The sequence below is a fragment of the Nomascus leucogenys genome, chromosome 9 (assembly GCF_006542625.1).
Source record: "Nomascus leucogenys isolate Asia chromosome 9, Asia_NLE_v1, whole genome shotgun sequence".
In the NCBI taxonomy this organism is placed as follows: domain Eukaryota; kingdom Metazoa; phylum Chordata; class Mammalia; order Primates; family Hylobatidae; genus Nomascus; species Nomascus leucogenys.
The window spans coordinates 35,668,462-35,812,640 of record NC_044389.1 but is presented as its reverse complement, the minus strand read 5'-3'; the positions used below and the strand labels follow the sequence as shown (position 1 = coordinate 35,812,640).

Below are 144,179 nucleotides of genomic sequence, written 5' to 3'. Positions count from 1 at the left end.
TCCTTTATAATAAACCAGTACATGTGAGAAAAAAAAATAAGTACCTACAGTTTCCTTCCTTCCTTCCCTCCTTCCTTCCTTCCTTCCTTCCTTCCTTCCTTCCTTCCTTCCTCCTTCCTTCCTTCCTTCCTTCCTTCCTTCCTTCCTTCCTTCCTTCCTTCCTTCCTCTCTCTCTCTTTCTTTCTTTCTGACAAAGTCTCACACAGTCACCAGGCTGGAGTGCAGTGGCATGATCTTGGCTCACTGCAACTTCCACCTCTTGGGTTCAAGTGATTCTCCTGCCTCAGCCTCCCACGTAGCTGTGACTATAGGCACGTACCACCATGCCCAGCTAATTTTTTTGTATTAATAATTATCAATATTAATAACTGATCGTATAATTTTTAAAATCAATACCGATAATAATGATAATTTTCAAGAGTCATACTGACGATAACAATAAATTATTAATATTAACTATTAATAACGCCTGATATTAATAACTGGGACTGATCATATTCAGTAGAACACAGTAATATTAGCTCCTAATAATTAATATTAATAACCCAAAAACTTTTTATTAGCAATTATTTCTTAACATTAATATTGGTAATTCATATTAATGTGAATCATAAATGAGTAACAAGTAATACTAATATGACTCCTAATACTGCAGTGGGTGTACCCCCACCTGCGATAGTGTTCCCAAGTCCAGGGAGGGAGAGAGAGCATGGTATTACTTTCAATATCGCAATAGGTGTACACCCACCTGCCGATATTGATCCGAATATAACCTCCAGGGGGTGGAGTACGACGTTACTCCCAATAGAGCAGTGGGTGTACATCCACCCGGTGATATTGCTCTTGATATTCACGGAAGAAGAGAACGCTAATACTCCCAGTATCTCAGGAAGTGGACACCCCTTCGGTGATATTGTTCCCAATATCCGGGGGGTGGGGGGAAAGGGTGATATCACTGCCAATATCGCAAGCAGTGTACACCCACGCTGTGACATTGTTCCCAATGGCCAGGAAGGGAGAGGACGCTATGACTCCCGATACAGCAGGAGGTGTACGACCACCCTGGGATATGATTCTGAAGATCCACGGAGAGGAGAGGCTGCAATTACTCCCAATATCGCAAGGGGTGTACATCCATTCTGTGATATTGTTCTTAATATTCCAAGGCAGAGAGGGTGATATTACTCCCAATATCAGAGAAAGTGTACAAACCCGGGTGATATTGTTCCTACTATCCAGAAGAAGACAAGATGATATTACCCCCCATATCGCAGGAGGTGTACACCCACTCTGTGATATTTTTCGTAATATGCAGGGCGGGAGAGGCAGGGGGGCGAGGCGCCCCCCGCGAGGCGGGGACTGAGAGCCAGCCCCTCCGCCCCCCTGGCTCTTAGGACCCGCGGTGGACTCACAGCCTGTTTACCATATTGTGACTAATATCATCTCCCCCTCTGGAAATTATCAACTATTGCACAGACGGGTGTTCACCGGCTTTGTACAGAGGACGTACGCCCGTCTGTATTCGAGTAATATCATCCTCTTCCTCCCTGAAGATTAAGAATAGTATCACAACGGTGTTTCTACTCCCTGCGATATTGGGTGTCACGTCCTCCTCTCCCACGTTGCAATTAGAAGCAATTTCAGTGGGGGCGTGTCCACCTTCTGTGATATTTAAAGTAATATCAGCCCCTTCCGTCCAGGATCATGGGAACCATATCCCTGGGGGGTGTACACTTTCTGCGATATATGTAGTCATATCACCCCCTCCGCCTTGGAATATCATTAAGGACCATCTCACACGGGCTTGTACACTTCCTGCGATATTGGGGGTAATATCAACCTCTCGGCCTCTGAATATTAGGAGGAATATCACAGGGTGGATGTACACCTCCTGCCCTATTAATGGGAATAATATCTATCTATTGGGGGGGGAACATCATCCTCTCCCTTTCAGGATATTAATAACAATATCACAGAGTGGGTGAACACAGCCTGCGATGCTGGAATTATTATCATCCTCTCCCCCTCGGGATACTAGGAACAATATCACAGAAGGGGTGGACACTCCCTGCGATATTGGGAGTAACGTCATACGCTTCTTCCGTGAATGTTAGGAGCAATATCACCGGGTGGCTGTACATTCATTGCTATGTTGCAGTCATGTCATACTCTACCCGCTGGATATTAGGATCAGTGTCACAGGGTGAGTGTACACCTACTGCGATATTAAAACTAATATCATGCTCTCCATCCCTGGATATTAGGAACAATATCACAGGCAGGTGTACACCTCCTGCGGTATTAGGAGTCATAATATTGTGAATTATTAAACATCAGTCTCATTAATAACTATCAATGGTAATATTAATTCATAGTATAACGTTATTAATCATTAATGATTATTTCAAAGAGAGGATTATGCATGATTAGAATTATTACTATTAATGCCATTTTTAATATTAGTTATTAATCTTAATATTTATCATTGTTTTATTACCAACATCACTTATGATTGATTTCAGTAACATTCATTACTGATATCATTATTTTATAATTAATAGTGATATTGCTATTAATAGTAATCATAAATATTTTTAATCCGTATTAAGCTTTACTCTCTCTACTGTAATTATTAATATCTATGATTACTATTAATTGTTATTATATTTATTAATATTAGTAATTAATAAAACTGTTCCCGATATCCTTGGGGGAGAGGATATGACTCCCAGTATCGCAGAAAGTGTACACCCCTCTATGATGTGACTCCTAGTAGCCAGGGGGTAGAGGATGACGTTATTGAAAATATCGCAGTGGGATATCCATCCCTACGGTCATCTTGTTCCTAATATCCTGGTTGGGAGCGGATGATAGGACTCCCAATATCGCAGGGGGCAGAGACCTCCCCTGTGATACTGTCCCTAACATCCAAAGGTGGAGAGGACGATATTTCATCCAATTTCGCCGGGGGTGCACACCACCCCTGTGATATTGATCCTAATATCCAGGGGGCGAGAGGATGATATTAGTCTGAATATTGCAGGAGGTGTACATTCCCTAGGGATATTGTTCCTAATATCCAGGGACCGAGAGGATGCTATCACTCCCAGTATAGCAGGGGGTGTACACCCCTTCTGTGACATTGTTCCTAACAGGCAGCGGAGGAGAGGAAGATAATACCCCGAATATCGCAGGGGGTGTACACCCCCTTGTGACATTGTTCCTTCTATCCTGGGAGGGAGAGGAAGATAGTGGCGGCAATGTCGCAGGGGCTGTCCACACCCACTCTGATATTGTTCCCAATATCCCTAGGGGGAGAAAATGATGTGACTTCCAATATCGCAGGGGGTGTACATCCTCCTGTGATATTGTTTCTTCTATTCAGGGGGAGAGGATGATATTACTCCCAAGATCGAAGGGGCTGTAGACACCTCCTGCGATACGGCGAGTAAGAGCCAGCCCCTCTCCCCTCCTGGCTCTTAGTACCGGGGGGCGCCCTCGCCCCCCTGCGATGTGGCTCGTAATATCCAGGGGGGGAGAGGGGGGTGATATTACTCCCCCCATCGCGGGCGGCGCCCTGTTAATCCTTTACTCCTGGGATGTTTTCTCTACTGCCACACTTGGTTGACACCCTGGGACATGATTTTCCGTATTCTGGGAAGATGCCACTACTAAAGTCACAGGGGGTATACACCCTGCTATATCCGTAATGTAGGGGAATGTTCATCTTCATGTCACAGGACTCTGCACACTGCGATATTATTCACAATATCCTAGCGGGACAATAATAAGAATATCATAATATGTGTACACCGCGGGGTGTTATTCTCAGTCTCCTAAGGGGAAGTTACTTTGATTGCCACACGGGCTATGTTCCCTTTAATATTATTCATCGTATGCCAGGGGGATGTCACTCCTTATGTCACAGGGTTTCTACACCTTGTGAAATTCCTCGTATTATCCTTAGAAGATGTCACTCCTCATATCACAGAGGGTGTACACTCTGTGACATTATCGTCATATTCTAGGGAAATATTACTTTTAATGTCACAGAGGGTGTACACCTTGTGAAATATTTCGTTCTAGTTTTGTGGGAGGTTACTCCTAATGTCACACGGGGTGTACGCACAGTGATAGTACGTGTAATATTTTCTGGAAATGTTAGTCGTAAGACACGGCTCCTGTACACCCTTTAATATTCTTCGTAATATTCTGGGAAAACGTCACTACTAATGTCACAGGGCGTGTAGACCCTGTCATAAAATTCGTAATATCCTTGCAGGAGTTCACTACTAATTTCACAATGTGTGTACACCGCCTGTGTCATTCTTCGTAATATCCTAGGGGGATGTTTCTTTCAATGTCACAAAGGGTGTACAAAATGTCACAGAAGGTGTTCACCTTGTGACGTTATCTGTAATACCCTAGAAGGATGTTACTCCTAATGTGTCACAGGAGTGTACACCCTTTGATATTATTTGTAATGTCATAGAGAGATATGACTTCAAATATCACAGTGGATGGACACAGAGTGTATGCCCTGTGATACGATTCATAATATCCTAGGGAGATACAACTCCTGATATCACAGTGCGTGTACCCCGTGTGTGTTAGTCGTAATATCCAGGGTAAAAGATTACTCCTAAGATCACACAGTGTGCACACCCTGTGATATTTTTCTTCATATTATAGGGAGATATTGCTTCTAATATCACAGTGGGTGTACCCCTTTTGTGTATACTCTGTGACAGTGTTCTTTATATCCTAAGGAGGTATTACTCCTAATGTCACAGTGGGTGTTCACCCTGTGTTATCATTCTTATTTGACCTGACTGCCTTTTTTAACCCACACTACAAAAGGAATGGAACAGATAAAAAGATATGGAGATTGGACCGTGCTGCCGTGTGGCCGCTGCAGGGACACCTTTAATATCCCTGTTTCTCAGGCTGTCGACGAAGGGGTTCAGCATGGGGGTGACCACCGTGTACATCACTGAGGCCACTGCAACCTTTCTTGGGGAAGAGGACACATCTGAACTGAGGTACCCTCCAACGCCTCTTCCATAAACTCAGCAAACAACTGACAGGTGAGACCCACAGGTGGCGAAGGCTTTATAATTCCCACCTGACGATGAAAGCCTCAGAATGGAGGAAACCATTTTATAGTAAGAGGAAAGGGTCCCCGAGATGGGAAGGAACCCAAATACGGCAGCAGGAAAATACATGATTATGTTATTGGTGAAGGTGTCACAACATGCAAGATGAGGGAGTCGAGAAGGGTCACAGTAGAAATTAGGAATTTCCGCACCCTTGAAGCAGGTCGTTAGCAAGGCAATCAAGTTGTGCAGCTGGGAGTCTAGAAGACTGAGAAGAAAAAAAAAAAAAAAAAAAGACAACCAAACTAGGAAGCCACAGAAACACGGGTTCATGATGGCCGAATGATATAGAGGGTGACAGATGGCTACAAACTGGTCCTAGGCCATCACACTCAGGAGCGTGTCTCTCTTCCATGCCTCGAAAAATGGCAAACAGAGACATCTGAGTCAGGCAGCCTGCCTAGGAGATGACTCTGCTGTGAGATTGGATGTCCACAATCATCTCGGGGACCGTGGTGGAGGTGAAACCCATGTCAGGCGAGGACAGGTTGGAGAGGAAGAAGTACATGAGGGTGTGGAGGTGGGAGTCAGGGCTGATGGCCAGGATGATGAGCAGGTTCCCCAGGACCGTGACCGGGCACACGGACAGGAACAGCCCGGCGAGGATCGGCTGCAGTTCTGGATCCCCTGAGAGTTCTAGGAGGAGGCATCTAGAGACATCGGTTAGATTCTGTGGGTCTGCATGGTTTGGACACCTTTTGCCTAGAAAAGGGGGTTGAAAAATGGGAAACAAGTAAACCAACACCCGGCATTGTGTCTGCATTTTGGATAGAAGCAATTCACAAGTAATGTTTTCAGATTTCAGAGCAATCCACGCTCAGCAATATTTTGCAGTTCTGACAAACTCCATTGTCTTCTAATGCTTTCATCATTGATTTCTGTGTTCTTCACTTCTTGCTGTACACGCCTGCCTTAGAGACACTAGATTCAAGAATGTTCCAAGAACCAGATCATCATAGATAACAAATGCGTAACTGCTAGAAAATACAGCTTATCTCGTCTGAAGAAAACTACGTAACAAAACCGTTCTCTTCACTTGAAGAAAAAGGTTATCCTAATGAAAGGAAATTAAGAACTCAAATATTTTATTTTATTCTACTAGATTGATACAAATTCCCTTGATTTAGAACATTTATAAACACTGTATAACAGCTGAGACCGGGCGGGGCGCGGTGGCTCACGCCTGTAATCCCAGCACTTTGGGAGGCTGAGGCGGGCGGATCACCTGAGGTCAGGAGTTCGAGACCAGCCTCAACATGGGGAAACCCCGTCTCTACTAAAAATACAAAATTAGCCGGGCGTAGTGGTGCATGCCTGTAATCTCAGCTACTCGGGAGGCTGAGGCAGGAGAATTGCTTGAACCTGGGAGGCGGAGGTTGCGGTGAGCCGAGATCGAGCCATTGCACTACAGCCTGGGCAACAAGAGCTGAGACCATGTCAGCTGGAAATGAAACGAAAGTTGATAGTTCATAAGCAGAAAATAGTTCCACATGCCGGTTAGGTCCTAGTGATTTCATCGTTCCGTTTTCTGACTTTTCTCCTTCAAGAGAGTAATTGCTTCCTCAAATCGGTGGGTCTTCTTTGAAAACTCACGTCAGCTACAACTCCTGTCCTTAGCTTAGGTGGACTTAGAGTTTTCATCAGAAAGCTCGGCCAGACGCGGTGGCTCACGCCTGTAATCCCAGCACTTTGGAAGGCCGAGGAGGGCGGATCACGGGGTCAGGAGATCAAGACCATCCTGGCCAACATGGTGAAACCCCGCCTCGACTAAAAATACAAAAACTTCTCCCGGTATGGCGGCGGGCGCCTGTAACCCCAACTACTCGGGAGGCTGAGGCAGGAGAATGGCTTGAACCTGGGAGGCAGAGGCTACGGTGAGCCGAGATCACACCACTGCACTCCAGCCTGGGCAACGGGAGCAAAACTCCGTCTCAAAACACAAAAAACAAAAAGAATCAAGTAAGTCAAAGTCACACCGATGACAGCCAATTGTTGTGAACCAAGGAAGTGTCAATTCAAGAATTAACATAGATTTTGACTTTTGCGATCTCTTCTGTGCCAAGCAAGATACAGGCTCTGGGGAATCAGAAACAAAAGAGACTCACTTGTTCCTCTCACAATACTCAGTACTTACTGAGATAAGGACAAAAGAAAATGTCCTGTCTGGAATGCAGGGAAACCGGAACTTCAGGTCAGGGGATATTTCCGTTGAACTGTATGGAGTTGAAGCTTAAAATAGTAACGAATGTATGGGAGATTCACTTTGCCTTGACTTTCCGCATCCATCACAGAGAGATCACGCAGCGGGCACCCACGATCGGTTTCATCATCGCTCGCTTCCATTAGATCACCTAGAAATCAGCTCAGATGAGAGTGCTGAGTCTCAGAGGATGGACATCTCACCGCCTGCCATACAGAGAAGTAGAAAGGGTGGTATTCCAAATTCATGGCCAGACTCTAAGTCCCGGGTACTCTACTTCATGGTCTTCCGACTCTCAAAAAGTTGTGGTTTGGGTTTTGTTTTTGTCTTTGCTTTTTTGAGACGGAGTCTCGTTCTGTGGCCCAGGCTGGAGTGCAGTGGAGTGATCTCGGCTCACTGCAGCCTCCGCATCCCAGGTTCAAGCTATTCTCCTGCCTCAGCCTGCCGAGCAGCTGAGAGGACAGGCGCCCGCCACTACACCCGGCTCCTTTTTTTCTATTTTTAGTAGAGACGGGGTTTCCCCGTGTTGTCCAGGCTGGTCTCGAACACCTGGCCTTGTGATTCGCCTGCCTCAGCCTCCCAAAGTGCTGGGATTACAGGCGTGAGCCACCGCGCCCAGCTTCCAAAACTTGTAAGCAGAGCTCAGAGGTCTTAACCACGGGCACGTCTGAGGAGCATTTTTTGAAACGCTTTCCAGCTTCCTCAGTAGGAATGGAAGCCAAACTCCGAATCGATGACTCCTTTGAGGCAGTCGAGAGCTGTAAGGAAAGCCAGGAACAGGGGCAAGGGAGAGATGCGTCCCGAATGATCCTGTGCCCATTCTTTCTGGAACCTTTGATGTGATCTCAGCTGCCCTTTCTCTACTTGACACAGTGATTGTGGCACCCACTGGTCTAGCTGTGGTCTACAAGGAACCCCCAAAGGGAAGGGCACAGTGAGCAGGGGCATCGGCCTGAGTGACAAGGATTTGAGAGGGCAGGTTGGATGCAGGGAGAGGATTGGCCAAATGCCATGTGTCCGGACTTAGACTGCCTGGTTCAAATTGGACTTCACCCTTTTTGACTTCATGGTCTGGTACAAGTCCTATGAAAATGCGTTGCTCCTTCTCTAGTCCGTAAAATCATCATGAAATGTGCACTCGTAACTGGGAAACTACGCAGATGAAATGAAACAAGCTGCATAGAGCACAGAGCTCAGAGCCTGGCCTTTAGGAAGCCCTCAGTGAGGGTTCATGATGCCCTGGTGTCTGTCTTCATCCTCTTTATCCTCATCATCACCTTCATCATCTTTGTTGTTCTTAGGGAATAGTTTAGAGGGACTCATTCCCTGCTATCTTGGGTGAGGTGTCTATGAAAAGGACAACCAGTGGGGGAGGAAGGCAAAAGTTTGAATAAGATTTCTGAGACTCCCCCACCACAAGCAAGAACAGAAACTCCACAGTCTGCTGAGCTGACAGGTTGCACCTTGGTCTCCTCCCATCTGCCCACCGCACTGTCCTGTTTGTCCTGAGGATGAGGAAACAAAGCGAGGCTCCCGAACGTCCCTCAGCTGAACTGCCCTTCCCCTCTGCCGGGCCATGACCTCGGAGAACAGGTCCACGGTCCTCCCTGCGTGGTGCACGGTGGAGGCTCAGACTCCGTCCTCAAGGCTGGCAAGAAGACAGGGTGAGACATGAGCCTCCTGATACAGGTGACGGGTGTGGAGCCCCCAGGACTGGAACCTCAGACTGCAGGGCTGGAGGCACAGACTGAGTATTGACCATTCTATGGCCTGGGGGCTCAAGGCACAGAGCTCCTCATTAGCCAAAGTCGCCCAAGCTCCCCAATCTCTAAAGATTTCCTCAAAAGACTGCAGGAAGAAGAAGAGAAAAGGGAGTGTCCATAGAAGCTTTGGGGCTCTTCCTGTAATCAGGAGGAAGCTTGTGTGTATTCTTCGCTTCTTTCTTTTCTTTCTAAAGATCCAACTGCTTTCATTTTCATCTTTTATTATGGGAAAATATACCACGTATCAATACTAAGAATTGTAAATATATATGATTTCATCTAGAATGGCCGGTATAAACATTGACAATTTCCACTATTTTTCAGTTGACAGTTGAATGACATTCAGTACATTCACATTGTTTAGCAACCATCACCGCCGTCATCTCCAGAACAGTTTTATCTTTCAAAATGGAAATGGCACCCATTCACCAAACTCTCCATTCCTCTCTCTCGCCCACCCCGGGGGCCACCATTCTGATTTGCAACTCTATGAGTTTAACTACTCTAGGCACTTGATAGAAGTGGAATCATACCGTGTTGAATTTGTTGTTCTGTTCTTTTTTTTTTTTTTTTTTTGAGACAGAGTCTTTCTCTGTCGCCCAGGCTGGAGTGCAGTGGCGTGATCTCGGCTCACTGCAACCTCCACATCGTGGGTTCGAGCGATTCTTGTGTCCCCGTCTCCCGAGTAGCTGGGATTACAAGCGTGCGCACCCACGCCCAGCTAATTTTTGTATTTTTAATAGAGACGAGCTTTCAGCATATTGGCCAGGCTGCTCTCGAACTCCTGACCTTAAGGGATCCGCCTGCCTCAGCCTCCCAAAGCGCTGGGGTTACAGGTGTGAGCCACTGAGCCTGGTCGTGTTTATCCTTTCGGGATTTCTTTATTTCACTGACGATAATGTCTTCAAGGTTCATCCATGTTGCAGCCTGTGTCAGAAGTGCCTGTCTGGTTTTGTTTTTGTTTTAGTTTTTTGGTTTTGTTTCATTTTGTTTTGTTTTGTGTTTACATGGAGTCTCACTGTCGCACAGGCTGGAGTGCAGTGGCACAATCTGGGCTCACTGCAACCTCCGCTTCCTGGGTTCAAGCGATTCTTGTGCCTCAGCCTCCCGAGTAGCTGGGACTATAGGCACAGGCCACCACGCTGGGCTAATTTTTTGCATTGTCTTTTTTTTTTTTTGAGACGGAGTCTTGCTCTGTCGCCCAGGCTGGAGTGCAGTGGCGCGATCTCGGCTCACTGCAAGCTCCGCCTCCCAGGTTCACGCCATTCTCCTGCCTCAGCCTCCCAAGTAGCTGGGACTACAGGCGCCCACCACCACGCCCGGCTAATTTTTTGTATTTTTAGGAGAGACGGGGTTTCACCATGTTAGCCAGGATGGTCTCGATCTCCTGACCTCGTGATCTGCCAGCCTCGGCCTCCCAAAGTGCTGGGATGACAGGCTTGAGCCACCGGGCCCGGCTAATTTTTTGCATTTTCAGTAGAGACAGGGTTTCACCAAGATGGCCAGGCTGGTCCTGAACTCCTGACCTCAGGTGATCCGCCCACCTCGGTCTTCCAAGATGCTGGGATTACAGGCGTGAGCCACTGCACCGGCCAGAAGTGCCTGCCTTTTGAAGGCTCAATAGTCTTCCATTGTATGAATGAACTGCAGTGTGCTTTTTCATTCATCTGTCCACGAACCCTTGGGGTGCTTCCACATTTTGGCTGTTGTGAATAATGCTGCTATGAATATGGGTGCACAAATCTCTCTTCCATTCCTGGCTTCTAATTCTTTTTGGTAGGTACCCACAAATGCAACTGCGGGAACATCTGATCATTCTGTTTCTGATTTTTCCAGTACACGCCATACTATTTTCCCTGTTCCTTCACGGTTTTACATTCCCTCCAATCATATTCGAGCATTCCTACTTCCCTCTAGTCTCACCAATGCTTGATTGTTTACCATATCCATCCTAATGTGTGGTGTCACATTCTTGGTTTGATTTGCGCTTCCCTACGAGTAGTGATTTTGAACGTCATTTTAGATGCTTATTGGCCATTGCTGTATCTCCTTTAGGGACACGTCTACTCGAGTCTTCTGACCATTGTTAATGGGATGCTTTGGGTTTCTCGTTGTTTAGTTCTAGCTGTTCTTGATATACGACGGATATCAGCCTCTTTTCAGAGATATGATTTGCAAATATTTTTCCTAATCCGTGGGTTATCTTTTTGCTCAGTTCACAGTGTTTTTTGCTGCACAAAAGTGTCTGTCATTTAGATGGAATCCAAGGAATGTAATTTTCTTTTGTTGCCTATGCTTTTGGTGTCATATCCCAGAAAGCATTGCCCAATCTGACGTCATGAAAGTGTGGCCAATGTTTTCTTTTAGGCATATGATACTTTTAGCACTTGGGGTTAGGTCTTTGGTCCAGTTTGTGTTAAGTTTTGCACCTGGTGTGACATAGGGTCCACCTTCATTCTTCTGCATGTGGAAATCAAGTTCCTCCAACACCATTTCTTGAAAAGGCTGCTTTTCCACCAATGAGCTTTCTTAGCACTCATGTGAAAAATCATTTGAACATAGAGGTGAGAAGTTATTTCTGGGCTCAAAAACAAACAAACAACAAGCGACAACAGATAAGGATACAGCATGGGCCGGGCGCAGTCGCTCAGGCCTGTAATCCCAGCACTTTGGGAGGCCGAGGCGGGCGGGTCACCTGAGGTCAGGAGTTCAAGACCAGCCTGACCGACCGGGAGAAACCCCCGTCTCTACAACAAATACAACATTAGCTGGGCGTGCTGGCTCATGCCTGTAATCCCACCTACTCAGGAGGTGGAGGCAGGAGAATCGCTTGAACCCAGGAGGCAGAGGTTGCGGTGAGCCGAGGTTGCGGTGAGCCAAGATTGCACCATTACGCTCCAGCCTGGGCAACAAGAGCGAAACTCCATCTCAAAACAAAAAACAAAAAACCAGCATGATTTCAAGAGCAGAAGGAGAAGAGCTTCAAAACCAGCATAATGAGAAAGTTAGGAAGCTTCTTACCAAAGCATCTGGAAATAGACAAGAAATTCTTGTGAACTCAAATTTTCATACTGTACTGTCAAACACTAGAACTCACCGATTCCATCTTTCTGTATTTTGGGACGCTTGATTCTAGGAGGTTGAGGGTGCAGTGACCTGAGATTGTGCCACTGCACTTCAGCCTTGGCTGTAGAGTGAGACCTTGTCTCACAAAACAAAACAAAACAAAACAAAACAGCAAAGACACTTCCTCTATTTCCAAGGGAGCAAGTCAAGAACATTTTATACTGCCTGCTCCTAAAAAGTGATTATTCTCAAGCCCCTATCTTTTCCCTAAATGAGATATTTTATTAAGGTAATTCTGTCTGTGGTGCACCTTTATTTGCCCCTCTGAATCCTCCACGCTCCACCTTCCTCTACCTGCAATGCCATCTTGGGAGGCTGACCTGCATGAACAACCTTAAAGGATTCTTACCTCCTCTGGCTTCCAGCTGGGTCCAGCCAATGCGGAGGCACAGCAGTAGATGAGAAGGAGGTGGTTGCTGGGCACGCTGGCTCAAGCCTGTGATCCCAGCACTTTGGGAGGCCGAGGCGGGCAGATCATGAGGTGAGGAGATCGAGACCATCCTGGCTAACACGGTGAAACCCCTTCTCTGCTAAAAAATACAAAAAATGTTAGCCTGGCGTGGTGGGCGCCTGTAGTCCCAGCTACTCGGGAGGCTGAGGCAGGAGAATGGCGTGAACCCGGGAGGCGGAGCTTGCAGTGAGCCGAGATGGCGCCACTGCACTCCAGCCTGGGAGACAGAGGGAGACTCCGTCGCAAAAAAAAAAAAAAAAAAAAAAAAGGAGGTGGGAGCCTAGGATAAGGGTACTTATCTTAAGCCTCCCTTCCTGTGTCCCTCAGCTGAAGGTCACTGTTCATTTCAGGCCAGATGGATTCATGGGACTCTCCCTCTTTTAGTAACTACTGGCCGAGGGGCAATAGCTCAGCTACTACAAAACCCCGGGTTCTTGAATTGTAAATCAGAATTACCCTATGTCCACACTTAATTTCCTTCTTGAAATCTACTCTCTACATAGACAAGTGAATTTTCTCCTCCCTGACCAAATCAGGCCTCCAAGTATAAGCTTTTGTAGCTTCCTTAAATCCTTGATTAATTTTTACTATTAATTAAATAAGTAGTTTGAATTCTCCCTTCCTCTCACAGAATGTAAGTTTCACGAGAGCAGAAAGTTCATCAGTGTTCTCAGCTGTTTGCTCAAGGTTTAAGTAAAAACTTAAACATAGAAAGAAAAATTTTTCTCTTTAGTTGTGCTTTCTGTTTTTTCTTGGGACCCTGATGGATAGAGCAGTGAAATTCACCATCTAACTGAAGATTGCAGTATTTTGGAACTTGGCATTAAAAACCTGACTGAATTACACTGAAGGAGATTGTACACCTCACAGAAAGCTTGGACTTGAGCACTGACCTCCAGACACTACCTGAGAAGGTCTAGTAGACATGATTTTATGTAATTTTCCAGTGGAGAGGAGGTGGGTGTTTTTGATGGTATGTAGATTATGACTGGCAGGGGCATTTTTGGAATGTAAGCATGTCTTTGAGTATGTACGAGGTAAAATTGAAGAGTAGATTATAGTGAACATCCACTGTGGTTCTGTTTTATGCCAACAATTTTTCTTTTTTCTATTCATAAAATAATCTGCATTAGGACTTTTACCATTGGCTTGCCCGTGCATGGAATCCAAAATAATATGAGTATTCACAATTTTGACAAAGCATTCACCTTAAGAAGAGGCAAACAAGCAGGGAACTAATACAAATACAGTTAGTTTTGGTAGAACACTGATACTTGAGATATTTATGACATAATCATGGTTCTTTTTGTCATAATATGGTATTTTATATAGTTATTTACTTAAGAGACTAAACGCATATAAACTACTAACATTTTTCACATTTTCTCTGCCCATATTTGGGCTCCTCAATAACAGATAGAAATGTTATAGTTAAAAAGAAAATTATTGGCCAGATGCGGTGTCTCACTCCTGTAATCACAGCACTTTGGGAGGCCAAGGCGGGCGTATCACAAGGTCAGGAGATTGAGACCATCCTGGCTAACACTGTGAAGCCCCGTCTTCCTAAAAATCCAAAAAATTAGCCAGATGTGGCAGGACATGCCTGTAATCTCAGCTACTTGGGAGGCTGAGGCAGGAGAATCGCTTGAACCTGGGAGGCGGAGGTTGCAGTAAGCCAAGATGGCACCACTGCACTCGAGCCTGGATGACAGAGTGAGACTCCGTCTCAAAAAAAAAAAAAAAAAAAAAAAATTATTGTATGGCTGGGTTCAGTGGCTCAACCTGTAATCCCAGCACTTTGGGGGGCCGAAGGGGTGGATCACCTGAGGTCAGGAGTTTGAGACAAGCCTGACCAACATGGTGAAACTCCGTCTCTACTAAAAATACAAAAAAATTACTGGGAGTGGTGGCAGGCGCCTGTAATCCCACCTACTCGGGCGGCTGAGGCAGGATAATCGCTTGAACCTGGGAGGCAGGGGTTACCGTAAACTGAGATTGCACCATTACACTCCAGCCTGGGTGACAAGAGCGAATCTCCATCTCAACAACAAAAAAAAAAAAAAAAAAAGAAAATTATTACCTATTCTCCTTAGATAACCCTAATCTTAATCTAGTAATACTGTATCCTTTTTGAGAAGATTTCAGCTAAAGGTTAATTGGTTAACGTGACATATTACGCTTAAAAATCCCCAAATGAGTTGTTTTAAAAACCTGTCCTTCCTTCTAATAGCCAGAGTTTCTTTGTGCGTCATTACTTTCTGATTCATCTGAGTGATACTTGAGAATGCCAGGAAAACAATGAAAACATTTCTTGCCACTGAGCCCTACCTTTGCCTGGAACTCAGTGAGCATCCTCCACGAGGTGGCAAAATTGTTCTGGTATTAGTTTGTAGTAAACTTTTCCCGAATTAGGAGTGGAAAGGAAGACAATATTATGTAAAACTTTCTATGGGTTCACAAAAATGAAGTGTTACCTTGTGTTCAGATCCCAGACTTAGATAAAATGATCGTGTTTTCTTTTTCTTTTTTTTTCTGAGATGGAGTTTTGTTCTTCTTGTCCAGGCTGGAGTGCAATGGCTCAATCTCGGCTCACTGCAACTTCCGCCTCCCAGGTTTAAGCGATTCTCCTGCCTCAGCCCCTTGAGTAACTGGGATTACAGGTGTGAGCCACCATGCCCGGTTAATTTTGTATTTTTAGTAGAGATGGGGTTTCTCTATGTTGGTCAGGCTGGTCTCGAACTCCCAGCCTCGGGTGATCCGCCTGTCTCGGCCTCCCAAAGTGCTGGGATTACAGGCATGAGGCACCGTGCCTGCCAATGAAATGATTTTGAACATATAGTTCTATATTATTTATAGTGATCATTTAATGGAGGGGAAGTTCTGTCTTCAGGAAGACTATGAATATTGGGACTGTGTCCTTAGTAGACTTGGCACTAAAAAAATTCACTCATTTGACAGCACAAGATTGCACAATAAATGTTGGAGATGTTGGAAAGGTACAGGTCAACAACGGAATACTACACATTCAAAATGAAGCTGTAGAATTGAATTTATTGACAAAGAAAGATGTTTATAATGTATCATCATTAAGTGCACAAAAAGGGTAAACTATATGCTGAAGGATAGTTTGAGCAGCAAGCAAAAGAATATCTAATTCAAAATGAATTAAATATATTTATTTTTATAAATATCATAATTACATTTATTAATCTAATTGTTCTAGTGCAGAGGTAAAATAGGCTTCAGGGTAGACTGATTCAGTGACCCAACAATATTATTAAAAAACAATATTCTGTCTCTCTGCTCTGTAATCCAAAATACCTGCTTTATCTCACAGCTGGTTCCCCAAATAATTGTAAGATAGATTCCAGGTGCAATTGGATATTACTACTTGCTTTCTCATTCATATGCTGAAGAAAGAGAGAATGGCTTGCTATTGCTTTCTGCAAAGACCAAAGAGGAAATTTTTAGAAGTCTGTAGCCACCATCTCTTCATTTATCATTGGCTAGAACTGCTGATTTCTAAACTGATAGCCGGCAGAAAGAATGTGATTATCTTTAGACCAGTCAGGCTCACACATTGAGTTAAAGGCAATTTCTAAAATCAGAGTACTGCCATTTCATGGATAATGGAGTGGAATGCATTTGGGGATTTGGACACAGTTAAAAAAAATATCTAATCTCTCTCCATGGATATGCTAGACAATATTGCCATATGATAGTATCTGGACAATGACTTACATTTCTTTTTAATTTTCTTCCTTTCACTCACATGTATATAATATTCTTCTGTAAATAAGCATACATTGTTTTTTGTCTCTTTAACCTTTTAGTATGGAAAATTTCAAATAAAGCCAAAAATAAAGACAGTAATAAAATGAAACCTCAAGTGTCCATCATCCAGCTTCAACAATTATCAACTTCTGGAAAACCCTGTTTTATGCACTGTTTGTAATAAGAAAAAAAAAGTTGATTTTAGTTAAAAAAGAAGTTAAGGGCCGGGCGCGGTGGCTCACGCTTGTAATCCCAGCACTTTGGGAGGCCGAGGCGGGCAGATCACGAGGTCAGGAGATCGAGACCATGGTGAAACCCCGTCTCTACTAAAAATACAAAAAATTAGCCAGGCGTGGTGGCGGGCACCTGTAGTCCCAGCTACTCCGAGAGGCTGAGGCAGGAGAATGGCGTGAACCCGGGAGGCGGAGCTTGCAGTGAGCCGAGATTGCGCCACTGCACTCCAGCCTGGGCGACAGACAGAGCCAGACTCCGTCTCAAAAAAAAAAAAAAAAAAAAAAAAGAGGTTAAGATCTGCTTAACATTTTCTCTTGTCCATAGAATATACCTTAAAGCAAATCAGTAAAGTTTAGCTAAGGATAGCCCAATATTTTTCCTGTCAATTGCCCAAGATCTCTCTTAAATTATACCCCAAGTAATTTTTGAAAATTTGGTTTTTCTCAGTTTCTTATCCTACATATTCATCTCAAAAATTTGGACCGCAGTACCCCAAGATCAGGAGAAAAGCACAAAACTCTAGGAGCTTGTGTGTATGAAACAAAGTGGCTCACTAAAAGCATAGTTATTTTGAAATCTCATTTTTATTTTTAAAGTCTGTATTTTTTTTGTTTTACTCTATCTACCAATGTTTAATAGAAATAAAATATTTCAAATTACTCACCATTGAATAAACTTGACACTGTTGGAAGATGGTCCATGTTGGTCTTTTGGCTTCTTATCCTCTGAGGCACCCTGACAAATACCCCTGTGAACACAAGGTCCCCAATTTAAGAGTCATAGATGATAGTTTTCTTCCCTTTTAAGACTCCCCTTTTGACCTTTGACCATATTTCCTTGACTTTTAAACTTCATTCTCTTTGAGGACTTTGCTTTCAATTCAGTCCTCTTGTTTTTTCCATTTTAGACCTCCTCAGCCTGTATACCCTATCTTAGGACTAATACTCACTTTCCAGTCCTGTAGACTCATGTCCTGGCCAGGCCTGGCCCAGTACCCTGCAAGAGGATCTTAGACCCGTAAGTCACAAATATCAAGGTACTCACTCATTTACTAAATCTTTATTGAGTACCAACCATGTTTCTGGCACTTAGCTAGTCCTTGGGGATACTGTGGTTAAAAAGGATAAAATCTCAGTGTTTAAGAAGACTAAAGACATCAGGAACACAAAAAATATTTAGGCAATTATAAAATGGGCAAATAAGTGCAACATTGGATGAAGTACTGCATCCTATAAAGCACAAAGCAGTCTCCTAAGTAGATGAGGGAAGTCTTCCAGGAAAGAGATGCAGTATAACAATAGGAAAGAAAAGTAAGTGGTGGTAATTTTCTATATTTGCATGAAAACTTACTCTTGCTCAACAACGAAGGATGTTTCCTTAGAAATAAAGCGATTGTCAAAAACAGCATTCAGTATGGGAGCTTACAGTGATGTATCTAGAGGGGACAAGCATGAAGAGTTTGATTACTCGAGAAGCAGTTCAGAAAATAACTGTTTCCTTCACAGAAAGGAAGTGTTCTGCCAGCGGAGTCATTGCTTCCTTTTCTCTCTTCCCTTAGTCCTTTGTTTTCTTTTCTATTTTTTTCTTTTTCTTTTTTCTTTTTTGAGATGGAGTCTCACTCTGTAACCCAGGCTGGAGTGCAATGGCGCGATCTCTGCTCACTGCAACCTCTGCCTCCCGGGCTCAAGCTATTCTCCTGCCTCAGCCTCCTAAGTAGCTGAGATTACAGGCACATGCCACCGCACCAAGCTAATTTTTGTATTATTAATAGAGACGGGGGTTTTACCATGTTGGCCAGGCTGGTCTCAAACTCCTGACCTCAGGTGATTCGCCTGCCTGGGCCAACCAAAGTGCTGGGATTACAGGTGTGAGCCACCACGCCTGGCCCAGCCCTTTGTTTTCATATCACAAGTGGAATATCCCTACCTGCTTCTCCTATGCCTTCCTACCTGAAGAAATAAATTAATCATTTTCCCTTCTAATCTATGAACTGTGTATTATACTGAAACACAATGATACTTTAAAAAATTTAAGAATTAAATTGATTCAAATTTTATTTTATTTTTAGATTCAACTGATTATTTTGATTACTTAATCATTAAAAATGATACTGTTCAGTATTCAGAAAGTTTGGGCTCATTTTTTTGTTTCTCAATAAAAGAAATGGGTAGTGGTGGTAGTGATGTCGGCATTTGTTCTGAAAGATAAATGTGACATGATACTCATTTCCTGCCTGGCGCGGTGGCTCACACCTGTAATTGCAGCACTTTGGGAGGCTGAGGCAGGTGGATCGCTTGAGCCCAGGAATTCGAGATCAGCCTGGGCAACATAGCAAGACTGCATCTCTAAAAAAAAAAGTACAAAAAAAATTAGCCAGTCTTGTAACCTGGCCTCAAAATAAATAAATAAATAAATACATAAATAAATAAAGAGACTCATTTCCCATTGAGTAATTCAGAAAGAGACACACCCTGAATGGTATTGCCTAGGATTTCTTCTAGGGTTTTTATGGTTTTAGGTCTAACGTTTAAGTCTGTAATCCATCTTGAACTAATTTTTGTATAAGGTGTAAGGAAGGGATCCAGTTTCAGCTTTCTACATATGGCTAGCCAGTTTTCCCAGCACCATTTATTAAATAGAGAATCCTTTCCTAATTTCTTGTTTTTGTCAGGTTTGTCAAAGATCAGATGGTTGTAGATGTGTAGTATTATTTCTTTTTTTTTTAATTTTTTAATTTTTAAAAAAATTTTTTTTTTTTTTTTTTTTTGAGATAGAGTCTGGCTCTGTCCCCCAGGCTGGAGTGCAGTGGCACCATCTCGGCTCACTGCAAGCTCTGCCTCCTGGGTTCATGCCATTCTCCTGCCTCAGCCTCCCGAGTAGCTGGGACTACAGGCGCCCGCCACCACGCCCTGCTAATTTTTTTGTATTTTTAGTAGAGACAGGGTTTCACTATGTTGGCCAGGATGGTCTTGAACTCCTGACCTCGTGATCCGCCCACCTCGGCCTCCCAAAGTGCTAGGATTACAGGCTTGAGCCACCGCGCCCAGCCGTGGTATTATTTCTGAGGGCTCTGTTCTGTTCCATTGGTCATTGGAATGGGCAAGGACTTCATGACTAAAACACCAAATGCAATGGCAACAAAAGCCAAAATTGACAAATGGGATCTAATTAAACTAAAGAGCTTCTGCACAGCAAAAGAAACTATCATCAGAGTGAACAGGCAACCTACAGAATGGGAGAAAATTTTTGCAATCTACCCATCTGACAAAGGGCTAATATCCAGAATCTACAAAGAACTTAAACAAATTTACAAGAAAAAATCAAACAAGCCCATCAAAAAGTGGGCAAAGGATATGAATAGACACTTCTCAAAAGAAGACATTTATGCAGCCAACAGACACATGAAAAAATGCTCATCATCACTGGCCATCAGAGAAACGCCAGTCAAAACCACAATGAGATACCATCTCACACCAGTTAGAATGGCCATCATTAAAAAGTCAGGAAACAACAGGTGCTGGAGAGGATGTGGAGAAATAGGAACACTTTTACACTGTTGGTGGGACTGTAAACTAGTTCAACCATAGTGGAAGACAGTGTGGATATTCCTCAAGGATCTAGAACCAGAAATACCATTCGACCCAGCCATCCCATTACTGGGTATATACCCAAAGGAGTATAAATCATGCTGCTATAAAGACACATGCACACGTGTATTTATTGTGGCACTATTCACAATAGCAAAGACTTGGAACCAACCCAAATGTTCATCAATGATAGACTGGATTAAGAAAATGTGGCACATATACACCATGGAATGCTATGCAGCCATAAAAAAGGATGAGTTCATGTCCTTTGTAGGGACATGGATGAAGCTGGAAACCATCATTCTCAGCAAACTATCGCAAGGACAGAAAACCAAACACCGCATGTTCTCACTCATAAATGGGAATTGAACAATGAGAGCACATGGTCACAGGGTGGGGAACATCACACACCGGGGCCTGTTGTGGGGTGGGGGGAAGGGGGAGGGACAGCATTAGGAGATATACCTAATGTAAACGACGAGTTAATGGGTGCAGCACACCAACATGGCACATGTATACATACGTAACAAACCTGCACGTTGCATGCATGTACCCTAGTACTGAAAGTATAATAAAAAAATTAAAAGAATAAAAAAAAAGAAAGAGACACACCCAACCATTACTGAAGTCCTCTAAGGTGGGGATAGAGGACACACCGTTCATCAGGGCTGAGGAATGGAGAAGAATGGGAAAACAGATGAAGAAAGGCCTGTGCTGACTTTTCCATGCCCTCCCCTGGATGTGTTTTTTCTGAACGTCAAGTTATTTAAGCAAAGGATTGTTTTTGTCTGGATTTTTTTCTTTTCCAACTTCTGCCATTTCTTTTGTTCTTTTTAGGCATGAAACATTAAATAAAGTGATTCTTAATATGGGATATTCTCCCTTAAGTCTTTTTAGATGATAAGGAAACAGCGTGCCCGTTCCAACAGCCTGTTCAAGAGTTCTACTTTTAATAATTTGCATCTCATACTTCCAGATATTCCACACATAGGGCAGGTCTTATTATTTCTTGTGTATTTCATTATAACCTTATTTGGCCCAAATAAAATGAGTCATGAATAGGCAGGAAAACATACGACTGTAGTAAGCTAGGTGTTGAACGGGAAATTGTGGCTTCCAGAGATTAAAATAGTTTTGTTTGTGATCTTAGAGGAAACCCAAAAGGTGTTCATTTAGGTCCGGTTTTAAACAGGCAGAGCAACATATTTTAAAGTAATATTTCTGGTAATTCTGCAGCTCCTTTGTAGTGCCTCTGCTGTTCTAGGCATTGTGCTAGATGGTATGAAGAATTAAAGATGAATAAGAACAAAGTTTCCTTGTTAGGAGGGAATACAATCTAAGTTAGCTTATTTATTTATTTATTTATTTATTTTATGTATTTATTTATTTTTGAGACGGAGTCTCGCTCTGTCGCCCAGGCTGGAGTGCAGTGGCGTGATCTCGGCTCACTGCAAGCTCTACCTCCCGGGTTCACACCATTCTCCTGCCTCAGCCTCCTGAGTAGCTGGGACTACATGTGCCCACCACCGCCCCCGGCTAATTTTTTGTATTTTTAGTAGAGACGGGGTTTCACCGTGTTAGCCAGGATGGTCTCGATCTCCTGACCTCGTGATCCGCCCGCCTCGGCCTCCCAAAGTGCTGGGATTACAGGCGTGAGCCACCACGCCTGGCCTGCTTTTCTCTATATTGTAACCAAAATCATTTGATGACTTCCAAACAGGACAACATATGTGTCAAATACGGTCATATTTAAATAACCATGCCAAGGTTCTGCAGTTCAAGTTCAGTTAACTTCATTTAATTTGGACACTTCTAGTATTAGAAAAATATCTTTTTTTGCTATCATCCATTAAATCATTAATATTTTTAAAGATTCACTTCCATCTCTCTTTTTAATAATGAAGTGTTACATAAAACTATAGATAAATAAATTTGAAAAAGAAAGCAAGTAAGGCTGAGTGCAGTGGCTTATGCCTGTAATCTTAGCTCTTTGGGAGGTCGAGGCAGGTGGATCACTTGAGGTCAGGAGTTCGAGACCAGCCTGGCCAACATGGTGAAAATCCAACTCTACTAAAAATACAAAAAATTGGGTGTGTTGGCGTGCACCAGTAATCCCCATTACTTGGGAGGCTGAGGCAGGAGAATTGCTTGAACTCAGGAGGTGGAGGTTGCAGTAAGCTGAGATCGTGCCACTGTACTGCACCACTGCACTCCAGCCTGGGTGACAGAGCAAGACTCTGCACCCCCACCCCCCCAAAAAAAAGCAAGCAAGTGCAAATAAGACTTTGTATCTCTGATTAGATGTTGAACAGTGAATGTCTCTTCCCAGACAATTTAGATAATTTACATATATTCTTTTTCTGGTTAGCCTTACAGATTAAAAAATGGTGGCCTTTTAAGTTTTAAGTTGAGTGACTTATCAAAAATACTTTAAGACTTGAAGACCACCAGTCTAGAAGTTAGAGATGAAATATTAGAATATGGCAGTAAACAGTCCAGCCTATGAACTAGAACTAGATTGACTGGGTTCAAAGCTTAGCCACCTACTAGTATGAGACTTAGGTTAAGTTAAATAAGTCCTTGTATCTCAGTTCTCTTATTTTAAAAATGCTGATAACAATAATGTTTGTAAGATGTTGTGGGCATTAAATCAATAAATATATGTGAAGTGCTTGAAAAAAGGTATGGCATAGGCAAACATTCCATAGAGTGTCACCTATTATCATTTTTGTGTGAGTGTGGGACCTGCTATCCAATGACATCAGTAGTCTCCCACTGTTGACACAAAAGGATTGCATACAAAGAAATGCCTAATAAATAATTCATTCATTCAAACAAGTATTTTTGAGAGCCTAAATTCTAGATTCTGGGGATAGAGCCAAGGAAGACAAGCCAAAGTTCTCAGTTTTAAGGGACTTTCATCTGAGTGAGGTAAACTGACGATAAACAAGAGGAACAAACATATATAAACATATTAAGCATTAATACCTACTTTGAAGAAAAAGAAAGCAGGCTAAAGGGATAGAGACTAATAAGGAATAATAATGGACAAGCTGTTATAGATGGGGGGATTTACACTCTTTTGAGGAGATGATATTTGAGTAGAGATATGAATGAAATGAGAGTGAATGCTGGGAAAATCAACAGGAAAAGAATTCTAGAAAGTGGGAACAGCAGAATAAAGGCCAGGAGGCAGAAGTGGATTCAGGGGTTCAAGAGTAAACAGAAGGCCCATCGTGGCATGAAGTAAGATCTAGTATTCGAAGATGAGGTAGAAGTAGTCAAATAATTTTGGATTAATAATAGATACATTTAATGACTCAATCAAAATGATGAGACATCATGCTGAAAGGAAGCTTAAGATACATTTGTAAACATGATTATAAGATGTTGAGTGGGACTTTTTTTGTTGCCCATAATTGAAAATAAGAAGAGCTAAGTAACCCCCTTTCTATGAGAAGCTCCTAACAGATGCCAAATATTGAGGCCAGACACTGTCCCCACCTACTAAAGGGTATGCTACGAGGCGAAAAAAATTCTCTCTTACCAGCAACTAGCACCCAGCTCTGGTTACGCATAAACAGAAAACTAGAGAGAGAGAATCAGTGCAAGTCAGCAGACAGTGCTCACAGGGAAGGGTTACTCCTCTTCCCAAGGGGAACAGAAGGATTATTATTTTTTTCTTGCTGAAACCAATTAATGGGAGTCCATCAGAGAATGTTTAGAGATTGTGTGCGAGTTTGTGGGAAGGAAGATTGGCAATTCATTTCTCAGGTGGCTGGATGGTAATTTACTAAACACACCTGTCCATCTGGAGCGACTATGGCGGAGCAGGGGCGAATGTCTCCGCGGAGTTGTGTATTTGCTACCTGAAGTTTAGGATCACCCGTGAATCCAAAACAGCTGCTAGTCTTAACATTTCTGAAGGAGAGGAAATTGCTGGAGTAGCTTATGGTAACAGAGTTAGAAGGAACTGTGGTTTACAGTTTGTTCTTGAGAGGGGTTAAATTCCCTCCTTTATCCCCATCCTGCTCTTTTTTGGCCCTTGGAGCATTTAGAAGATGGTCTCAGAGGTTATTGTGGCTCAATGCAAAGCAGCACGGTGGTAAGGAAGGGAGCAGAATAGCTGGTAGTGAGGAGACACTCCAGCTGGGAAAGCATTTAGGGGCATGGTCTGGTGTCAGGGTCCAGGCTTTTCTCTGAGGGATTCCTCAATGAGTGAGGGGGCAAAGCAAAGACGAACAGTGTCTATAGAAAACCAAGCACACCACCAGCACAGATTTCTCAACACCACCATCTGTTAGCAACAGACACAACTAGATTAAACCAGAGAAAAACCCAGGACACTTTCTCACGCAGACATATAACTGATTATGTAAGATCTCTACCACCCTTGTCTTCTCTCTCTGACCCCAAAACTAGAGGAGCTCAGCAGCGGGGAGGGTGGTTGTCTCAGAGTCAGGCCTCCTTCCAACTTCTCTACTCCAAGCAGTCAGCCTCACAGTTTGTGTTGAAGGGAAAGAAAGGTAATCATATTTATGTTAGTTTCACAATCCAAGTTTTAAATTGGACAAAAATAAACTTCAAATAACTGAAACTGGTAGAAAGTTAGAAGATTTGCACTTTGGGAGGCCGAGGCGGGCGGATCACGAGGTCAGGAGATCGAGACCATCCTGGCTAAGACGGTGAAACCCTGTCTCTACTAAAAATACAAACATTAGCCAGGCGTGTTGGCGGGCGCCTGTAGTCCCAGCTACTTGAGAGGCTGAGGCAGGAGAATGGCGTGAACCCGGGAGGCGGAGATTGCAGTGAGCAGAGATCGAGCCACTGCACTCCAGCCTGGGGGACAGAGGGAGACTCCATCTCAAAAAAAAAAAAAAGAAAGTTAGAAGATTTGCTAGGATTTCATTAAAGGACATGAGAACAAGATTTGGCAATCATGATTGGAAGCCTTGATTAGAATAAAAAATATAACTAGTTTGTATTTATGCTGTTGTTGAGACACATTACATGAGTAACCGAACGATGAAACATAACACTATAAGCCACAGCACATCTATGGAGAGATCAAAATGCACTAATTGAAAATTATAATTTCATGGGACAGTTTATTTAAATGTAAAATTTCACCTGGCTTCTCAGTTTTGATAAAGTAAAGATTCTGCCAATTGCTTCTTTCTTATAATAAAGTGAGTCAATCTTCCTTCCATCAGCAACATATAATACAAATTCTTCAGGCCATTGTCAGGAATATAAACTCATATTTTCTCCTATTCCGTTTCTAAAAAGTTCTTCTGAGAGAAGTAATATTTAAGAAAGTTCATCTAAGGAACATTGTACCCTTTGTCTAAGTACTTTGAATTCTGCATTTGAATCAAGCTAGACCACTGGAAGTATATGCACCTGGCCACAAAAATATATCTCCTTTAAAAATCTGTCACCAACTTTAACTTCAAAATTTTATTCTTAGGCGTCTTTGAATTATCATAAGAAAGTTTATAAAATTCTCTTCTTTTTGTTGGTAAAAATATTGCTGATATTATTCAACGTGTTGCTCAGTGTCATCTCCATATGAGAAATTTCTCCATCAACTTAGTGGCAGGAAAAATTCTCTCTTGATTTGTTTCTTTCTTTTAAATAATGAGAATTGTGAAACAAGTTTCCCTTGTAATTCTTGCTATCAGCAAGTTCAAAGCCAAATTTGCAGCTCTGTCAGAGCAAGTCTCTTAAACAATATGTACAATGTATTGCATTTCTGTTTTTTCTTGAATTTGATCCTTATTTTATCAGTATATTTTATATTTTAGGGGCGGTGTCTATCTGTAAAGAAATGGAGTATAGGTAAATAAATTTGGTTCGTGTGCTAGGAAAAGTTGGTTCAGATGACTGAAAGTTAATCTCCTAACATGAAATTGATTAATCTTTGAGGTGTTTTTCAAAGACTATTGCAAAAAAAAAAAAAAAAAAAAAAGAGAGAGACTTAAAATGGCTCCCAAATGTTGTCTTCATTCATTAGTTTAATAACATTAACCAGGCTATACTGTATATTCTAATAAATTGAACAATAATAGGATTATTTTAACATTATTACTGTCAGTTAATTCCAAAAACCTTATCTCTGGTTTTTATTATATGTACCATTATACATTGAAAAGCTTAGCAGATCCTCACATCAATGCCCAGAAAAATTATCTCCAGCATTATGAAGACACTTATATCAGTTGTAGAACATCTTATAGAAGAATAAGGAAGAGAGGTAATTTTTTTTTTTTTTTTTTGAGATGGTGCCTGGCTCTGTCACCCAGGCTGGAGTGCAGTGGCGCAATCTCGGCTCACCGCAAGCTCCGCCTCCCGGGTTCAGGCCATTCTCCTGCCTCAGCCTCCCGAGTAGCTGGGACTACAGGCGCCCGCCACCATGCCCGGCTCATTTTTTGTATTTTTAGTAGAGACGGGGTTTCACCGTGTTAGCCAGGATGGTGTTGATCTCCTGACCTCATGATCTGCCTGCCTCGGCCTCCCAAAGTGCTAGGATTACAGGCGTGAGCCACCGCGCCCGGCCAGTAATATTTTGGGTAAGAATGTAGCACAAGGAAAAGGAGAGTCAGTGACAGAGTAGTGACAGCTTATCTCTAAATGCTAATTACTTATATTGATCCTCTTTGTTTTCTCAACTTAAACAAAATAAAGTGCATGTGAACCTTCAAAACAACACATGATAGAAGGGAATGGATTCACAAATGACAATAGCTGTGTTTACCTGGACACCTAGTTAATTCACTAGTTTAACAATATTGGCCAGTCTGTAATGTACATCCCAATAAACTGGCCAACAAAAGGATTGCCTTAGCATTATGCAAATATAACTAAAGTATAAGTTTAAGGGCTTCCATAAATGAATCAGATAGGCATTTATGTATTATCAGGTATAAAAGAACTTTGTTCAAGCTAGGAGATATTCAAACAATGATAAAAATCATCTATGACCAGCCACCTGGGAACTATACTTCTGTAGTTTAAGGCCATAAGATGCCTCATTGCTTTGACCTTGCTAAGTATAAACAGGACTGTGGAATAATTTGCTGGCGATAAAAATGTCTGTGGTCACATTGCTGTTTTATTTATTATGCAGTGTAAGATATCTACTGTGGATTTCTAAGAGACTCAGGTCCACAAATACATTTCTCCTGACTGTTCCTGACATTGCACAGAATGGCACAGGTAACACAGACCAACACAAAAAAAAGAAGAGTAAGACTCTGAAAACATTTTCTTCACATGTAGTTTAGGACAAAAGTATTGCAGAATAAAATTTACGGTTTTAGAAAAAACAGCAACAAAAATTTGAATGAAAGACAAACTTTTGCTTTCTTGAACTTTTGGAAGACAAAATTATGACTCTAGTGTTTCATTCCTTCTTTCCTTGCCGTTCAGATTTCTACTAAAGTGTAAGATATATCATAAGATTTGATAATATACACTGCAATGCCCATTGAGCAGATGGCCATCCCAGAAATAAGACAAAGGCCATTAATATAGCAAGGAAGACGTATTCTTAATATCTTTAGTCTGACATTCACTTATCCTTCATTTACATATGCTTAATCTCTTAATTTTCTACAAGTTGTAGCTTATACTCACAGAGTTTTAAAACAATTCATGAGAGCCCTCTTATTTTCTGTATCTACAATTCTAGGTTATATATAAACCTAAGTATACGGTCCATAGGGCTATATAAAGAATTTACTTGAATTTGAAATCTTGATTTTGTGAAAGAAACAAACGTCTTGAGATTTCGTTAAAATAAGTCTGGCAAGTCTTGGTGCAAAGTTACACTGAGAGGGAAACTGTTTCCTTTGAAAACAAAAGTATAGTCAATATTTTCATAAAATGTGAGTATAAAATAGAATATAGTGTTATTAAACCATATTAACATTTCATTGGCAGAGATTTCACTTCGTTAAAGGCTGTATAAGAACAGCTTAATCTCACAACCCAGAAGTTTTTACTGCTATTGTTGCTTCTTTATTTTTGGCTAAATTGTAATTTTTAAATGAGTATAGAGAAACACAATGCTATATATTGAATGACTTTAAGTAAATAAATATCCATGCTATTCATCAGGGTAAGTGACCAGAATAAAAAGGACATATGTTTCTAGCCCCTAGCACAGTATGCCTCAGCACAGAGGTTTCTTGGGTTACTGCTAGAGAGTGATTCCAATTCTTGGCAGTCTGATCCCACACATTATATACATTCCAACTCCTGCATCTGTTTAGGTGAGCTGTTGGCTAAATGGATGTGTAATGAAATTAAACAATATTTTTTAAGGTGATTTTTAGGATGGGTTATACCCCCTCTTTTTCTCCTCATTTCCTTGCAATCCGCCCTCTACTCATTCTTTTTATGCATATTTTAGAGAGCCTGAATATGCTAGGAACAGGGTTTCAGTCTGTTAAGAATTCACAACCTTGTGGAGTTGAGATACAATTAATAAAAAATTCTAGTACAATGAGGTCAGTATTATGATACCATCAAAGCACAGAGGAGAAACACCTACTCTGTTTTGTGAGGATTAGGGAAAGCAATTTAGAGATTATACCTAACACAAACACACAGATAATTGCATAGTATGTGAGCACACATTAAAAAAAATGTTATTTACATCCCAGAAATAAGACAGTAGGGACTCAGTGTGAGCTGATATGCCTGTCTCCACTATAATGAAAGAAATATAATGTCTCAAGGGTGAGTTGACATTTGCAAACTACCTGATTTTTCTAGAAGAATGATGCCACATAATTTAAAAATATTAAGGCTTTTCTAATCTCCGATGTATTTTCAATAGCTAACATAGTTAAAACCAAAGGGAAACTTTTATTATGTACATAATCGAATGCAAAATGTGTCAGGCTAGTTTAAAAAATATGAATGTCAGTCCTAGCTTGGCAGTTTAATAACTATTTGGTTTTTGACCAAGTCATTTAGCTTAATTAAACCACAGTTTCTTCTCTGGAAACAAGAGAAGGTCAAGCAAGATAGTTTTAACATTTCTTTCCAAATTTATATATCTGACTTTTCTAAAAATCTGATTTACACTAACAGTTAAAATAAATTATCTTAAGACATAGTTTTTAAGTTCCCACTCCTAGGAAGTGCTTATAAATCAGTTTTTGCTCTTGCTTCCTGTAAAATTTGTCCTTGTCCTGCTCATCACATATAGTCCCCACTACACCAGCGAAGACTCGTCAGACTGGTTCTGTTGAGATCATCAGTGACTTATTTCCTCACTTCAATTCGGCCCACAAAGTCACTGATAGAGCTGGATGCACACACTTGGATGTAGACCTCAATCTTCGCAGGACTCTTCATTGCTGGTCAGCAATGATGTATCGGTGAGTTTCTTTTTCTTTCTAGAAGTCTTAAGGTAACTTTTAGTTTAAAACAGCATGAGCCACACCAAGGAATGTGTAGATCTATAGTTTATTATTTTTTTAAATATGGAAACATATTTTTGAGATTTTACATAAAATTATGTCAAGAAAAAGACTTCTATTCTTTCTGCATTAGTGTTTCCTGTCCTCTCGTGTTGTATCCCAGTGTTTTCCTGTTACTTTTAGAAGGTTTCTACACAATGTAAAGGTACATGGTGTTTGACAGCTGTCTTTTAGTTCGTTTGCCCATATGTTTCAAGAAAGATATAACATATTTTTAGCTTGGGCTTTGTTTGTCTTATTGAGAAATACTTTTATTTTAGAAGGTGTACATGAAAAAAAGTCTGAAATAATAAAATGTTTATTTCTGTAAGTAGTTAAAAATTCAAAAATTCTAGATGTTTTGAAAGAATCAGAAACAACTGAAGAAAATAATATGACTAAATTATTATAGCCTGATTTAAAAATAAATCCACTGATGCGCCTGGTCACAGTCAACTTCTCCAAAGATAAGTCATGATCCTTTTGAGGTTTTCTTTCAAAGTTAGGAACTAATCAGTAACAAGGTTTTGGGGTACTAGTTTTGTCTTTGAAAATAATTTTATCTTCTGATGGAAGTTTCTTTTCTCTGATTCACATATTGACCTATCATTTTTTATTAGTTTTTACTTTGAGAACAGTTTGAAAATGTTAAACTTTGAATGAAATCTGTGGACTTCATTTAACATGGAAAAACAGGTTCTGTCATCAGTTGAAAGTTCTACATACTTGTTATTAGAAGTTTAATACTCTTCTGTACATATCCATGAAGCAACTGAAAGCTACGGATACTAAAAATTTTGTCAGGCTTATCAAGGCTCCCTGGCTTTCGCAAATATTTCTTTACGACCAATGATGGTTTTGTATCCTATTCTCTTTTTCTCATTAACTTTACTATAGAAAACAGTGCTTCAAGAAAGCTTCCAATAAACTTAACATACTAAATAGATTCCAAGCCTTATCTATGGTATATGTCAGATATTTGGAATTTGGTTATAAATGTGTAGAAGAGGTATAATGTGGGAATACTGTAGTCAATTTTTCTGAGTGTAGTGTCTAATTTGAAGCAAAAGATGTGACTATTTTTAAAAATCCTGCTGCAGAATAGATGCAAATAATCTTTCAAGGAAAAAAACAAAAACCAAAACTAAACATCCAACAAACAAATACATCTTCCTGATCTGAAGATTGTGTAACAGATGAAGCACATCTATGTTTGAGTGGGTCTAGATGAGATAAAATGTTAAGAGCATGTACCAGAGCGAAAAGGGATTAAGTTTATTATTCACATTTGCTGTCGTAAATGTGCCAACAGGAGTGTTATCGAGGAAGAGGGATAATTGAAATCCTAGGATATAAGCAGAGAATTTCTTTTTAAGGTCATTGGTTGTAACTCAGAAAGAATATAAGAAACAGGTGGGGAATTTTATTAAATAGTCAGATTTTGGATCGCCTTCTCCCTGACTCTACCTGAATAAGAATCAATTTTTTTTTTTTTTTTTTTTTTTTAAGAATTTAAGGGTAGGAAAAAATTTAAACTAGGTAAACATTATTCTTCTTGTACTGCCATTTTCTCCAAACTCTTATTTTGGACTATTCTTTGAGCATGAAGAGATCAACACATGAATTTTATAAACACACAACAGAAAGTTAAAGAAAACTTTATCAGGCATAAGCTTATAGAAAACAGATTTGGGAAGAGAAGAATGTATCCATTAAATATACTTATTGGTGATAGGGGTGTATATTAACTATATTTATCAGCAACCACTGAGAAGTAAAAATAAGCAGACTGAATTTATAGGCATTGACATCCACACATATTGAGATGGCTGAAGGTGAAATGAGTAATATTCAAATGAGACAAAACGGACAACTTTAATTTTTACTTAATAGGGTAAGCACTGTCTCTAAAAGTGTGGTCCATAGACCCGTGCATTACAGAGCTTATTAAAAATAGGAAAGTCCAGCTCTCATCCCAGAAATTCTAATGAATCTCTGATTGAGACATGGAAATCATATTTAAAACATTTACACAATGTAATTCTTATTTACCCTAAAGTTTGACAAGCACTAATAGTGTAAAGACATAGAAAAAGCAAAAGAAACGTGTAAGCCTGAAAAAAATTAAACCATAAATGAAATAGGCCAGTTGTTAAAAGTAGTTCTTTGTTTTATTTAAATTGGTGTAATTACATCTTAATGGGAGGTGCTCTTTCCCAGTCACCTTTCCCTTCAAGGGAGAAGAGTACTCATTTATGCAACCTGGTGATGATTAAGAAAGAGAGGATAATTTCAGGAAGGATGGGAAACTGAGAGGGGAGAACATAGACATTTTTTGGTTAATTTGTGTCTGATAAGGAGGATGACTTTATTTGGATCATAAAAATCTATTTGTTTACAGGAAAAACCATGGTATAAAATTAATCTAGCAGTGTTACCCTGTGACATTAGTCAGTAGGGATACTGAAGGGAAACTCCTTTGAGGCTTAGGCCCAGAGGTGCTATGTGATTGTTCTGTAAGTATTTAACATGTGCTCATACTTCTCCTTCAGCTAGAATCAGCCCTGATCCATATAACAACTTGTAGTGTGTTCTCATTGCATACTGAGTCCTGTGTGGAAGAGACTATCTGTTGAGCATCTACTATATATTGTGTATTTTATAAAATGCAATTTCATTAAATTTTGTTAATGCTTTGATAAGTGGTTATTGCTTTCATTCCTTTTAAAAGATGAAATACCTGTGGCTCAGATTGTCTAGGCGGTTGGTAAGTGTTGAATCTAGAATCTAACCCTGATCTTTCTGATTTTAAAATCTATACTTTTTTCCCCATAACATATTGTCTACCATGTGTAGGAAGCTAAAAGTAGAATCTTTGGAAAGTTTACAGAGAAAATAGATGGCAACAGAGAAATAGAAAATAAACCCACACATATCCACATATGGAGAAAATGTCAGTGCATAGATTTAAAAAACCAGAAGATGTAAAGACTAATATGAAATCATGCACATTTATGCTGAGGAAAGAAGTGTGGAGGTATAATTTTACTTTCATTTATAAGTTTTAAAAACATTTTTAAAAATGCACTGCCTGCCCTAATGCAACCGACTTTGTATTTAAACTAATTAAGCAGTGATTTATCTTTTCTGCACTGTTTCAAAGGTGATCAGGCTATAGCACTTTAACTACATCATCTCTGTTTTCTAAAAAGGATTATATTTGCTATATTGTGAAAATCGTGTGTATCTTAGAGTAACATTTCATGGAACTAATTCACTGGTCTGCAGTAGCTGTCTGCTTAACGAATCTTTGTTGTTCTGTCAATGTCTGCTTTCCTCCAAAAATATGTCATTGCTTCAACTTAAAGAGAAAATAAATAGAAACAATCCAGAAAAATATGAAAAATAGCAGTATCGTGTGTTTCCGTATTAGCACTGAGATTTACAAGCATGCCTGATGGTTTTAGTGCTTGTGAATAAGGTAGATTGAACAGTCGTGAAGCAGGTCTTCTGGAAGGGTAAGAGGTGAAATGGGTTCTCTGGCTTGTTTTATGACTCTATCAGGGTTAGAGTTTAGAGAAACTGCACAGAGAAGTTCTTCAAGTGCACTCCTTTGGATCTGCTCTCATTGAAGACAATAGATAAGAACTGTGAAGAATACTTTCACATTTTCAGGTTTTAATAGGTTTAAAATGACTGGATTAGAGAGAAGGAAGGTTTTAAGAGGTTGAGAAAGAAAAATGGGCTGCAGAAACACTGAGTCATGCCAGAACCTGTGAGCCCAACCTTCTTCTCCCATGTACACACATGGCCTGTGTGGTAGGGCAATTTCTGAGATTTTTAGAATTGTAATTCTAAGATGATAGAACTAATCTTAGGGGGATCCAAAGTACCATACAGGCATATTTAAATTCTATTTTGCAACCTTTTATTTGAAGATGTCAGATGATATCTCTGTTTTGAAGCTGCAAAAGCAGACACAGAGGGATTTAGCACTTTGTTTAAAGTTGAAATGTGAGTCAGTGCAGGACAAAATAATAATTGCTGTCTTTAGTTTCACATGTACTATCTGCCAACTACTGTCTTAAAACATCGTATGCATTTAAACTTTATATCAACCTATGGTTATATTATCATACTCATTTCACAGATGAGAAACATGAGGCTCAGACAGGTAATTTTTTTTTTGCCCAGGGGTAATAATAAAAGGCAGGACTGATGGTTAACCAGGGTCAATCTGACTTCAAAGCCTATGCTCTTAATCACAATGCTATACCACCCTCACAATGTCTCCTTTGTCTGCCTAAGTGGTTCTTTTACTACTTTGATTGAACTGACTTACTGTCTTAAAAGATGAAAAATTTACATTTTCAAGAAACATTGTTATGGATGATCTTTGAAGTAGACCGCTAAGGCCAGCGGATAGGAAGCATTGCTCTATGCGTTCTCTAAAGGAAGGGAACAAAATGCTCAAAGATGAGATAATTTGCTTGTGGCCACAGGAATGGGTGAGTCAGTCAAGACAGAGATAGAGTCTGTCCTCCCACTTCACCTGTATACTGATATCAATACAGTCAAATAGAAGAGTTAAATTAACACTGGTGACTACATGACCCAAGACGTATTATTGTTATTTTTATTACTATTACCATGTAAGCTTGTATGAAAATATATGGCCCATTTAAAATTAGTTACTTCACATTAAATCTTGTCAGGTCACAGTTAGTAAAATTTAGGGAGGGTACATAATGTAAAAATAAAAATATTATTTGACATAAATGTGCTACATATATAATTTCAACATATGTTTGCTCATTTAGTACTTTACAACCCTGAGAATCAGATAATTTTAATATTACCATGACTTTACCGCTAGGGAAACCAAAAATCAGGAAGACTGGTACTTCCAAGTGTCTGCTAAATGACTGGTAGAGCTGGAATCCGAGCACACCTGTTCTCACATCAGCCCTGTGCTTTCTAGTTCTGTCTTCTGCCAGGTCATGATTCTGGGATCAGAAGTGCTTCTTTGGTGAAGCACAGATAACTTACCTTGGCTTTCAAAAAATTACTTTATCTTAGTGTTTCAACTTTCCTAATTCAGAAAATACCAAAGATAATAAATGAACACTTTAAAAATATTTCAAACCAATCTTTTAATTATATAGTACATTCAAGTAATTATTAGGCATTTGGGGATACATTATTTGATTCAACAATAAGGCTATATTTGGCCTTTTAAAAACAGGGCACTGAATTCTTGTACTAAACTGTAGGACAATTGGCGGCTGCCTGACTCAAGTCTCTGAATTGTATGGGTCTGAAGAGGAATGCTTTTTAAAGTTTTCTTTACTAGTTGAATCCCTTTTTGCACTGGAAGCTTAATGCAGACCCTTGATGTTTGGAGCAGAATTGCTGTGGGTGGAGTGGGATAGAGGCTAGAAGCTTCCTCTACCTTCCTTTTATTCCCTTAGGCATATGTGAGGCATCTGGGTGGATTTTTCAACCCACCTTAAAACTAATTTTTCATTACGAAAGAGGAAGTAATGACAATGGCCAACTTTTGTGGTGTATTTACTGTGTGCCTGGCATGGTGCCATCTGCCTTGTGTTACTTTATTTAATCTTCAGAAGAATCTTCTGAGTTAGATCCTATCATTATCTCCATTTGTGGGTGGGGAAATGTAGATTTAGAGAGGGTGAGTAACTTTCCTAGTGCCACCTAGCTAGTAACAGGCAGTTAGGACTAATCCCAAGCTGTTGGATGCCTAAGCCCAAGTCTTTATCCACTAAACAAGAAAATGGAAGTCATTTGCTTGAAGTCATAGACAAGGAGGCTCTTGACTAGAACCTTGGTCTTCTGATATATTAATATCATAATTAATCGTATCTCAAAATTATGCTGCTAGAGAAAATTAAGTTAAAATAATTTACCATCTTTCATATATACAGAATTCGCAAGAGAATTAGTAAATATGTGTCTTCGTGTCCTCTTTTCCCAAAGATCATTATGTGAAAATGGCAATTTCCCTTGATTGCAACAATCTGATTTGCATATTATAATAGTATCGGATTTAGCTATGAGTGACAGGAAACCCAGAGTAACAGGGGATTACATGAAATGGAATTTTGTTCTGTTTAATGCGAAACAATTCTGGAGATAGGCAGGGAGGAGCTAGTAGGGAGGTTCACAAAATAATCAGGAGTCTAGGCTGCTACTGTTGTGCTGTTCTACCAGCTTGATTATGTGTCTTCCAAATCCTGGTCTACTGTGGCAACCTGTGCTTCCACCAGCACATATGTATTCTAACTGTGAAATGCACATTAGAATTCTAGCTGACAAAATAGAGACTCCATTGGAAAGAAAGTATTCACATGCTGACTCTTACGGACAAGGGGCACTATTTGATTTTTCTGGTGGCTGTGTGCCTAACCAAAGATCAAGGTTTCTGTTATTAGGAAAAAAATAATAAATATTTGGGATAGGCGTCTAGGAGTTTCTAGTACAGCTGTATTAAGTTTGAACGGTAAGAGGTATAGCCCATTGTGATGAACATAGGCTGGTCGATATATAGTTCTGAAGTGTAGGCAAGTGAGCTGAGCTGCAGTTGTGGATTTGGTAGTCATCAGTATATAGATATGAATTAAACACATGGACATTGGTAACTAAAAGTATTTGTTCTTTTGGGTAAAATAATGCATTTCTTACAATTTTTATGGTATTAATTTGCACAGAAATCCTACTTTATTCTAATATGAACCTGAGCTTATTTTACTATGTTATTATTAAATGCCAATATATTAGAACATAATTGTCAAGGTGAGTATATAATAAAAAATTTCATAAATTTTGTGTACCATCCAAAAATTAAAACTGAATTCTTACATATATTTCAGGTCGTTAACTCAGGCAGAAAATTCTTTAATCAAGAAAACTCACTTTTCATTTTGGAAGAATTATTTAAACATTGACAGGGTCTATACATTTTTCAATTTCTCTTCATTGCTGAATTAATTCAGATAGAATTTTGTTACATGTAGAAATTTCTAGATTGTCTAAAGAATTCTTAGTGTATGGTTTAGAGTGCTTTCTAAGGAAACAGCAAGCCAGAGGACACAACAGGGTGTTAGCATGTGGCCCAACTGTCACATTCAGGCACAATTTAATCAGGGTCTAGAGATTTTAAAAAATTGGTGTATAGTAGTTATACATATTTTGGGGGTATCTGTGATATTTTGATGCTTGTATGCAATGTGTAATGATCAAATCAAGGTAACTGGGATGTCTATCACCATCTTGTGTTGGAAATATTACAGTTCTCTTCTAGCTGTTTTGAAATGCACAACAAGATATTGTTAACTAAAAGTTCCCTACTGTACTGAATAGTAGAACTTATTCCTTCTATCCATACTTTTGTACCCCTTAACCAACTTCTCAATGCAAGTAGTAAAGTATGATTTTCAAAGTCTGGCTTTCTCAGGTATGGTACTTAGATCGTTTCAAATAACTTGTAGTCTCTTAGTTTGACTGCAGATTATTTCAAATTATCTGACATTGTAGTCAACAGAAAAATGAGGCATTTGAAAAATTACCTGAAGTCTGATTGTTTAATAAATGCTGAATTTTTTTTTTTTTTTTTTTAAGACGGAGTCTCGCTCTGTCGCCCAGGCTGGAGTGCAGTGGCGCAATCTTGGCTCACTGCCAGCTCTGCCTCCCGGGTTCCCGCCATTCTCCTGCCTCAGCCTCTCTGAGTAGCTGGGACTACAGGTGCCCACCACCACGCCTGGCTAATTTTTTGTATTTTTAGTAGAGGCGGGGTTTCACCGTGGTCTCGATCTCCTGACCTCGTGATCCGCCCGCTTCGGCCTCCCAAAGTGCTGGGATTACAGGCATGAGCCACCGCACCCGGCAATAAATGCTGAATTTTAATTAGGATATTTAATATTTTTGTGTTATGTGAGGCATGGAATATTAGCTTGGATGGAAATTGAAGAACATTTAGATCAATTTAAATTTCCACTGATTTTTTAACATGTGAAGAAAAGGAGAGCTCTCAACATCATACAAGTTGGGGCTCAGGGGATGCTAGAACTCGTGTGATGTGGAATATGCTCTCAGATTTCTCATCTGTTTGAACTAACACTAAGACATAGGTTACTGGTTTTCCAGTTTAGATCTACTTCCATTGTATCATGCAAACTTTCTTGGAGTCATCTAGACAATGTCAAGAGGAAGATTTGGTAGTTTCTGAAAGTCTCAAGCTATCTATCAGCAGCCACAAGAGTGTCTCTAGCTCAGGTTTCCCAATCATTTTCTTCTGATACACTTGCCATGATATCAGCACACTGCTTATTAATTCTTATTTTTCTTTCACACTTTGAAGTGTGTAGAATTCCCTATGATTTTCTGCAATGGCATCCCTCATTAACTTTGCTGTGGGATATTGTTGCGTATAAAGTTGCTGACTCAGATAATGCCAATTTATTATCTTGAACTAAAAAGAGTTTGAGGAGAAGAAAGCAATTATATCAGTAGAATTCAAACTTCAGTAGCTTAATTTAAGTCTATAAACCCATAACTAATTACGTAATAATATCTTTAATTTTTTTGCAACTCACCTATCTGTACGTAGCTGCAAATTTCTAGAGATTAGGCCAAGTGTCAACTTAAATATCAGTTTGTAGTCACCTGTGCTGTACCATATCTAGCTGGGAACTTAATAAAGACCTTGATGATAATCACAGGGGAGGTCAGAGACATTCCTTACTGTTGAGTTGCCACTAATATTTATGTAGTACACCTATCTAACAAAGTCTGTTGATATCATATGCAATCTTCACAACCTCCTTTTAAAGGTAGGGGAAAGATACTGTCACTTAAGTTTTATGGTTGGTTAAATAGAAGTAGTTAAACTCTGGGTTTTGTAACTTCTCTATGAGAACTAGCCGTAATTACTATGGTAGGGAATGCAAACATTGTAATTCAGCCCAAGGGCCTGGCTGATGCTATTAGATACTTATAGATGTGTTTTATCTTCTAGTGGATAAGGCAGAAATATGTTATTTGTAATTTTATATGGAGTAATTTGCTTGTATTTCTTCTTTAAAAAAACAGCAATGAAAATATATAATCCATGTACATATATATAATATTCTTTTTTAATTCTACTGTGGATATTTTTATAGTCTTGTTCTAGAAAGTGTGAGAAGGATGAATGATGTTACCAATGCTTGCTGGTTTGGGCTTTTCACAAAGTAAAACACATCTCAAATACTTTTGTTGATAGGAAAAGCAGGCACAATCCTATGAGCTAAGCTACTGTCAAATACGTAACATATGCCAAAACAGATATATAGACCAATGGAACAGAACAGAGACCTCAGAAATAATGCCACACATCTGCAACCATCTGATCTTTGACAAACCTGACAAAAACAAGCAATGAGGAAAGGATTCCCTATTTAATAAATGGTGTTGAGAAAACTGGCTAGTCATATGCAGAAAACTGAAAGTGGACCTCTTCCTTACACCTTATACAAAAATTAACTCAAGATGGATTAAACTAAAATGTAAGACCTAAAACCATAAAAACCCTAGAAGAAAACCCGGGCAATACCATTCAGGACATAGGCATGGGCAAAGACCTCATGACTAAAACGCCAAAAGCAATGGCAACAAAAGCCAAAATTGACAAATGGGATCTAATTAAACTAAAGAGCCTCTGCACAGCAAAAGAAACTATCATCAGAGTGAAGAGGCAACCGGAAGAATGGGAGAAAATTTTTGCAATCTGTTTATCTGAGAAAGGGCTAATATGCAGAATCGACAAAGAACTTAAATTTACAAGAAAAAAACAAGCCCATAAAAAAGTAGGCAAAGGATATGAATAGACACTTCTCAAAAGAAGACATTTATGCAGCCAACAAACATGAAAAAAAGCTCATCATCACTGGTCATTAGAGAAATGCAAATCAAAACCACAATGAGATACCATCTCATGCCAGTTAGAATGGCGATCATTAAAAAGTCAGGAAACAACAGATGCTGGAGAGGATGTGGAGAAATAGGAACATTTTTACACTGTTGGTGGGAGTGTAAATTAGTTCAACCATTGTGGAAGACAGTGTGGCGATTCCTCAGGGATCTAGAACCAGAAATACTGTTTGACCCAGAGATCCCATTACTGGGTATATACCCAAAGGAATATAAATCATGCTGCTATAAAGACACACGCACACGTATGTTTATTGCGGCACTATTCACAATAGCTAAGACTTGGAACCAACCTAAATGCCCATCAGTGATGTCTGTTATACGCATCTCCTTTCTTCTTCAATGATAGACTGGATAAAGAAAATGTGGCATATATACACCAGGGAATACTATGCAGCCATAAAAAAGGATGAGTTCATGTTCTTTGCAGGGACACGAATGAAGCTGGAAACCATCATTCTCAGCAAACTAACACAAGAACAGAAAACCAAACACTGCATGTTCTCACCCATAAGTGGGAGTTAAACAATGAGAACACATGGACACAAGGAATGGAACATCATACACTGGGGCCTATCAGTGGGTGGGGGGCCAGGGGAGGGATAGCATTAGGAGAAATACCTAATGTAGATGACGGGTTGATGGGTGCAGCAAACCACCATGGCATGTGTATACCTATGTAACAAACCTGCACATTCTGCACATGTACCCCAGAGCTTAAAGTATAATTTTTCTTTTTTTAAAAGACCCACTGTTGATTGGTGGTATTGCTGTGAAGAGGCTTCTTCTGGTAAATTTTTATTTGAAACACTGAGCCTTGACTTGTCATTATTACCTTTAGTACCTTTTTCCCCTTGTCTTTTTGCTGTTGCTGCTGCTTTTCTTTTTTAGCACTATTGCAAAAATGACACATTAATAAGTGATAATAATAATGCAGCTCTAAACATATTGCTTGTTTTCTAGTAATTTGGGGCTAAAAAAACATAAGCATACTTTAACTGTTATATTCACTTGACTTGTCACTAATTATACATGTCTCCAGATTGAAAAGAAAATCATATAAAGAAAGCAATTTGATATTACTAAAGCTATTAGAATTCAGTCAGTCTATCTGAAGGTGATTTTACATGAATAGGTGCACATAAGTTTTGATAGATGAAAATGACTGGACAAACGTTTATGTATGTTCAGGAGGAGGTTAATTATACAAATGTCTGTTGATATGTAAAATAAATTTATTCCTTCACTTTACTACTTTCTTTGAGCATACTTTTTTCACATCTAATTTGAAGGAATTCAGTATTGAATCACTTACTGAGAAAATAAAAAAGTAATTAAGAAATAGGGTCAATTATATCTCAAAAAAGCTAAAAACATAGTGTGAATCAGTTTGAAAAACAATGCTGTACAGACTGGGAAAAGAACAAATAATGTTTCAAATGACAAACATCTTAGTAATGTGGTCACTACCACTATTACGAATAATTAAAATAATGATGATGATAATTATCATCCTTGTTATTTGTACAATGACTTTTCCACTTGGGAGCTCAAAGTACAAACGGCCTTATCATTTTTATCTCTACCTAGCTCATTAGGTTAAGAGGGGTCTGGACTTATTATCCTTGTTTTTCATATGGAGAAATTAAGACAGATGATTGAATCTGTGCGTACAAGACTATATAATAAATGAGTTGGTGGCAGGGCTCAGAAATATAATCTCTTAATTGTTTATTCAAAGTACTTTCGACTGGATTCTCTTTTTTCTTTGTCCCATGTTATCCCTTTTGTCTTCTTCTATCCAACCAGGACAGCATGTCACTAAAATAGTTGTGAGTAATGTGGGAAGGTGGGGGTCAGAAAAGGAATCACAGTGGTACCTTGGACACTGCAGTGATGTAAATTCCATGAAAATACATATATAATCTTCCTTAGTTTTTTCTTCATATTTTAAGAACGTCCTACGTCTCTCTCTATCTTTTTTAATTCAAAAGCCATAATGTTGTTCTTAAAAAATCCACCATAAAACAAACAAAACCGTAAATTAAAATTAAAATTTCTTGCTTATTTGTTATTCTGCTTCTTACTAATAAATATTTGTTGTGTCTTCTATATATTTTGTTATGCACACATGTATATAGTTTTATTTATAAAAACTGAAACATGGAATGCATATTATTCTATAACTTTTTAAAATTAAAACTTATCATTAACCTTTTTAATGTTAATACATGAAACCTACCTCATCAATAGAATGGGTGCATTGTCTACATTTTTGTCTTGATTAAAACTTACTGTAGCCAGGCGCGGTGGCTCACGCTTGTAATCCCAGCACTTTGGGAGGCCGAGGCGGGTGGATCACGAGGTCAGGAGATCGAGACCACGGTGAAACCCCGTCTCTACTAAAAACACAAAAAATTAGCCGGGCGTGGTGGCGGGCGCCTGTAGTCCCAGCTACTCGGAGAGGCTGAGGCAGGAGAATGGCGTGAACCTGGGAGGCGGAGGTTGCAGTGAGCCGAGATCGCGCCACTGCCTTCCAGCCTGGGCGACAGAGCGAGACTCCGTCTCAAAAAAAAAAAAGAAAAAAAAAAAACTTACTGCAGAACAAATAGAACACGTCTAATATTTCACAATTCTACATAACAATCATATACTTTTGATGATTTCATGTTTTCTACAAGCACACATTCATATTCTTCATCTGACATGTTTTGATATTAGTCGAGAAACCCTCCTCTCCCTGTATTCCCCCTCAAAGTTTTGCTTACGTCTGTTACAGGCATCTCCTTTCTTCTGCAACAGATTAATAGCAAGCATTCAGGGATGAAGGAACAGGAGGCAGTTTTGCGGGTTTCTTAGGCACAGTTGCACGTAAAACGTAACCTTATTGTGGAGAAGCCTTTTTATATTGCAGTAATTGCCATTCTAGGAACAGGTGTTTGGAATTCTACTCAAGGCAAAACTGGAGATGGGAAAGGTTGGGAAGAGTAAGATAAAGCTTCCCTGGTTACGGCCCTGTGGAAAAATCACAGGAACAAGGCAGGAGAACAAGCAGAGTCCCTGGAGCCTTCCAGTACATCTCAGTGCCTTTCCCAGGGACAGGATTGTATAGTGATGGTAACACCATTGACTTCTGTGCCAATGCTGTTTATTTTGTGTCCAGCCAGAGCCAGGATGTCATGATGGTGTGACAGGGGCCAACGTGATAATATCATCACTTCCTGATCCTATGTCATCAGGAAACAGAGTGTTCTTGATTTTTGTAAACAAAAAGTATTTTTTGTGAAATGCTTTGCTGTTTACACATTCATGATCTAATTTTAGGTCCCAAAGTGCTTTAGATGGAACGGTTATCCCACTCTTTACTGATACATGGAGAAATTGAGCTCGAAGTTTAAATGATTTGTCCAAGTCGCAGATCTGTTATGGAAAGGGCTGCACTTAGAATTCTCCTTTTTCTGATTCAACACCCAGTACTCCTCCAGGAGAATATCATGTTTTCCTCAAGTCCTCATGTAGAAGACAACACTCTAGGAAAAAAAAGCACAGCACACACTGGCATAGTAAATGCCTCAAGAAATCTAAAATAAGAGTATCATATTCAAACTCCTTAGTCATCTCTGACTTATTATTTCACATTTCTGGCTTTAGAGTTTGCTTACCAAATATTATAACCCAATGGGACAGCAACTTTACCAATCAAACAAAAATCATGTGGACCAATGTTTTTCAGTAACTTGTATTTTTGAAGGCAGAGCAAATAGAAGAAGTTGAGGGAATCTCATGCAAAAAGAATTTCCGGTGGCATCTTTTTTTTTGAGACGGAGTCTAGCTCTGTTGCCCAGGCTGGAGTGCAGTGGCGCGATCTCAGCTCACTGCAAGCTCTGCCTCCTGGGTTCATGCCATTCTCCTGCCTCAGCCTCCCGAGTAGCTGGGACCACAGGCACCCACCACCACGCCCGGATAATTTTTTTTGTATTTTTAGTAGACATGGGGTTTCACGGTGTTAGCCAGGATGGTCTTGATCTCCTGACCTCGTGATCTGCCCGCCTCGACCTCCCGAAGTGCTGGGATTACATGCATGAGCCACCACGCCCAGCCTCCTGTAGCATCATTAAAGCTTAGAGGTAAATATTAGCTCAAAACCTCAGGTTCTTTAGGAAGCGGCCTCTGGTTGTCTGTTCTATGTATCCTCAAAGATTGGTTTGGTAATAGATCAGAAAATTAGAAGAATAGAATTAGCGACTCTATGTGAAACCTGGTATGCTTCAAGCTATAACACATTTCAAAGGCTATTTAAGATTCTAGAGTGCTAGAGAAAAGACTTAAAATATTTCTGTAGCTCCCGAGTGTCTAACTCTATATCAAGTACATGGCTGGCTCAACAAATGATGGCTAACATTTAATATTGCACTTTCTACACGTCAGGCATTGTTAGCCCTAACCCTAACCCTAACCCTAATCTCATGAAATAGGTACTATCATTATCATCTTCCTTTTGTGGATGAGGAAACTGAAGCACAGAAAAGTCAAACTACTTGCCCAGAAACAGGAGTCAGAATCAGGATTGGCCTCGGCAGCCTAGAACCAGGGTGTGCTCTAAACCCAGACAGTACACGACCCTCCAACTGAATGTCCTTTATTCCCCAAAAATATCTGTTTTGTCTAAGGAGTGGATGTGTTGCATGCTCTGAAATAATCTATCTATTTACTTTCTTCCTTAGGCCAGATGTGGTGAGGGCTAGGAGAAGAGTTTGTTGGGAGCCCTGGGTCATCGGCCTCGTCATCTTCATATCCCTCATCGTCCTGGCAGTGTGCATTGGACTCACTGTTCATTATGTGAGATATAGTAAGTGTAAGCTGCCTTGGCATCATGTGATTTACCCCAAATATTTGCTCATACCTTGCTGTTTTGATTTGCCTCAGGCTTATTCATTCATTACTATGATTCATTTGCATCGCCTGTACAAAGGAATCTTTACCTGCTTTGTCTCTTATTTAGTCCTCATAAGTCAAGGAGGATTCTTTTTTCTATCTTTGATGTAGTGATGCTTTCTGCTGGGAATAGCATGCTTATTTGCATCTTCCTTAATAAGCAATAAGTGAATATTAATCAAGGGAAAACTACAGGATAGCTAGAACCAATGTCTTGAGTTGTTTGAGGTCACAGGGCAAGCATCTTGATTTAAAATAATTCTGGGCCGGGCGCAGTGGCTCACGCTTGTAATCCCAGCACTTTGGGAGGCCGAGGAGGGTGGATCACGAGGTCAGGAGATCGAGACCACGGTGAAACCCCGTCTCTACTAAAAATACAAAAAATTAGCCGGGCGTGGTGGCGGGCGCCTGTAGTCCCAGCTACTCGGAGAGGCTGAGGCAGGAGAATGGCGTGAACCCGGGAGGCGGAGCTTGCAGTGAGCTGAGATTGCGCCACTGCACTCCAGCCTGGGCGACAGAGCGAGACTCCGTCTCAAAAAAAAAAAAAAAAAAATAATAATTCTGACCGGGCACAGTGGCTCACGCCTCTAATCTCAGCACTTTGGGAGGCTGAGGCAGGTGGATCACTTGAGGTCAGGAGTTTGAGACCAGGCTGGCCAACATGGTGAAACCCCGTCTCTACTAAAAAAGAAAAAAAAAAAAAATAGCCAGGTGTGATGGTGTACACCTGCAGTCCCAGTTCCTGGGGAGGCTGAGGCAGGAGAATCACTTGAACCCAGGAGGCGGGGGTTTCAGCGAGCGGAGATCACGCCACTGCACTCCAGCCTGGGCAACAGAGAGAGACTCGGTCTCAAAAAGAAAAAAGAAAAAAAATCCAACTCGTTGAAATCCTGACATCCCAATAAATCAATGACACAATCTGGAGTCATAAAGAAGTAGGCTCTATTCTGTACCAGTAAGTTACAAAAATAGTCATAGTGATGTATTGTTGAGTAAGTGCCTATTTCTGTTATTAAAATCTCATCTTAGGATATATTGTAGGTGATTAAAGAGGATAGGGTATGCCAAGAAAGCTAATTATAAAGACGTTCACCCTGCGGTTATCAGGTACCTCATTGCTAGATGAACTGTTAGTTGCTACGTTATTAGAAAGGTCTCCAGGGTACTTCAGAACTGTTCTTCTGGGATGTAACAACCCTTCTGAAGTTCCCTCCTACTCTGCCTAGGGTTTTAATTACTTGACTCAACCATGACCTGTTAGTTTAATATCTTCCTCTGTTACTAGATTATACTTGGATGTTCAAGGCACCGTAACCATAGAAGCTAATAACTTGATTCTAATTTAATTGGGACCTTGTTGAAGTTGCTTTCCAGTAACGAGAAAGAGTACTCTGTAACCTGGTTATCTTTCTCTACTATCCATGCAAGTGTAATCTCAATTTCCAAAGCAAGGTGGATCATTTCTGGATAGTTTAAAAAAATATTTAAAACAAAGATGTTTTTTTGGTAGAATTTGCATAGAGGCAGGTCTTTAAATTTGGAGTATCTGCATATTAATAACAGATTTTTCTGTAGCATACTTTATTTTTTTTTTTACTTTTTGAGACGGAGTCTTGGTCTGTTCCCAGGCTGGAGTGCAGTGGCTTGATCTTGGCTCACTGCAACCCCTGCCCCCTGGGTTCAAGTGATTTTTTGTGCCTCAGCCTCCTGAGTATCTGAGATTACAGGCGTGCACCACCACACCTGGCTAATTTTTTCTATTTTTAGCAGAGACAGGGTTTCACCATGTTCGTCAGGCTGGTCTTGAACTTCTGACCTCAAATGATCTGCCTGCCTTGGCATCCCAAAGTGCTGGGATTACAGGCGTGAGCCACTGTGCTGGGCCTGGAGCATACTTTAAATAAAAATGAATTGCTGGAATAACTTTATAGCTCTACAGTTCTGCGGAGTATATTGAGTCCTACTTTGTTGTAAGCATCATTATTCATCCCCATGGATGCCTAGGACTGTTCTACACACTTTTGTGTGTCTAGAATTTATCAAAATCTTGGCACATGTTAGGTGCTTTATAAGTATTTATTAAATACTGAATGATAATATCAAATGAATCATACCTACAATATTTTCTTGGGCCATACTTCGGCTCGTCTGACTTCACAAGGAATTCCTAGTAACACTAGGGGCTAATCACCTCAGTGAGAGAAAATGTCCCTTTCTACTTCTCATTTGCCTCTTTCCAAGCCAAGTTTTATAAGATTCATAAATCTTACTCATATGTATACAGTGAAAACTTGGCAAGAACTTTTTCAGTAACCTGTTCCTGAATCCTGTTGTTTGGATGATCAACTGAGTAATACTGAACACACAGCTTCTACTGCCCACGCAGTACACCTGAATAAACAGTGATTGTTGTGATGTGTGTTACTGCCTTCTATTTGTGACCTGCTTTCTGTTTTGGGATGTATACTAACAGAGTGGTTTTGGCAGATGAATATTTAGAAGCTGACATGCCAAAACAACCAAACCAAACCAAACCAAAAAAATCTGTTACAGAAATAGACAGATACAGATAAAGGTAATTAGATTTGCAAAAACATCATTTTGGTTCTCATTTCATAAAACCCAGGACAATGTCGAATTCTGTGTATAGTTCGTGTCTGGGGCCTTTGGGTGTGCATTTCTGCCCCTGTGTGATTTGGATGTCAGAAGATGAATCTGTTATAAGCAACATCATTGAAGATTATAGAATCACAAACCTGCTAGAAAATTACCAACGAACTCATGTTTATCCTTATTTTTAACTTTTCTTTTAATATTCCCAACATATTTTAGTAACTACTCATACCATATATTTATGGCAGCTGGTAATATGTTTTAATAGTGGCATGCTTAAGTCTACAGGGTAAAGTAAAATATTGAGCACAGATAATAAATTGTTAACTTGGTTAAACCATATGAAATTGCCAATATTTGACTATTTTTGACCTGTACTAATGGCAATTTTAAATCATTCAATCTAATAAGTCAAAAAACTACTTTTAAGGGTATAGAAGGGTCTGTTACCATTCTGTCTAGAATCTTGCTATTTAACATATGATTAGCTACCAGAAGCATCAACATCACTTGCTAGCTTGTTAGAAATGCAAAATCTTGAGTCTAACTTTAGACCTCATGTACCAGAATCTGCATTTTAACAGGCGCCCTAGGCAGTTCACTTTTACATTAAAATTTGAAGCAGGATTCTAGAAGTATGGATACAACTCCACAGAGAGTTATAGTTAACCATGAGGCAGATGTTAAAAAATACAAATGTAATAGGACAGCAGTTAACAGAAATAGTTATGAGTTAATTCCCAGTATTTCAATACATTTAAAATCTTACTTGAAGTTATGTATATTTCCAGGTACCTGCCTGAATTTCATGTCACCCTGGCCATTCAGAGAAAGGGAGGGGAGGAAGGATGGAAGAAGAGTAAAACCTCCCAAGTCCTTCACTTAGGTCTCTTGTACTCTGGCGACTCAACTTTCAGTGTCTCCTGCCTGCCATTCATCTCTTTTATTCATCACCAACCACACCCCAGCCCTTGTCAGAGTCTGATGGCTGCTTCCCTCTCTGTCCCATCAAATCCTCTGGATGGCCAGGGTGTTTTTTTTGAAATATACCAGTAGTTTTTTGCATAACTTTTATACAACAAAAGACTTGTCCTCTAGCTTCAAAAAGTGGCTTTTTTCCCTACTCTAAGAAGCAGCATGTGAAATAAGTGGGTACTTTGGAAGTTAGTCTTGGCTATGTCCTGCTGGCCTTGGGCAAGTTATTTACGTTTCCAAGACTGTAATCTATTAAATGTGGATGACATTGCCTTTTCACGGAGTTATTGTAAATTAAATGAGATATGTGAATGTGCTGGGGACACTGGTGTTCAGTGTTCGTTTCCTTTTCTTCTGTGGTTTAAGTGAAGAGGGAAAGAATAGGGAGGAAGAGAAAGGAGGAGAGAGACTGTGACTGGATGAGCCACACTCTGCTTTCCTATAGTAACTATATACAACTGTCTTGATCACCAGTGTATTTCTAATGCTTGACACAGCGTCTCTTGCTGAAAAGTGGTTGGCATTAATATTTGTTGAATGAATACATTAATTTTCTGAGGGCTGTGTGCTTGCTTTATGCACTGGAGGGTGGAGGAAAAGTTATATGACATTAACTTTTCAGCAGGTCAAAAATGTGGGTTGCTTAAATTGAATGCAAAATGTAGAGACAGTGGCTAAAGCAGACAAGTCAACCCCTGTAGTTGGTGGGAAAAACATACATGCAGTGACAAGGGACCAGGTGAAACTAAATAGTGTCCCTGGAAGGTTATGCCAGGTGGCAACTTTAGCTCCCTAAACTTCTATTTACTGAATCCCTTGCATTTTAATTCCTAACCTCATCTTCCTTTTCAGCCAAAATAAATTTTCTCAAACTAGAGTTCTTGTGTCCAGAATTGATGTATAGTTGATGGAAGGGAAAAGAAAACCTATGTTTGGAATATAAAAATGCAGTGACCCTTGGGAGGCTTCTGAATCCATCCCTGTTTGTATGCTCAGATGGCATGACTTGCTGTCTCTTGTGGCTTACTTAGGAATGAGTAACACATGAATAATCAGCCCACTCTTCCAATGAGCTACTTGGACAGTACTCCGGGAACACCAGGCATTTCTTACAGCTTTTATACTCTAAATCACATGATGATAAATGTTTTTTTTTTTTTTATCCTGAGATAACTATGAGGCCTGGGGCAGGATGATGATGGTGACCTGTGCTAAGAGCACTCCTTCCTGTTTCAGTCTTCCAGCAACCACCAAGCGGGGAAATAATGATGCTTTACACACATCTGATAAAAATTATGCTAGTGTTTTGCTTCTTTCCTTGTAGATCAAAAGAAGACCTACAATTACTATAGCACATTGTCATTTACAACTGACAAGCTATATGCTGAGTTTGGCAGAGAGGCTTCTAACAATTTTACAGAAATGAGCCAGAGACTTGAATCAATGGTAAGCAACTTGTCCTCCACTTCTAGTGCATTTGCTGCCACTTTTTACCATATTTTTAGCATCCTAGCTTCTAAAAGATCCATTCAACTAATGGATCCCTGTGTATTTGCAAAATGAAAAGAGGCCCTAACCCAAGGAATATAAAACAAAACGGACAATAAGTCACTTAGCACAATATGACTGGCAGGGCTGAACCAAAGAAACTTTAGCCATTCAGTCAGGTCCTTCTTACTCACCTTTCCTTAGCTAGTGCTATACTCTTGAGTGTGGCTTAAAATACATTTGTTGTATCCTAGACTTCCTAAAAAAGAAACCCTGAGCAGAAGATTGCCAAGATTGAAACTATTTAGGCACATACCTAAATAGTCTGTTAGTTTTTAAAAATATCTAACCTTCAACCAGCTTTTGGTATATAAATCTGTAGTAAATCCACAGATATGCAACTGTACCCAGTTGTTTTTTTTTTTTTTTTTTTTTTTGAGACGGAGTCTCGCTCTGTCGCCCTGGCTGGAGTGCAGTGGCGCAATCTCGGCTCACTGCAACCTCTACCTCCCGGGTTCACGCCATTCTCCTGGCTCAGCCTCCCGAGTAGCTGGGACTACAGGTGCCCGCCACCACGCCCGGCTAGTTTTTTGTATTTTTTTAGTAGAGACGGGGTCTCGATCTCCTGACCTCGTGATCTGCCTGCCTCGGCCTCCCAAAGTGCTGGGATTACAAGCGTGAGCCACCTTGCCCGGCCTACTCTACCCAGTTTTTAAAAACATTTAACCTTCAACTAGCTTTTGGTATGTAAATCCACAGATAAGCAACTCTACCCTTAACGCATCAACATTCATCTTGAGGGATCAATTAAATACTTAAGAAACTGGAAAAATTAGCAGCAGGGCCAAAAGAACAAGGGCCTAAGTGGCAACTTCTTATCATTATCAGATTAATTAAAGAATAATTTAACTTTTCCTGGCAACCTGTGAGGTAACTCGTGGTATAATGTGATGGAAAGAACACTGAGCTAGGAGCTGGGAGGCACATGTAGCTCCAGTGGTATCTACTAGCTAATGATACATCACTTGGAATATTAGTTTATCATTCTGGACAAAGTTCCGTATATAAAAATTAAGGCATTAGATTAGATAATTTCCAAATAATTTCCAAATTGTCTTCCAGTTCCGATAACCTGAATAAGAATGGAAGTGAGACCCTGGAAACCGCCCAGTAGACAGAAGCCTGGGGATTTGGCCACCTTGTTGAGACAGTGGTTGAATCCTTGTTACATTTGTACTTGGAAACAGCAAATCAGGGAAGTATTTGACCAGGCTCTCCTCTAAGGCTAAATACATATGCAAAATGAAGGAAATGAAATTGAATTAAAAAGGTCAAAAAGAGATGCCACTTTGTGCCATTCATTCAAATAAATTTTATTTAAGTAAATAAAATCCAGACAGATTTAAATCTAAAGGAATATACATAAGGCTCTTTAATGCCTTCAAAATTAATAATAGTTTTGAGGTTACTTGACAAAAATTAACCCTTAAATAGAAACTTTCTTGTGAATACTGCCATCCTATTCAGAGGACTTGTGCTATTCAGCTTTGTCTCATGATTGCAAGAACTGTCCTTAGGTAAAAAAATTCAGAATTAATAAGACGTAAGAAAGAATTAAAAGGCTCATTGCTCCTGTTAGTCACCAGCAAGTCGTAAGTGTTTACTAAATATCCACATACTGGAAACAAGAAATCTTTGAAGTGTTTCCTTACATAAACTCCTAACTAAAAAATTAAGTTGCCTAGAATTCTTATTTAGAATAATAACTAACGTCTCTACAAAAATAGATTCTATCTTTAGTAGAGTAAAACTCATAGGTGTGTTAGGCTAAGTATCCCAGTTCACCTGGGCCTTTCTAAGAGCACTTGGAGTGCTGAACTTGGTGTACATTATGCCAGGATACCTGACAACTTTGTCACTAGGTTTGGGAAGCATTTGACATGGTCATGCACTCATTTCTAGAATCCAAGTATTATGTGGCAGAATTATTTCATTTCCTTTGTCTATGGGCAGTAAAAGTCCTGATTTCAGTGTAAATTTTCTCACTCTTAATTTTCAAGAAACAGCATGTTCATTTTCTTTGGTCTCTCTCTGAGCATTAGTATAGCAGATGTCACTTCTGGCCCCACCGCGGTTCCCTACTCCTATCATCCCTAAGACAGAGTTCAGCTGAAATCACTGAGAAAACCACAATAGATTCCTCAAGCGTCCTCAAGTTCCACTCACTGCGAAACGTCAATGTTTTTTGCTCTGTTTTGCTTTTTAATTTTCTAAAAAGCTTTGAATTAATTTGTGGAATTTCAGAAAGTTGTTCTTGCTGATATATTTTGAATATTTTTCAAACAGGTGAAAAATGCATTTTATAAATCTCCATTAAGGGAAGAATTTGTCAAGTCTCAGGTTGTCAAGTTCAGGTATGTAAATCTGAATTGCTGACTTCTGAATTTAAAGTTGAAGCTGTTAATCTGCTCAGCAATAAATATGTTTTGAAGTGTTAAAGATATAATTCAATCCAACAAACATTTGACACTTGTTCTGTGTAAGTCATGGGTTACAAAGTCCCTTATTCGTTCCTTAAATCCCAAAGAAAGCATTTGCAAGATGATTGCTGGGGACAGAGATATAATTGGTGCCTATGTTATAAAATTGTTTTCTGGGAAACTTACCAAGTACAGATAGTACTAAATACAGATAGACCTAACACACATCCTTGGTTTAATGGCAAGTAGTGCCCCACGTAAGACAATATAGTAGATCAGGTTTGTCTTTAGCTCTTCTTCCTCCTATTAATCAATCTTCTTTACCTTCTTCTATTCCATCCCTCTATTCTCAAAATATGCAGCTGAGAAGATCTCATCTGTCAACTAACCATTGATAAATTAGTTTAGAACATAGTGTTAAGGAAAATATTATAAGAATTTTCAATTAGATATTGACATAATACAAATTATTTTTATTAAAAAACAGAACAAGAACTATTTCCAGTATTATTCCAATGACAAAACTTTAAAAGTTTCCTGCCATTCTATTACTTAGCTGATATCGCTAAGGCATTACTTTGATCACTGTCTTCTAAAAATTCTGTACTCTCTGGTGTTTGAGACAGTGCCCTTTCTTGGATCTGCAACTAATTCTGTCATCTTTAAGTTTCACTTTCTCAAAGGGACCTCATTCACCCACATGGCCTCATATGCTTTTGAAATACAAGTTTCTATCTCCAGTCTGAACTATTTTTCTGATTTCTACAACTATATACACATCCCCATGTGGAAGCACCACAGAAAATTCCCTAACTCCGGAAGAATCCAATCACATAAATGAGAAACCTGGAAGTCATCAAACACTCCTTCCTTTCCTGGTCCCCTCATACTTTATGAATAACTAAGTTCTACTAATTCAATTTTCCCAATAACTTTCTAATTTGCTCACCTCTTTATTCCAGTAATCTTGCTACTGCTACTCATTATTCTGTCTTCTGTTACTGCAATAGTGAGAAGAGCAAGTTTACTGGAAAGATGAAGTCAATTTTGGAGATGCTGAATTTACATACTAAAGGACCATATGAACCTGAAAAATGAGTGTGACTTGGTAGAGGGAAATGGAACTGAGCAGAAGATAGAAATTTGCTCATGACCAACTCAAAAATTTGGGAGCATGGGCGTAAATTTCTCAGAAAAAGAATAATAAAAGGGAACAAAAAGGATGATGAAGAAAGCTTGAAGAACAATATTTAAGGTGATGGAAGGAATATAGGAACCTTAGATATAGGGAAGGGCAGGAAAATAGAAAAATCATGACAGAAGCACCACTGATGCAAAAGATAAGAAGTTTCAAAGAGAGTGTGGTCGGCACTGACAAATATTCCTGACTGAGTAATATAAATACTGAAAAGAATCCACTGGCTTTGTCAACTAGGATACTTGGGTTGTTACTTATTTTCCTGTCTTGAAAATAGTGTTACAGTTAACATGTTTATAGGTATGTCCTTGCACAAATGTATGAGTGTATCTCATCAAAAGATGAGAGTAGTGGTTGGTGCAATATATAGTGAAGGGTTAGATTCTTTCAGAAGTGACTATGAAAAGGAGTGGGTAAAGTAGCCAGCAGGATGATTCCAAGGTAGTAATTCACACAAATAGTATTAAGACTAATTAATGCTCTGTGTTGAAAATACAGTCACATGAAGTCAGTACAATTTGGTAAAGTGGTCTTATATCTTTAGGATTAGGAGTTGCTTAGGATAGCCTGAAGATTGTTTAGGGGAGGTTAGTAGACTTGAGTCACAAGAATAAAACCTGAAATTCAAAACCACAGTTGATTTCATATTTAAGACACATTGTATTTGATAATTTTGAATGGTTTTTGACAAGGTGTCTTTTTATATTAACAGCCATATACTTAACTAGACCTTTTGATGGTAAGGGAGATCATGAACAAACTAACTCACTATATGAGAGGCTGAATTTGTGGTTCTTCACATAGTAAACAGTAGCAATACAGAAGGAAACATTTATGGATGTATTTTATGTGTGCATTTCATGTAAGTGATAAAGAAAAAAGCAGATTGTGATATTACTCTTCTTTCTTTTCTTTTTCTTTTCTTTTCTTTCTCTCTCTCCCTCTCTCTCCTTCCTCCCCTCCATTCCCTTATCTTCCCTTCCTTTCCCTTCTCCTTCCTTCCTTCCTTTCTTCCTTCCTTCCTTCCTTCTTTTTCTCTTTTCTTTCTTTCCTCTTTTCTTTCTTTCCTCCCTCCCTCCTTTCTTCACTTCCTCCCTCCCTCCCTCCCTTCCTGCTTTTCTTTCTTCTTTTCTTTTCTTTCTTTCTTTCATTTTCTTCTTTTTTGGCCCACAGTCAACAGAAGCATGGAGTGTTGGCTCATATGCTGTTGATTTGTAGATTTCACTCTACTGAGGATCCTGAAACTGTAAATAAAATTGTTCAACTTGTTTTACATGAAAAGCTGCAAGATGCTGTAGGACCCCCTAAAGTAGATCCTCAGTCAGTTAAAATTAAAGGTAAGTTAATTTCTCTTATTTTTCTTTCATAGAACAGCTTCATGTTAGGTTTGATCTTGGAATTTTTTTGATGTCCTTTAATTCTGGGGTCTTGCCACCAATAGTATATTTCTTTGGAACTAAATTGGTCCTAATGAAGTATTTTAATTTTTAAAACTACCCTAAACTTAGGCCTCCCATGCAAGCTTTTTATTAACTCCTTAGCAGTTTTCTTTATATTACACTTTATACTTTGGCTATAGAATCCAATTATAAGTGAAGAAAATGGCTTTGTATTTTCTTCTTTTTCTTGTTACTTTCATTGTATGTTCTGAGGGTATGGTGTATGGAAAGGTTCATGCCATTTACACATTTGTTTGCAAATGTCATTAATATACCTTGCTATACTTTCTTCCCTTAAACTTTTCACCAGTGAAACATTTATAATAAACTTATTTTTGGTATATTTACAACTATAAATGAAAAATTTAGGTAGATTTTTGTTGTTCTTGTTGTTATTGTTTGTAGGGCCACATGGGACAAAACAAGTCATGATAGGTCCTCACATTTAGAAAATAAGAAATATGAGATCCTCAGTGGAAATTAAGGTCTGGCTAAGGGCTGGGTCATATGTTACAGAACAATGAAGGTCTATAGAAATACCATGTGGGCACAAGTATAATGTTACATTTTCCAGAAGTTACATTAAAAATAAAAATAAACAAGTAAAATTAATTTTCAATAATTTGTATATTCAACCCAATATGTCCAAAGTATTATCATTTAAACAAATAGTCAATGTAAAAATTATTCATCGAATATTTGACTTTTTTTGTAGTAAGGCTCTGAAATCTAGTGTACGTTTTATGCTGATAGTACATTTCCATTTAGACTAGCCACACCGCAAGCGCTCACTGGCCACATGTGGCTATAGTGGATACAGTAGTGGATGTGGCAGCACTGGAAACTACAGAATAGGGGACAAGTAGAGAGAATGAATACAAACTGCTAATATAAAATCTGATAGATCTAAGTAGATGCCTAAATTGAAGGCCAGCCAACCCACTTGCTTAGGAAGGAGGCTTCAGTAGTCAGGGACAGTTACATAATTTGTTCACCTTAGCACAAAATGAAAATGCTAGACCTGTTTTCAAAAAGCAAGAAAAAAGTGCTGTTAAAAGTACAAAGATAAGACTTTTCTTTCTTCCCTGGTCTCGCTCTCGACTTTCCATGGTGTTTTTATTTGTTGATTATTGTCATTCTAAGAGAAAAAAATTAAATTTGTAGATTACTAATATGGGTTTAATTGTTTATATCATGCAATGTCCATATAAATGCATATATAAGAACATTTAACTTGTATTTCAAATCATGGAAATTATGCAACTATATTTTGTAGCTTATACATACATGTTTTTCATTTTTGCCTCAATGGAAATAGTACAAAAGGCTAATGACTCTTTTTATTTTCCTGGTTAATATGAGAAAATTCTACCAACACTCTCTACCTTCAGCTTATTGAGGAGTGAGGAAGAACTAGAAGGAAAAGGAGATCTGGGTTTCCCTATCTTTCTCTTTCTACGTTGTAGTTTTCAGCAAAAGCTGTTGGCTGATACACAGAAGTAACAGAAGCAAGAAAGGATATGACAGGATCTGTTGTTCATTTGTGTTAATTAGAATGCTATTGTCTTTTCTATGGGTTCTAAGCAAGTTTTGGTTCAAACAGAAAACATGGCCTCCAAGGCATGTCGTCAGTCCACCTCTGCTTACTTAATGGAAGGGATAGCACACTTACCTTGTACTTGCTTTGAGTCTTGCTGAACCCCTGTGGATTGTGGGTCCACTAGAATTCTGATTCCATAGGGAATTGTGAATGATATATGCAAATGGGGTGGGAAGAAACTATGGACACACTTATTGCACATATGTTGTCTGCCAACACTATGATCTATTATCCTATTGAACTTCATTTTCAAAACACAAGTTACAGGATAAAATTATTAAGAATGTCAAGTGAGCAATAGCAGAGCATTGTACCAGGCACAAGCCCATTGTGAGTGTGAGACCCAGTGCAGATGTATAAGTCACACATGAAGCCAGACTTGTCAGTGCTATCAATACACAAAGCTTGACATTTTCCTAGGAAAAGCTTGAGATGGAGAACAGGTTATTTGAAACAAAGAGATCAGAGGTGGTCCTTTTAATATTAACTGAGACTAAATTGTAAATTCTTCCTTATTTTTGCCATTTTCCCACAAGTAGCCAGAATAAATAAAGTCAGAAAGAAGGCTTTCTAGCATATCGATTTCCACTTCATTCATACTATTAAATACTAAAGAAAAAAATTAACACTAATATTTTTGCATTTAGAGCATCCATCCTTCCATGTACAAAGAATAGTTTTGGTCATTAGAACTCTGCTGAGTCAGGAAGTTTGAGCTTAGAGTTTTACGTATCTATTGGCTGGGTTAGTGTTTGCATAGGGTTTGAGACTGACTAGTGAGAAGTCAGCAAGCTAAGAAGTCATTGGCTGGAGCTAAATGATTATTTGAGGGCAGATTGTCTTTTCAAATTTGACTTCAAAAAGGGTAACATTGTTTTTAACTGTGAGTGAGTACAAATTTATGGAGATGCTACTCAGGTGTGTTATACAAATGGGACTATGCTTATGAGCTCAATGATACCATCTGAAATAATGGTTAATAAAGGTATTGTTATATTTGGGGAATCAATACTATGGTTTAGAGTAGTATTTCCGATGGAGGGGCTGTGAACTCTCTGCGTCTTATTTACTGGTATAAAATCCAGATTCTTGGGCTTCATTACAAGCTTCTGAATTAGAGTTACTGGGAAGGGGAACAGGAGTTTACATTATAAATATGCTCCCTATGTGACTCTTACCCACATTAAAGTATAACACACCGTTCACATTCTCTGCAATGCGATGATCATCCTATGTCTACGACAAGCCACGTTGCCTTCTTTATAATCTAGAGATACTGTTTTATAACAAAATTAAGCAGTCTTTTAGTGTTTGAAATACTCGGAGGCATAGTGTAATTCTGATGTGCTGACCCTATTTACCATTTTTGTGTGTTTCAGAAATCAACAAGACAGAAACAGACAGCTATCTGAACCATTGTAAGTTTAACATATTTATTAAAATAGCATTACCTGAGGGTAAAAAGCTAACACTATAGGTCATTTAGGTTTACTTTGTGTTGATATCATAGGGACAGCACAGATAAAGTTGGATTAATTTGTGTACAGTTCATGGTGCTTTATCATATCTCGGAGATACATTTTATTAGTAAAGGGTAGCAAAATTGAGATAACTTTGGAGTGGATGTATGGGTGCCTGTGGCAGATGTGTAGTGGAATTGAGTTGTACAGCTGTTAAAGAAGAGGCAAGAAATGTTTACTTATCCATGTTCTGTTTGTAGATATCTGTAAGATAAAACAAATCTATACATTGTGTTTTTCAGCTAGAGGCAGAAACTTATTGTCACTATATCCTAGATAAAATCTTCCTGATGTTATTAATCCTATGGATTATACGAAAGTGCAGGAAATTATCGGGTCGTGGAAAAGTCACAGAAAGTGCAGGAAATTATGGGGTATATTTTAATAAAATTACTGAAGACACATAGATAATATCTTCACCTATATTTTAAAAGTGCTGAGTCTAGGCCTAGCACTTTTCTTCTCCTATAGCCAAGTACGCCACCGTGATTTACGGTATACATTCAATAGTTATGGGGTTGTTGCACATTACATTTCTCTTAAAAGGTGGAAAAATATGTGCTACTCACCAGCTCATATAGTTGGTTAATTTCTAAAATCAACTAAACACAAAACCAAAAGACAGTCTCATTATCTAAATAGCATATATTCTCGCCACCAATATTTATTGGGAACCTACCAAGTGTTAGCACTGTGTTAGACAACAGGCATTCAAAATGGATAAGATAAAATCTTTACCTAAAGCACCTCATACTCTAATGGGACTAGATGCATGAGACAAATTCATGAACACATCATTCTTAAACAACACTTCTCAACCAAGGGAAATATTGTTTACCAACATATCATGCCCCACTGTGGCATTTTTGTCATGAATATAGGGGGAGGGCTACTGGCATCTAGTATATATAGGCCAAGATCTTATGATGCACAGGGAAGCCCCCTACAACAAAGAATTAAATGGTTCAACATGTTAGTGGTGCCAAGGTTGAGGAACCCTGTCATAAACAATGTCAGTATGTATACATACACATAAGCACACATACAGAGTGTTTGTTATACACATAAGCACACACACAGAGTGTATTTGTTACTATTATTATTTTGGAAGCACCAAGAAAGTAGTAACTAATCCAGATTGGAGACAGGGGAGTTAGAAAAAGCATCCTAGAGAGGTAACAACTGATTTAAATTTTACGAAATGAACAGGAGTTAGCTAAATAAAACATTACAGTTTACAGAAAGGTAAGAGCATGAGAAAACATTTGATCCTTTTGGAGCACAAAGTAGAAGAAATATGGAACATAGTAACACAATTTGATGCTTAAAACAACTGCTAATTAATGCACCCACCAATGCACCCACTCTCTCTCTTTTGCAGGCTGCGGAACACGAAGAAGGAAAACTCTAGATCAGAGTCTGAGGATCGTTGGTGGGACAGAAGCAGAAGAGGGTGAATGGCCCTGGCAGGCTAGCCTGCAGTGGGATGGGAGCCATCGCTGTGGAGCAACCTTAATTAATGCCACGTGGCTTGTGAGTGCTGCTCACTGTTTTACCACGTAAGTCTTGAAGCTGGAGAATGACTGGGAATGAACAAAGTGCACTGGGTTTTGGTGGGAAAATACCTCATGAATTTTGGGAGATATGAGTTTAGCATAAATTAAAAATAATGTGTGTATTACAAAAGACTGGAACATTTGTAAACATTAGTAAGAGGTTTTAAAGTCTGGAAATGGAAATGGAGTCGAAGTATATGCAAACAAATAATCTTTTGATAAATACACAATAGTTTCTCAAAGAAAGCAGGGATTTTAAAGTCATTTTTGGATTTGAATTTGCTGTCAAACAGGAGTGCTCTATCTCTCTGCTGAGTATCTTAATCAGACATGGAGTCTGGATAGGTTGTAGGTTTGATCCTAAGGGGGAAATTTCACATGGTAAGAAAAACAATTAAATACGAAGAACTATATAATGAAGATATGAAGAATTTGGAAGTAGCAAGTTGTACAAACGAATAGATTGACTAATTACATTGCAAGAAATGGAGGACCCTTCGATCGATTGTCAAAATGTCTGTAGTATATAAAATAGTAATACTTTAATTATTGTGTGGACTTTTTGGTTTTCAGAGAAATGTGTATATTTCTGGGTGGGGTACATGAGGCACATAGAATATATTAATTTCTCTTATTCTGTACAGGGTACTTTCCATAGGTCCCTTGGAGTCATTAATATACAGAAAAATCAAAAAGCCCTAGCATTTGGAGCGGATGACCTGGCCTATGGAGTGGCATGTATCTTATAGGAAATGGTGGCTTTTTCACCTGGTCGGAACCCTGAGCCTCATTCTCAAATTGGAAAGAGTTCTATACATCAAAACTATAAAAAGAAAAAAAATCTACACCTGTAGACTAAATTATGTAATATAAATTATTCGACTGGTAGCATGGTAAAAAGAAATTTATTCTTCATTTTTTTCTCCCCAGATACAAGGACCCTGCCAGATGGACTGCTTCCTTTGGAGTAACAATAAAACCTTCGAAAATGAAACGCGGTCTCCGGAGAATAATTGTCCATGAAGAATACAAACACCCATCACATGACTATGACATTTCTCTTGCAGAGCTTTCTAGCCCTGTTCCCTACACAAATGCAGTACATAGAGTTTGTCTCCCTGATGCATCCTATGAGTTTCAACCAGGTGATGTGATGTTTGTGACAGGATTTGGAGCACTGAAAAATGATGGTGAGCATCGGAAGAGAAACTCAAGTAAAAGTTAAATTGGTATTTTATGGCATTTAAACAATGAAATGCCATTATGCCAAAAGATGTCAGCTGTGTGGTCATATGACCTGGACCAAGTCAGGCCCTAAAAGTGAAGTAAATAACTTGGAAGACACAAAAATTCCTTCCTCCCTAAGTTAATATCAAGCAAATTGCTACTACTGTATACTACAGTCATAGTACTGCTAAGATGTCTGAAAAAGCAAGTATGTCTCCTAGCCATGAACTTTTCTTTAGAGAATTAACCAGTTTAGAGATTAGCAATCAATAATATACCCAATTCTGAAGACTGGAGAATCATAAAGCCACCATTCTCCCCTACTGAAACTTCCTTCTAATCTTAACAATGGAATGACATTATTTAGATAACTTGTGGTTCTAGGCACCCAACCTTTTGCTCAAAGTAGTTAGGAACAAATTATCTTCCCAAATATTATTGTTCTAAACATATGTATTCTAAGATTCTGCATCACTATCTTTCTTTCTTTTTTTTTTTTTTTTTGAGACAGAGTCTCCAGGCTGAAGTGCAATGGTGCGATCTTGGCTCACTGCAACCTCTCGCTCACAGGTTCAAGCGATTCTCCTGCCTCAGCCTCCCCAGTGGTCGGGACTACAGGCACCCACCTAATTTTTCTATTTTTAGTAGAGACAAGGTTTCACCATGTTGGCCAGGCTGGTCTCAAACTCTTGACCTCAGGTGATCTGCCCTACTCGGCCTCCGAAACTGCTGGGATTACAGGCGTAAGCCACCGCACCCGGTGCCCCCTGCTTTTTTTTTTTAAGACGGGGCTTCTCTCTGTCCCCCAGGCTGGAGTTCAGTGGCTAGATCTTGGCTCACCACAACCTCTGCCTCCTGGGTTCAAGAGATTTACCTGCCTCAGCCTCCTGAGTAGCTGGGATTACAGGTGCACGCCACCACCCCTGGCTAATTTTTGTATTTTTAGTAGAGACAGGATTTCACCATGTTGGCCAAGCTGGTCTTGAACTCCTGGCCTCAAGTGATCCTCCAACCTCGGCCTCTCAAAGTGCTGGGATTACTGGTGTTAGTCACCGTGGCTGGCCTGTATCACCATCTTATTCCTAATCATGAAACATTTTCTTCAAGTTTATAAAATACATGTATGTCTACAAATACAAAGCTTTTTTTTTCTTTTAGGTAACAGTCAAAATCATCTTCGACAAGCACAGGTGACTCTCATAGACACTGCAACTTGCAATGAACCTCAAGCTTACAATGACGCCATAACTCCTAGAATGTTATGTGCTGGCTCCTTAAAAGGAAAAACAGATGCATGCCAGGTAAACGGTTTTGCCCGTTAGTATGTTGTGTAATTTTTTGTTTACTTTTCTTTGAAATAATTATATACCTACAGGAAGTTGCAAAGCTAGTACAGAGGAGTCACAACGTCTCACCCAGTTTTCTCCAATGATTACATCTCACATAACTATAGTTCAATATAAGATCTGGGAAATTGACAGTGGTACAAAGTATGTGTCTAATTCTATGGCATTTTATCACATCTGTAGATTTGTGTAACCACCACCACAGTTAAGATGAAGAACTATTCTATCACCACAAAGATCTACCTCTTTCCCTCCTCCTACTATCCCTAACATCTGGCAATCACTAATTTATTCTCCATCTCTATAATTTTTCGATTTTCAGAATGTTATATAAATAGAGTAACAGTAGCTTTTTAAACAGAATTTAATTTTGGATCATCTATTGATATTTTTGGCTTTTTTTGTAGAAAAATTTTAGTGGTTCCTCTAAGTTATATATATGTGTATATAAATATATATTTATATATACATACATAACTTATCACTGTCTACGTGTATTGAAATTTTACTAGTTTTGGTGGAGTATAGAATAAAAAACTTACTTCTCCTTAAATCCCTTTGCTTTTCCCTCTTTAATATTAAACATTCATAAACATAAACATTAAATATTAATAAATATAAGTATTAAATATTTACTTTATATTTTGAGAACCACAGAAGACAATGTTTTGCTTCGACTGTCAAATGTAATTTAGAAAACATAAGAGGAAAAGGAAAGACTATTTACCTATAGATTTCTTCTTTCCTCTTTCCTGATTCCTTTTTTAGAAACAGTCATTTCTGTTTTAGGAACTTCTTTTAGCCACTCTTTTAGTACAGGTATGCTGGTGAAAAATTCTCTTAGGTTTTCTTTGTCTCTAGAAGTCTTTATTTCTTCCTCATTACTGGAGCATAATTTAGCACTGACAGTTCTTTTCTTTCAGCATTTAAATCATCGCCTCTGTGATTTCTGCAAGGAATTTGCTGCTATTAGAATTATTTTTTTCCAATACATGAGGTGTTATTTCTTGCTGTGTTCAAGAGTTTGTCTTTAGTTTTCAGAAGGTTGATTATGTGTCTTGGCATGGATTTCTTTGGGCTTATCCTGTTTGAGGTTTGCTCAGCTTTTTGAATATGTAGACTTATATCCTTTGTCAAGTTTGAGAAATTTTCAGTCATTATTTCTTAAAATACTCTTTCAGTCCCACCTTCTTTCTTCTTTCCTTCTGGAACTCTAACCACAGCAATGTTTACTCTTTTATTACAGTCCCAGAGTTTCCTAAGCTTCTGTTTATCTTTTTTTCCACCCTAGTTTCTCTCTGTTGTTGAGATTGAGTAATTTCAATGTATCTTCAAGTTTACTGATTCTTTTCTCTGTCTTCTCTATTCTATGTTAAGCCCATCCAGTGAGTTTTGAATTTTGCTTATCATATTTTTTAGTTCCAGGGTTTTTCTTTGTTTCTTCTTTTTATATTTACTATTTCTTTGTTGACACTTCCTATTTCTTTTCCTTTGTTTTAAACATGATGATAATTGCTCATTGAGATGTATTTATGATGGCTGCTTTAAAATCTTTGTCAAATAATTTCAACATTTGTGTTATCTCAGTGTTGGTATCTGTTGATTGCCTTTTCTCATTCGAGTTAAAAATTTTTATATTTCATTGTATGATGACTGATATTCAGATATATCTTGAGCATCTAATTATTATTTATTCTGTTTTGTTATTGTTGTTGTTATATCATGCTTTTAAATTTATATTATTTTATTTAATTAATTACTTTGTTTCTTCCAACTTTTATTTTAGGTTCAGTGGTTACATCTGCAGGATTGTTACATGGGTAAATTGCGTGTTGTTGGGGTTTGGTGTACAGATTATTTCATCATGCAGGTAGTAAGCATAATAACCAACAGGTAGTTTTTGGTTCTCATCCTCCTCCCACCCTCAACCCTCAAGTAAGCCCCAGTATGTGTTGTTCCTCTCTTTGTGTCCATATGTACTCAGTGTTTAGCTTCCGCTTATAAGTGAGAACATGAGGTATTTGCTTTTCTGTTCCTGCATTCATTTGCTCAGTATGATGGCCTGTGGTTGCATCCATATTGCTGCAAAAACCATGGTTTCATTTTGCTTTCTGGCTCCATAGCATTCCATGGTGTATATTTACCATATTTTCTATATCCAGTCCACTGTTGATGGACATCTAGGTTGATTCCATGACTATTGTGAAAATTGCTGCAATGAACATATGCATGCACATGTCTTTATGGCAGAATGATTTGTATTCCTTTGGGTATAATATACCCAGTAATGGGATTGCTGGGTCAAATTGTAGTTCTTTTTTAATTTCTTTGAGAAATCTCCAAACTGCTTCCCACAGTGGCTGACCTAATTTACATTCCCACAAGCAGTGTATAAGCATCCCCTTTTCTCCACAACCTCAACAACATCTGTTGTTTTTTTGACTTTTTAGTAATAGCCATTCTGACTGGTTTGAGATGGTATCTTATTGGGGTTTTTAATTTCCCATTTCCCTGATTAGTCATGTTGAGCATTTGTCCATATGTTTGTTGGCTGCTTGTGTGTCTTCTTTTGAGAAGTGTCTGTTCCTGTCTGTATTAGGATGTTCTTACACTGCTATAAAAAAATACCTGGGTCGGGCATGGTGGCACATGCAGGTAATCTCAGCACTAGAGCTCAGAAGTTCAAGACCAGCTTGGGCAACATGGGGAAATCCTGTCTCTGCTAGAAATACAAACATTAGCCAGTGTGGTAGTGTATGCCTGTAGTCCCAGCTACTTGGAAATTATGAGGCAGGAGGATTGCTTGAATCCAGGAGGTCGAGGCTGCAGTGCACCCACTGCACTCCAGCTTGGGTAACAGAGCGAAACCCTGTCTCCAAAAACAAACTAACAAACTAACAAAACCAAGTAAACAAGAAGCCAATATTAGGTAATGTATAAAGAAAAAAGGTTTAATTGGCTCATGATTCTGCAGGCTTTATGGGCAGCATGGTGCTGGCATCTGCTCGGTTTCTAGGGAGGAAGCTTACAATCATGGCAGAAGGTGAAGTGTGAAATGGGAGGGAGCAGGTACATCACATGGTGAAAGCAGGAGCAAGAGGGATAGAGTGGTAGGAGAGGTGCCATACACTTTTAAACAATCAGATCTCACAAGAACTCACTCACTATTGCAAAGACAGCTCCAAGCCATGAGTGACTGGCTCCCATGACCTGAACACCTCCCACCAGGTCCTACCTTCAGCATTGGGGGTGACAATGCAACGTGAGATTTGGGCGGGGATAAATATCCAAATTATATCATTCTGCTCCTGGCCTCTCCCAAATCTCATGTCTTCTCACATTGCAAAATACAATTATGCCTTTCTAACAGTCCCCCAAAGTCTTAAGTCATTCCAGCTGTAACTCAAAAGTTCAAAGTTGGCCAGATGCAGTGGCTCACACCTATAATCCCAGCATTTTGGAAGGCCAAGGTGGGTGGATTTCTTGAGCCCAGGAGTTTGAGACCAGCCTGGGTAACATGACAAAACTACATCTTTACAAAAAAAAAAAAAAAAAAAAATTAGCTGGGCTTTGTGGCATATGCCTGTAGTTCCAGCTATTTGGGAGGCTGAGGAGGGAAGATTGATTGATCGTGGGAGGTTGAGGCTGCAGTGAGCTGTGATCACACCACTGCAGTCCAGCTTGGGTGACATAGAAAGACTTCATCTCGGGAAAAAAAAAAGTCTGAAGTCCAAAGTCTCATCTGAGATAAGGCAATTCCCTTCCACCTCATCAACCTGGATTTCACTGTCGATATAACTATCAGCATTTTGGTCACAACCATTTAACCAGTTTCTAAGAAATTTCAGATTTGTTCTTATCTTTCTGTCTTCTGAGCCTTCAAAATTCTTCCATCCTTTACCTGTTACCCAGTTGCCAAGTCGCTTTCACATTTTCCAATATCTTTATAGTAATGCCACATGCATAGTTACCAATTTTCTGTGTTAGGCTGTTCTTGCATTGCTATTAAGAAATATCTGAGGCTGGGTAATTTATCAGAAAAGATGTTTAATTGGCTCATGGCTTTTCAGACTTTATAGTAAACCTGATGCTGGCATTAGCTTGGCTCTTAGGGAGGCATCAGGAAGCTTATAATCATTGTGGGAGGTGAAAGGGGAGCAGGAACATCATGTGGTGAAAGCAGGAGCAAGAGAGAGAGAGAGTGGGAGGAGGTGCCACACACTGTTAAACAACCAGATACTGTGACAGTTCACTCGCTATCGCAAAGACAGCACTATGCCATCAGGGATCCGTTACCCAAACAACTCCCGCCAGCCTCACCTCCAGCAATGTAGATTAAACTTCAACATGAGATTTGAGAGGGGACAAATATTCCAACTGTATCTATGTTTTTTTTCCCCATTTTTAAATGGAGTTGTTTGTTTTTTGCTTGTTGATTTAAGATTTCTTATAGATTCTGGATATTAGACCTTTGTCAGATGCATAGTTTGCAAATATTTTTTCCTATTCTGTAGGTTGCCTGTTTACTCTGTTAATAGTTTATTTTGCTGTGCAGAAGCCTTTTAGTTTAATTAGATCCCAGTTGTCAATTTTTGTTTTAGTTGCAGTTGCTTTTAGAGTCTTTGTTATAAAAGCTTTGCTAAGGCTGATGTCCAGAATGGTAGTTCCTAGGTTTTCTTCTAGAGTTTTTATAGTTTTAGGTTTTACACTTAAGTATTTCAACCATCTCAAGTTGATTTTTGTATATGGTGAAAGAAAGGGGTTTGGTTTTAATTTTTTGCATATGGCTAGCCCATTATCCCCAGCACCATTTATTGAGTAGGGAGTCCTTTCCCCATTTCTTGTTATTGTCAGCTTTGTCAAAGATGAGATGGTTGTAGACATGCAGCTTTACTTCTGGCTTCTCTATTTGGTTCCATTGATCTATGTGTCTATTTTTTTGTACTAGCACTATGATCTTTTGGTTACTATAGCTTTGTAGTATAGTTTGAAGTCTGGTAGTGTGATGCCACCAGCTTTGTTTTTTTTTGTTTAGGATTGCTTTGGCTATTCAGGCTCTTTTTTGGTTCCAAATAAATATTACAACAGTTTTTACTAATTCTGTGAAAAATGACATTGGTAGTTTTATAGGAATAACATTTAATCTGTAAATTTCTTTGAGCAGTATGGCCATTTTAACAATACTGATTCTTTCTATTCATGAGCACAAACTGTTTTACCATTTGTTTGTGTCAACTATGGTTTCCTTCCTTTTTTTTTCTTGAGTCAAGGTCTTATCCTGTTGACCAGGCTGGAGTGCAGTGCCACAACTGTAGTTCACTGCAACCTTGAACTCCTGGGCTCAAGCAATCCTCCCACCTCAGTCTCCTGAGTAGCTGGGACTATAGGCATGCACCACCACACATGGCTAATATTTTAGATTTTTGGTAGAGATGGAGTCTTGCCATGTTGCTCATGCTGGTCTTCAACTCCTGAGCTCAAGCAATCCTCCTGCCTCTGCCTCCTAAAGTGCTGGGATTATGGGCATCAGCCACTGTACCTGGCCTTCAACTATGATTTCTTTCAGCAGTGTTTTTAATTCTCATTGTAGAGGTCCTTCACCTTCCTAGTTAGCCTTATGTCTATGTATTTTATTCTTCTTGTGGCAATTGTCAATGGGACTGCCCTCTTTATTTGGCTGTCGGCTAAGATGTTATTGTTGTATAGAAGTGCTCCTCATTTTAGCACATTGATTTTGTATTCAGAAACTTTACTGAAGTTGTTTATCAGTTCTAGGAGCCTTCGGGCAGAGACTATGGAGTTTTCTGGGTGTAGAATCATATCATTTGTGAAGAGAGATAGTTTGACTTCCTCTCTTCTATTTGGTTGCCTTTTATGTCTTTCTCTTGTCTAATTGCTTTGGTTAAAACTTCCAGTACTATGTTGAATAACAGTGGTGAGCGTACACATCCTCGTCTTTTCTGGTTCACAGGGGGATGCTTCTAGCTTTTGCCCATTCATTATGATGTTGGTTATGGGGTTGTCATAGAAGGCTTTTATTATTTTGAAGTATGTTCCTCTAATGCCTAGTTAGTTCAAGGTTTTTTTTTTTTTTTTCTTCTTTTTGAGACAGAGTCTCGCTTTGCCACCCAGGCTGGAGTGCAGTGGTACGATCTCAGCTCACTGCAACCTCTGTCCCCCAGGTTCTAGTGATTCTCCTGCCTTAGCCTCCTTAGTAGCTGGGATTACAGGTGCCCACCACCATGCCTGGCTAATTTTTGTATTTTTAGTAGAGATGGGGTTTCGCCATGTTGGTCAGGCTGGTCTTGAACACTTGACCTCAGGTGATCCACACATTTCGGCCTCCCAAAGTGCTGGGATTACAGGCATGAGCCACTGCGCCCAGCCATATTTATTTATTTTCATATGTTGAACCAGCTTTGCATCCTAGAAATAAGCCTACATTACTGTGGTGGATTAGCTTTTTGATGTGCTGCTGGATTTGGTTTGCAAGTATTTTGTTGAGGATTTTTGCATCAATGTTCATCAAGGATATTGTCCTGAAGTTTTCTCTTTTTGTTGTGTCTCTTCCAGGTTTTGGTATCAGAAAAACACTGCCTTCATAAAATGCTAGGGAGGCAGCTCTTTTTTCTAGAATTTTGGGAGTATTTTCAGTATAATCGGCACCAGCTCTTCCTTACATATCTGGTAGAATTTGGCTGTGAATCTCTCTGTTCCAGGGCCTTCCTTGTTGGTTGTTTTTTTAAAATTACTGGTTCAATTTTGGAACTCATTATTGTTCTTCTTAGGTATTCAATTTCTTCCTGGTTCAATATTGGGAGTTTGTGTTTTCAAGAATTTATCCATTCCTTCTAGATTTTCTAGTTTGTGAGCATAGAGGTGTTTACAATCAGCTTTGAAATTTTTTGTAAAATATATTTCTCTTCCCTTTGGCATTTCTGATTGTGCTTATTTGAAAGTTCTCTCTTTTTTTCTTTGTTAGTCTTGCTAGCAGTGTATCAATCTTATTTATTCTTTCAAAGAACAAGTTGTTTGGTTTCATTGATCTTTTATATGGATTTTTGTGTCTCTATTTCATTCAGTTCAGCTCTAATTTTGGTTATTTTTTGTCTTGTGCTAGTTTAGGGGTTCACTTACTCTTGTTTTTCTAGTTCCTCGAGGTGTGATGCTACATTGTTAATTTAAGATATTTATATCTTTTCGATGTTGGCATTTTGCCCCATAAACTTTCCTCTTAATACTGCTTTACCTGTGTCCCAGAAATTCCGGTATGTTGTACTTTATTTTCATTAGTTTCAAAGAATTTCTTGCTTTCTGTCTTAGTTTCATTCCTTACTCGAAAGTCATTCAGGAGCAGGCTGTTTAATTTCCATGTAACTGTATAATTTTGAGAGATCTTGGTATTGATTTCTATTTTTATTGCATTGTGGTCTGAGAGTGTGATTGGTATGATTTTTAAAATTTGTTTAGAATTGCTTTATGGCCAAGTGCATGGTTGATCTTAGAGTATGTGCCATACACATGCAGATGAAAAGAATGTATATTTTCTTGTCGTTAGGTGGAGTGTTCTATAGATATCTTTAGGTTCATTTGGTCAAATGTTGAGTTTAGGTTCAGAATATCTTTGTTAGTTTTCTGCCTTTATAACACCTTTAGAGGGGTGTTGAAATCTCCACTATAATTTTGTATTTATCTAAGTCTTTTTTGTAGGCTCTAAGAACTTATTTTCTGAGTCTGGATGCTCCAGTGTTGAATGCATAAACATTTAGATAGTTAATCTTCCTGTTGAATTGAACACTTTATCACTTTGTTACACTGTTTTTTGTCCTTTTCAATTACTGTTGTTTTAAAGTCTGTTTTGTCTGAAATAAGAGTAGCAACCCCTGTTCTTTTTTGTTTTTCATTTGCTTGGTAGATCTTTCCTTATGCCTTTACTTTGAGACTATGAGTGTCATTGCATTTGAGATGGGTCTCCTGATGATAGCATACAGTTGGGTCTTGCTTCTTTATCCAATGTGCTACTCCGTCCCTTGTAAGTGGGGCATTAAGCCTGTTTATATTCAAGTGATAATATTGATATGTGAAGATTTGATCCTGCCATCATGTTGCTAGCTGGTTATTCCATAGGCTTGATTGTATAGTTGCTTATAGTGTCAGTGGGCTATGTAATTGTCTCTTCTGTGGTGTCAGGTAATGGTTTTTCTTTTTTTTTTTTTTTTTTGAGACCGCATTTTGCTCTTGTTGCTCAGGCTGGAGTGCAAAGGCGCAATCTGAGCTCACTACATCCTCTACCTCCTGGGTTCAAGCAATTCTTCTGCCTTAGCCTCCTGAGTACCTGGGATTACAAGTGCATGCCATTACACCTGGCTAATTTTGTATTTTTAGTAGAGATGGGATTTCGCTATGTTGGCCAGGCTGGTCTTGAACTCCTGGCCTCAGGTGATCTGCCCACCTCGGCCTTCCAAAGTGCTGGGATTATAGGCGTAAGCCACCATGCCTGGCCAGGTAATGGGCTTTTCTTGCCACATTTAGCACTCTCTTAAGGACTTTTTGCAAGGCAAGTCTGGTGGTAATAAATTCCCTTAACATTTGCTTGTCTGAAAAAGATTCTGTTTCTCCTTCGCTTATGAAGCTTAGTTTGGCTGGATGTGAAATTCTTGATTGGAATTTTTTTCTTTAAGAATGCTGAAAATACCAGCCTGGCCAACATGGTGAAACCCCATCTCTACTAAAAATACAAAAATTAGCTGGGCATGCTAATGGGTGCCTGTAATCCCAGCTATTCGGGAGGCTGAGGCAGGAGAATTGCTTGAAACTGGGAGGCAGAGGTTGCAGTGAGCTGAGATCATATCATTGCACTCCAGCCTGGGTGACAAGGATGAGACTCTGTCTCAAAAAAAAAAAAAAAAAAAAAAGAATGCTGGCTGAGTATAGGTCCCCAATCTCTTTTGGCTTATAAGGTTTCTGTTGAAGGTTCTGCTGTTATCCTGATAGCACCCCCTTTGTATGTGACCTGTGCCTTCTCTCTACTGCTTTTAAGATTTTTTTCTTTCATGTTGACCTTGGAGAATCTGATGACAAGGTGTCTGGAGGATGGGTGTGTTGTATATTATATCTCTGGGGTTCTCTGAATTTCTTGAATTTGTATGTTGACCTCTGCAGCAAGGTTGGGGAAATTTTCATGAACAATATTCATAAATGAGTTTTCCAAGTTGCCATCGCTCTCTCTTTCCCCTTTTTGGGGATGCCAGTGGATTGTAGATTTGGTATATTTATATAATTCCATATTTCTTGGAGATTTTGTTCATTAAAAAATATCTTTTTCTTTATCTGACTGAGTTGATTTGAAGAACTGGCCTTCAAGTTCTAAAACTGTTTTCCAGTTTGATCTGTTCTGCTAATACTGCTCATTGTATTATGAAATTCTTGTAGTGAGTTTTTCAGCTCTAGGAGATCAGTTTTTTCTCTCTTCTCTTCTCTTCTCTTTTTTTTCTTTTCTCTCAGAGTCTCACTGTTGCCCAGGCTGGAGTGCAGTGGCACGATATCGGCTCACTGCAAGCTCCACCTCCCAGGTTCACACCATTCTCCTGCCTCAGCCTCCCGAGTAGCTGGGATTACAGGGGCCCGCCACCACCCCCAGCTAATTTTTTTGTATTTTTAGTAGAGACAGGGTTTCATTGTGATAGCCAGGATGGTTTCGATCTCCTGACCTCATGATCCACCCGCCTCGGCCTCCCAAAGTGTTGGGATTACAGGCGTGAGCCACCGCGCCTGACCCTGATTCTTTCTTAAAATGGCAATTTCATCTTTCAGCTCTTGTATTATTTTATTGATTCCATAAGTTCCTTAGATTGTGTTTCAACTTTCTCCTGAATCTTGATGATCTTCATTGACATCCGTATTCTGAATTCCATGTCTGCCATTTCAGTCTGGTTAAGAACCATTGCTGGGGAGCTAGTCCAGTCATTTGGAGGTAAGAAGACACTCTTGCTTTTAGAGTTGCCAGAGTTCTTGTATTGGTTCTTTCACATCTGTGTGTGTGAAGTCGTTGTCCTTTGTATGGAGCTTTTTACTTTTAAATTCTTTGATGCCTTTTGTGGTTTGATTGTGGTATTAGTTGTGCTTAGTTAATTTCGTTCATTTTTGGATGATTTCAGGGGTCCAAGGGTTAGCTCAGCACTCCTGGGCTGCATGCTGTAGCAGGCTGTAACCTTGGGAAATCGGGACCAGGTCTGAGGCTGTTTTCTCTAGCCCCTAGCGGTTAAGTACCTCCTGTGTTGGAAGGAATGAGGTGTTCCTGGTCCACTGGCAACAAAACTGTGCTGGCAAAGGCACTTTGGCGGGGTGGCAGTGGGTCAGTGAGGGTCCTTGTGCTCACATATGTGCTGGTGGTGGGGTAGTGGCAAGTCCTGCACAGGCATGTGTGCTGGTGGTGGGGCGGTGATGGGGTCAGTGTGCATGCATACACCAGTGAGTCAGTGGCTGGAGGCTGCAGGCAAAGGCGTGATAGCAAAGCAGCAGGTAGAGGCTGCCAGTGAGTGCATGCTGGCGGGTGCTCACTGACAGGGACCTGCCTTCAGGAGCTTTCCAGCTGTTAGGCAGGGTCTGCCACCAAAATAGCAATGGCTGCGGCTGTCAAAAAATGCCTCGGCTGGGCAGCTGAGGCAGTGCTGCAAGTTTGCGTAGCCAGGCAAGGGCTTTGGAATAGGCCAGCAGACAAGCGAGTGCTCGGATCAGACTGTTCCCATCCCACAAGTAAGAGAGCCCTGTGATGTCCAAGTCTGTCCATCAACAAAGGCTAAAGCCACCTAGAGATGTATGATGAGCTTTGGGGGATAGGCACCCATGCCATGCTCTGCTGTAGCCATTTTCATGCCAAACCCTGTGGACTCTGTGCAGGCTAGAATTCTGTCTCTTTCAACTCTCCAGGCCATTCTCCCTGCCACCTTAACTGTCCATGGGGGATGAGGGGTCTCCTGCAGCTAAGATTCTGGAGGTCTGTGGTGTGAGTTGGCCACTCCATGACCATTTAACTTACCCCTTCTCCAGGAGCCTCTCCAGGCCAGGAAGAAGTTCTGGTGCTTGGCAACCCTGTGCAGGGTTACCAGCTTCCTTCCCTTTCAGCCTGGGGTCCGCATTCTCCTTCCATCAACTCTCAATGCCTTCTTTCTGAAAATTTGTTCAGAGTGTGCCAGTCTTCTTGATGGTCTGGTCCCTCACTGGGAGAAGGTCTTCTTGTCTGTGACTAGTCGGCCATTTTGTTTTAGTATTTGTTAAATAATGAAATAATAATAATTTGAAAAAGTTAAATTATTATTATTTAAAACTCTAGATCTTATTTAAATTTTCTATTTAACGATGCCTCAGCAGACATTGTGATGCAGAGGGAGGGGGATGTATGAAGGAATTGCCTCATTTCCCACTCAGCTTCCTTTGATACTCAGGTGAGGGACTAATGCCTCATTACTACTGCGTGGAAGTTAGGCCTCCTCTGATAACACTCTGGCTGAAGGTACTTTGTTACTGCTCCCCTTTTGGCCTCTACTGACTTCATGGGGTAGTGATTTCATTACTGCTTGGCAGTGGTGAAAGACTTGACTTCCCACTACATCTCTTCAGACATGGTTCTAGTAGATGGGGAGAGTTATTCCTCATTACTGGGTGATAGTTCATGCTTCCCACTCAGCATATTCTTTTTTTTTTTTTTTGAGTTGGAGTCTCACTCTGTTGCCCAGGCTGGAGTGCAGTGGTGCCATCTCGGCTCACTGCAACCTCTGCCTCCTGGGTTCAAGCGATTCTCCTGCCTCAGCCTCCCGAGTAGCTGAGATTAAAGGCATGTGCCACGACACCCGACTAATTTTTGTATTTTTAGTAGAGACGGGGTTTTGCCATGTTTGCTAGGCTGGTCTCAAACTCCTGATTTCAGATCATCCACCTGCTTCAGCCTTCCAACGTGCTGGGATTATGAGTGTGAGCCACTGCACCTGCTCCCTATTCAGCATATTCTGACACCAATCTAGTAGGGAATTGGGCCTTGTTACAGACTGGTAAGCATGGAAGTCTTTTCAGTTGGGATTTACTATCTTCCTGGATTTGCTGTTTTCCCAAGTTGCACTCTTATTGATTATTTTACTAGGGAGAGCAGGATTTTCTTGGAGCCTTTTAAAAAACTTGCACCTGTTGGCAGGTTGCCAGGTTGCTGGCTTCTTCCAAATCCGTGATATATGAAGCAAAAAAAAAAAAAAAAAAAAATTGAGAGAACTCACTGGTGTATCATTCCTTTTGTCCTGCATTTCTGAGCCCACCTGTCTTCTTCTCTCTAATTTTCAGAGTCTTTTTATGTTTGTTTTATTTGTAATGCCCACGTATTTTTTTGTTTGTTTTAGCTGTATTTAGCTGGGGAAAACAGAATAAGTAAGTCTGTTCCATATTGGTCTGCAGCATTTACATATTTTGAAGCTGGGTTTTGTTTCCCAGTGCTTGGCTATTGCCACCAATTTTGTGCCTTTGGTGGATACAAAACTTTTGACCTCTATGTCTTCATGTGCATCGCCGACAAAATCATGGAGGGGGCCAATAACTGGTTCCTTCTGTGTGTCACTAAATGCTATTATAATTTCCTTTTTGTGATTTGACAGAATTTTTGTTTAATGTGCTTTCTAAGCCCTATAGTTCTCTTCAGAATTCCATGTTACTCTGTGTGCTTTCTAATCTGTATTCATAAAATGGTACCATTAATTTCTAAGATTTTTTTTTTACAATTTTTAATGTTATTCCCTTCATGCTTTCACATGAACACTGTGTCTGTATTGCCTTGATTTTCTCCACCTCATTTAATTCACTGTTGGCATCACTATAGTTCTTTCCCAACTTTTACCTTTGGGTTAGTCGTTTTAGCAATGTTCAGTTTGCTACATTAAATTCTTTTATTCAGTTGACCTTTGTTTATACTCTGGCAAATGCCCAAGTTTAGACTCACTTCATTGTGTTTCTTTTTCTGTGTTTCCTAATTGCTCCTGGAGGAACACACGGAACAAAGTAGATTGGTCTCATTACCACACTCTACTAAAAATTCCTTCCTAACAATTGAAATTGATTCTGTAATTCAATCTCCTGAAATGAATTCAACCTCCTGAAATGAATTCAACTTAAAAGATGACTTGAAAATATACTTGATCCTTGTTATTTGCAGATTCCATATTTGCAAATTCACCTACTCACTAAAATTTATTTGTAACCCCCAAATCAATACTCAAGGCACTTTTACGGTCATTCACAAGCATGCACAGAGTGGCAAAATATCTTATTACTCAATGAGCATATTCTTACCTGAGGTTGAAAAATGTGATACTGTGCCTTTTTGTTTCAGTTCTCATTCTGTAAACAAGTGTCCTTTTCTTGGTCTAAATAGTGCTACATTTTTCACATTTTTATTATCTTTGCTGGCAATTTTGCTGTTTAAAATAGTCCCCAAGTGTGGTGCCAAAGTATAGTGCAAGAAGGTTGTGATGTGCCATATGGAGAAAATATGTATATTTGGTAAGCTTTGTTTAGTTATAAGTTTTAGCGGTGTTTACTGTGAGTTTAATGTTAATGAATCAACGATGTATATTAAATAGAATGTCTTTAAACAGAAACACACACTAAATCTGTTTATGTATTGGGCAGTTGACAAAAACGTGACCAGAGTCTCCTGGAAAACCAACCCTGTATTTCTCCTAAGAACAAGGACTCAACAGTCATTAATTCAGTGTTTGTGGTGACTTCACAGAACTACCATGAATAATGAGAATAACCTGTATTGTATTTGTCTTCTTGACGGTCATGGAATCATTGATGGTTTAGATATTATTATGCTAGACCTTCTTTTGTCCTAATCATCATCATCCTACTTGCCTCCAACTTTCCTGAAACTGTTGAAAACATCGTGCACTTTTACATTTATGATCATCCATTATGTTCTTGATTCAACTATCTCGGTTTCTATAGTCTTTATAGTAATGTCCTTCCTAAAAATTTCAGAGAAACAGATGTATGCCCTCTTAACCTTTTATTTTATAATTTTTATTGTAAAAATTTCAATGGTGTGCAAAAATAGGGAGGATAAAATAATGAACGTTCATGTACTCATCACCTAGTTCAAAAATTTACAACTCATGGCCAACCCTACGTTATCCGAACATACCCTGATACAATCCCCTTATCCCCTTCCCCCACCAAAGTATCAAATCTATTTTGAAGTTAATCCCAGATGTTATATACTTTCATCTAAAATGTCCCCATTCAAAAATACTATCTTGATGGTGATATGAGAGGTATATATACTCTTTACAAACTTTGTGAGCTACAGAAGTGAAGCCAAATTTGCCCTATGATTACAATATTCTACTTTCTTGTCTCTGGAAAGACATGGCACCCATTTTTTTGGAGGGGAGGTATGGAGTTTCATGCTTGTCACCCAGGCTAGAGTGCAGTGGTGCGATTTCAGCTCACTGCAACCTCCACCTTCCGGGTTTAAGCTATTCTCTCACCTCAGCCTCTTGAGTAGCTGAGATTACAGGCAACCACCACCACACCAGGCTAATTTTTGTATTTTTAGTAGAGACGAGGTTTCACTATGTTGGTGAAAAATTCCTTCCTAGCTTCCAGGCTGGTCTCAAACTCCTGACCTCAGGAGATCCACCCACCTCAGCTTCCCAAGGTGCTGGGATTACAGGTGTAAGCCATTGTGCCCAGCCTCCATTTAAAAAATGTCCATGTCTAGTATCCACAATTTTTCCCACTTGCCTTGTTCTTTATATTTTAATATCACAAAAACCGTTAATAACCTCATATGTAAAAGTTTTTCCTCGAATCTCCTACTGTTTCTCATCTCAGTGGTATCTGGCCACCTTGTCTTTCTTAAAACATATCCCTTGTTCGAATTTCATAATTCTGAAATTTGCTGATTTCTTTCCTCCTCCTCCATCTACTCATTTCTGGCTCTATCCTTTGATTACTCTTTCTCTCTCTCTCAACCTGGCTATCCTCAAGATTCAGATCTCAGATAAAATTTTTATCTGCTGTCTATATTCTCACTCAAAGAAGCCATCTTTTCTTTGAACTCAGCTATCACCTTAATGAGTGCCAAACCTATGTCTCCAGAATTCAACTCTTGCCCATATTTAGTCTTACATTTCTACATACTTCAAACTGATTTCTATTTATATATTTTAAGTTCTTAATATGAAATGAAAATTTGTGTATGTGCCATTTGAAACTCAACAGGCATCATAAAATGTTGCCTGGGTTTTTAAGTTTCTTGCTAATATTATTGGGGTTCACTATTCTTAGAGTTTTTTTTTACTCTTATGTTTCCTCCACATGTATTCGGTTAAGTCCTAGACTATTTTCCCACTTTACCATATCTTTTATGTGTATTTCTTATGCCCCTATTATTTCTGTTAACACCCTAATCTATTCCCTCATTTCTTTGTGTCTTAATACTTCCACGGCTTCCTGTTTGGCTCCTTCCTTCCAATTTTAGAAGTTTCTGTTGTGATATGCACATTCCTGAATACACTTCCTGTTCTGTTTCTCATTAAACCATTCACTAAAAATAACAGGATTAATGAGACAAATAGGGATAGAGACAGACCGGTCCCTCAAAAGCTATGCAACTTTATAACTGAAGAATTAACAAATATAATAATTGGTACCTTTAAAAATAGCTTGCACAACGTAGGCAGGCAGAACGCCCAAAGTCTGGTGGCTTACTCAGGGCATGTTAAAAATGCACAGAAAAATAATGTGGAAACACAGGTTTGCTGGTGCTAAGGCAATATACACAGGGAAGTGTAGTCCTGAGCAGAAGAGGAAATGCAACCTAAAACTGATACAAAGCTAGATACATCTCTCTGGGGAGGGAGTTTTGGGTACAGGAACTCAGGCATTTTCTTTTTCTTTTTTGAGACGGAGTCTCACTGTCGCCCAGGCTGGAGTGCAGTGGCGCGATCTCAGCTCACTGCAAGCTCTGCCTCCCGGGTTCACGCCATTCTCCTGCCTCAGCCTCTCCGGTAGCTGGGACTACAGGCGCCCGCCACCACGGCCAGCTAACTTTTTGTATTTTTTTAGTAGAGACAGGGTTTCACCGTGGTCTCGATCTCCTGACCTCGTGATCCGCCCGCCTCGGCCTCCCAAAGTGCTGGGATTACAAGCGTGAGCTGCCGCGCCCGGCCTAGAACTCAGGCATTTTCTTAAAACAGTGCTCCAGCCTTTCCACGCTACCTGTAGAGGGGTCCGTACGGCGTTGTTCTGGATTCCCGTCGTAACTTAAAGGGAAACTTACACAATGTCCGGAGCCCTTGATGCCCTGCAAATGAAGGAGGAGGATGTCCTTAAGTTCTTTGCAGCAGGAACCCACTTAGGTGGCACCAATCTTGACTTCCAGATGGAACAGTACATCTATAAAAGGAAAAGTGATGGCATCTATATCATAAATCTGAAGAGGACCTGGGAGAAGCTTCTGCTGGCAGCTCGTGCTATTGTTGCCATTGAAAACCCTGCTGATGTCAGTATTATATCCTCCAGGAATACTGGCCAGAGGGCTGTGCTGAAGTTTGCTGCTGCCACTGGAGCCACTCCAATTGCTGGCCGCGTCACTCCTGGAACCTTCACTAACCAGATCCAGGCAGCCTTCCGGGAGCCACGGCTTCTTGTGGTTACTGACCCCGGGGCTGACCACCAGCCTCTCACGGAGGCATCTTATGTTAACCTACCTACCATCGCGCTGTGTAACACGGATTCTCCTCTGCGCTATGTGGACATTGCCATCCCATGCAACAACAAGGGAGCTCACTCAGTGGGTTTGATGTGGTGGATGCTGGCTCGGGAAGTTCTGTGCATGCGTGGCACCATTTCCCGTGAACACCCATGGGAGGTCTTGCCTGATCTCTACTTCTACAGAGATCCTGAAGAGATTGAAAAAGAAGAGCAGGCTGCTGCTGAAAAGGCAGTGACCAAGGAGGAATTTCAGGGTGAATGGACTGCTCCAGCTCCTGAGTTCACTGCTACTCAGCCTGAGGTTGCATACTGGTCTGAAGGTGTACAGGTGCCCTCTGTGCCTATTCAGCAGTTCCCTACTGAAGACTGGAGCGCTCAGCCTGCCACGGAAGACTGGTCTGCAGCTCCCACTGCTCAGGCCACTGAATGGGTAGGAGCAACCACTGACTGGTCTTAAGCTGTTCTTGCACAGGCTCTTAAGCAACATGGAAAAATGGTCGATGGAAAATAAACATCAGTTTCTGGAAAAAAACAAAACAAAACAAAACAAAAAAAAAACAGTGCCCCAAAGGTGTCTGCCTGTGTAATAGATGAGTTGAAAGGGTTTTCCTTTTCTTCTGGAGTTTATAATTCTACTCCCATTATTCTGGCTCCCTTGCCTAAAAAAAGCATATATAAACCATCATAATTTCCATCTTTGACTGACATAACTCTGCCATTCACTAATCAAATGTGAACTCATTAGTGCTGGTAGAATAGATTCTATATTTTTTTCTGTTTGATACTTGCTGGACATCACCTTACTTTTCAGCTTGTAATGCTATTTACTGCTATTTATATACTATTATTTATATTATTTACTATTTACTGCTATCTCTTTAAAATAATGATTTATTCTCAGACTCATTTATTCCTGTCTCTTATGCTGATTTAAGCTTTGTTTTCTCTTGTATCTTCTATTTCTCTATCCTGATTTTCTCTGGGATTTTATTATCGAAATTATTTATTTTCAAATAGCTTCATATGGTTTATCTTATTTCTATAAGCAGATTGTGGGTTCCTAGAGGACAAGATCCATGTGTTTATAATACTCTTTTTATATCTCCTCCTACATACGAGGGTATCAGCAAATGCTTATTGGTTAGTTGATTTAAAATCACAAATGTATTATTTCAAATTTACTATTATATTAGTTAATTTTTTAAATTGACAAAAGAAAATTCACAAGGAAGTTAGCATAATGTAGGGAAAAAAGCATGGACTTCTGAATTAGATCACTCTGGATTCAAATTCAAGGTCTACCACTGATTAGCACGTGATCTCAGGCAAATTACTTAATGTTTCTGAGTTTCAGTTTTCTTAATAACCCAGAAAAAATTAACCTAGTTCTACGTTTTCTGTAAACAAGAATTACACGAATTAATGAGATAATACTTTAATCAATTAAGAACTTCATAGAGTGAGTATGAATACTTGATGGGTGGTCAATAATTAGAGGCTCCAGGATCTTGAGGGATAATCAGCCAGTACCTCGTTATTAGCAGCCACATAAGGAAGAAAAACTCTGGAGTTTGCAGGATATAAATAATTAGAATTTGTGATTTTATATATGCATTTCCTAAGTTCTGCCTTTTGCTAGACTAAGCACTTTACATTCACTGTCTTACATCATCTTCATAGCACTCATCACAGGTGGGTATTATTAGGAGCATTTACGGATAAATAAATTAAAGGTCTTAGCCAGCAGGGAAAGGCCAAACTTGAGATAGAAACCCTGGTGTCTGACTCTAATGTCTGTTATTTTGTTTGTTTGTTTTTTTAAATCAGTAATAGACTCTTCACTCCCTTTTTTGGGGGGTTATGTTACACTAATAAAGAGTATGTATCACATAAGTTAAGAGCACAGTTGTTCAAAGAGATGGAGCCTTCAATCTCATTGTTTTGAATCTTGAGGCTCCATCAGTTTTCAAGGTATTGGAGGTCCTCTTTTAGGTGGATAACTGACATAGATGGAGAAAATCACTTATGCATGCGAACACACTGAATACTTCTGAAAATTACCCCTTTCATTACATTCTTAAGTTAGAAAAATAGCCAATTCCTCTGTAATAAACTGAATTATGAATTACTAATTTCTGTCTTCTCCTTTAGGGTGACTCTGGAGGACCACTGGTTAGTTCAGATGCCAGAGATATCTGGTACCTTGCTGGAATAGTGAGCTGGGGAGATGAATGTGCGAAACCCAATAAGCCTGGTGTTTATACTAGAGTTACGGCCTTGCGGGACTGGATTACTTCAAAAACTGGTATCTAAGAGAGAAAAGCCTAATGGAACAGACAACATTTTTTTGTTTTTTGGGTGTGGAGGCCGTTTTTAGAGATACGGAATTGGAGAAGAAGACTTGCAAAACAGCTAGATTTGACGGATCTCACTAAACTGTTTGCTTGATGCATATATTTTCTTCCCAGCTCTGTTCCATACATAAGCATCCTGCTTCTGCCAGATCAACTCTGTCATCCGTGAGCAATAGTTGAAACTTTATGTACATAGAGAAATAGATAATACAATATTACATTACAGCTTGTATTCATTTGTTCTCTAGAAGTTTTGTCGTCAGAATTTTGACTTGTTGACGTAAATTTGTAATGCATATATACAATTTGAAGCACTCCTTTTCTTCAGTTCCTCAGCTCCTCTCATTTCAGCAAATATCCATTTGCAAGGTGCAGAACAAGGAGTGAAAGAAAATATAAGAAGAAAAAAATCCCCTACATTTTATTGGCACAGAAAAGTATTAGGTGTTTTTCTTTTTCTTAGTGGAATATTGGAAATGATCAAGCAAAGACAGCAGAATGCCAATCACTTCGTCATTTAGGAAGTATGGGAACTAAGTTAAGGAAATCCAGAAAGAAGCCAAGATATATCTTTATTTTCATTTCCAAACAACTACTATGATAAATGTGAAGAAGATTCTGTTTTTTTGTGACCTATAATTATACAAACTTCATGCAATGTACTTGTTCTAAGCAAATTAAAGCAAATATTTATTTAACATTGTTACTGAGGATGTCAACATATAACAATAAAATATAAATCACCCATTTGCTTGACATTATGATATGATAATCCACAAAGAAGGGGAAGATGGGAAAAATGTTACTAGTCAATTTATTGTAAATTATTTTAAAATTTGAGGCTAGGATGAAAATTAATTTAATAACAATCAGCATGCCTATGTACTAAAATAATTGTGTTGTGGAATGGGAGGGAACAAAGAGTTCAAACAATTGACTGGAAAGGTTTTATCCATCTAAGACTTTCCCAAACAGCAAATCCTTGAAGGGAATGAGATCGAGGTGTTAGTGTATAGTCTAGTGATGCAACTAAACTGGGGCTCAGACCTCTATTCTGAGATGATTGCAGATATTTTTCTTCCCTTGCTGCTGTGTTTACAGTTCATGCATGGCTAATGGTCCTGTTAGACTCCTCTGGGCTGAGATGGAAAGATATCATAGAGAAGATATCCTGGAAGCTGCTTCGCTGCTGCATCTAGTGTGACACTGAATGGCTAACTGCCTGGATAACAAACCTGAACAGTAAAATCATGATATTGGCCACCTTCATGATTTTAGTTTTGGTAAATTATTACTGAGCTGTTAGAGACACAGCTTTCAAGTAATCTAGACCGTAATGAAGTTAGGACTGGTACCATGATGTACGGCATGTTAATGGTGAGATTTCACCAAGTCTGTCCTCATTGCGTATAGCTACTCATATAAGTTCTATATTGTACAATAATTACCTTGAAAACCAGTATTGCCAGGAAAAATTTGAGTTTATTGATCTGAATAACATTGGAGTATGAACTGATAACATGTAGGCACTTGGCAAAAATATGAAAACTGACATGAATTGGTATGTTAAATATTTTGCGTAAGCTATTTTTGTTTCATTTGACAAAATGCTCTGGGAAAAAGCAAAATTGAGGAAAACCTTGAATTTTAAGCAAGGATATAAATACGTTTAAAACTACTCTCAGTGTTCTGTTAAAAATGGATGCCCCTTGTTTCAGTGTATTCTGTAGCTGGGCCTCTAGGTGGCACCCACAAGCTGTAGGAAGCTATGGGGAAGCCTGGCATCAAGAAGGATGTCTAGATCTATAAGTAATAATGAGAACTGTACCTGAAATTAGAGTCTTGCGAAACCAAAAGAATACAATTTATCTTTGAAAGTGGCATTTAAAAATTAATTCGTGTTGATTTACATCATTATTAGTATTTTTCAAATTTCTGGAGATTTGATTCCAAACTAAAATAAAATTATGATGCATGATTTGAGGAACTCCCTCTGCAAAAGCACCTGGCGCAATTTAAATTAAGAAGAAATTTTAAAAGCTTAATTTTACAATGACATCTTATTCCTAAGAGAAATACTTTTGATATTTCCTTCTACAAAGGATTTGAGAAATAGAAATTTGGGTCAAAGTGAAAATATGAGCAATAGTTCAAACTTTATGTACATAGAGAAATAGGTAATACAATATTACATTTCTAAAATGGTAACTTCTTTTGAAAAATAATTTCCAAAGGGTTTTATCATTCTTTGGCATGTCTGTGTTAATTGTTTCATTGGAGAAAGTTAAGAAGATGTGACTATAATATTTATTAATCTTTTAAAGAGGGCAAGCAGTTCCTCTTCTATATTTTCAATCTTTCTTCCTACAGCACCTAGTAAAGTACTCTGTATATAACAGTCCTTCAATAAATGTTGTTGAATGACTCTTTTATTTTTACATTATGCAGAAAACATAGCTTTATTATTATTTACACATTGATTTTTAAAAGTAATCCCAGATTTTACACTAACTGAGTGAATTAAGCTGGTTACTATTTATCTAAGCCTATAATCTCACCCATAAGATAGAGATGATATTTGCTCAAATGATTGTTGTAGAAATAAAACTGTGAGTGTTTAAAAAGTGCTTAGCACAGTTCTTGGAACATTAGTAGGTGTTCAAGAAACCATAGTAATAATAACTGTTGCTATAATGAAACTATACTCTTGTTTTAAAAATATGGTATTTGATTATAATAGGCTGAATACCTTTTTTTTTGAAATGACAAGATAAATTAGACCAACAAAATGTGCTAGTTAAAAAAATTTCTGATTCTACAAAAAGTTTTACTGGAATAATTCCAAAACATATTTATCAAAGTGGTCTGTCAATGTGAGGGTTCATTCTAACTTTTGACTTCAATTTTAAAAGATGATAAACCTTATTAACCACCGAGTGGCTGGATTATATCAAGATCTATGGTGTAGTTCAAATGTCGCCTCTTCCCTGAAGCCATTTTTTACTTCCTCAAGTGGATGTACTATACGTTTTTTCTGAACTTCCTTACCATTAATTTTTTTATTTTCGGATAATCATTGATTCAGATACGGTTAAGATATAACTGTAAGATATAATTCACAGAGATTCTGTGTACCCTTTACTCAGTTTACCTCAATAGTAAGATCTTGCTTAGGTGTAGTATAATATTACAGTGAAGAAGTTGACATTGAGACAATCCATTAACTTTATTAGGATGCAACCAATTATATATGTGTGTGTAGGTGTGTGTGTAATTAGTTCTATGTAATTTAATTACATATGTAGATTCATGTGATTACCAAGATACAGATAGTTTGTTCACAAGGCTACACCACGCTACCGACAGCCATCCAGCTCCCTCCCTATGCCTGTGTCTGGTCTCTAATCCCTGGCAACCACTAATCTCCTCTCCATCTTTATAATTTTTATTGTTTCAAGAATGGTATATAAATATATAATACGTAACTTTTTCAAGTTGGCTTTTTCGCTCAGTATAATTTTCTTGAGATCTGTCCAAGTTGTTATGTGTGTCAGTAGTTAATTCTTTTTTTATTACTGAGTAGTATTACATGATACGGCTGTACCTCAGTTTGTTAACTGTATGCCCATTGAAGGGCATTTGGATTGTCCTCAGGTTTTGGCTATTACAAATAAAGCTGCTATGAAGATTTGTGTGTAAGCTTTTTGTGTGGACATAAGTTTTTACTGTTCTGAGATTTATGGCCTAGAGTATGCTGGGTCATATGGTAAGTACATGTTTAGATTTTTAAGAAACAGCTATATTCTTTTCACATGGCTCCTTACTACTTGTAAAACTCTCTGGACTTAGAATCTCTACCTGTGTATTTCAGATGTGCAGATAGATGTGATTTCAACAACTAGACTGTAAATTCCATGAGGGTGGGGATGGTAACTGGTTCATTTTTATATCCTTCACAGTTCACAGGAAACTATAATATTGTTTATGGCAGTTGTTCTATAAAGATTTATTAAATAAAAGTAAAGACAGTAATAAAAGCAAACAAATAAATATACGTGAAATAAAAAGAAGAAATGACTTTGGGTAGAAAAGAATGAACAGTATTTCCTTCATGAAGGTATTATTGCTCAATTTCTCTAATTCTGCATGGACTTTACCATGGCACCTTCATGTATCTTATGTTGGTTGATAGAAAATCTGTTTTTCACTTTTCCACAGGGTACATAATCAAACACAGACTAAAGACATGGTTGATATGGAGAATCTCTCTTTATACCTGAATTTATTTTCTGATACATGTTATATTTAATAGTTTTCTGACACATCTGTATCAGCTTCTACTGTATTTGTGGAATGGATTCCAGTTTAGGAGTACAATCAATAAATATTTGTTGCTCTTACTTTTTATAACCATGATTCTATAATTTGTCCTAATGTAATTTTTATTATATAACTCAAGGTGGAGTGAAAGACAGAAACCTGTGAAATGTAATCAGAAGTTCTCTCTTAATTGTCCCTAACACATTAATCAGTACCTCTTTGGTGTAGATGTAGTCAGCTTAAATTTCATGATCACTGTACTCACTGCCTTGCATATACCCCTCACCTGCTTGTTCTCTTGCTCTACCATCTGTGACACTTGCTTTTTACTATGATCCTGGTAAAATTTAACTCTCCACTCACTGTTTTTAAAAACTAATTAATTTCCCCCAATTTTATTAAAGTATAATTGGCTAATAAAAATTGTATATAGTTACAGTGTACAATTTGATGTTTTGATATATGTATACATTGTGAAATTATTAAATCAAGCTAATTAGTATATTCATTACCTCAATACTTATTATTTTTAAAAGAACATTTAATATCTACTCAGCAATATCTACTTTTAACAATTTAAAAATACTCAATACATTATTATTAACTGTAGTCCCCATGCTGTAAATAGGCCTCCAGAACTTATTTCTTCTATGTAACTGAAACTTTGTACCTTTTAACCAGTATCTTCTCATTTCTACCACACTCCAGCCTCTAGCAACCACCATTGTACTCTCTGCTTCTATTACTTCAGCTTGTTTAGATTCCACATATAAGTGAGATCATGTAACAATCAGCACTCTGTGTTTGGCTTATTTCAGCAGTTATTAACTTAATAACATATTAACATAATATCCTCCAGATTCATCTATGTTGTCACAAATGACACGATTCCCTTCTTTTTTAAAGCTGAATCGTATTCAATGTGTGTATTTCTTTATTCTTCCACCAATGGACACGTAGGTTGATTCTATATTTTGGCTATTGTGAATAATGCTACAATAAACATGAGAAGGCAAGTATTTCTGTACTGAAAGTGAAAAACAGAATGGTTGTGTGGTACTTAAAGCATGGTTTCTACTGAATATTTCAATTAATCACTGCTGAGATAACCAAAATCCTGTGTAAAAAACAAGCAAATCAGCAAAACCAAAATTGCACTTTTTCAAAATGTCAGATAAATGACTAACCTTTTAACTAGACTGAACTCCCATAAAAGAGATGATTCACATTTTAATAATAAAGTCAGATAAAATAGTAAAGACATTATTACCAATCATACAGAAATAAAAGAATTATAATTGTATATTAGGAGCACTTGTATGTCAACAAATTATAATAACTTAGATGAAATGAACAAATCTCTAAAAGACATAGTCATACAGACTCAAGAGCTCTAACCCAATTCCATTACGTTCAAAGGACACACTTTGTATGATTTCAGTACTTTCACTGAGAGCTTTATACTGCCTAGCAATGGCCTATCTTGGAAAATGTTAATGTTCTTGAGAATATTATATACAGTCATGCATTGCTGAACAACAGGGATACATGAACTGCATTGTTACATGATTTTGTTGTGTGTACATCATACAGTGTACTCACATAAATCTACATGGCATAGCCTACTACAGACCTAGGCTGTATGGCATAATCTATTGCTCCTAACTTACAACCTGTACAGCATATTACTGTACTGAATACTATAGGGAATTGTAACACAGTGGGAAGCATTTGTGTATTTAAACATAACTATACATAGAAAAGTTACTGTACAAATACAATATAAAAAATTTAAAAATGGTATACTGTATAAAATTCTCATCATGAATGGAGTTTTCAGGGCTAGAAGTTGCTCTGGGTGAGTCAGTGAGTGAGTGGTGAATGAATGTGAAGGCATAGGACATTATTATACACTACTGTAGACTTTATAAACACTATGCACTTAGGCTACACTAAATTTGTAAACAATTTTCCTTCTTCAATGAAAAATTAACTTTAGCTTACTGTAACTCTTTTAATTTATAAACTTTAAATTTCTTTTACTTTTTGACTCTTTAATAATAGCACTTAGCTTAAAAACAAACATATTTTTCAGCCATACAAAAATATTTTATCTTTATACCCTTATTCTATAAGCTTTTAAAAATATTTTAATAATTTATTATTTTTTACCTTTAAACTTTTCGGTTAAAAACTAAGAGCCCACCACAGCTCAGCAAGGCCACTGTGGCCAGACTGACTCTCTAGATTCCCTGCTCTCTGGGCAGAATATCTCTGAAAAGAAGGCAGCAGCCCCAGTGAGGGACTTATAGATAAAATCCCCATCTCCTGGGACAGAGCAGCTTGGGGAAGGGGTGGTTGTGGGTACAGCTTCAGCAGACTTAAATGTTCCTACCTGGCAGCTCTGAAGACATCAGTGGATCTCCCAGTATAGTGTTCAAGCTCTGATAAGGGACAGCCTGCCTCCTCAAGTGGGTCACTGACACCTCCCAGTAGAGGTGTCTCCCAGACAGACATCTCATACAGGAGAGCTCTGGCTCCCAGTAGAGGTGTCTCCCAGACAGACACCTCATACAGGAGAGCTCTGGCTGGCATCTGGTGGGTGCTCCTCTGGGATGAAGCTTCCAGAGGAAGGAAGAGGCAGCAATTTTTGCTGTTCTGTAGCCTCCGCTAGTGATAGCCAGGAAAACAGTTTCTGGAGTGGACCTCCAGCAAACTCCAGGAGACCTGCAGCAGAGGGGCCTGAATGTTAGAAGGAAAACTAACAAACAGAAAGGAATAGTATTAACATCAACAAAATGGATGTCCACTCAGAGACCCCATCTGAAAGTCACTGACTTCAAAGACCAAAGGTAGATAAATCCACCAAGATGGGGAGAAACCAGTGCAAAAAGGCTGAAAATCCAAAAACCAGAACACTTCTCCTCCAAAGGATCGCAACTCCTCACCAGCAAGGGAACAAAATGGGATGGAGAATGAGTTTGATGAATTGACAGAAGTAGGCTTCAGAAGGTGGGTAATAACAAACTCCTCCGAGCTAAAGGAGCACGTTCTAACCCAATGCAAGGAAGCAAAGAACCTTGAAAAAAGGTTAGACGAGTTGCTAACTAGAATAACCAGTTTAGAGAAGAGCATAAATGACCTGATAGAGCTGAAAAACACAGCACGAGAACTTCATGAAGCATACACAAGTATCAATAGCTGAACCAATCAAGCAGAAGAAAGGATATCAGAGATTGAAGATCAACTCAATGAAATAAAGCGAGAAGACAAGATTAGAGCAAAAAGAGTGAAAAGAAAAGAACAAAGCATCCAAGAAATATAGGACTATGTGAAAAGACCAAATCTATGTCTGATTGGTGTACCTGAAAGTGATGGGGAGAATGGAACCAAGTTGGAAAACACTCTTCAGGATATTATCCAGGAGAACTTCCCCAACCTAGCAAGGCAGGCCAACATTCAAATTCAGGAAATACAGAGAACACCACAAAGATATTCCTGGAGAAGAGCAACCCCAAGACACATAATTGTCAGATTCACCAAGGATGAAATGAAGGAAAAAATGTTAAGCGCAGCCAGAGAGAAACGTTGGGTTACCCACAAAGGGAAATCAATCAGACTAACAGCAGATCTCTCTGCAGAAACCCTACAAGCCAGAAGAGAGTGGGGGCCAATATTCAGCATTCTTAAAAAAATTTTCAACCCAGAATTTCATATCCAGACAAACTAAATTTCCTAAGCGAAGGAGAAATAAAATCCTTTACAGAAAAGGAAATACTGAGAGATTTTTGTCATCACCAGGCCTGCCCTGCAAGAACTCCTGCAGAAGTTTCTGCTGCCTTTTTTTCAGCTATGACCTGCCACCAGAGGTGGAGTCTACAAAGGTAGGCAGGCCTCCTTGAGCTGCAGTGGGCTCCACACAGTTCGAGCTTCCTGGCTGCTTTGTTTACCTACTCAAACCTCAGCAATGGTGAATGCCCCTCCCCCAGCCAGTCTGCCACCTCACAGTTCTATCTGGGACTGCTGTGCTAGCAGTGAGCAAGGCTCTGTGGGCATGGGACCCGCTGAGCCAGGCACGGGATATAATCTCCTGGTGTGCTGTTTGCTGAGACCATTGGAAAAGTGCAGTATTAAGGCGGGAGTGTCCCGATTTTCCTGGTTGAGTGGCCATGGCTTCCCTTGGCTAGGAAAGGGAAATCCCCCAACCCCTTGCACTTCTGGGGTGAGGCAATGCCCTGCCCTGCTTCAGCTTGCCTTCTGTGGGCTGTACCCACTGTCCAACCAGTCCCAGTGAGATGAACTAGGTACCTCAGTTGAAAATGCAGAAATCACCTGTCTTCTGCATTGATCATGCTGGGAGCTGCAGACCAGAGATGTTCCAATTTGGCCATCTTGGTTCATCACTATAGACACGTTTCAAAGGAAGATACACAAGCAGCCAACAAGCATATGAACAAAAAGGTCAATATCACTGATCGTTAGGGAAATGCAAATTGAAACCACAGTGAGATACCACTGATCATTAGATAAATGCAAATCAAAACCACAGTGAGATACTATTTCACACTAGTTAGAATGGCTATAATTAGTCAAAAAATAGCAGATACTGGTGAGGTTGCAGAGAAAAGGGAACACTTATACACTGTTGGTGGGAGTGTAAATTAGTTCAACCATTGTGGAAAGAGGTGCGGTGATTACTCGAAAAGCTAAAAGCAGTACTACCATTTAACCCAGCAATCTGATTACTGGATATATGCCCAAAGGAATATATATCATTCTACCATAAAGACACATGTACATTTATGTTCATTGTAGCACTGTTCACAATAGCAAAGACATAGAATCAACCTAAATGCCCATCAATGGTAGACTGGATAAAGAATATGTGGTACATATACACCATGGAATACTATGCAGTCATAAAAAAAGAATGAGATCATGTCCTTTGCAGGAACATCATGGAGCTGGAGACCATCATCCTTAGTAAACTAACACAGGAACAGAAAACCAAATGCTGCATGTACTCACTTATGAGGGGGAGCTAACTGATGAGAACACATGGATGCAAAGAGACAACAGACACTGGGGTCTACTTGAGGGTGGAGGGTTGGGGAGAAGAATAGGATAAGAAAAAATAAGTATTGGGTCCTAGGCTTTGTACCTGGGTGATGAAATAGTCTGCACAACAAACTCCCATGACAGGAGATCACCTATATTAGAAGCCTGCACTTTCACCCCTGAACCTAAACTATAAGTTTAAAAAAAAAATCTTAAGAAAGAAACGTAAAGTCAAAAGTTTTGTGAATATTATGTCAAAATTATATGCTTATCTTTTGTTGCTGTTCCTTTTTTAAAAAAATGCATTTTTTTCTCTCTCTGTAAAATAATGGTGTTTCCTTTCCAATGGAAACATATTTTCAGATCCTAATCATTGGGGTAAACATTCTTTTTAAAACTATTGTTTACAAAAATAAAAATCTGACTTTGTCCATGCAGATCATATATTGCCAAGTATTTTTCAACAACATAATTTTAACCTTATGACATCAGTTTTAATAGCAGTCATTATACTATTATTCCAGGTGATTCATGGGGCATCTGGGTACTTTGTGTAATTGAAATTATCTGTAGCCACATTTAATATGACATGTTCAATGTTTTGTCTCACAAGCTCACTGCTTAGAGTCTTCTTCACCCACCCAATACTGAAGTAATGAAATGTCTGTTAATAGATTCATCACTGATCTCATTCTGTGACATCTTTATCAGAATAATATAAAATCAATGTAAGAAATTTTGTGAAATTATGAAAATTTAGAAAAAAATAAATTTCATTATAAAATCTGTGTGCTTTCATTATGGTTTTATTCTATTTATATAACTCAATGTACATATATTATATTTATATAAAAAATTTTTATCTGATTGCACATGCCTTTTCTTCTGACACAAAAATTGTGATGTTGTGCTGTTCATCATTTTGTTCCGTAATATTCAACAATACCTGTACTATGGCTGACAGTGTAATGTAACATTTTTTGATAAAATAATTGTAATGGCATGGTACACACATTGTATACATTTTAAATCATTTCTCAATGTAAGATATTTGAATTATCTCCAGTGTTTATTTTATGAATGTCTGCCACAAATATTGAATCTGACCACCGTGATTTAGTTGTTCTCTGTACAGTTTCATATGAGTATATTATGAAGACAATGTCTATATGCATTTTTATAATACTTTTCCCCAAGTGTCTTATTCTTTTAAAATATACAAACATTATCTGAGAATGTAATACATAATGGAAAAGTAAGCAAATTTGTGGCAACAATTATTTTATGTAAGAAAGAATGAGAGGACAGGCTGCACAACTATTGACTTGGATTCGAACTTACCTTCTGCAAATGAATAACAACAGCTAGTATTAGTATATATCACTATTGTACTGATAGTCATTCTTGCCCTTGTCTTCCTTCTCCACCTACTTTCTTCCCCCTTCTAATGGCACCATCACTTTCCTCTAACGTGAGTGGGGAAATTTTTTGAGAATAAGGTTAGAGTGCATAGAATTTTCATTGGTCTTACCTCTGCCTTTGTCCTTTGGGAAATTACCACATAGAGACTACGCAATTTTCATTCAACATAAACATTGGGTTTCAACTCGACTAAGATTTCAGTTTTCTGTTGCTGCTAATAAGAAGGTAGACAAAAAGATCTCTTAAGGATTATATAATAAAGTAGTGAGGAATGCTTGCTTTCTACTTATGTCTCAAAAGAATAACATTAAAGTAAAATATATGAGGTTCTTTTGTTTCTTCATAAGGAAGATCATCCTATATCCTGACAGAATTCTTTTGTAAATCTCAGTGTAGTTTTCAGATGCAAGTGGTAGACATTATTTAGATCTTATTATACATGCATTGCTCATTTTTTTTTTTTTGGTGCTTCTCTGTCAGGCAGCTGTGATGATGAGTCCCAAGTTTCCCAGAGATTTTTACTGAAGTGTCCTATAGGCTTGGCATAAGGCAGAAAACATTAAAAGGGTAAGCTGACCCTTTTATGCTCTAAGATATAAACCTCTGGGATCTCACTGACTAATGTTTTAAATGCTAGAGTGAAAGCAAGTAAACACTGGCTTTGGCTGTGAATATTCTGGTGGCACACATTTATGTCGTTGAGGAATAGTGTACCTTGAAAAGCCTTAACCCTTACATGGTTAGCATTTCATCTTGTTCATCTGACTGACCAAACATCTATATTTAAACAAGTCCACAGGGGATCTATTCTCTAGGACTTTGCTGGAGAACCTTGATGTGTTGGAAAACCGTTCCTATTAATAGAGGAATTATATCTCAAGTGGGTGGCATATGTTAACTAATGGATACTATTAATAGTAATAACAAAAATAAAAATCATTACAATCTTACTATTTGAACCACTATGTACCAGAGACATTTTAAGTGTTTTATCTGTATTAAATATATTTTCAACACAACACAATAGGAAGTAATTGCCATTATTATAGAAGTAGGCATAATTATCTCTATCAACATTCTAGTCCACTTTTCCATTATCTGCTGCATAAACTCATGCAAAATCTTTTAAATGATCTATGCTTTTCACAATCTGGCCTTTTTGCAATGTAATCCATTGACAGCATTGATAGCTTTTTAAAGAAAGGGAATCTGATCATATCTCTCCATTTCTTAACTCTGTGCAGTAGCTCCCCTTTGCCCTTAATAGACACTTCGATCTCCTTATAATTATATTGCTTCAACTTACCTCTTTAGCATCATCTGCTACTTTACTCAGCTTTTTCCTGCATACTAATTAGAAATCTTAGGAACTGCCTGTACTTCACTACCTGCTTTTCTTTTTGTGTTTTCCTCTCCCTCTCATCTTTTCACCTATTCCTACACATTATTGAGGACTCCCTTTATCAATGACTTTGAGATCTCTTCAAGATGTTTCCTTAGCATTGTGGTCTTATAACACTTTTAGACTTTTCCTTTTTACTTGCTTATAGTCTATCTTTCAAAGTGCAATGTAAGGCATGAGGGAGCAGAAAGTGCCTACATTTCATTCAATAAATGAAAATGAGATGCCTTTCTATTTATTTACATGTTCTTATTTCCACAGTGTGTTGTAGATTTTGTTACAGTGGCTAGCTAGTCAGACACAAACAGGGCAGAAGAGGGCTCCCACACCCTACCAGGAAAGTCAGGTGACCACAAGTTAATGGTCAGGCAGTTATCACACTGTCTCTCTAAAACAATAATTGGTTGCAGCCAGCCAGGGAAAGGCAGCTTTCCTACAGATAGAAAAAAAACAAATCTGGTAATCAGTAGCTTCCTGATAAGATCTCAGGAGTTGGGTGAGTGGGCTCACGCATGCACATCAAGAGGCCAAATGGTGGAGTACGACATTCCAGGGGCACCAGAAAAGGGAGCATGCTCATGACTCCAGTAAACATACTGTGCATGCTCATCTCCCAAGTGCTAGCAGGCCATCACACATGTCAGCAGGTCACCCTAAGGAAAGAATCAAGGAAAAGGGAAGCAGGACCCAGAAAGTATGCCAACATATAAAACCCTAAGTCAAAGGTCAAACACTGCACTTTACCTTCAAAATGGCTGCTTGGATATACCCCAAGTGTACTTTCCTTTCTTTCCTGCTATAAACCTTTTTAATAAATTTTCACTTCTGTTCTGAAACTTGTCCTGGTCTCTTTTTCTGCCTTATGCCCCCAAGTCAAATTCATTCTTCCGAGGAGGCAAGAATTCGGGTTGTTGCAGAACCATAAATATTTGCTGCAGTAACCACCACTGGTAATAATTTCACAGTGAGAGTTGTACAATTTTTTGTTAAACTTATTGCCAAGAATTATATTTTTTCATGGTATTATAAGGGTGACTGTTTAATCTTTATTTTAGTTTAAATTTCCATTGCAATTGTGTAGATTTTTTGTTTATTTACCTTGTATCCCAAAGTCTTGTTTTATTGATTTACTTGAATATTTTTTAGTGGATTTGTAAAAATTTTCTATTATAAGATAATGATATATGCCAATAGAGATAGTTTAACTTCTTTCTTTCTAATGTGGATTCCTTTTATTTCATTTTCATTCCTATTTGTTGGCTGAAAGTTCTAATGCAATATTGAGTGAAAGTGAGAAGAGTCAATTTAGTGTGATGTTAGCTGTGTGTTTTTTTATAGATACTATTGATTAGTTTTAGAATGTTCCTCTTCTAGTTTAAGTGTTCTTATGATGAAGAATATTGAATTTCATTAAATAAGTTTTTCTGCAGTTATTGAAATGATTATGCAGTTTTTTCCTTTATTCTAATGATATGTTAGTTGGCTTTTTCAGATGTTAACATAACTTTGCATTCCTGAAGTTCATTTATTTATGGCATTTAAGTTCATTTATTTATTGCATATGTTCCTGAATTTTGTTTGCTAGTGTGAAAAGAAAGTAAAAATCTTGAGACATTAAACTCACTATGTCAAAGAGAAAAGTTAATCTTGGGAAATGAAGCATGTAAAACTGGCCCCCATTTTGTTCCTAAACAGATAGCTGCAAAGATAGAAGGCCACATACCTCCCCAGACGGCCTCCTTCCCAATTTACTCACAAGGAAATTCACAAGGCCCTAAAATAGAGCTCTCTTGAATTTTACCCCGACAGTATAAATAAACATTTTATATTCGCAGGTATATAAAAGACAGGACTTGAAGCCATTGTGTGGTTTTTATCATAAGGGCTTAGCGAATGGTGGTTATGTTTTCTCCTCTTTTATTTTTTGGAGAATTAATTATTTTAAATACTTGATAGAAGTATGGAGCTTTGACATTTTCAACTCTACCATTTCCAGTTATTACCCCACTATATTTTTCTAAATAATATTTCACTGGAAGCCATCAGACACTGGGCTTTTCTTTTATGAGAGACTTTTTCTTACAGCTTCAATCTTGTTACTTGTTATTAGTTTGTTCAGGTTTTTTATTTCTTCATGGGTCTATCTTGGTCAGTTGTATGTTTCCAGGAAGTTATTAATATCATCTAGGTTTTCCAATTTGTTGGTATATAGTTGTTCATAATATTCTGTAATAATTTGTGTTTCTGTAATCTCAGTTTTTATGTCTCCCCTTTCACTTCTGATTTTATTTAGTGGGTCTGTTTTCACTTTTTCTTACTTAGTCTAGCTAACAGTTTGTTGATTTTGTTTACTTTTATGGAGTTTACCTTATTGTCTATGGCTGCTTTTATATTACAATGGAAGAGTTGAATAGGCACAGGAGTCCAAAGGGTTTGCAAATTCCAAAATTATTTACCATCTGAGGCTTTACAGAACCTATTCTGATCTCTGCTCTATAGGAAGCAGGTTCATTTTTTCCACTAACCTTTCTATATATTCAATGCAATTTTACTAAAACAGTATAGATTTTTAGTGAGTGAGCCAGATGGCTTATGTTTAATTTTGTTAATAATGAGTTAATAAATTAATCTATTTGTATTTCCATTTTATTTAGAATAGGTGAATGGTTTATTATGTGGAATGGTGGTTCTGTTTTACCTTTTTTTTGAGAAACCTCTAAACTGCTTTCCACGGTAGTTCAACTAATTTGCATTCCACCAACAGTGTATAAGCATTTCCTTTTCTCTGGATCCTCACTAGCATCTGGTATTATTATTAATTTTTACTTTTTAGTAATAGCCGTTATGACTAGTGTGAGATGGTCTCATTGTGGTTTTGATTTGCATTTCTATGATGATTAGTGATGTTGACCATTTTTGTCATATGTTTGTTGGTTCCTTGTATGTCATCTTTTGAGAAGTACCTGTTCACATATTTTGCCTAGTTTTTCATGGGGTTACTTGATTTTTGCTTGTGGAATTATTCAAGTTTCTTATGGATTCTAGATATTAGACCTTTAACAGATGTGTAGTTTGCTAATATTTTCTTCCATTCAATAGGTTGTTTGTTTATTCTCTTGATGGTTTGCTGTGCAGAAGCTCTTCAGTTTACATCTCACTTGTGAATTTTGAGTTTTGTTGCAATTGCTATTAAGGACTTAGTTATAAATTCTTTCCCAAGGCTGATGTCTAGAATGGTTTTTTCTAGATTTTCTTCAATAATTCTTATAGCTTTAGGTCTTATATTTAAACATTTAATTCATCTTGGGTTAATTTTTGCATGGTGAAAAGTAGAGGTCCAGTTTTGTTCTTTTTCTCATGGCTAGCAAGCTATCCCACCATCATTTATTGAATAGGGAGTCCTTTTCTCCTTTGCTTATTTTTGTTGCCTTAGTGATAGATGACTATAGGTCTGTTACTGTATTTCTGGGCTCTGTATTCCGTTTCATTGATTTATGTGTCTGTTTTTGTAACAGAACCATGCTGTTTTGTGTCTGTGGCCTTATAACATAGTTTGAAGTTGGGTAATGTGATGCCTCTGGCTTTGCTCTCTTTGCTCAGGAATGCTTCAGCTATTTGGACTAACTTTTGGTTTTATGGAAATTTTTGAATATTTTTTTCTAATTCTGTGAATAATGACATTGGCATTTTAATAGGAATAGCATTTAATCTGTTGATGGCTTTGCTTAGGATGGTTATTTTAATGATACTGATTCTTCCAACCCTGAGCATAAAATGTTCTGCCATTTGTTTGAGTCATCTATGATTTATTTCAGCAGTGCTTTGTAGTTCTTGTAGAAATCTTTTGCCTCCTTGGTTAGATGTATTTTTAAGTATATTTTGTTTGTATGACTGGTGTAAATGTGATTGTGTTCTTGATTTGACTCTCAGCCTGAATTCTTATTGGTGTATAGAAACGGTATTGATTTTTGTACATTGATTTTGCATCTTGAAACCTTACTGAAGTCATTTCTCAGTTCTAGCAGGCTTTAGGCCGTCTTTAGGATTTTCTAGGTATAGAATCATATCATCACCAAAGAGAGATACCTTGAATTCTTTTCCTATTTGGATGCCTTTTATAGCTTTCTCTTGCCTAAGTGCTCAATTAGTACATTATTGAAATAGAAAGTGCTGTTATTTTAATCATTTATATTTGAAACATAAAATTTAAACAATGTATTAGCCTATGTTAAGTCCAAATTCATTGTGGAAATGTACTTATCTGTTTAATAATAATAATAGTTATAGCAAATTGAATTTTGCTATATACAGCAATTACATATAGCAACTCTTTCAGCCTCAGCAATGCTATTAAGTAGGTAGTGCCATTGCCTCATCTCCATTTCACTGAAGGAGAATGTGAGGCATAGACCTGATAAGTAATTTGCTTAACTATATGTGATTCTGTAATGGTTTTGCAAAGATGATATAGGTTATCTGGATTCAGAGTGCAGGCTCTTACCCACCATCCTATGCTGACTACTCTCTCTGGGTTACAGGTAGTTACAAAATGTAACATAGATTCACATTTTTTTCATAGGTATATATTAATTATAATATTATTACAGGTGTATAATTCAAATATGTAAAAATATTTTTCTGGTTGTCTATCACTGCTTAACCAACTGCTCTCAAACGAAGGTGCTTAGAACAGCAATATTTTATCATCATCTGTTTTAATTCTAGGTTGTTGGCCAGGCTCAATTAGGTGTTTATGGCACAGCATTTCTCAATTGGTTACTGTCCTAAGGTAGCTTAGGCTAATCATCTGAAGGTTAATCACTCACATATCTGGCGATCAGTATTAAAAGTCTCAAGCTACTGGAGTGCTGGACCACTTGTGACTTCTTAGGCACACATATGTATTTCTACACCAAATGGTATATTTCTCCTGGGGACTGTGGATATGGCGCAGGGCTCCAAAGTGAGTGGAGAGACGAGAGAAAGGAAAAAAGAATGACAGAAACACAGAGAAAAGGACAGAAAGACAGACAGAGAAAATGTATTTACATTTTTTTTGAGCTTTGGAAGTTAAGCTCCTCACTTACACTATATTCTATTTTTTGAGACAGCCACAAAGTTTGCTAAATTTCACGGGAAGGGTATATGACTTGATGAGAGGATTGCCAATGCATTTGTAATCACATCTCAAAATTACTGCAAATATAACCTTAAAAATTAGAAGAAATCACTAAACTACTATAAAATTCATAAAATGGTGATATAAGATAGTAAAATTTTAAAGATTTGTGTGTTTAAATTTTAACCATGATTAAAAATTTTAATTAACATTCTAATATATTTATTCATAAATATTTAAAATATCAAGTAGGTGTCCAAAAACAGGCTGCCAATTTATCAGATAGAGAGTACCAGATTCCTGGTCAATTTAAGTTTTCTAAATGGCACTAATAGATTGATAATATTACATTAAAACCTAAGAACATGCTATCTCAAATAAATGTTTATTTCACTAATTAATTTTTTTTTTTTTTTTTTTTTTGAGATGGAGTCTTGCTCTGTCGCCCAGGCTGGAGTGCAGAGGCACGATCTCGGCTCACTGCAAGCTCCACCTCCCAGGTTCCCGCCATTCTCCTGCCTCAGCCTCCTGAGTAGCTGGGACTACAGGCGCCCGCCACCACGCCTGGCTAATTTTTTGTATTTTTAGTAGAGACGGGGTTTCACCATGTTAGCCAGGATGGTCTCGATCTCCTGACCTCATGATCCACCCGCCTCAGCCTCCCAAAGTACTGGGATTACAGGCTTGCGCCACCGTGCCCAGCCACTACTTAATTTTTAAAACTATATAATTAAATATAAAAACAAATTTGTGAAAGGTTAGTCAAAGAAGTATGTAGAATCAAAATTAAAAGTAGAATCCTCTATGTTTATACAGATTTACAGATTCTTAATTTTATTTCAAAGAAGAATTTTGTACTCATTTTTTTCTGGAACTTGTTTTTCATTTAGCAATGTGATGTGGAGAGCATTCCCTGATATTGTCTGTAATATGCCTGCTCTCTGTAATTGCTGCATACTTTCTACTTTCTTGGGAGGTATGTATGTTCATTGACTGATAGCCATGTAAGTGATGGAGGGAACATCCTGTACATACATGCACTCAGGTGCAAGTGTATCTGGATGGCAGATGACTAGATGTAGAATTGCAGAGTCAAACTCTACGTTTAATTTTTTTGTAAGGGTTATTTCACTTTATACTCTCTCACAAACTCTTTTCTCAGATTCTTATGTTTGATCAATCTTCTGTGGGAAAATAATTCATTGACTTTTTATGGCTACATAGTAATCCATGGTGTATACATACTGCACTTTCCTTATTCAGTCTATCATTGATGCACATTTAGGTTGATTTCAAGTCTTTGCTATTGTGAATAGTGTTGCAATCAACATATATGTGCATGTGTCTTCATAATAGAATGATTATATTCCTTTGGGTATATACCCAGTAATGGGATTGCTAGGTCAAATGATATTTCTGTCATTAGGTATTGGAACAGACAGCCAAATGCTGCATGTTCTCCCTTACAAGTGGAAGCTAAATGATGAGAACACATGGCCACACAGGAAGCTAAATGATGAGCACACATGGAACACATGAACAACACAGACTGGGGCCTATTGGAGGGTAGAAGGTGGGAGAGGGGAGAGGATCAGGAAAAATAAGTAGTGGGTACTGGGCTTAATACCTGGGTGATGACATTTATTTACCTATGTAACAAACTTGCACATGTACCCATGAGCTTAAAATAAAAGTTAAAAAAATTCATTGACTTAACATTATTGACTTAACAAATTATAATGTCCGATTTTCTAGTACAAGTAGCTTTTGTCATCTTTTTTATGTGATTGGCCATTTTTACTTCTGTGAATTGTCAATTCATATCCTTCATCTATTTTCATATTGGTCTGTTTGTCTTTTTGGTTGGTGATATGTAGTAGCTCTCACTATACAAGGGATACCAGACCCTTATCTCTGTGTTGCAGGGTAGGCTTGATGTTAATTACTTTAGGTTTGTATGCATGATTTAACAATATTATCTGCTATGACACTATATTCATTCAATATTTCTTAAAAATGTTTCATTTATCTAGATACATTTTATAAAAATTCTGCTGCAATCTCTTCTAATAATTCCCTTTGCATCAAAGTTTTAATTTATTTTTAGAATACATTCATGCCATAGGTCATAGAGTGGTTGTTGTGAGACTTGGATGATGGTCTTCTTACCAATAAAGACACATAGATTTGTGTTAACCCATACTACTTTGATCATAAAGTGTTTCCTTGATGTGTAGCTTTTAAGAGGGCCTTGAGAATTCCTGAGATTTTATTATTTGCCATTTTTTTGTAATTTTTGTGTTCTTTTTATTGTTACTGATTATGATTAGTTGCAATATGCTTACATTTTAAAAAATGATTGTCCTATTTTTGGTCATGCTAAATGACTTATGTTTTCCTATTAGTGTTATGGGCAATGAGATTGTTTTTGTCAGTTATCAGTGAGTTATTAAATTCCAAAGTCCCATGTTGAGGGTCTGCTTTTTAGTGCCACTTGCTCAAGCTGCCATAGTCTATTTCTTTCAGAAAGCAAAGCCTGAGATAAGAATTAGTGCACAATAACTTAATTTGAGAAATGTGCTTAGGGTACAGGAGTAGGGGGCAGGAAAGGGTGAAACAAGAAGGGAGAAAAGTCAGTATAAGAATGTGACAAAGCTGATCATCACCGTGACTGTTGGGACTTAAGCTCATGGGGACCCAGCAGGAAGCTGTGTGGATGTAAAGCATGATCATTAACCATCACTTTCTATTGCTCACACTGCCCAGTTATGCATATGTGAGTGAGTGCTAGCTGAGTTTCTTCGACGGTTCCATGAAGAGATGTTAAAGAAGCCTGGTGCAGAAAATGAGAGACCTGTCCTATCAGAAGATGACTTTACAAAGCTGCTTGACACAGCAAAGGCTAGAGAAAAAAAATTAGCTGAAAAAATATGAGGTGCAACCTAATTTGATCAAATATATTAGAGCTTTCTTTTTTCTTTTGTTTCATTTTCACAGTATATTACTTTTCATATGATTAAATACTGTAAATTTTCTCAGGTTTCTGATAAAGTTATGCCTGTGATACAGAAGCTAGAAAGAAATTATTCAGGCAGATAGTGAGGGTGAGAGTCCTCAGGAAGGTTTCATTTTAATAAAAAGCAGCCCCCCAAATCATTTCCTTGCTAAGAAAAAGCAGCCTGAAAAATCAAGCTTCAAACACAGCTAAACAAGATAAAAGCTTGCATAGGTGGGGAAAAGAGAGTTCAGACTGTCACTGTCTCTATGTAGAAAGGGAAGACATAAGAGACTCCATTTTGAAAAAGACCTGTACTTTAAACAATTGCTTTGCTGAGATGTTGTTAATTTGTAGCTTTGCCACAGCCACTTTTCCCCAGCCACTTTGACCCAACCTGGAGCTCACAAAATCATGTGTTGTATGAAATCAAGGTTTAAGGGATCTAGGGCTGTGCGGGACGTGCGTTGTTAACAAAATGTTTACAAGCAGTATGCTTGGTAAAAGTCATCGCCATTCTCTAGTCTCAATAAACCAGGGGCACAGTGCACTGTGGAAAGCTGCAGGGACCTCTGCCCTGGAAGGCAGGGTATTGTCCAAGGTTTCTCCCCATGTGATAGTCTGAAATATGGCCTCATGGGATGAGAAAGACCTGACCATCCCCCAGCCTGACACCCATAAACAGTCTGTGCTGAGGTGGGTTAGTAAAAGAGGAAAGCCTCTTGCAGTTGAGATAGAGGAAGGCCACTGTCTCCTGCCTGTCCCTGGGAACTGAATGTCTCAGTATAAAACCTGATTGTACATTTGTTCAATTCTGAGATAGGAGAAAAACTGCCCTATGGTGGGAGAAGAGACATGTTTGCAGCAATGTTGCCTTGTTATTCTTCACTCCACTGAGATGTTTGGCTGGAGAGAAACATAAATCTGGCTTACGTGCACGTCCAGCCATAGTACCTTCCCTTGAACTTAATTATGACATAGATTCTATTGCTCACATGTTTGTTGCTGACCTTCTCCTTATTATCACCCTGCTCCCTACTACATTCCTTTCTGTTGACATAATGAAGACAATAATCAATAAAAATTGAGGGAACTCAGAGACCGGTGCCGGTGCAGGTCCTTCGTATGCTGAGTGCTGGTCCCCTGGGCCCACTGTTGTTTCTCTATATTTTGTCTCTGTGTCTCATTTCTCTTTCTCAGTCTCTCATCCCACTCACCTAGAAATACCCACAGGTGTGGAGGAGCAGGCCACCCCTTCATCTGCCACACAACGTGGGTGCCTTTCTCTAGGGTGAAGGTACACTAAGAACGTGAGCATTGAGGACAGCCGACGAGAGATTCCCGGGTACATTCATGGTCAGCTTTGTGGTAAGCTTGCATGCTCGGAGGAATCCAGGGTAACAATGGGGCAAACTGAAAGTAAATATGCCTCTCATCTCAGCTTCATTAAAATTCTCTTAAGAAGAGGGGGAGTTAAAGCTTCTACAGAAAATCTAATTACGCTATTTCAAACAATAGAACAATTCTGCCCATGGTTTCCAGAACAGGGAACTTTAGATTTAAAAGATTGGGAAAAAATTGGCAAAGAATGAAAACAAGCAAGCAGGGAAGGTAAAATCATCCCACTTACAATATGGAATATTTGGGCCATTATTAAAGCAACTTTAGAATCATTTCAAATAGAAGAAGATAGCGTTTAAGTTTCTGATGCCCCGAAAGCTGTGTAATAGATTGTGAAGAAGAGGCAAGAACAGAGTTCAAGAAAGGAATGGAAAGTTCGTATTGTAAAAATGTAGTAGGGTCTGTAATGGCTCGGTCAATGCAAAATGTTGACTATAATCAATTACAAGAGGTAATCTATCTTGAGTCATCAAAATTGGGGGAAGGAGGTCCAGAATTATTTGGGCCATCAGAGTTTAGAACACCACCAACTCCTTCTCCCAAGGTTCAGATGCCTGTGACATTACAACCTCAAATGCCAATCCAGACATAGTATCCACAATATCAGCTGGTAGAAAATAAAACCCAACCACCGGTAGTTTATCAACACCGGCCACCAGCAGAATTTCAGTATCGGCCACCTCCAGAGGTTCAGTATAGATCTCAGGAGCTGTGTCCTGTGCCAAATAGCAGGGCGGTATAGCAACAACCCACAGCGATGGTGTTTGATCCTACATTACCACCTAGTGGACAAGATCGTGCACTGCATGAAACCATTGATACAGCCAGAAAACAGGGAGATCTTGAGGCATGGCAGTACCCGGTAATTTTACAACGGACACTGGCTGGGAAAAGGAGTCAAGCAGGAGCATCTGTCCGAACTGAGGCTAGATATGAATCTTTCACCATGAAAATGTTAAAAGATATCAAGGAAGGAGTTAAACAATATGGACCCAACTCTCCTTATATGAAAACATTATTAGATTCCATTGCTCATGGAAATAGACTTATTCCTTATGATTGGGAAATTTTGGCTAAATCTTCCCTTTCACCCTCTCAGTTTCTACAGTTTAAAACCTGGTGGAATGATGGAGTACAAGAACAGGTACGAAAAAATCAGGCTACTAATCCTGTTGTTAATATAGATGCAGACCAATTGCTAGGAACAGGTCCAAATTGGAGCGCTATTAAACAACAATCAGTAATGCAGAATGAGGCTATTGAACAACTAAGGGCTATCTGCCTCAGGGCCTGGGAAAAGATTGAGGACCCAGGAACCTCCTGCCCTTCTTTTAGTTCAATCAGACAAGTCTCTAAAGAGCCATATCCAGACTTTGTGGCAAGGCTGCAAGATGCAGCTCAAAAATCTATTAGAGATGATAATGCCTGAAAAGTTGTTGTAGAAATAACGGCTTATCAAAATGCAAATCCAGAATGTCAATCAGCCATAAGGCCATTAAGAGGAAAGGTTTCAGCAGGCGTTGATGTAATTACAGAATATGTGAAGGCTTGTGATGGGATTGGAGGAGCTGTGCATAAGGCAATGCTATTGGCTCAGGCAATTACGGGGGTTGCTTTAGGAGGACAAGTTAGAACATTTGGGGGGAAATGTTATAATTGTGGTCAAATCAGTCATCTAAAAAAGAATAGCCCAGGCTTAAATAAACAGAGCAAAAATAAAGAGCCACCTGGCCTGTGTCCAAAATGTGGAAAAGGAAAACATTGGGCTAAGGAATGTCGTTCTAAATTTGACAAAAATGGACAACTATTGTGGGGAAATGGGAAGAGGGGCCAGCCTTAGGCCCCGCAACAAAGTGGGGCATTCCCGATTCAGCCATTTGTTCCTCAGGGTTTTCAGGGACAACAACCCCCACGGTGAACACCACCATTTCAGGGAATCAGCCAATTACAACAATACAACAGTTATCCCCCGCCACAGCAGGCAGCGCAGCAGTAGATTTATATTCTACCCAAATGGTTTCTTTACTCCCTGGAGAGCCCCCGCAAAAGATTCCTACAGGGGTATATGGCCCACTGCCAGAAGGGACAGTAGGCCTTATTTTATGAAGATCAAGTCTAAACTTGAAAGGAGTCCAAATTCATACTGGGGTAATTGGTTCAGATTATAAAGGGGAAATTCAGTTAGTGATCAGCTCTACTGTTCCCTGGAGTGCCAATCCAGGTGACAGAATTGCTCAATTATTGCTTTTGCCTTATATTAAAATTGGGGATAGCAAAAGAGAAAGAACAGGAGGGTTTGGAAGTACCAACCCTGCTGGGCTAGTCAGCTCTCAGAGAATAGACCTGTGTTTAGAGTCACTATTCAGGGAAAGCAGTTTGAAGGATTAGTGGATATTGGGGCTGATGTTTCTATCATTGCCTTAAATCAATGGCCAAAAAATTGGCCTAAACAAAAGTCTGTTACAGGGCTTGTTGGTGTGGGCACCGCCTCAGAAGTGTATCAAAGTGCCATGATTTTACACTGTCTAGGACCTGATAATCAAGAGAGTACAGTTCAGCCTACGATTATTCCTATTCCAATTAACTTATGGGGCCGAGACGTGTTAAAACAGTGGCATGCAGAGATTACTATTCCAGTCTCCCTATACAGCCCCATGAGTCAAAAAATCATGACTAAAATGGGATATCTCCCTGGCAAAGCACTAGGGAAGAATGCAGAAGGCATTAAAGTCCCAATCGAGGCTAAGGAAAATCCAGAAAGAAAAGGAATAGGGTATCCTTTTTAGGCGTGGCCACTGTAGAGCCTCCAAAACCCATCCCATTAACTTGGAAAACAGAAAAGCCTGTATGGGTAAATCAGTGGCCACTACCAAAACAAAAGCTGGAGGCTTTACAGTTACTGAAGAAGGAACAATTAGAAAAGGGACATAGTGAGCGTTCATTTTCGCCTTGGAATTCTCCTGTGTTTGTAATTCAGAAAAAGTCCAGCAGATGGCGCATGCTAACTGATTTGAGAGCTGTTCATGCAGTAATTCAACCCATGGGGCCTCTCCAACCTGGGCTGCCCTCTCCAGCCATGATCCCCAAAGATTGGCCTTTAATTATAATTGATCTGAAGGATTGCTTTTTTACCATTCCTCTGGCAAAACAGGATTTTGAAAAATTTGCTTTTACTATACCAGCCATAAATAATAAAGAACCAGCCACCAGATTTCAGTGGAAAGTCTTGCCTCAGGGAATGCTTAATAGTCTGTTTGTCAGACTTTTGTAGCTCAAGTTCTTCAACCAGTTAGAGACAAGTTTTCAGACTGTTATATCATTCATTATGGTGATGATATTTTGTGTGCTGCTGAAATGAGAGACAAATTAATTGACTGTTACACATTTCTACAGACAGAGGTTGCAAACGCAGGCCTAACAATAGCATCTGATAAGATTCAGACCTCCACTCCTTTTCATTATTTGGAAATACAGGTAAAGAAAAATTAAACCACAAAAAATAGAAATAAGAAAAGACACATTAAGAACATTAAATGACTTTCAAAAATTGCTAGGAGATATTAATTGGATTTGGCCAACTCTAGGCATTCCTACTTATGCCATGTCAAATTTGTTTTCTATCCTGAGAGGGGATCCAGACTTGAGTAGTAAAAGAACATTAACTCCAGAGGCAACTAAAGAAATTGAATTAGTTGAAGAAAAAAATCAGTCAGCACAAGCAAATAGAATAGATCACTTATCCCCATGCCAACTTTTGATTTTTGCTACTGCACACTCTCCAACAGGCATCATTGTTCAAAATACAGATCTTGTGGAGTGGTCATTCCTTCCTCACAGTACAGTTAAGGCTTTTACATTGTAGTTGGATCAAATGGCTACATTAATTGGTCAGGCAAAACTACGAATAGTAAAACTGTGTGGAAGTGACCCAGATAAAATCATTGTTCCTTTAAACAAGGAACAGGTTAGACAAGCCTTTATCAATTCTGCTGCATGGCAGATTGGTCTTGCTGATTTTGTGGGAATTATTGATAATCATTACCCAAAACCAAAAATCTTCCAGTTTTTAGAATTGACTACTTGGATTTTACCTAAAATTACCAGACAGAAACCTCTAGAAAATCCTCTGATGGTGTTTACTGATGGTTCCGGCAATGGAAAAGTGGCTTACCCTGGGCCAAAAGAACGAGTCATTGAAACTCAATATCACTCAGCTCAAAGGGCAGAGTTGGTTGCTGTCATTTCAGTGTTACAAGATTTTAATCAGCCTATTAACATTGTTTCAGATTCTGCATATGTAGTACAGGCTATAAAGGATGTTGAGACAGCCCTAATCAAATATAGTATGGATGATCAGTTAAATCAGCTGTTTATAGTGTTACAACAAACTGTAAGAAAAAGAAATTTCCCATTTTATAATACTCATATTCGAGCACATACTAATTTACCAGGGCCTTTAAGGCAAACGAGCAAGTTGACTTGCTAGTATCATCTGCCTTCATGGAAGCACAAGAACTTCATGTCCTGACTCATGTAAATGCAACAGGATTAAAAAATAAATTTGATATCACATGGAAACAGCCAAAAAATATTGTACAACATTGTGCTCAGTGTCAAGTCTTACACCTGCCCACTCAGGAGGCAGGAGTTAATCCCAGAGGTTTATGTCCTAATGCATTACTGCAAATGGATGTCACACATGTACCTTCATTTGGAAAATTGTCATTTGTCCATGTGACAGTTGATACTTATTCACATTTCATATGGGCAACCTGCCAGACAGGAGAAAGTACTTCCCATGTTAAAAGACATTTATTATCTTGTTTTGCTGTCATGGGATTTCCAGAAAAAATTAAAACAGATAACGGGCCAGGATACTGTAGTAAAGCGTTTCAAAAATTCTTAAATCAGTGGAAAATTACACATACAACAGGAATCCTTCATAATTCCCAAGGATAGCCCATGATTGAAAGAACTAATAGAACACTCAAAGCTCAATGGGTTAAGCAAAAAAGGAAAAAAGACAGTAAGGAGTATAACACTCCCCAGATGCAACTTAATCCAGCACTCTATACTTTAAATTTTTTAAACATTTATAGAAATCAGACCACTACTTCCGCAGAACAACATTTTACTGGTAAAAAGAACAGCCTACATGAGAGAAAACTGATTTGGTGGAAAGACAACAAAAATAAAACATGGGAAATAGGTAAAGTGATAACATGGGGGAGAGGTTTTCCTTGTGTTTCACCAGGAGAAAATCAGCTTCCTGTTTGGATACCCACTAGACATTTGAAGTTCTACAATGAACTCATCAGAGATGCAAATGAAGGTGCCTCTGTAGAGAAAGATAACCCTCACTGGAGCATCATCGACTCCCCAGGTGAACAAAATGGTGATATCAGAAGAACAGATGAAGTTGCCATCCACCAAGAAAGCGGAGCCACCGACCTGGGCCCAGCTAAAGAAGCTGACACAGTTAGCTGAAAAAAGCCTGAAAAACACAAGGGTAACATAAACTCCAGAGAATATGCTGCTTGCAGCTTTAATGATTGTATCAACGGTGGTAAGTCTCCCTATGTCTGTAGGAGCAGCTGCAGCTAATTATACTTACTGGGCCTATGTGTCTTTCCCACACTTAATTCGGGCAGTCATTTGGATAGATAATCCTATTGAAGTATATGTTAATAATAGTGCATGGGTACCAGGCCCCACAGATGACCATGGCCCTGCTCAACCTGAAGAAGGAATGACGATAAACATTTCCGTTGGGTATCATTATCCTATTTGCCTGGGGAAGGCACCAGGATGCTTAATGCCTACAACCCAAAATTAGTTGGTAGAAGTACCTACTGTCAGTGCCACCAGTAAATTTACTTATCACATGGTTAGTGAAATGTCACTCGGGTCACAAATGAATAATTTACAGGACTCTTCCTATCAAAGATCATTAAAATTTACGCCTAAGGGAAAACCTTGCCCCAAGGAAATTCCCAAAGAATCAAAAGACCCAGAAGTCTTAATTTGGGAAGAATGTGTGGCTGATATTGCAGTGGTACTACAAAACAATAAATTTGGAGCTATTATAGACTGCGCCCCTCAATGCCAATTACATTATGATTGTATGGGCCAGACCCACTCATGTTCACAGGCTCCATTTGTCTGGTCCACTAATCCGGCCTATGATAGTGATTTAACTAAAAGGCTAGACCAGGTAACAGAAGTATTAAAAGGAGTTCTAACTAGATCTGAAAGATTCGTTTTTACTTTGATTGCAGTGATTCTGGGTCTTATTGCAGTCACAGCTACTGCTGCGGCTGCAGGAAATGCTTTACACTCCTCTGTTCAAACCGCAGAATAGGTGAATAATTGGCAAAAGAATTCCTCAAAATTGTGGAATTCTCAGACTCAGGTCAAAAATTGGCAAATCAAATTAATGATGTTAGACAAACTGTCATTTGGATGGGAGATAGGCTCATGAGCTTGGAATATCTTTTCAGTTACAGTGTGACTGGAATACGTCAGATTTTTGTATTACACCTCAAGCCTATAATAAATCTGAACATCATATTAGTCTTTAGTATCTGATTGGCTCTGATAGTAAGAACTGTATCTTTTTCATGGATCCCCAGCGCATAACATGGTTTCTGGCAGAGAAGGGACACAATAAATAATTAATGAGGAAACAGATGATATCGTAGCATACAGCACAATGCTGTGCCAGGTATTCATCTTCTGCTGTTTGCCTAGTTCTTGGTAAAATCTTCAGCGTGGCAAAAGGCCGCATATTCTAAATAATATGTGAGAAAGGTGATCTGAATAAATAAAAAGTCTGAATTTCAGTACTGCAGAATCAAGAAGAGATAGTAACTTTCTTAGCTGCAAATATTATTTTTCAAGGAGACATTTTGGCCTCTTTTCATAAATAGTTAAGACTAGCTCAGAATTAGCAGGGTCTATTTTTATGCATAATTAATATGCCAAAGGCACACAAATATTAGTTCTAAGTCGGTTAGATCTGTCTTCAGCAATTTTGGTTTTAATGAATTTTTTATAACATCCTTTTTCATAGCAAGTATAGCATAGGATTTTCACAACCTTAAAATTGATGAAACTCTTTCACTCTTTCCACAAATATTAACTTAGCAATTGCTTTGTGCCAGCCACTCTTCTAGGTATTGGAGATATAATGGTAGACAAGATCTCCTACCTTCTCATTTTATTGGTGAATTCTAAAAACTCCTCGATATAACAAGGAACAAACTAGACTTGTAAGCAATAAAATATCACATTTATCTAAGGGAAATATACCTAGATATTATGATAAATTATCAATCTACAGAAATTTCTATATTCATATTAGAAGAGATGTTTAAAGTAGCAGATAACATTACTATAAATGTGCTGAAAAAGTCATGTGTTGCCTCCAATTTCTATTCGCAAATGAGGCTATTGATTGTTGTTACTTCATTTTTTATTTATTCAGTTATTTATTTTTTGAGAGGGAGTCTCACTCTGTTGCCCAGGCTGGAGTGCAGTGGCATGACTCAGCTCACCACAACCTCTGCCTCCCGGGTTCAAGTGATTCTCCTGCCTCAGCCTCTCAGCCCAGAGTAGCTGGGATTACAGGCATGCACCACCACACCCGGCTAATTTTGTATTTTTAGTAGAGAAAGGGCTTCACTATGTTAGTCAGGCTGATCTCGAACTGCTGATCTCAGGTGATCTGCCCACCTAAGCCTCCCAAAGTGTTGGGATTACAGATGTGAACCACCGTGCCCAGCCTGTTGTTACTTTAAATCAGGTGAATGCTACTCCATCCATTCCCTACCCATCCCATCATATTTGTCACAGAAAATTTGGACAACGAAGAAAGTAAAAGGAAGAAAATTTAAATCCCCTGTAATCCACATCATCGCTGTTAACATACGGGTTTATTTCCCTCTGGTCTAGTCATATATATGTGTATTTTAAACAAAATTGAGGTCATATGTATTGTATCATTTTTTCACTTATCTTTTATAAATGATTATCCTTGTTATTAGTTTTTGAAACTCTTATTTTAATGTCTGTATACTAATCCCTTGTATTAGTATATTTTATAAAATATACTAAATCAGATTATTTAATCATTCTTTTACTACAGGACATTTGTGTTGTTTTCATGCTGCAGTAAATGTTCTTGAATATATTTGTCCAAATTAGTGAATTTTTTTTTTTGAGACAAAGTCTCACTCTCATCACCCAGGCTGGAGCACAGTGGTGCAATCTTGGCTCACTGCAACTTGTGACTCTCATGCCTCAGGCACTGGAGTAGCTGGGATTACAGGTGCACATCACTACACCCAGGTACTTTTTGTATTTTTAGTAGAGATGGGGTTTCACCATGTGGGCCAGGCTGGTCTCTAACTCCTGGTCTCAAGTGATCCACCTACCTCGGCCTCCCAAAGTGCTGGGATTACAGGTGTGAGGCACCACACCCAGCCCAAATCAGTGAATAATTTCTTAGAATAGACTCCTAGATTGGGATTATTGGATCTAGAGACAAAAAGTTTTCATGAACTCATGAGCCTTTAAATATCAACAAGTTGCTCCAGAAAGCAGTGTATGAGCAACCATTTCAGCATATCCATCCCAATATTGGTGTTTAAGGTTTTCAGAAATCTTTGCTTTTTTAGTAGTGGCAAAATAGCATCTTCTTGTTTGAACCTGCATTTCTTGAACCAGCATAAGCTTCCATTTGGGTACACAGAAGGCTGGTCAGAGGCAGAACTGAGAACAGCCTCTCTGAGCTGTGTGTCGTGAACATAGAGTCGCTGGCCAGGCTGACACCTGACCTGCAGATGAAGGAACAGATGCAGGCTGGATTAGCTTGACTGCTGAACACTGACATGACTTAATACAGCCATAACCCAAGTCAGCCTGACAGCCATCTTTTGAGAAGGCACCACCATGAGAGTGGTTAACCAGCTGTCCTGATGTAAGCCACTTCCAAGTGATAAAAATAAGCACTCACGAATCCATTAGGCTTTCACAGGAATCAGTAATACTTTTAAGGAAAGTTTTGGGATTCAAGAGCACTACTGGTTGTTCTTTAAGGTCAGTAAAGTGCTACTTAATAATTAAATACAACTTAAGCATCCATGTTGCCATCTGCACAGTCTAAATTCATCCAGAGATAATGCAGACCAACTTGGAGAACTTGGCCTAATTGTGTATGGATGGTATATTGGCCTAATTGTATACTGGACTCCAGATTAATAAAACTCATCAAATGGCAAAACACCAATTGATTTGCTTTGTTTTTTAAAATTGCTCCCTGAAACGAAGCAAACCCAACCCAGACTCTTGCAGTAATTTATTTCCACTGTTTACATAAAAGAAATAAACTGCCATTAACATTCTGCTTTTATTCCCTGACCTTATTTTAACTCAGTAAAAATGTATTGACATTCATTTATTTATGTCACTGTTGCTTAACTCATTTTGATTTTGCAACTGCATAATTTTAACTAATGAACTCTGACAGTTCAGATTCAAATGCTAGCTCATGGTTGAACTGTTACTTTGTTTATAAATTACATATAGGACAATATGGTGGAATGGCAATCCCAAAAAGCCTCCTGCTACAAAATACCCACTAACTTATTTTTGAAAGTTTTTAGGTGATTGCAAATGTACAGCCAAGTCTGAGAACTGATGACCTAAAGGGAAAAAAAAGCAGCTACTGGATAGAAACTTAAACATAGAACCAGGTGAAAATTGGGGGCGGGAGGGGAATATATATATACATATATGGGGAGTGGGGAGGGGGGTGAGAAAGAGGATTTTCAGATGTGAATAAATAAGAAATAAGGCCATGGAAACAAGGCCCACATTCTGTGTGTAACTTGCACAGCCAGTCTCATTATTTCGCACCCTGTTTGGTTGTGATTATATTTTCCAAAATTGAAATAAGTAATATTTTCATTACCTACATATTTCTATGTCTCCTCTTCCATTACTGTTGATTATCAGAAGTACAGTGTCAAAAGAAAATATCCTTAAAATGGGAATTGTGGGGGCCGGGAGGACTGGTGAGATGTTAGCCAAAGGACACAAAAATTTCAGTTTGATATAAACAAATTCAAGAGATCTAAGGTACATCATGGTGATTACACTGAATAACAATATATAGGGCCAGGCACAGTAGCTCATGCCTGTAATCCCAGCACTTTACGTGGCAAAGGCGGTAGGATTGCTTAAGCTCAGGAATTTGAGACCAGCCTGGGCAACACAGCAAGACCCCAACTCTACAAAAAAAATTTAAAAATTAGCCTGGCATGGTGCACACCTGTAGTTCCAGCAACTTTAGAGGTTAAGGCAGGAGGATGGCTTGAACCCAGGAGGTCAAAGCTGCAGTGAGCCATGGTAGTGGCACTGTACTCCAGCCTGGGTGATAGAGAGAGGCCCTATTTCAAAACAAAAACAAAAACAAAAATAGAACAAAAAAAAAACCCCCAAAATATTGTATACTTGAAAAATGCTGAGATTAGATTTTAAGTGTTCTTACCACAAAACAAAGATAAGTGAGGTAGGCCAGGTGCAGTGGCTTACGCCTGTAATCCCAGTACTATGAGAGGCCGAGACGGGCAGATCACGAGGTCAGGAGATCGAGACCATCCTGGCTAACATGGTGAAACCCCGTCTCTAGTAAAAATACAAAAAAATTAGCCAGGCGTAGTGGCGAGAGTACCAGCTACCTGGGAGGCTGAGGCAGGAGAATGGCGTGAACCCACTGCACTCCAGCCTGGGCAACAGAGTGAGACTCCGTTTCAAAAAAAAAAAAAAGATAAGTAAGGTAATGTGTGTGTTAAACAGATTGATTTAGCCGTTCCACTATGTATATCTATCTATATCTATCTCTCTCAAAACATCATGTTGCATGCCCTAAATATGTACAATTTTGACTTGTCAATTAAAAAATGAATTTAAAAAATGGGACTTTTTTAAAAAATTCATTTCAATTTGAGTGATTACATTACTGCAACAATGGAACTCTGCCTCACACTGTCTCTGGAAAGTGTGTAAAATTCAGATGCTGAAGGGGCCAGATGGCTAGGGCAAATGAGTGACACAGGCGGTGGGTTTGTACATTTGTTTGCATGTCAGACCCCAGCAGCAATATTCATTTCTACAAAGAAACACGCCCTCCCCCATTTCTGTTAAACACATGATCCTCTCAAGCTATCTTTCATTTTCCTTCTTTTGGTAAGGAGTGTCAGATATAGAGAAATATTTCTCTACTCTAAGAAACACAACAGCACATGTACAACAACAGATACCTTCACTGGGCCTTGGGAGCCAATAAGGGTGCAAAGGACGGTGGGTGCTGTGGTCTGAATGTTTATGTCCCCTCAAAACTCCTTTGTTGATATCCTTACCCCCAAGGTGGTGAGATTAGGAGGTGGGGCCATTGGAGGTGATTAGGTCATGAGCGTAGAACCCTCTCAAATGGGATTAGTTCTCATAAAAGGTACCCCAGAGAGCCCACTTGCCAGGTGAGGTTAGAGTGAGAAGACCATAATCTATGTGGCAGTGGACCCTCACCACATCCCAAATCTGCCAGGGCCTTGATCTTGGACTTCCCAGCCTCCAGAACGGTAAGAAATAAATTTCTGTTGTCTATAAGCCACCCAGTCTATGCTATTTTGTGACAGCAGCCTGAATGGACTAAGACAGTGGGAAACAGGGAAGGCAGGTCTCTTCTAAGGGTCAGCCTCTTTTCTGCCGAGACGGCTACCACACAGAACTTGGTATGACGAGTACCAAAGAACATCCACATGTTTGAAGAGAAGCTGGAAATCTGGACCAACAGGTGAAGTTTCCAGATTTTAAAGGCATAAGTCATTCTACAGAGTGAGGCAAAATGTGAGACTAAACAACAAAATGCAAACAAAATCATTTCCAAAGAAATTATTTTCTCTATTCATCCAAGTAATACTTACTGACCATCTATTTTGAATAAGACATTGCATTTGGCAGTAAGAAAAGACACAAAACTAAATATGACAGGACCTCTACCTTCAAAGAGAGCTTTCATACTAAATAAAAATACCAAACTACATCATACGATTTGAAAATCCCTGCAAGGCTGAAGCCAGAAGGGAATTATTGAGTAATTCAACTATGGAGATATTAATGCTCTTGTCTACTTTGATCAGCACTTAGGGAAAGACAGGAGATTGTAGAACTGGAATTACTGATGGCCCAAACTCCTCTTTTTAACACTGGACTCTCGGGAAGCCAAAAGAACACAGCAAATGAAAGACACCAAGCAAAATCCTAGTTGTTTGAAAAGGTTAACAAGATAGCTTCCAAACTGCCTTACAGGAATGTAAAACAGGGATACTATGTATTTTTAAAAATATTATAAAAATCAAAATAATTAATTAAATGAAAACTAGATCAACAGTTCTTAAAGTGTGATCTCAGGACCCCTGGGGAGCCCCAAGACCTTCTTAGGAGGGGCCCACAAGGTCAAAACTATTTTAATACTAAGGTATCATTTGCCTTTTTAATTCTATTATTTCTATGAGTGTACAGTGGAGTTTTCCAGAGGTTACGTGATGTGTAATGATGTCATATTGGAATATGTGCTTGTGTATTCTTCTGTTTAAACATTTCTCAAAAATACATATCAGTTTCAATTTCTAATATTGTAAATATCAACAGGCATAACCCATGGAAACATAAGTTCTTTGGGGTCCTCAATAATTTTTAAGAGTATGAGGGGCCTAGGAGTTTACATTGGATTATAAAATCTGTAAGGGTAGAGACTGCATCTTGTTTAGTGTTATATCCAAAGCTCTTAGCACACTGCCTTGCAAATGGTACACACTCAGTAAATATTTGTCAAATAAAAGAATGACTGCCAAAGCATGTACCTAAAGGTGCTTTTAGATATAGAAAGCAAACACCTAAAGTGGTCTTTATTTTCCCTTGGTTGTTTTTTCCAGTCACCAGCTTGGATTAAAAATGGTCCCTTCCTTAGTGTATAGCGTATAGATAGTGCATATCTTAATGATATGGCCAGGAATGTCTAGTCACTTGGCCAACATCCTGTGTTTTCACTAATGAGCTTATAATTCCACTTTCTGATTCTTCCTGGGAAACAAGCAAAAGTCTGAGAACAGATGGCCACTCTGCTGTGTCCTGACAGAATGAAATCTTGGATTTTATTTAACAATAAAGCTAAGTAGTTTCCACAGGCAGGAACCTTCCCCTCCTCACCAAATAATATTTCCTTTAATGTAAACTTGCAGATTAATAGTAATAATTAATATTATTAGTAGTAATATCCTCAATTAGAATTACCATCTTAAGGAATGAAGACATGGTGTAAAATAATCACTACACAAATATAAACAACTTTTTAAAAAATTCATATTCCCAAAATTGCAGACGACGATCCCACAGCAACCTGCCTCCAGTAATGGATTTTATGGTAAGCACTTTAACCTGAGTTCTCTTCCTAATGAGTCTGATTCAGCAAGTCTGGGATGGGGTCTGGTATTTTCTAAGTCTTTGTAAGTGATTTAGAAGCATCTCCCAGAGTCTAGGGGCTACGCTGACAACTGTTAGCCTACTATATTGTCTTAATCATTAATAAGGAATGCACTTATAGGCAACATGAATTAGTAAGGCACTGAAAGAAACTGAATATGATTTTGATATCACAAGATCCTGTTTCTAAAAGCCAGGAAAGAATTTGGATAATTTTGCTTAGGAGTTAGAGAATCTTGCAAGGAAATTAATGACACTGCCTCTGTTTACAGCACTATAGTTTCTTCCTGTGCTGAGCCAATCACATTGCTCCATTATAAACGTGGAAAAGAGAAACTAGGAGATGAAGCACATTTATGAGAGGTCAGCAGCTGGAAAGTCACACCAAGGCAGGGCTGAGCAAGCCCGGATGAGTACAGAGCAAGGCTGAGTAAACAGAGGAAGCCTGTTGGTGGAGAAAGCAGAGGAAAAAGTGGGAGGCAGAGTGTGCCTGGTTCCTGCTGACTTTCCACTTTCGATTGTCCTCTCAGGAGGCCTTACTGTGCCATGGTTCTTGCCCTTTGATTTCTATGAGCTTCCCCTTCTAGATTTACAAAAAGAAAAAGAGAATCCCATCTTGCCTGAGCTAGTTTGAGTAGGCCTCAACTCCTTAAGACAGCCAGGAAGTGGGATACATTGTGGTAAGGACAATGTGGCATGAGAGGTGAGGGATGGCCATAGAATTTATTGTCCAAAGCAGAAATCTTTTGGAGGAAAGGGGGTGTTAGTGATTACACCAGAACAACAGGTACACAGAAACCCGGTAGGACTATTCCAGGCAAATGGGATGTATGGTCACCCTTGAGATGGGAAAAGTGGGTTCAGGATCAGGAGGCCAGCTGGCATGCCAAGCTCTCTCCCTCCCTCTCCATTTGACTTTAGATAAGTCACTTCTGTTCCAAGAGCCTCAACTTCCTTGACTGTAAGATAACAGATTTAAGATATCTTTACTGGTTTTTTCTGATCAAGAAAAATCTCAGACTAAGATAAGTCATCTTTGAATAGAGGCAACTCAGGAGATGGAGTAAATATGTGAGAAGGAGCCTTTTAAAATTGTATAGAGCTGAATGCCTTTACATACACATCAATAAATATGTTTTACTGATTTGACTTTTAAAAACAAGATACTAAATAGTCATCTATCAAAGCAATCTGGTTATCAGTGATTACATTTTGCTTTTTATTTATTTATTTATTTTTTTTTTGAGACAGGCTGGGGTTCAATGGAGTCATCTTGGCTCACTGCAACCTCTGCCTCCTGGGTTTAAGCGATTCTCCTGCCTCAGCCTCCCCAGTAGCTGGGACTACAGGTGCCCGCCACCACGCCCAGCTAATTTTTCTATTTTTAGTAGAGACGGTGAGAGGTGACAGAGTACTGGCAGTCCTCACAGCCCTCGCTCGCTCTCGGCACCTCCTCTGCCTGGGCTCCCACTTTGGCAGCACTTGAGGAGCCCTTCAGCCCACCGCTGCACTGTGGGAGCCCCTTTCTGGGCTGGCCAAGGCGGGAGCTGGCTCCCTCAGCTTGCAGGGAGGTGTGGAGGGAGAGGCGCGAGCGGGAACCGGGGCTGCGTGTGGTGCTTGTGGGCCGGCTGGAGTTCCGGGTGAGTGTGGGCTTGGCGGCCCCTCACTCAGAGCAGCTGGCAGGCCCTGCCGGCCCCAGGCAATGAGGGGCTTAGCACCTGGGCCAGCGGCTGAGGAGGGTGTACTGGGTCCCCCAGCAGTGCCAGCCCACTGGCGCTGTGCTCGATTTCTCACCGGGCCTTAGCTGCCTTCCTGCGGGGCAGGGCTTGGGACTGCAGCCCGCCATGCCTGAGCCTCCCACCCCCTCCATGGGCTCCTGTGCGGCCTGAGCCTCCCCAACGAGTGCCACCCCTTGCTCCACGGCGCCCAGTCCCATTGACCACCCAAGGGCTGAGGAGTGTGGGTACATGGCACAGGACTGGCAGGCAGCTCCACCTGCAGCCCCAGTGCAGGATCCACTGGGTGAAGCCAGCTGGGCTCCTGAGTCTGGTGGGGATGTGGGGAACCTTTATGTCTAGCTCAGGATCTGTGAATGCACCAATCAGCACTCTGTATCTAGCTACACTGGCGGGGCCTTGGAGAACCTTTCTCTATATATCTAACTGATCTGATGGAGACCTGGAGAACTTTTACGTCTATCTCAGGGATTGTAAACGCACCAATCAGCGCCCTGTCAAAACAGACCAATTGGCTCTACCAATCAGCAGGATGTGGGTGGGGCCAGATAAGAGAATAAAAGCAGGCTGCCCGAGCCAGCAGTGGCAACCCGCTGGGGTCCCCTTCCACACTGTGGAAGCTTTGTTCATTCGCTCTTTGCAATAAATCTTGCTGCTGCTCACTCTTTGGGTCCACGCTGCTTTTATGAGCTGTAACACTCACCGCGAAGGTCTGCAGCTTCACTTCTGAAGCAGAGAGACCACGAGCCCACCGGGAGGAATGAACAACTCCAGACGCGCCGCCTTAAGAGCTGTAACACTCACCGCGAAGGTCTGCAGCTTCACTCCTGAGCCAGCGAGACCACGAACCCACCAGAAGGAAGAAACTCTGAACAGATCCGAACATCAGAAGGAACGAACTCCAGACGCGCTACCTTAAGAGCTGTCACTGAGAGGGTCTGCGGCTTCATTCTTGAAGTCAGTGAGACCAAGAACCCACCAATTCCAGACACAACGGGCTTTCACCATATTGGCCAGGCTGGTCTTGAACTCCTGACCTTGTGATCCGCCAGCCTCAGCCTCCCAAAGTGTTAGGATTACAGGCGTCAGCCACCATGCCTGGCCTATATTTTACTTCTTGAGGCATCAATAAAACAGCTCCAGAGTTGCTATGACTCCCAAAAGAAACCAGCTGGTACTGACTTGCCCAGAGCCTCAGGTTCAGATGAAGGGGAAGTGTATTTTTCCTGTTCATTGCATCTCTGAGACCTAATGCTACAGTCCTGCCATGACCTGTGAAGAGGAAGTCAAAGGTGTAAACAGTCTCCCACTGGTTCCCTTGCCAGCCCATCCCTTGTTGGCCAGCCCTTACTGTGGCAAGTTCTGCATTCCTATTACTGGGAGATAGTCAAACTGCCAGCATGTCTGCAGAGATTAGGAGCACAAACTTAATATTCTTAACTGCATGGCTGCTCTTAAAGGTCATGGGATCTCAGAATTTTGGAGCTAGGAGGAACCATAGCTTGTATAATAAGTTTCAATTCACAGATGACAAATAATAGCTAAAGACATAACAAACGTTAACGTTCAGGCATTGTGTGAAGCATCATGCTGGGTGCTTTACAGCAATCATATTATTTCATTCTTGTGACAGCTCTATGAGGTAGGTATTCTTATCCTTATTATTCCTATTTTCAAAATGAGGATCCTTAGGTTTTCAGGGATTAAATAACTTGACACTCTGCTTGTTCAGCTTAGTCCAAGAAATCCTTAGGGACAGAATAAAAAAATGTTTGACTCAGTTCTGCTGATTCTCAGGACACTCTTCTTTCTATTAAAATGATCACAGGTGAGTCAAGAGGCATTTAATATGTATCTCAGGCACTGTGCTAGGTGTCAAGGCAGTTCACTGGGATACCAGATGAAATGTAACATAAACTCCTGCCTTTCCAGGCCTAAGGGAGGAAAAGGAACTGCTGGGTCTCTGCAAAGCTCTCTCTTCATGAAGGCCCAAACGCTTGTAAGGAAATGCCTTATTAATGCTCATAATATCCCCTAGGAAGAGGGTGTGGGAAAAAGAGAAGAGAAGTACTATTACGCCTCTCTTGCAAATGAGAAAATTGAAGCAGAAACAATTACAGGCCTTGCCCAATATGAGGCAGTCACCACTGAGGCTAAGAATGAAACAAAATTATCTTGGTTCCTTCTAATATATTCACTGGCCAAAATAAAAAGTCTCTCTTCAGTTACCTGTGGTCACTGCAGGGTTCAAGGACAATTATCATTTGAGACAACTTTTTGGATAGGAATTATCTTACTAAGCTTCCCACACCTACTCATTTGAATTTCATCCCTTTTCCCTCTCCCCTTTTTGATGTAGACAAGTCAGGGCATAGACAATCTTCAAATGAAAAAACAAAGAACTGGAAATATCAGAGTAGATTATATTATAACTACATTAGAATCAAGTTATGAATGAATTCTCCCATGGTAATACTAGTGGCAATAAAGATGACTGCCGTATAATGATTACCTATTCTGTGCCTGATACTATGCTAAGTGCTTTATACTTGGTCCTACAATAATACACATGCAGAGACAAATCCAGGTTTTGTGGGTCCTGAAGCTTATACAATTTGAGGGGCCCTTCTAGAGAAAAAAGAAAATTTGGGATAAAGGGTTTTGCAAGGGCCTGTGCAAGTGAAGGACCCAAAGCTTAACTTTGCGAGTTTCATGGTAAATGCATCACTGTGCCCAAGTCAGCTAACAGCTCATATCCCCAGTTTTACAAGCAATGAAATTGAAGACCAGGTAAGTTAAGCAACTTGACGTAAGTCATAAAGCTTATACTGGCAAGGATAGGATTTGAACATATGGAATCTGACTCCAAATCTCATGTATTTTCTTTGTGTGGCTTCTAATAAAAATAAAATTGCTATCACTTATTAAGTACTAACTATATGCCAGAAAGATCACACCTTAAGGTTATAAGAATTATTTGACAAAGCAGATATGATTGTTAGTCCTTATTATCCCTATTTACACAGGGGGAAAACATGAATCAAGTAAGATTAAATAGCCCATGGTCACCCAGCTGGTACATGGTGGAAGCTAGGTTTCATGTCCAGGAGTGTAAGATCCTCACTCTTTCCCACCGTCCCATGCTACATACCACCCTACAGGTAATCCAGGAAAAAGCAAAATAGCGATGTGTGACTTACCTCTAATGATAAGAGTATTTCCACATCTGCCCACTGAAACTAGCCCTGTCCTTTAGTTTCATACAATACACCATGCAGTCCTCCTTAGCTGGGATTGAGCAGCTCTGAAAATCCACTTCCCTGTACTATTACCTATCAGAACAGAGTCCATTCCTCATGGAGAAAACCACTTGGAAATACCAACAGAAACTCAGTCCCCAGCCAAGTTGCCTTACAGCCACCCCCTAACCCAGAAAAATGGAGACACACAGAGAATCTAAGGGCTGGCTATATGGGAACCACGGGGAAGATCACTCATCCTATAGGGCTCCTTGAAGCAGCCTTTCAAAGCCATATAAGAAAATTCACATATTGACTATAATTGGATTGCTTTACTTTAGTCACTCAAGGCGAGAGTTTACGTCCTCAAACGCAGCTCACCATGGATTTGGACATGGACAGGAGTGGAGAAAGGATTCAGTTTCTTTTTTCCTTGAACATGATTGCTCAGAGGAAACTGACCCTTGAGACGCTCAAACAGTGGGCCTTGTCTTCCCTTGGCAATGTGAACTTTAAAAATTACATTACGCTTTGCCATGGTGCTTTTTGAAAAACCGCCTTTAACTGCCAGATTTCAGGTACTCACTTAATTACTTTTGGAAACTCAAAGGAATATATCCATTGCCACCTGGAATGAAACAGCTTTACTAACTGGGAAGTGCAGTGATTCAAAGTAGACTGGGCCTGGGCTTTTTTATCTGGCCACAGCAAGTGCAGATGTGGGGGAAAGGGCAGATGAAATGACCAGTGAAATCAAAAGATGAAGTCTTCTTAAAGGACTGGCTCTCCAGACCAATCATCTAGAGGAAGTGACAAGTTCAGATTCTTGTAGGGAATCTAAATGTATCTGTGCCTGAAAAGTATGGCCGTTTGAGAAGAATAAGAATTCATGGCGAGACAAAGCAACACAGACTGTTAGTACAAGATACAAAGCCACTAAGTCAGCGTTCAGCAAAGACTGAAGGATGAAATGTCACCCAGCCTAAGAACTGGCCCAGCTACAAACTGCCCCTGCCCAGCCCAAGAAGGCAAGAACACAATAGACCGCACACCCGCGTCTCATCCCCGGGCGCACACCACTTCAAAGGCCACAGCAAGCAGACCACATAACCTGCCTCTTCTGCGGTGGCTTTCATTCAGGTCTGTTTCTTCATGAAGTGGGAGGGAAACAAGTTTGGGCCCCCTGAGATTGGGGTGTAGACGGAAGGAGTGGGGAGAAATGCAAACCACAGAACACAACCGAAGGCCTTTTTAAAAGTCAGGATCCATAGCCTTACTTATTACTGTAAAGGGAACAGAGTCGGCTCCATCCTTCCCCATCCTTCTTTAACCCTCGGCTACCAAGCCCTGGAAGACAGGGAGGCAAGAAGAGCTCTAGTGCACAGGGTCTGCCCGAGTGCAGGTCTTCCCTATGCAAGATGCAGCAGCAGGGGTGGGACAGTGGGCTGGAAGACTCTGCAACACACACACACACACACACACACACACACACACACACACACAGCCCGCCCCGCCTCACCTTCTCTATACTCTGGTCCACAGCGTCCCCGCCGTGTAAAAGCAGCATCGGCCCATTCTGTGCGCCGCTCAGGGGCCGGGCCGGGCCGCACCCGCCCGGGATCCAACTGCAAGGAGGGAAGAGCCGCCGCAGAGGCGTCGGGGGGAGCCTTCGGCGCTGCGCCCTCCCGGCGCCCGGTTTGTGCGCGCAGCTCTGGGTTCCGCGACCTGGCGAGCGCGGCCGCGGGTGTCCTGGGCGCATGGGCCCGCGGAGGGACGGCCCGACCTCGGTTTCGGTTTCCTTCGCTGGGCAGCCGTGGCGCCCGCCTGGCGCCGCTGGGGAGAGTGCAGGAGAGCGCAGATGAGAGGTGACAGCATGCTGGCAGTCCTCACGGCCCTCGCTCGCTCTCGGCGCCTCCTCTGCCTGGGCTCCCACTTTGGTGGCACTTGAGGAGCCCTTCAGCCACCGCTGCACTGTGAGAGCCCCTTTCTGGGCTGGCCAAGGCGGGAGCTCCCTCAGCTTGCAGGGAGTGTGGAGGGAGAGGCGCGAGCGGGAACCGGGGCTGCGCACGGCGCTTGCGGGCCGGCTGGAGTTCCGGGTGGGCGTGGGCTTGGCGGCCCCCCCCGCCCCGCCCCCCCGCTCAGAGCAGCCGGCCGAGCGGATCCCGGGCAATGAGGGACTTAGCACCCGGGCCAGGGGCTGCAGAGGGTGTACCGGGTCCCCCAGCAGTGCCGACCCACTGGCGCTGCGCTCGATTTCTCACCGGGCCTTAGCTGCCTTCCCACAGGGCAGGGCTTGGGAGTGCAGCCCGCCATGCCTGAGCCTCCCACCCCCTCCATGGGCTCCTGTGCAGCCTGAGCCTCCCCAACGAGCGCCACCCCCTGCTCCAGGGCGCCCAGTCCCATCGACCACCCAAGGGCTGAGGAGCGCGAGCGCACGCGCGGGACTGGCAGGCAGCTCCACCTGCAGCCCTGGTGCGGGATCCACTGGGTGAAACCAGCTGGGTTCCTGAGTGTGGTGGAGACGTGGAGAACTTTTGTGTCTAGCTCAGGGATTGTAAATACACCAATCAGCACCCTGTGTCTAGCTCAGGGTCTGTGAATGCACCAATCAACACTCTGTATCTAGCTGCTCTGCTGGGGCCTTGGAGAACCTTCGTGTCCACACTCTGTATCTAACTGATCTGATGGGGACGTGGAGAACCTTTATGTCTGGCTCAGGGATGGTAAACGCACCAATCAGCGCCCTGTCAGAACAGACCACTCGGCTCTACCAATCAGCAGGATGTGGGTGGGGCCAGATAAGAGAATAAAAGCAGGCTGCCCGAGCCAGCAGTGGCAACCCCTTCGAGTCTCTCTCCACGATGTGGAAGCTTTGTTCTTTCACTCTTTGCAATAACTCTTGCTACTGCTCACTCTTTGGGTCCACGCTGCTTTTATGAGCTGTAACACTCATCGCGAAGGTCTGCAGCTTCACTTCTGAAGCAGAGAGACCACGAGCCCACCCGGAGGAATGAACAACTCCAGACATGCCGCCTTAATAGCTGTAACACTCACCACGAAGGTCTGCAGCTTCACTCCTGAGCCAGCGAGACCGCGAACCCACCAGAAGGAAGAAACTCCAAACACATCCGAACATCAGAAGGAGAGAACAACTCCAGACGCGCCACCTTAAGAGCTGAAACACTCACCGCGAGGGTCTGCGGCTTCATTCTTGAAGTCAGTGAGACCAAGAACCCACCAATTCCCGACACACAGGGACATGATGTTCGCGGGCCGGGCTCGCGGCAACCCGGGGTGGAGAAGGCCAGCGACTGCGCGGGGAGGCGGGAGGGGCGGAGACCGCGGTCCTGTGCCCTGTGGCGGCGGCAGTGATTCGGCCCACGCCCTACCCGGCTGGTCCCAGGTGGCCCTGAGTGGCTGCGGCGCCTGAGCCAGGCCCAGCCTGGCCGCTCCCAGTGCCTTGCACCGCCGGCCCAGAGCTCACCCCACTGAAATCGCCGATGCTGGTTCGCACACTCATTTACTCATTCTGCAGGTAGGTCTGAGGGCCTCCCATGGGCCACGCACGGGGGATTCAAGGTGGCTGGGACATTTTCCTGCTCTAGAAGCGCTCACAAGTTAGCAGGGACACTGTTACGGCAATTATAACACACTGTAACAAGTGCTTCTACCAGGTGCCTGCTGACTTCATGCCAGCAAGCACGTTCTGCCTGGATGACCTAGAGCCCCCACATTGAACTGGGGCCTGGAGGATGCATAAAAGTTTTTCACGTAAGGGGCATGTGCAAGAAAGGAAAATGTGCAAAAAAGGGAGGAGGAGGCATTTCACGGAGAAGGAAACGGTGAGCAAAGGCATTGGGGGTGAAAGAGCAAAACCTGTAGGAAGCAAGAAGGAAGTTCCTTTTGACTGTAGGCTCAGGTGTTCAGGGTGTGGAGTCAGAGGTGTTGAGGCCCCAAGGGGTCAGGCTTTGAAGGGCTCTTGGTATCCTGTTGAAGAGGTGGAAGTTGGGAAGGAGCTTAAAGCAGGCAGCACTGGTGTTCTTGCCTGCTTAGCTCACTGTCGTGTCCCAGACACTGAGGACCAAGACCTGCACACAGCTAGGACTCAAGAAGTGTTCGTTAAATGAGTGTTTCTTCTATGCCAGCCCTTTACTAGGTTTTTTGCACAGTTCTACTCATTTAATACCCTTGACAGTCCTATGAATAGGAGGTTGTGTTTGTCCCAGTCCTCCAGAAACAGTCCCAGATAGGGGTACTATGCAAGAGAGTTGAGGGAAAACAGGGAGCTGGACCTGGGATGCAGGTGTGATCCTTGTGAAGGAAAGAGGCAAGCAAGCAGGAAGGTTGGGTGGAAGGAAGCATTTGATACTATATACAGTTTATTTCTAAAAAGTTCAGCAAGGCCATTGGGGTGGGGAATCCTTTAGCCAAATGGGCTTGTCCCAGAAGTCTGGCATCTCCCAGAAAGAGGCCTGCCTTAGTATCCCTGCTGTGCTCAGTCATGAGCTGGGAGCAGCCTTAAGAAGCTGGCCTTTGCAGCAACCTGGGGATAAAAATCAGGGGATGGATTTCAGCAGAGCTCAGCAGTTGAGGTGGAGCCATTTGTCAGTTATGCTATCTACACTGCGAGATCCAAGAAGTACATTTTCTTGGCAACTGTAGTGTATTATCCTCATTTTACATTCAATAACACTGGGGCTCTGAGTTAAGTAACCTAACAAGCTCAAGTGGTTGCTGAGTGGTGGATCCTGCCTGAACCAGGATGTAGGGCTGGCTGTTGGCCTCCAAAACCCTCACTTTCTCTACTCTGTGCATTGCTGCCTCCCAATCTGTCACTAATGAGAATCTGGGGACAGCAAATCAGTTAGGAGGCTTTGTTGAGGACTTGGAGAGATAGCATGATGGTTTAAAAATGGTGGCAAATTATTTGTTACTCCTTTCATTGAGAGGTAGGGGCTATACTTTCTCGCTTTGAATTTGGGCAGGTTTTAGCAACTTGTTAAACCAATAGAATACAGAGGAAATGACCATATCCTGGAACTTCTGAAGCTAGGTCACAAATGCCTTGCAACTTCTGCTGAGGCCTCTGGAAATTCTTGCTCTTGGAGCCTCAAGTCACCCCTAAGTTCAGCTACCTGGAGACTACTGCAGAGAACGTGGGAAAGACTGTGGGGAGAAGCCCTGGGTCTGTAGGAAATGTCCCACCAGTCCCCAGCTGTCCCTAGCCTTTTGAGTCACAGGCCCTAGACATCATAGAGCAGAGGTGAGTGGTCCCTGCTGAGCCCTGCTCAAAACGCAAAATAAAGGATTGTTTAAGCCATTGAGTGTTGGTGTGGTATGTCACTCAGTAGATAGCTGGAGCAGATGGTGAGGGCAGGACTGAGGCTGGGACATTTTGCAGCTACCAAAGCTCTTCAAGCAGCAGCCCCAGAGGACCAGCCCTGTGTTCAAATAGAACCTGGTGGGGTCCTGAATGATTCAACTGTCCCCAGCCTGATGGGTGGGTGGTCTCCAGTCCTCAGGTGTCCACAATCAGCAGACTTTCTCTTCCCCTAATCCTGCTTCTTCTCTGCTGTTAAGTTCCAGTTAGCTACATTAACTCTGCTCTGTGCCCCAGTTTGCTTAAGGAGCAATGCTAGCCCACTAACCCTCACATGTCCCCTACCTAGGCATTGGTTGAAGTCCTCCTGTCATCTATATGTCCTCTCCTTCCCTGACTAGAAAAAAATATTTGGTAACTTGCCTGCCTAGGTACTTTGGCACTCAGAAGTTCATGCTCACATTGAACTTCCACCCCCTACTCTCTGTCTGCTACAATCAGATTTTCTGTTTGCTGGCTCCATTCTGGAGGGCAAACTCCATAGGTACCCAACCCTTCCACCACTGGACCACCAATCCCAGGGTACTCTTCCTTTTCATTGTTCATTGAGGTCCCTTCTTGTCTCTTGTCTGGGCCACTAGGAGAGTAACAGACTGTGGAGATGGAGACAGATTTGATAAATGTATCTCAGTGTGGGAGAGTGTCTAAACAAGGGCTTTCAGCTCAAGTTGCCCTCAGTTTACCTTCTCTCTGAGGATCTCACTCAGGCGGTTAGTAAGCTGCTTTCCCTTTAAAACTCTGGACAAGCCAAATGAAGACCTCTTTCTTGGTTCTTCTTAACACAGCTGACCAGACTAGCATTTTTTAAATGTGTTAACTTAAGACAGAACAAAAAGGACCTAATTACAGAAAATATAAACAGCTTTTAAGAAAATAATGTATGTTTCCAAAATAGCAGTCTGTGATCCCGCAGTAATCTGTCTTATCACCGAGGCTGGCACAACTTTTTAGCAGCTGGCCTGGCTGTCTTTCTGTTCAGTTTTATCTTCTCTACCCACAGCTATGTTCAGAAGCTTTTGACACAAAGCCCCAAAATCCAGATTTAAGTTTCTCAATGCCCTTTGGGACTTCCTTCTCATTTCTGATCTATAGGACATGTCTGCACTGCTAATTGACATTGTTAGTTTATTGCCACAGGATCATCTCACCCTATGAGAGACTTTGCCCTCTCATCCAGGGAGTAGCCCCTGCTTGCCAGGCACTAATAACCCTGAACACACTCTGGAGGGGCAGATGGCTTGGGAAGGGGTTACTGCTCCCAGAGTTTAGATGAGGAGGCTGATGCCAGGGCAGGGAGACAATCAGGAATCTTCCTGGTGACTTCTCTGCTATGGTTGGGATTCGTGTTCCCTCCAAATCTCATGTTGAAATTTGATCCCCAGTGTTGGAGGTGGGGCCTAATGGGAGGTGTTTGGGTCCTGAGGAGAGATTGTTCATGAATAGATTAATGCCCTCCCTCAAGCATGAGTGAGTTGTCAGAGGGCAGGTTGTTGAAAAGACCTGGCACCTCCTCCTCCTCTCTCTAGCTTCCTCTCTGCCCATGTGCCTCACACACGTGTGCTCCCTTTCTGCCTTCCCATGAGTGGAAGCAGCCTGAGGCCCTCACCCAATGCAGGTGCCTGTGCCGTGCATCTTGTCCAGCCTGCAGAACCATGAGCCAAATAAACCTCTTTTCACTACCCAATCTCAGGTATTGTTATAGCAACACAAACAGACAAGGGTGGAAAATGAGGAGGCTGATGCTGTGGCAAGGAGATATGGTGACCTTTCTATACGTAAAATCAGAAGACTTTATCTGAGAAGAACAAGTACACTTAATGAATGATTGCTGGTGCCTGTTGAAATTATGCAGTCATTTGGGACTTAGAAAAAGAGCTATTTTCATAGACTCTAAGGGCTATCATGGGGAAGCAAGAGGGCTCTTTGGGCTCTACCTTAAATTTAGAATGTTGATACTATACTCAAATGAGTTTAATGATGTAGTCATTGTATACTTTTATGTTCAAAGTGTTAATGTGTTAAATATAAGCATTTAAAATACACCACAGGCAGGGCAAGGTGGCTCATGCCTGTAATCCCAGCATTTTGGGAAGCCAAGGCAGGAGAATCACTTGATCCCAGGAGTTTGAGGTCAGCCTGGGCAATGTAGCAAGACTTCATCTCTATAAAAAAATAAAAAAAATTAGCAGGGCATGGTTGGACCTGCTTATGGTCCCAGCTACTTGAGAAGCTGAAGTGGGAAGATCACTTGAGCCCAGAAGGTCAAGGCTGCAGTGAGCAGTGACTGTGTCACTGTACTCCAACCTGGGTGACAGAGTGAGACCCTATCTCAATGAAATAAAACAAAAAATACACCACAATGTCTATAACCTTGTATGGTAGATAATCTCCAAATAGGACTACCAACAATTCCTCCTGTTTTTGTAGGCTCACGCTGCTCCTCAGGTCAAAGTTGGAGTCTGTTTCCTCCCTGTAATCTGGGCTGGCCTTGTGACCTGCTTTGACCAGTAGAATATGAGAGAACCCATATGTGCCAGTGCCAGGTTTAGATCTGGCAGCTGCTTTATTTGCCTTCTTGGGACCCAACTGCCATGTCAGAAGCTCAGATTAGACTACTGAATGATAAGAGACCATGTGGGGAGGGACACTGGAGAATGAGAGGCCACATGGATGTCACAATTCCAACCAAGTTTCCAGATGAATACAACCTCATGCCCCACAGAACAGAGATAATGAGCTGTCCCTGCTGAGTCCTGTCCAAATTGAAGAATTGTGAGCAAATGAATGGCTGTATATCAAGCTACTAAGTTTTGGGGTGGTTTGTTATGCCATGATAAATAATAGAAACAGTATTTTTATCACTTATTAATCATTTTAATGTTCCAGGTGCCTAAAAACGAATGGAAATGGCCCCAGGCCTTGCCTACTTTGGGATAGGTCAGGCTCTAAGATACTTCTAAAAGTCTTGGCTTTCTTCTTATTGAAGGGATCTATAAAATGTACCATCACACCCTAGTGATTTGACATATGTTATTCCTAAATGTTTGTGGAGCATCCTAAATCCTGAGCAATACAGGATCCATAAGAAAAAATTACTCTCTCCTCCCTCCTCCCCTACCCATCATTCCGAAGTTCTTACATTACAGAACTATTTTATGCAGATAGGCTTACAGATCCCAGAGGAGAGCTCGTAAACCATTTATATTATATCACATGCACCTGTGCCAGGCCACAGGGCCTCTCTGTGAAGTAACCCATGTCCCTGTCTGCTGCCTCCTCCGATCAAGAAGCCCTCATGGCTTCCTCATTATCATCTTTGCACCCCTAAGTAGGGGAATCTTTTCCAGTTTGTTTTTGTTTGGTTTGGTTTTTATTTTGTTTTGGGTTATTGGAAAATGAGAATTCCCCTCTTCAAATTCTTATTTTCCTTTTTGTTCCCCTAAGAATGCAGACTTTTTGAAACATGGAACTAGGAGGAGATATCCTATTAGCCTTTTTCTCTTCCCTTTCCTGAAAACAAAGTGTAGTGTTGTCTAACTAACAGAATGTGTGGTTGGAGGGTGAGGAATCAGGAGATCAAAGAGGAGAAAAATATAGTGGGCAAAAAGGGTGAATATGTAAGCAATATTATCTGCTACTTGTACATATGCCAAGCAGTAGGCTAGACAGTGGGCTTGCATTATTTCGTTTACTCCTCACAATGCCCTATGATGTAGACATTCTATTTTAAGGATAAGGAAACTGAGGCACACAGAGATTGACCAAGTATTCCAATGCTACTGGCCAGTAGGAAGCAAAGGTAATACTAAATCCAAGTCAGTCAGATGCTTTAGCCAGGCTCTTAATCCCTTAGCCACTGCTTGGGACTTCTGGCCTCATGCTTATTGAGGGTAAAAGGAAAGCAGTGAAAATTGCAAAAAAAAAAAAAAGAAAAAAAGCTATGGCATTGGAATACTCATGGTGACCTGGGCATCCAGGAAGGGAAGAGGTTGGAATTAGTGCATGTGAGAGATAATGCCTCTGCTTGAACCTGATGTTAAACTAGAATGGAGAGCCAGGAAGGAGTTGCCAGTCCGATGGCCAACAATATACTTCCCAATATATCCAATGTATATTCTGACAGGAAATGTATTCTAATCTGTTCTCAGCTGAGGTACTTTGATGGTACTTTCTAGAAGCAAATGAAGCTTGGGTTGGGTTTAAACTTACTGTGGCAAAGCCAGCATATTATGAAATATCAAGGCTGTCTGATTTCTTGCATGTTGTGAAATCAGGGCTAAATAAACAACACAAGAGATCACAGTTACTCTTTAATGATGTGTGTTCCATGGGGAGAAGCTGTATCAACGAGAGAGCCAGGTTTACTCAGCATCTCTTTCTGAGGGGAGAAATGGGGGATGGAGAGTGAAGAGGGACTGTCTGAGGGTAGAGGCAGACTTTGTCAGCCTGGAGTGGTGGGGAGAAGATATTTGGCCAGAGATAGGGGTGCAGTGGTGGAATTGGGAATGGGGGGCTTAGATATTAGACTATGGAAAGGGTAAAAATAAGCCCCGCCCCTCACCACTAACCTGGTCCCCGCATGACTCCTAACCACTGCATTCACCACATATCCTGAGACTCTGAAATGATTACCCAGAAGCCTCCTATACTCATCAAACCTCAGACAAGAGTGCTATTCAGTTAACTTTACGACAGTTGTAAGCATTTCCAGTTCTTTCATAAATAAATACCATTTCTTATTAGTATCAATGAAAAACGTTTCAGAATATTAATGAGTAGTGTTTGCTTCAATCGCACTGCAAGCTATCTTAAGCAGCAGTGTTTCCTCCACTTTGAATCAAACCAGAGAAGATAGAGATGCAAATCACAGTTCTTCAAAAAGTTAAACAGAACTATCATATGACCTAGCAACTCTCTTCCTAGGTATATAACGCCCAAAATTGAAGACAGGTACTCAAACAAATACTTGTAAACCAGTGTTCATAGCAGCATTGTTCACAATAGTCAAAAGGTGGAACCGACCCAAATGTCATCAGACAATAATAGATACAAAAAATATGTTATAGACATACAATGAAAAATACTATTCAGCTATCAAAAGGAAAGAAATAGGCTGGGTGTGGTGGCTTATACCTGTAATACCAGTATTTTGGGAGACTGAGGCAGGAGGATTGCTTTGGGCCAGGAGTTCAGGACTAGCCTGGGCATCATAGCAAGACCCTATCTCTACAAAAAAATTAAAAATTAGATGGGCATGGTGGCATGCACCTATAGTCCCAGCTTACTTATGAGGTGAGATAGGAAGATTCCTCGAGTCCAGGAGTTCAAGGCTTCAGTGAGCTATGATTGTTCCATTGTACTCCAGCCTGTGACAGAGCTAGATCCTGTCTCAAAGAATGAAGTCCTGATACATTCTACTACAATGCAGACTTCTTTTCTTTTCTTTCTTATCTGCCATTTCTGATGTGAGTAATGGTCCCTCTTAGAATATGATCTTTTTAAAAATCAGTGATGGGAAAAGAATTCTAGAAAGTTCTGGCAGTTTTTTACCCAGGGAGAAATAAAAGGGATAGTGAGTCCTAAGTGCATTTTCTGTTACATAAGAAGAAAGATTGTACAAGAATGCCTCCAGGTGCTCACTTGGGGTCAGCTGGGACCACAGGAGTTTCTTCATTCTCTCAGCAGAGACAGTACACACACTCAGCTTCCCCTGGGGATGGCAGCTTCCTCCTGGTCCTCTTTATTTCCCCATGGGAAACTGTACAACTCACAGGCCCCAAGGTCCCTAGTTGATTCCTAATCAACTCCTGTAAAGAGCCAGCTCCTTAAATCCAGACTGCCTGGCACCATGCAATCTGTATATTCCCTTATGAACAAGGCCACTTTCTCATACCTGCCCACAGGAAGAAAAACCCATTGTGGCAGGGGAAGGGGACAGGCTTTCTCCTCTGGAACAGAACCATACAGCCCAGCAGCCTTCACCTGCTTCACTGATGGTAAGCTTGGACAACCACTGCCTCACTGGTCCTGGCCTGGGGAGTTTTTCCTTTCCCCACTAAAGCCTGTTCCCCATCATTCCTCTTTTTTTTTTTTGGTGTGGGGAAGATGAAGTTTCACTCTTGTTGCCCCAGCTGGAGTGCAGTGGTGCAATCTCAGCTCACTGCAACCTCTGCCTCCTGGGTTCAAGTGGTTCTCCTGCCTCAGCCTCCCGAGTAGCTGGGATTACAGGTGCCTGGTACCACGTCTGGCTAATTTTTTGTATTTTTAGCAGAGGCGGGGTTTCATCACATTGGCCAGGCTGGTCTTGAACTCCTGACCTCGTGAGTTCAATCCACCTCGGCTTCCTAAAGTGCTGTGATTACAGGCGTGAACCACTGCATCCGGCCTATTCTCCATTATTCCAAGCAAACTACTGCAAGAACAGAAAACAAAATACCGCATGTTATCACTTATTAGCTAAAGAGCTAAGCATCAAACATGCATGGACACAAATATGGGAACAATTGACATTGGAGACTACTTGAAGGGGGATGTGGGTGAGGAGTGTTGGTTGAAAACCTACCTATTGGTATCATGCTCACTACCTGGGCGACAGGATCCTTCATACACCAAACCTCAGTGGCATGCAGTTTACCTGTGTAACAAACTTGCACATGTACCACCTGAACATAAAATAAAAATCAAAGGAAAAAATGCATATTCCTTAATCTATGCCACATGATGTTGTGGAATTCATCCCAAACTCTGTAACAATAAGTGACTACCATGAAGGGATCCACCCAGTATACTAATATATCTATATGAAACAACAAAAAGAAACTGCACATTTAAGAATGAGGCCTACACAGAATTTCAGGGAGGCTGGGCAGGCCCAATCCTTTATCTGAAGAAAAATCTTAATATTCAGTGGTACAAAATACTACTTTTAAATTCAGTCTCCAATCCTTCCAGTGTCCAATTCATGAACATCTGGGCATCATCTTTCCTATCTTTTTTTTTTTTTTTGAGACTGAGTCTCACTATGTTGCCCAGGCTGGAGTGCAGTGGCATGATCTCAGCTCACTGCAACCTTCGCCTCCTGGGTTCAAGCAATCCTTGTGCCTCAGCCTCCCCAGTAGCTGAGACTATAGGTGTGAGCCACCATGCCCGGCTAATTTTTGTATTTTTTAGTAGAGACGGGGTTTCACCATGCCGTCTTAGCCAGGCCGGTCTCAAACTCCTGATGTCAGGTGATCCACCCGCCTCGGCCTCCCAAGGTGCTGGGATTATAGGTGTGAGCCACCGTGCCCAGCCTTTTTCCTATCTTCTCCTTAGTCCTTTTCTCTCCACTGCCTCCACCAACCCTGTCCTAGAGGAGCGTCTCAAGTTCTGGGTAATCATCAGAGGAGGGATTTTGTCGTTCACATTCTTTCAGAGTCAACAGCACAAACCCATCCTTTGCTTGTCACTGTTGAAGTTCTCTCAAACTCTATTTACTATGTCTTAGCCAAAGGTAAATATTACTTGCTATATGCCAAGCTCTGTTCTAAGGACTTCAAATCTATTAATTTTTCAAAGGTCTGGGTAGGGGAAGAAGACCCTGGTCATGGATATTTCTACCATGGAGGACTAGTAAGCCCCAGCTGAGCGCCTAGTTTAAGTCATGGTCAGGCAAGAGTTCCAAGCTGAAGCTCAGAAGAAAGGCAGGTGGGAAGAGGCCCAGGTGAAGGGAATGGGAATGGACCATGTAGGTGTAAGAATTCTCTGGCAGGATCAGACCTTGACAGGTGGATGCATCAGGCTAATGATAATGTCACTTCCCTTCAAAGCCATATTTTTGTTCAATATCAAAGGTAAGGCTTTGTGGGGGCCGGTGGCAGATGTCAACCTTTTGTCAATACAGCTGTGGGGGCATGTTTGTACACCATTCGGTAAAACAGTCCTCCAGGTGTTAATGAAAACTACCCTCCTTGGAAGTACTTTATTTTAACCTCAGCTCTTTTCTGCAAGTGGCTTAACCAAGTGTTCCTTCCAAACACATAGAGTGCTTGGCCTATGAAATGCTTTGGGAGACAGAATTTTCTCCTTCTTGGTAGATTTCCGGTGAGTTTTGGGTAATCTGCATCCTGGGGAATGGTACAGTAGCCCACCCCTTATTGGGTCCTACTTAGTCAGAAGTCTAACTTTGAGAATTCATCAAAATTTGGCTGGGCACTGTGAGAAGATAGAAGAATCCTGTATAATCCAGAATCAGAATCAGAATGTGATGTGCATCACAATATTACTGCATCTGTCTTTATTATCACCCCTGTCTTCCTCTAATCCCTTGTTACTCAAAGTGTGATCCCAAGACGTTGCATTGGAACCACCTAGGAGATTGTTAGAAATAGACTCTCAGGCACTAGTCTGGGCCAATTGAACAAAATTTGCAGTTGAACAAGAATAACCTATGACCCATGAGTAAAGTGTGAGAAGCATAGCAGGTTAGTCCATAGTCCCTCAAGGCCCAGTCACAACCGTGCTTTTCCATAACCCTCCTTCAGGGGACCTCAAAACTGGTATTTGGACTCTCCATTCTCACTCCACTTCACTAAAAGGAGAGGGTCCCTGGCCTGCTTTCCACCTTCAGAGTCTCCCTGGACTACTGAAGATCAGCATGTCTTAGGACATTCAGGCTTGATCTTTGGACTGCTACCCTACCCCTGAGGAATGTGTGACACAGTCATGCCCTGTCTTCCCAGGTTCTGATGATGTTGGGGGAACGTAATTAAAAATAAAATCTCCTGCCAAACCAGGAGACCTCCCCATAAACACAGAAGGGAAAGACAATTTATTATTAAGTAGGTATTAAACCAGAATGTGACATGCATCACAGGCAATCTGCTAAAGAGATTGCAGATTGCAAAGTCAGAAAGAAATCTTACCCTTTTCTCTATCTAGGCAGATACACTCCATTATATACATGTTTTCAGGTAAGAGGACTTGACAGCACCATTGTCACACATAGTTCATCCTAAATTCACTGGATATTTGGGCTGGCCATCTGTGTTAATTGCCTTTATCCGAAGGAAAAATAAAACTTCTCATATCTTTATGACAGGAGGTAGTTTTGCAACTTAGAGACAGGCACCTTAGAGTTAGGCTCCTGCCTTCCCACAGAAATGGAGAGAGAAGGGGGCTGTCTTTCTTGAGGATTACACTTCAAAGGGTTCACTCCCAAGTCCTTAAGAGAAATATTCCCGTGTTGCAAATGTGGTAGGAGACTTTTTTAAAGCTTTTAAGAAGATTTACATACATCTTAAAAGGGCAGAGAAAAAATTTACAATTATAACTTTTTTTAAAATTCTTTTTTATTGAGACAGTATCTCTGTCACTCAGGCAGAGCGCAGTGGCATGATCTTGGTTCACTGCAACCTCTGCCTCCCAGACTCAAGCAATTCTCCCAGGCCAGTCTTCCAAGTAACTGGGACTACAGATGCATGCCACTAGGCCCAGCTAATTTTTGTTATTTTGTTTTATTTATTTTTTATTTCAGTAGTTTTTGGGGAACAGGTGGTGTTTGGTTGCATGGAAAAGTTCTTCAGTGGAGATTTCTGAGATTTTGGTGCACACATCACCCAAGCAGTAGACTCGGTATCCAATGTGTAGTCTTTTATCCCTCACCCCCCTCCTACCCTGCCCCACAAGTCCCCAGAGTCCATTATATCATTCTTATGCCTTTGCATCCTCATAGCTTAGCTCCTACTTGTGAGAACATATGATATTTGGTTTTCTGTTCCTGAGTTATTTCACTTAGAATAATGGTCTCCAACTCCACCCAGGTTGCTGCAAATACTATTATTTTGCTCCTTTTTATGGCTGAGTAGTATTCCATAGTAAATATGTATATCACATTTTCTTTATCCACTCGCACTCGTTGGCATTTGAGCTGGTTGCATATTTTTTCAGTTGCATATTGTGCTGCTATAAAGACACGTGTGCAAGTGTCTTTTTCATATGATTTCTTTTCCTCTGGGTAGATAAAGTCTTCAGCATTTTCTAGGTATATGATCATATCATCAGCGAACAGTAACAGTTTGACTTCTTTACTGATTTGGATGCCTTTCTTCCCTTGTCTGACTCCTCTGGCTGGGACTTCTAATACAATGTTGAATAGCAGTGATGAAAAAGGGCATCCTTGTGGTGTTGCAGTTCTTAGGGAAATGCTTTCAACTTTTCCCCATTCAGTATAATGTTGGCTGTGGGTTTGGCATAGATGACTTTTATTACCTTAAGGTATGCCCCTTCTATGCCGATTTTACCAAGAGTTTTAATCATAAAGGGATGCTGGATTTTCTCAAGTGCTTTTTCTGCACCTATTGAGATGATCAAATGATTTTTGTTTTTAATTCTGTTTATGTATCATGTTTATCAACTTGCATAAGTTAAACCACCCCTGTATCCCTGGTATGAAACTCACTTGATCATTGCGTATTATCTTTTTGATATGCTGTTGGATTCTGTTAGCGAGTATTTTGTTGTGGATTTTTGTTTCTATGTTCATCAGGGATATTAGCCTGTAATTGTTTTTGTTGTTATGTCTTTTCCTGGTTTTGGTATTAGGGTGATACTGGCTTCATGGAATGATTTAGGGAGGATTTCCTCTTTCTCTATCATTGCAATAATTTCAGTGAAATTGGTACAAATTCATCTTTGAATGTCTGATATAATTTAGCTGTGAATCCATCTGGTCCTGGATTTCTTTTTGTTGGCAATTTTTTTTTATTACTGTTTGTTGGGGTGATCAGACCCAACACCTGGTTGTCAGGGCTACAAAGTCCAGCGGAGTCAAACGAATGAGACAAGACAAGTTAAGAGTACATAAGGTAGGTCCAGGGGGCCAACGCTAGTATAGAGGCTGTGAAGGCCCTGATCTCTGGGAGCCCGTGCTATTTATTGGTAATCAAACAAAGAAGCAGGTGGTGAGGATGTGCGGACGTGGGGGTAAACAGGTGAGGACATGAGGACGTTGAGGGTAGAAAGGTAGCAGTGCATCAAGTGTAGCTGTGACAGTTTAGCATATGCTCTGCTACTTGAGATAATGGAGAACAGGTTCTTCTAATTCAAGATACAATCAATTTATGATTTTGGGAGAGCAAGGAGCAAGGGGCCAGCAAGTCTGGACACATTCCAGAGGCCAGGAGGGGTTTTATGCACTCAGCCCTGGATTCCATCCAAGCCACAAGGAGTTTTATGCCCTGGGTTTAGATTGTAGTGCAGCGGGGCAGCCTTCCACCCTTTGGCACAGAGCTTGGTGTTCCATAGGCCATGAGCGGTTTTGGACCCTGGACCCAGGACATGTTCCAAGACTCTTCTACATTATGTCAGACAAAAAAACCCTGCCTCAGCCCTTCTACCAATACTGTTTAAGTCTCACTGCTTGTTATTGGTCTGTTCAGAGTTTCCATTTCTTCCTGATTTAATCAAGAGGGTTGTATATTTCCAGGAATTTGTTCATCTTCTCTAGATTTCCTAGTTTGTGTGAATTAAAGGTGTTCATAGTATCCATAAATGATCTTTTGTATTTCTGTGATATTCATTGTAATAGCTCCCATTTCAGTTCTAATTGAGCTTATTTGAAACTTCTCTCTTCTTTTCTTGGTTAATCTCACTAATGGTCTACCAATTTTGTTTATCATTTCAAAGAACCAAGTTTTTTTTCATTTGTCTTTCGAATGTTTTTGTTTGTTTGTTTAAATTTCATGTAGTTCTGCCCTGATCTTTGTTATTTCTTTTCTTCTGCTGGGTTTGGGTTTGGTTTGTTCTTGTTTCTCTAGTTGCCTGAGGTGTGACCTTGGAGTGTCTATTTGTGCTCTTTCAGACTTTTTGATGTAGTCAAAAGTTTGATGAACTTTCCACTTAGCACCAGTTTTGCTGTGTGCCAGAGGGTTTGATAAGTTGTGTCACTATTATCATTCAAAGAATTTTTTTTTAAATTTCTGTTTTGATTTCATTGTTGTTCCGAAGATGATGTAATGTCCAAAGATCATTCAGGAGTGGATTATTTAATGTCCATGTATTTGTATAGTTTTGAGGGTTCCTTTTGGAGTTAATTTTAAGTTTTATTTCACTGTGGTTTGAGAGGATACTTGATATAATTTTGACTTTTTAAAATTTATTGAGACCTGTTTTGTGGCCTATCCTATGGGGTATCTTGGAGAATGTTCCACGTGCTGATGACAATAACGAATATTCTGCAGTTGCTGGGTATAATGTTCTATAAATATCTATCCAGGGTATAGTTTCAGTCCATTGTTTCTTTGTTGACTTTCTGTCTTGATGATCTGTCTAGTGCAGTCAGTGGAGTATTGAAGTCCCCCACTATTATTGTGTTACCATCTATCTCATTTCTCAGGTCTAGTAATATGTTTTATAAATTTGGGAGCTCCAATGTTAGGTGAATATATATTTAGGATTGTGATATTCTCCTGTTGGACTGATCCTCTTGTCATTATATAATGTGCCACCTCTTTGTCTTTTTTAACTGTTGTTGCTTTAAAGTCTGTTTTTGTCTGATATAAGAATAGGTATTCCTGCTTGCTTTTGGTGTTCATTTGCTGGAATATCTTTTTCTAGCCTGTTACATTAAGCTTATGTGAATTCTCATGCATTAGGTGAGTCTCTTGAAGATAGCAGATACCTGGTTACTTGATTTTTATCCATTCTGCCATTCTGTATCTTTTAAGTGGAACATTTAGGCCATTTACATTCAACTTTAGTATTGAGATGTAGGGTACTTTTTTATTCATTGTGCTAGTTGGTGCCTGAATACCTTTTTCTCTCATTGTGTTGTTGTTTTATAGGCCCTGAGAGATTTCTGCTTTTAGGAGGTTCTATTTTTGTCTGTTTTGAGGTTTTATTTCAAGATTTAGAATCCCAGCTGGGCATGGTGGCTCACACCTGTAATCCCAGCACTTGGGGAGGCTGAGGGGGGCAGATCATTTGAGGTCAGGAGTTAGAGACCAGCCTGGCCAACATGGTGAAACCCCATCTCTACTAAAATAAAAAAAATTAGCTGGGTGTGGTAGTGCATGCCTGTAATCCCAGCTACTCAGGAGATGGAGGCAGGAGAATCACTTGAACCTGGAAGGTAGAGGTTACAGTGAGCTGAGATTGTGCCACTGCACTCCAGCCTGGGCGATGGAGTAAGCCTTCATCTAATAAAAAAAATGAAAAAGAAAGAAAAAAATTTAGAATTCCTTTTAGCATTTCTTGTAGTGCTGGCTTGTGGCAAATTCTCTCAGCATTTGTTTATCTGAAAAACACTTTATCTCTTATTTATTTATGAAGCTTAGTTTTGCTGGATAAACTATTCTTGGCTGCAAATTATTTTGCTTAAGGAGGCTAAAGATAGTATCCCAATCCTTTCTGGCTTGTAGAGATTCTGTTGAGAAATCTGCTATTAATCTGATAGATTTTCCTTTATAGGTTACGTGATGCTTTTGCCTCATAGCTCTTAAGATTCTTTCCTTCATCTTGATGTTAGATAACTTGGTGACTATGTGCCTGGGTAATGATCTTTTTGTAATGAATTTCCTGGGTGTTCTTTGAGCTTTTTGTATTTGGATATCTACATCTCCAGCAAGGCCAGGGAATCTCTCAAATAAAATTTCCAAACTTTTAGATTTCTCTTCTTCCAAAGGAACACCAATTATTCTTAGGGTTGGCTGTTTAACATAATCCCTAATTTCATAGAAGCTTTATTCATTTTTTAAATTGTTTTTTCTTTGTCTTTGTCAGAGTGAGTTAATTCAAAAGCCTTGTTTTCAAGCTCTGAAATTCTTTCTTCTACTTGTTCTAGTCTATTGTTGACAATTTCCAGTGCACTTTGTATTTTTCTAAATGTGTCTTTGATTTCCAGAAGTTGTGATTGTTTTTTCTTTATGATGTCTGTTTCTCTGGAAAATTGTTCATCCATGTCCTGTATTGTTTTTTAAATTTCTTTACCTTGGTTTTCACTTTTTCCTGGTGTCTCCTTGAGTAGCCTTAGAAATCAACCTTCTGAATTCTTCATGTGGCAGTTCAGAAATGTTTTTCTTGGTTTGGATCCATTGCTAGGGAGCTAGTGCGGTCTTTTGTGGGGCGTTATAGAACCTTATTTTGTCATATTAACAGAATTACTTTTCTGATTCCTTCTCATTTGGGTAGACTGTTTCAGTGGAAAAAGCTGGAACTCAAGGCCACTGTTCAGATTCTTTTGTCCTATAGGGTGATTCCTTGATGTGGTATGCTCTCCCTTCCCCTAGGGATGTGGCTTTCTGGGAGCTGAACTGAATGATTATTATTGCTCTTCTGGGTCCAGCCACCAAGTGCGGCTACCAGGCTCCAGGCTGGTGCTGAGAAATACCTGATTCCTGTGATGTGATCCATCTTCAGGTTTCCCAGCTGTGCATACCAGCACCTGCTCTGATGGAGGTGTCAGGGGAGTGAAGTAGACTCTATGAGAGTCCTTGGTTGTAGATATGTTTAGTGTGCTGGCTTTCTTGAATGCTGGTTATGCTAGCAGTGAAGTTTTTATGTGGACAGACACAAGCCCTCTGGTTAGCCATGATGTTGCAGGCAGTGGAATTAGGTGTTGTTTTCTTCACCCTTGGAGCAGGGTTATTCTGTCATTAATTGCTATAATGTCCTGAGTTGGATGGTCTCCAGCCAGGAGGTGGTGCTTTCAAGACAGCATCAGCTACGATAATAAAATGGGGATATAAGCTTGCCCTAAGTTGGCCAGGATATGTATTTTGGTTTCTTAGGTAATGGTCAGGGCCATGAAGCTCCCAAAAGTTTATGTCTTTTGTGATTGGCTGTTGGGATGGGTAGAGAAGAACCATGAGGTAGGCACAGGGTTAGACAAGTCTGAGCTCAGACTTTCCTTGGGCAGGGCTTGCTGTGGCTACTGTAGGGGTTGTGGGGTGGTTCTTGGCCTAATGAGGTTATGTTCCAGAGGGGATTATGGCCATTTCTGTCACTAAGACAGTGGGGGAAAGCCAGTAATGATAGGCCTAACTTAGCTCCCACATAGTTGGTGAGGCTGGTCTTGCTCCCTCTGTGACCTCCTAACAGTGGCAAATTAATCTCCAGGAAGCCCATGGGAGAACTCAGACCTTGCCCCAGGCTCTAAGATTCCCTGCTGAGAAAGCAAGCATGACTTTCAGGCTTCACCTGCCCCTCCCTGTCTGCCCATACGATGGGCAATGGCTCCTGTGCTCCTTTCTGTAGCAGTTCCTCTTCAACACCTGGATTCTGCTCAAAAGAGTTTATGTCCAGTAAAATTACTATAAAGTTCATTTGGAAGCTTCCCTTCTCTTCCTAGCAGATACCTGGGGTATGTGAGAGAGAGAGGGAAGAGCGTCCTCTTTCCCTCTTCTGTAGCAGGACGACCCACAGACAAAACCTCTCAGACACTGAGTAATAGAAGGAAGGGCTTTATTCAGCTGGGAGCATCGGCAAGCTTCTGCCTTAAAATCCCAGCTCCCTGAGTGCACAATTTCTGTCCTTTTTAAGGGCTCACAACACTAAAGATTTCACATGAAAGGGTCATGATTGATTTGAGCAAGCAGGGGATACATGACAGGGGCTGCAAGGACTGGTGGTCAGAGAGAAACAGAACAGGGCAGAGAGTTTCACAATGTTCTCCTATATAATGTCTGGAATCTATGAATAACATCAGTTTCTAAGTTATGAGTTGATTTTTAACTACTGGGTTTAGGCTAGGCAGGCCCAGGCCTGGTTTCAGGCCTGGCACCAGGCTGCCTGTCTTTGGTTTTACTTCCTTGTTGTTTTCTCTTAAAACAGGTACTGAGTATAAAACAACATAAAATAATATGAGAGGGTCATTCTCTTCCTTCATTCCCCCCTTTTGAGACTCTCACTTTTTATTAGTGGGAGTTCTCACTCTTATTTTTGTTACTTATGTCTTTTTGTGCAATAGATTGATAGTGGTTCATATAGTACACTTGTGCTGAAGCATTTTTGGTGAACTAAGATAGCAATGAAGCTTTTTATCATTTGAAGAAGTACAGGTAGCAAACAAGGGAGCAGTAAGCAGGTTTTTATTATTATTATAATTTTTATTATAAGAGTTTTAAATTTTTCTAGTGCTGGGAATCACCTTCTAAACATGGCTTCAGGGTTGAATGCGTGCTGCAGTTGCAAGGGTACATGTGCCAGTTTTGTCATATTTTTAACTATGTCTTTAACTACTTGCCTTTGATTATCTGTGTGTAGACAGTAATTAGTAAGGTTAAATTTTTTACAAACTCCTCCTTTAGCTGCTAGCAAGTAGTCAAGAGCTAGTCTATTTTGATAGACAGCGTTTCTCATCTGAGTCTCTTGCTGGGCAAAAACAGTCAAGGCATGACCGGTTTTATTAGTAATTATTTCTAAAACAGCTTGTAACCATATGATTCAGTTGAGCATGTATATGGGGATCTGATATCTCCATGAGCCATCTCGTGTCCAAGTGGCGGGTCCATAGTATTGTGTGATTTTTTTTTCAGGGGGCCATTTATCATCTTTTCAATCACCTATGGCTATGCTTCTTTTTTTTTTTTTCTGGGAAGCATAGACTGGGAAGCCTAGAAGTTCACCTGTTTTTATGGGCAGTAAGAAGAAAGATGGCTTAATGGTGCCAGTTACATGGCTACCTGTCCACTGATCAGGCAGCTTAGCATAAGCTTTGTGTCCACATATCTAGTATAACCCGGAGGGTGCTGTCCAGTCCTGGTGGAATTCTGGATGGGCCTAAACAGTCTGCAACTTTGGAAATTTACTGAATAGATTTATTTCCGTGTTATTGGAACTCCACCATGTAACTGTTTTTGTGGCACTATTATACAGCTTTTGCCTAAGACAACTAGGCCGCCCTACAGGATGAATGAATCCTTTTCCTTCTTTAGCTATGCAATACTGTCTAATAATTGAGACTTTTAGAACCTGGAGATGATCAGGGTGATTCTTTTGGGCTGGGAACTCATCAGCTGGGTCTGTAGGAACTAATTCTCAGGATTCCTATGGCCATTTATTTCCCGTTATGGTTTCTCTACAAAAATAACATGAGGTGACTTGTAGAGATTGGGCTACATGTTTGGCTAATTGCAAAGAGAAATTTTTAGATTTTCCTGGAATCTCAGGTACTGGCACATTTAGTTCATCATAGAAAGTCTGAAACACTGGTTCTGGAGAGCGTTTTTGAACCTCTCCTTTTATTAGGATGCTTACAATAGGATCTAGTCCCTTTTTATCCATGTCTAATGATACATATTTTTCTTTTATTTTACTTTGGGTCTGAGGGGTTCGTGATTA

The 144,179-nt window shown here is 40.0% G+C and overlaps 1 protein-coding gene and 2 pseudogenes across 2 annotated transcripts; 2 read left to right on the top strand and 1 right to left on the bottom strand.

The window, feature by feature from the left end:
* Positions 1–4,841: 4,841 nt before the first annotated feature.
* On the bottom strand, positions 4,842–6,140 carry LOC100606788 (annotated as a pseudogene).
* Positions 6,141–29,614: 23,474 nt separating this feature from the next.
* On the top strand, positions 29,615–81,993 carry TMPRSS11E (transmembrane serine protease 11E). Its single transcript, XM_003268430.1, has 10 exons — positions 29,615–29,683; positions 44,479–44,603; positions 49,602–49,723; positions 52,112–52,179; positions 54,617–54,780; positions 57,862–57,900; positions 59,384–59,561; positions 60,489–60,748; positions 61,944–62,086; positions 81,044–81,993. The coding sequence occupies exons 1-10, from the start codon at positions 29,673–29,675 to the stop codon at positions 81,203–81,205; spliced, it is 1,272 nt and encodes a 423-aa protein (XP_003268478.1). The 5' UTR covers positions 29,615–29,672; the 3' UTR covers positions 81,206–81,993.
* LOC101177632 lies at positions 78,389–79,415 on the top strand (annotated as a pseudogene). The gene has a single exon (XR_001114036.1). The product of XR_001114036.1 is annotated as a 40S ribosomal protein SA pseudogene (transcript).
* Positions 81,994–144,179: the final 62,186 nt, after the last annotated feature.

What these genes read in the sequence shown, in the direction of transcription:
- TMPRSS11E (XM_003268430.1), top strand. An exon ending in GCCAGAGACTTGAATCAATG is followed by an intron (nt 49,724 to 52,111) that starts GTAAGCAACTTG and finishes TTTTTCAAACAG; the next exon opens with GTGAAAAATGCATTTTATAA. An exon ending in TCTCAGGTTGTCAAGTTCAG is followed by an intron (nt 52,180 to 54,616) that starts GTATGTAAATCT and finishes TTTGGCCCACAG; the next exon opens with TCAACAGAAGCATGGAGTGT.